This window comes from Ostrea edulis, chromosome 6 (genome assembly GCF_947568905.1).
Source record: "Ostrea edulis chromosome 6, xbOstEdul1.1, whole genome shotgun sequence".
In the NCBI taxonomy this organism is placed as follows: domain Eukaryota; kingdom Metazoa; phylum Mollusca; class Bivalvia; order Ostreida; family Ostreidae; genus Ostrea; species Ostrea edulis.
In genome coordinates, this window is record NC_079169.1 from 35,530,278 (window position 1) to 35,648,212 (window position 117,935).

At 35.4% G+C, this 117,935-nt stretch overlaps 4 protein-coding genes across 13 annotated transcripts; 2 read left to right on the forward strand and 2 right to left on the reverse strand.

The window, feature by feature from the left end:
* Positions 1–2,761: 2,761 nt before the first annotated feature.
* LOC125683518 (splicing regulator ARVCF-like) lies at positions 2,762–55,635 on the reverse strand. Of its 10 annotated transcripts, XR_008795733.1 has the most exons (26): positions 55,495–55,635; positions 44,248–44,414; positions 43,053–43,112; positions 39,080–39,228; positions 36,126–36,155; positions 34,784–34,988; positions 33,684–33,937; positions 31,870–32,795; positions 31,246–31,374; positions 28,676–28,855; positions 24,041–24,176; positions 22,553–22,679; positions 21,610–21,726; positions 21,161–21,303; positions 20,144–20,403; positions 19,471–19,552; positions 19,061–19,220; positions 18,451–18,601; positions 12,979–13,111; positions 12,153–12,246; positions 11,693–11,790; positions 8,103–8,290; positions 7,722–7,750; positions 7,377–7,422; positions 4,526–4,633; positions 4,323–4,339 (listed from the first exon to the last, which is right to left on the reverse strand). XR_008795733.1 is itself a non-coding variant. In XM_048924750.2 (25 exons), exons 2-25 carry the CDS (start codon positions 44,362–44,364, stop codon positions 4,184–4,186), a joined length of 3,927 nt encoding a protein of 1,308 aa, XP_048780707.2. In that variant the 5' UTR covers positions 44,365–44,414; positions 55,495–55,633; the 3' UTR covers positions 2,762–4,183. The 10 variants fall into 10 exon arrangements, 8 of the variants coding, with proteins under 8 accessions (XP_048780707.2, XP_048780706.2, XP_055995407.1 ...); XM_048924750.2 differs by lacking the exon at positions 7,377–7,422 and having other exon boundaries at positions 2,762–4,339; positions 33,789–33,937; positions 55,495–55,633; XM_048924749.2 differs by lacking the exon at positions 7,377–7,422 and having other exon boundaries at positions 2,762–4,339; positions 55,495–55,633.
* A 4,309-nt stretch (positions 55,636–59,944) lies between these two features.
* On the forward strand, positions 59,945–61,033 carry LOC130047258 (uncharacterized protein K02A2.6-like). Its single transcript, XM_056141883.1, has one exon. The coding sequence runs from the start codon at positions 59,945–59,947 to the stop codon at positions 61,031–61,033; it is 1,089 nt and encodes a 362-aa protein (XP_055997858.1).
* Positions 61,034–64,836: 3,803 nt separating this feature from the next.
* Positions 64,837–115,189, forward strand: LOC125683560 (serine/threonine-protein kinase greatwall-like). Its single transcript, XM_048924840.2, has 14 exons — positions 64,837–65,110; positions 70,994–71,049; positions 71,500–71,597; positions 73,563–73,654; positions 74,924–75,063; positions 81,401–81,489; positions 82,197–82,303; positions 84,888–86,111; positions 90,201–90,320; positions 90,767–91,022; positions 107,895–108,008; positions 108,493–108,597; positions 109,799–109,909; positions 112,280–115,189. The coding sequence occupies exons 1-14, from the start codon at positions 65,069–65,071 to the stop codon at positions 112,324–112,326; spliced, it is 2,601 nt and encodes an 866-aa protein (XP_048780797.2). The 5' UTR covers positions 64,837–65,068; the 3' UTR covers positions 112,327–115,189.
* On the reverse strand, positions 101,730–106,213 carry LOC125683563 (uncharacterized). Its single transcript, XM_048924841.2, has 2 exons — positions 106,062–106,213; positions 101,730–103,657 (listed from the first exon to the last, which is right to left on the reverse strand). The coding sequence occupies exon 2, from the start codon at positions 102,948–102,950 to the stop codon at positions 101,991–101,993; it is 960 nt and encodes a 319-aa protein (XP_048780798.2). The 5' UTR covers positions 102,951–103,657; positions 106,062–106,213; the 3' UTR covers positions 101,730–101,990.
* Positions 115,190–117,935: the final 2,746 nt, after the last annotated feature.

Consider the following 117,935-nt stretch of genomic DNA (forward strand, 5'->3'; position numbering starts at 1 on the left):
ATTTCTTTATTCAGTCAAAATATGCAGTTTTAGTAGAGAGTAGTAATCTAGGGGGAAAAAACCCTCTGGACACGAACCCGCGATCTGCAGTTGACATGCTAACCTACTGAGCTACTCAGCTAGGCGATTAAATCCAAAAGGAATGGACAAATATTACTATTATCTATATTTTAATTCATGTTTTAAAAAGAAGTCACCTTATAGGAGATGTCAGCTAGTGTCTACACTGTCAGTAATTACAGGAGATGTCAGCTAGTGCCCACACTGTCAGTGATTACAGATGTCAGCTAGTACCCACACTGTCAGTGATTACAGATGTCAGCTAGTGCCCACACTGTCAGTGATTAGAGATGTCAGCTAGTGCCCACACTGTCAGTAATTACAGGAGATATCAGCTAGTGTCCACACTGTCAGTAATTACAGGAGATGTCAGCTAGTGTCCACACTATCAGTGATTACAGGAGATGTCAGCTAGTGCCCACACTGTCAGTAATTACAGGGGATGTCAGCTAGTGCCCACACTGTCAGTGATTACAGGAGATGTCAGCTAGTGCCCACACTGTCAGTGATTACAGGAGATGTCAGCTAGTGCCCACACTGTCAGTGATTACAGGAGATGTCAGCTAGTGTCCACACTGTCAGTGATTACAGATGTCAGCTAGTGCCCACACTGTCAGTAATTACAGGAGATATCAGCTAGTGCCCACACTGTCAGTGATTACAGGAGATGTCAGCTAGTGCCCACACTGTCAGTGATTACAGGAGATGTCAGCTAGTGCCCACACTGTCAGTGATTACAGGAGATGTCAGCTAGTGCCCACACTGTCAGTGATTACAGGAGATGTCAGCTAGTGCCCACACTGTCAGTAATTACAGGAGATGTCAGCTAGTGTCCACACTGTCAGTGATTACAGATGTCATCTAGTTTCCACCGTCAGTGATTACAGTTGAAACCCCTGTAACATCAACTTACTTGTTAGCAGCCTGCATCGATTTAAAAATTCATCTTACACAGAACATGCTCTCGAGTATCGAATTGGTTGTGAGACATTAACACCATATGCAGGTAATCATGGAATATTGCTACACAAATCTGGGAAGATGACGATGCAAAAATTGAAGTTATCCCTTAAGTCATAAAGTTGTGTTGTTAAATTGCCATCTAGGGTCAATCAAATATCCAAATATGATTTGACTCATTGATCGATTGTGGTTTAACGCCGTTTTGGCAATATTTCATCCATTTTACGGCGGTTCAAATATGAAACAGATAAAGAAGACTCTATGGTGTCTTTTATTTCAAGTTCACTGGGGTATATCGAATTGACACATGAATGAGTATTGTTGATAAAAAAAAAATCATCAATATATCCAATTGTGGAGTTGAAGGTCATCGCAAAAGATTTTTTCTACTTATGTAAAAGCTTTTGAATAAATTCTGCCCCACAAGAATACAAAAACAGGTCAGCTAATATTGAAGCACAATTTGCACCCATGGGATTTCCAACAGGCTAAGTTGGAAGATCTTATCCCCGAAGACTGCGTCAATATGGTCAATGAGGAACTTCAGCATCTTTTAATTCTTGTGCAAAAAATCAAGGGTGGCATTTTGACAATGTTATTGGATGACCGAGCAGTGTGCAGGCATTTATAATATTGTAAATTGTGCCAGGTGGTAGGATGCATTTACTGGGTGGCAGTATATAAATTTTTAATTTACTGGGTAGAAATATACCCATTTTATACTTACCATGTAGCAGTATGCAAAATTTGTATTCACTGGGTATTTATTGGGTGGCAGTAAATGTTGGTTATTAATGGGTGGCAGTAAGTAAATTTGGCAGGATGCAAATTTTGTCTTGCTGTGTTGCAGTATGTAATTTTGTATAAATTCACTGGGTGGCAGTATGTAAATTTTGTATTTACCATGTGGCATTATGTAAATATTTTATTTACTGGGTGGCAGTATGTAAATACTACAGGTGCACTTTAGTTATTCATTTATCACAATCTCAATACGATTTTTAGTTATCTGCCCCCAATCCACTAGATCAATGTTGTTCAATATATCTTCCAAGTAAGAGTTTAAATCCTGTTTAAAATTGTCTCCCTTCTATTTTAAGGAATAATGTTCTGAAACAATTTAGTCTTTTAACAAGCCTGGGTATCATATCGTGTGTTGTATCTTTTCTTTATGGCGTGTATGACACACTACTGAATACCACAGTGAGTGTATCACATCTCCGTACTCACTTGTGTGTGTTGCTGTCCATCAATTCGACAAGGACCAAACTAGTCATCCTGAGGTCGGGGTCGGTGGATACTCAAATGGCTTATCAGACCAATCTGTACTCGAAACATCTTCTGGCAGTGACCTGTTCTTTCTCGTCTGCCTGCTCTGCAGAGCTGACGAAACTCTGCTTGCTTCGCAGTACTCTGCTCCTTTGTAGACAGCTGCTCAACATATGTCTCTGTCGTGGGCTGTCTGTTCCCACGTGGCATGGCTGATGTTGAAGGCCTTCAGAGCAGTCTTTGGGTGCCTTTAAAGTGTTTCTTTTGGCTTCCTTGAGAGCGCTTTCCATGCTGCAGTTCGCCAAACAGGAGTTTCTTAGGCAGCGGATGGTCTGGCATGCAAACCACGACCTACCCAGCAAAGCTGCGACTGCATCAGGATAATGTAGATACTTGATGGACCAGCTCTGGTCAACACCTCTATGTCAGATATCCTTTACTCACTTGTACAACATACAATACATCCTAATAATCTTGTAAAATTTTTATTTTTATATAATAAAAAAATGAATAGCGATGATACATAATCTAATTCTGGTTTGATTTTTATTATGATGCACAGATATAACCTTTATTCTGAAAAATAAACACCTAAATGCATGCTTACATCATAACAATGAAAAAAAAAGAAGACTGATTCTTGCGATGTGTAGCAGCTAAACTGCTTATCGATGGTTAGCAATTCGTAATGCCAACCTAGACTGTCTGAAAACGATAACTAAATGAGCTGAATATTGAAGTGTATATGTTTGCAAAAACTGCATCAAAATGTTGCGAAAGAATTGCCTACTTTTCCACTTTAATGCCCAATTACTGAGAATATATACGGCAATAAATACATCGGGCTGAAGGCGATGTACAAGATGCATGGCAATAAATACATCGGGCTGAAGGTGATGTACAAGATGTGTGCATGCTTTGCATGACTGTTACTATATGTATTGATATAATGGGTGACTATAAGTAACACCTAGTGGAATGCTTTGTTATTGACTAATGTAGACAGCGGCGGATACATAGCTTGTATTTGTTCATAGACGGAGTATGAGGTAAATATCAGGTGAAACATTAAAAATGGTAAATTAATGGTAAATCAATGGTAAATGATATTTGGTACATATGACTTCTGTGTATGTACAAATACTCATGATCATCTACAAAATATCTTGAAAAGCTGACGAAAAAATATATCAGCTAAATTAGAATATAGTGTAAACATTAATAAACGGGATAAAACTCTTTGGAACCAACAAGGCTAGCCATATTATGAAAAAGTAATAAGTTGTCAATATACGTTAAAAGGAATGTTGTTTCTAATAAATTAAGACGAGGACAAGTGCCCCCAAAGTGTCCATAATATCAGGTGGCCTACGTGTCACTACCGAAGTCCGATCTCAGAAGTTTAATGGATATCACTACACAACAACTGTCACCTCAATGGACATTCACCCCGACAGAATTCTCACACTGTCTCACGTCACCGAGACCACCACAATACAGGGCTTAGAAGAGTTCACGGCCCAGTGGTATGTGGGCTTTCAGAAGTTCCACAGATGTTTAGATGGGCATTAATAAAGTTCTCGCCCACAGACAACGGAGGTCCAAACACCAAACTACATTCTCTATGGATATAGTGCATTCTCCAAAGGTTCTCTCACTGAATAAATTCCGTCAAAATTCACAAAATTTTGTCTTCTAATTGCATAACCTCCAATCACAACCTTCTGATTATTACAACCTTTAAGAATCACAACACCAGTGCTCCACAACCTCTGGTATAATCACCACTCTGTGTTCCTCCATTACATACAATTGACTGTTCGGTATGCAACATTACATTTCCCTATCACTTATGGTCTCTAAACTCGGGATTCAACACCCTTAGTGGTCACTATACCCAGGAATCAGCGCCCCCTGGTGGACTACCTGGTTCCCCCAGGTTCACTTGATAACCATGACCTAGATCATCTCTGCGTTTGTTTTTATTGACTTGAGCATATAAAGGTTCCCCTCCAGGTGCCATGGGCTGAGGCTGTGCTTGCTGTTGCTACATTTAATAAAAAGAAAATTCTATTAAGAATAACTTCACCTTGAAAGAAATATCCATCTTAAAAGTGTGGAGGATCTTTCCATTAAGTTTGACTTTTTACTTACAAATTGTACAAAATAATGTTCAGTCTAGAAAGAGATTCAAACACAACAAATAGAAGGATCATTAGACAAAGAGTTTTACCGGCTGTAATCCAGGGAACAGAGGAACGCCCCCTACAGGTGTTTTCCTTTCCCTTCTGTCATCATCTAAAGGGGCATAACCAATGTCTCTCATTGGGATATCATCACCCTGAAATGAAAATATTTTTTTTTTTTACACATGCAGTAAATCACTTCGTGAAGTTTCATCGCCAATGAGTGAGATACAAGTTTGTGGATTTGGGTCTCATAGTTATAAACTTGTCATCCTATTTAAAACCACATCATTCTATACAATAGCTCTGATTCTATACAATACCACATCTACAGTACAATATCACATCATCCAAATATTCAATATTATGTCTCCTATTTAATAATAATATCCTGTCTCATATTCAATATCACATCATCATAAAATTCAATATCACGTCTCATATTCAATATAATATCATCCATTACAATGACATAGATCTCCAATTTAATATCAAATCATCCTACACAATAACATCCTTTTAAACAACACCATGTCTCCTACTTATAGAGGATTACAATTCTTGGCTACGTTCTTTTCATGAAGATTGAAGTTGCAAATAATTCATCAATTTTACAGTACTATGTTTAAAGAGCACAGAGGCGATTTTTGATAGTGTGAAATGTTTGTTATAGAAATAACAAGAGGCCCATGGGCCACATCGCTCACCTGAGCAGCACTTCCTAACAATAAACAAGCTAGAGCAAAACTTTCATTATACAAGCAGCTTGATTCAGAAAAAACTTTTTGAAGGTAACACTCAAAATTCCTTAATCATCAGACTTAATTATTAAACTAAATTATCATATGCCCTTGTAGATGGGTATGGCCTTTCATATTAACAAATTCCATCTAAAGAAGCTTTGTGCCAAGTCTGGTGTCATGCTCTGAACATATTTGAATCTACTCTAAATTAGGAAGCTTTCACTTAAATCTCTACTCATATGGACCGGTGGTTCTTGAGAAGATTTTTAAAGATTTCCCCCATATAAAACTTTGATCCCCTATTGTGGTCCCACCCTACCCCCAGTGGTCATGAAAAAAGAAACTTTAATCTCCACTATGTCAGGAAGCTTTCATGTAAATTTCAGCTTTTATGGCCCAGTGGTTCTTGATAAGATTTTTAAATGGCTCCACCCTAATTTTACATTTTTTGTGATTATCTCCCCTTTGAAGGGAGCATGACCCTTCATTTCAATAAGCTTGAATCCCCTTCACCCTTCTCTTTTCTTCTTCTTTCCTTTTATGTCATGTATTCATATTTAGATAATAATTTTAACACTTATTAGGTGTGTCCTATGCTATTTTTCCGCCATTTCCTTTTATATTGTATTCATATTTAGATACTAATTTTAGATGTCAATTTTATGTTTGTGTATATGTTTTAATGCAGGACCACAATGGAAACTAGCTTTATGCTAATTTGTGTTATCCTGGACAAATGAAGGCTACTTTACCCAAGAACAGGGTGTCAAGCCACTTTTGGTCTAAAAAATACAGAATTATAGGAATAAATTTTCCGGTTTAAAGGGCAAATATAGGGATTTTTACAACAGATTTACTGGAATAAATAAGGTTTTTATTAAAGAATTTGTATAAAAGTTTATTGTTTCTGCATAAAAATCTAGCAAGCATAGTATCTTACTGGAGGAGAAATAATATTAAACATAAACAAAGACAAAATCCTTTCAGATGTGGACAGTTTTCCATCCAATAGACAGTTCTTATACAATTATCATAATTATTCTCTTCATAACACTCTACTTTAATATCAATTTAGCATCAGCTCCTGGATTATTTGGGGTTTTTTTTCTCTTGGCACATAACAAAAACCTAAGAGTTATGCGAGATGGATAAAGTAATTAGATTGCAAAAATAATGGCCTCCACCTCTAGCCATTTCCTTTCCTCCCATTTTTTTCTTTATATTTTCTTTTCTAATCAAAACATAACCAGTAGTAGTCACTCTTTATGACATATCAATTAAAGAAAGGAATATGATAAATTCCATTAACATATTTAAACATAATGCATGAAATGTTTTTAATGTTTTTGCTTCTTGTTACTTGTTTCGTCATTTCCAGCTTGTTCACTGTTTTCTCTTTGTAGACTTCTCTCCTTTACTTTCTTTATCTTTCCTTTTTGAACTTGATGCATGGTCATAATGTTTAGTACTTAATGCAAATATAATGTGAAGAGGTTTGAAATAACTTCTTCACTAATGATTAAGACATTCATATAATATTATATCATTATATATTTTTTTAATCATCTTTGAAAATAGGACTGTCATTTTTGGGGATATATAGGGCTTTATAGGGATTTTAATGACTTATAGGGAAAATATAGGAACCTTCAAGTTTATAGGAATAAATAGGAACTTAACACCCTGCAATAATGATTTGATCCAGTTTGATTGAAATTGGCCCAGTGGTTCTGAAGATTTTCCTATATATATCAGTATGTAAAACTTTGAACTCCTATTGTGGCCCCACCCTACCCCCGGGGACCTTGACCTAAGTAAATTTGAATCTACTTTATATCAGGAAGCTTTCAGGTAAATCTCCACTCTTCTGGCCCATTGGTTCTTGAGAAGAAGATTTTTAAAGATTTTCTTTATATATTTGCTTGTATAATTTTGATCTCCTATTATGGCCCCACCCTACCCCAGGGGGTCATGATTTTTACAAACTAGAATCTTCACTATGTCAGGAAGCTTTCATGTAAATTTCAGCTTTTCTGGCTTAGTGGTTCTTGAGAAGAAGATCTTTAAATTACCCCACCCTATTTTTGCATTTTTGTGATTATCTCCCCTTTGAGGGACATGGCCCTTAATTTGAACAAACTTGAACCCCCTTTACCTAAGGATGCTTTGTGCCAAGTTTGGTTGAAAATGGTCCAGTGGTTCTGGAGAAGAAGATGAAAATGTAAAGTTTACACCTTTAAAAGAAAAACTCAGGTGAACTAAAAATCTTTCAAATATAAGTAAATTTCCCAGAAGCCGACAACTTTGAAGCTATGTTGATAGTTGAGTCACTTTAACATGTAAACAGGGCTCTTGTCTTGTTTTGAAAGTGAAAAATTTAGATCTGATGTCTCAAATACATCTTTTTTTTTCAAAATCCAAGTAATTGTTTTTAACCAAAATTGTGTCCATACCCCTTTCATACCCAACACAAACATCTGGGTGCAAGATTTACACTTACCCGCATTCTGTCATCATAGGGATATGGCTCTGAAACAAAATTAAACACTTGGTACTAAACACATTGAAAACATACATTCTGTACTAAAAATCCCCCCCCCCCCTCCTAATATATACAGTGTGTTTACTGAAGGTATAATAACAAACATAACTCTTTCTTACATATTTAGAGTAAATCTGACATAAAATGAAAATATACAGTATGTTAAAGGAAGGAATATTTACATAAAATATACAGTATGTTAAAGGAAGGATATTTACAAACTTATTTTTACTAACATATTCAGATTGACAAACACAAAAATTATTTGCTATTGATCTTTCAACATATTTCAAGGGACAAATTTTCCCAATAAAATCAATAATTTGATGCAACTCATACCTTCTACATTCATGGCTGGGTTGCTATGGCCCTGTACCATGCTGTGATATCCTCCATTGGACGGTTGGTATGGTTTGTTCATTGGTCGTCCCGGAGACAGTGTGTTGTCATCATAACCATGACTCTCCATACCTCGGCTCATCGTGCTGTAAGGTGTGTTGTAAGGTGTGGCCCCCTTGTCTGGTGGTCTACAGAAATGACAATAGGGAATCAAATACTGCATGCATGCGATATCTCATACTTTTTGACCCAATGTCATGCTCACAGTAAAAAATGTGGGGGATACAAGCCGGAGAAGAACTTTACTTCACATTTGGAAATTCTTGACGAGTAAAAATAAATTGAAAAAAATATATTGGAGGATAAGATTGCTCCTCCAGTTTAATACATATCAATTTAATTTTATATTTCCAATACTGGTATAAAAAGGGGGTAACCATCAAACTTTGTATGCAAATTTGTACGAATAATAACAGAAAAAGTAAGAAACAGATGGATTGACCATGTGACCTAAAAATCAATAGGAGTCATCTACTCCTTATGCTGTACCAGTCTACCAAGTTTGGTGTCAATCAAGCAAATAATTCTTAAAATATAGGAGACAATATATTACTAAGTCCAGTTTGACCTTTGACCACATGACTTCAAAATCAATAGGGGTCATCTTCTCCTGAAGATGTACATACCAAGTTTGATGTCTGTAAAAAGCATAGGGTTTTCAAGATATTGAATGGACAGTATATTCCTATGTCCAGTTTGACCTTTGAACATGTGACCTCAAAATCAATAGGGGTCATCTTCTCCTTAAGATGTACCAGCATACCAAGTTTATTGTCTGTCAAGCAAAGAGTTCTCAAGATATTGAGGAGAGTATATTCCTATGACCAGAAAAACAATAGGGCTCCTCTTCTACTCATAACCAACCCACACATGAAATATCATTACAATCAAGTGAATGATTCTCAAGATATTGAGCGGACAACATGTGGTCTACCGACCAACCGGTGCAAAGCAATATGCCCCTCTTTTTTGAAGAGGGGCATAATACAGTAAAACTTGAATATAGCGAACACGGATATAGCGAAATTACGGTTATCGTGAAGTGAAAACAATTTCCCCGGCAAATTCTTTATATATTCTATATAAAATTATGCGTCTATAACGAACACGGATATAGCGAATTTACGGATATAACGAAGTAAATTCCTATTCCCCTTGAATTAAAAATGAACGCAAGAATCACCTTTTATAACGAATTTATTTTTTTTTTCATTTTAAACTCTTTGTGATTTTTAACAATCGTCTTCCATTGATATAAAGGATCCACACTTATTGCGAAATTTTTGTTTGTATTTTTTCAAAAAAGGTTGTTAACGCAAAACAATACTTACACATACGTTTAGCAAATATATTGTCGGTATTGTTTACTATTCTCGTTAATTAAATTTGAAGTTTGATTGCATTTATTTTATCGTACACTCCTTTATTTGTGTAAAGCAACAAGTAAATGACAATTGCAATAGACTGTACATGTGTGTATTGCGCAAACTTTTGTTGACATTTCTCTCTCGTCATGTTCTTGCATGACTTAATAATCCATCAAGATAAATTATCATATATAAATCAATGTGTGTATTTCTTGTATGAAAATATTTCTTCTCGAAAATATATACATATATGCTTCATTTCTCTTAAAGACAATACAAACGCAAGTACAGTGGAACCCCGTTATTACGTTCCCCCTTTATTACGTTAGTCCGCATATTACGTTGGAATTTCAAAGCACAAAACCATTTCTTAACAAACCTATATAAAATAGACCTCGTTATTACGTTGTCCTAAAATGCCGGGACTCGGTATTACGTTGTAAAAATTCCGACAAAAACGTAATAAATCCCTAATTATTCAATAGTGATTCTCAAAATAATAAGCCATTCACACCTTGACTGCCAGAGGCAGTCACCACGTAAATTTCCTGGTCTGTTTGGGGATTAGAGACGCTTGACTGATCACGCTTCGATAGATCTAGCGACATCAATACAGGTGAATACCCCGTATAGAAGCCAGTGATAAACAATTAAATAATGTTTATTTAGAAATTGTACTCTATGAAATTTACTTCATTTTTCATATTTTGATAATCAAAGAAATAATTTCTCAACCGCCTGTGTGTTCAGCATAGTGTAATTACCTTCGCTATTAAAACTCTATTCACGGAAAGCTTTGGTACAAGAAAGACAAGATTTATCGTAGCAATGTTACAACCGCTTGGGTAACTGCTTGGACATAGGTGACTAAAGGTGTTCAATTAAAAAAATTGTTCGTTGTTTGGACATGCAGCTTGGGTGTTCGTAAATCTCGTCCATACATACACCAATCTATCGGCCGATTCGTGCACGGCATTTACCTCAGTGAATATTTTAAAATCCCTTGATGCGCACATGATTTTAGTGCCATCATTTAGCGTTATAAATGAAATCTTCGTGCATCATTATATTTTTTTTATGTGGATTGCGCTTAAATTGTTCTCCGTGCATGTTTATCGTTGGTGAGAAGTGTGTAAATGTTGGGTATCGCGTGCGTTTTGTGTCTATAGTTTTGTTGTTTTTAGGATGGGATTTTTTTTTTATTGCGTTGTGTATTGTGTAATTAGAGAACTTAATAAAAACGATGTTTTGTTATTTTTTAAATACGAATGTTGAATACGAACCGGAACGAGTTATTGAGAGAAATTTACATGAACGCATTGTTTTAAAGTTGAACAAAATGGCGGTCCAAACGAATGCAGAAAAAGCAACGTTTATCAAAACATCCTTATGTATCCTACACCGAAATAAAGAAAAGGGATAAGAACATGAAGAATTACGGACATTAAAGATAAGATGTAAATAAAACAAAGTATCATAGTCTTTTAAACAAAGAAACAGTAAAGATATATTCACACACCCCTTCACGGAGTACCAACGGACGATATACAATTTCCAAATGATATTTTTAACGGATTTAACTGGGAACGTTTATTACGTTGCCCCCGGTATTACGTTATTTTATCGTGACAAAATGGAAAACGTAATAACGGGGTTCCACTGTATATCGATTGCTGCTTTTTTATATAACTTGTATACATGTAGAATCAGTTTTATAACGAATTCGTTATATATGAATTATGAATTCGCTATAAATGTATAGCGAATTACGCTTATAGCGAATTTTTATGGAGGGTCCCCAGAAATTCGCTATATCAGAGTTTTACTGTAATGGGTTATCCAGGGATGGGGGAACATATGCGTTACATCAACTAAAATATTATGTATAAATTCTCCTCTTCTGAATCACAACAGTGCAACTTTTTCAAATTGATGAACAAATATCAAGGGTACTGTAGAGTGCAGCTTGTTAAACCCACAACCCCAGGTTCAGTAACGTGTCAGAGAAATGGTTCAAAGTTTTACACTTGATTGAATTAAAAGGACAAATGAGTTGTATGATGTCGTTTATCATTATTATTGTACATCTATATAGCGCCTTATATAATCAACACAGCTACCATAAAGCATCTTATGTAACATAAATCAAGACGTCTGAATTACCTGCTGGCTGTAGGGGGTGTCTTTACATCTTGTTCAGTCAGGCCGTTCACCGTCAACTCTCCGTGTAGAGATTTGAATTCCCACAAGTTCTCCAACAGCTGTCAACAGAGAAACAACAACAAAATCAACCCCTAATAATGAAAACACCCCCAACTGTCAACAGAGAAACGATAGCAAATGAACCCACTACTAAAAACACTCCTAAATGTGAACAAAGTAACAACAGCTAATCAATAAGTGATATTCACCCCAAATTGTCGATATTTCAATCTGAACATCAACTTGAATACATACCAGTAAAAAATTAATTTCCAAATATAATTCTGTAATATGAATATTTACACTTTGCCACCAGAAGCTGATCATATCCATGACAAATTGAACAGAGACTAAAATATTATTAATGTCTCAGTAACAGACAATGACAACACTGACAATCATTAATGTCTCAGTAACTTACTCTCTGGGTGTGGTCCTTGGTCTTCTTTAAAAATTTCCCAGGAGCAAACTTGACAAACTTTAACCTTGGAATGCCCTTTTCTTTCACAAACATTCTACAATAATTGATACAAATATATTAACACTTCATATCATATGATAAATTCATTAACTATTGAATTTCAGTGGGAATACCCTACACAACAGATTACTAGAGGTGGAACGATCCACCGGTGCACTGATGCACCATGATATTCATCATGGCGATATACGGATCGATACACGTCTATCAAATGACGATACCCATCATAGCATTTTCCAAAAATACCCAAACATCACAAGTTGGGTATTTTTTAGTCCGTCTAACAGAAAATGAAAGTAGAACCAAAAAAAAGGCAGACTACATGATGTTAACGAAAGTTATTTGCAAGATGTTCGGACCATTGTAATATTCATTTTATTCTACTCAAGTAACTTGCTGAACAGACTGACATTTTTTCTGTTTTGTTTTGAACTGAATAAATATGAAATCCTTTTTTCTGCTTTTTATTGATATGTAAATTAATCACGATATGTATATATTGTATTGTGTGTCAAGTATCGTGATACATATTGGATCGGCTAGAAAGGGTATCATCCCACTCCTACAGATTACCAAGCCTGGCACTCACTGAGCACACTCCACACTTACCAAGACAAATCCACATTTACCTAGATAAATCCAAACTCACCAAAAGAAATCCACACTAACAGAGATATATCCACACTCACCGAGATTGATACACACATGAGATAAATCCTCACTCACTGAGATAAATCCAGAATCACTAATTGAAATTTACACTTACTGAGCAAAATCCACACTGTTTTTCAGCAGTTCGTGCAGCAGAGCCACTGCAGCACATATTGTTTTATCTGGAACATTTTCTTTCTGTTTCTCCTGGGGTAAGGTGTTGATGATCGGTTTCAAGGCATATTTACCTTAATGATCATAATTAGATTATTTAATCACAATTCATGATAAATATGCAAACATTCTATCCAGATCTGCATTGATGTTGTGATGCATTTTGTCTACATTGTACGTCAATATGTGCTTGCAAAAAATTTTTCATGAGAACACCAAAGAGAAAGTGGAATATAGAGACAAAGAGAGAGATAATGTATAATATCCTTAAAATGAGCATTTATTCAACCAACCAGTAAACTTCAAATTTAAGTTTAATGCAAATACAGTGAATATAGTTGTCTGTACAAATAAACTTTTACTCATTCCCTGCATTTAAAGTTTAAAATTGCTTGCAACAAGAAATGACTTTTATCATATTTGCAAAGATTGTCAGCAATTATTAATTTTGAGTAAGCACATCAATTTCAGTCAAACTACAGTCAATTATCTGTGTAAAACAAGGTGTGTTTGTGAAATATTGACCCCCCCCCCCCTCTCCAGCTGAACTCCAAGGTCAAAGTAAAAAAAATTTGGTACAAAAATAAAGATTAAAAAAAAAATATTATCATTTTCCAACATCGGTTACACATGTCCACATACAATGTACTATCAAGCTTCCACATACAGACAGAAGGGGTTATATATCATAACTGTTTGCACATGAATGCAAGATCATAAAGAATATATGAAGACAAAATATATATATAGCAATATAGCCTTAGGCATTATTTGAAAAGAGGCACCTCCACTCTGACCACCTATTTTCAAAAAAATCCTCACAGTACGATTTCCTTTCTCATAAATAATTATTAAGATATAAAAGGACATCAATAAATATGATAGTACTTTTTTCTTGACACTTGAAATATATATTCTTAAGTAATCAAATAATCAGATTTAAACCAATAGTTTTATCTACATAACCAAGTATAACATTTCGTGCATTGAACATAACTATTTTGCCCATTTTTTCTCGGATAAAATCTTTAAAAGATAATCAAATTATCTTAACATTATCACAATAAAAAATAAGTGTTTATTGGTCTCTGGTTCCATTGAACAGTGTACAAAGTTGGTTGTCTTTGAGATATACAAACATTTTTTTACTCCCAGAATTCTATGCCCTATTCTATACTGGAACCACTTAAGGGCTGTGTCTTTTGTCAAAAATTTCAGATTAGTATACACTCGGTTCGAGTTTAAATTATCTTGAAGTGTTAAAATATAAGTCCACTTTTTTCACAAACAGGTATGTGATGAACATGTAATTGAGACATCACATATGAGAAATCATATATTCTTCTTGAACCCTTCTTATCTTGACATAGAACTTTTATAAATTTAGGACAAGCTGGTCTTACAACTAACGTGAAATGCAGAAGTTTTACTTCTGGGATTGTATGCAAAATGGCATGCTTACAGTACACGACACGAGTTTTATGCGTGTTCCACGCAACGCGGTGGAACAAATTTGCCCCAAACACGGTGGACCTTTAAAATTGTCGGCACCTTTGAAGTCCTATTTTTCCGCGCGAGCTAGACATTGAAGTCCACGGAGGATCTCCGTGAATGCCACCGTGCATCTCCATGGATGTCACCTGTACCTCTGTCGATGCCACCGTGTACCTCCGTGTGATAAAACAAAGAAATATTTTCCGAAGTGATTCACCCAAAAAACCTTTTCGCTTGGCCAGCATGCATACCCCACCCCATTACTTATTTAGAAATTAGCTATAAATCATTCAATTCTTGTAATTGTTGTTTAATGATACGTTGGTGTTTTCGGTACATATCCGTATGTAGACTTCCCTGCAGACATTCACACCTTTTTATGAAACGCCCAAATTCTCGACATCCTGTATATAAACACCTGTGTTATTCCTACCACTCGTCGGTACATTGTTTCACAACACGTGCAACACAATTTCACCAAATAAAAGAAGGGTCATGAACAACGACAATCACATGCCAGTAATTTCAATTTGATAAATAGCAGTTCAAAGAAATGTGTACCATAAGCAATGGTTTATTTTTACGTAAAGTTTTCATTGTAATTAGGAATACATGTATGTGATTAAGGTCAGCTATATACATGTACATGCTTATATTGGATATGAATTTCATTGTGTACTCAACTGTGAAGCAATGTGAGCAAAGGATCAAATTTTCATCACCTAAACAAATAAAAATTAAAAGTATCTTTACTTTTAAACAAACCTTTAGAAAACTCCGTACTTTCATTAAGAAAATAATGAAATAAAATGTGCTCCCCTACCTAGAATGCCCATACTTCACATTAATAATAACACGGTTTTTTTAAATATTTTTTTTCAACTTGATCAATATTTATTACACGCATGTATTATTTACTAAGTGTATATATAACAGCATTTTGTCTTTATATTTTTGTATACCATTGCATAATGGTGATGAGATCCAATAAATTGAATTAAGTACATGTAGCCTTGAAATATCACAAAGTGTAGAGTTGACAACGATTGAAATAAAAATGCAGACGTTTTCTCGTTTATTCAGTAATTCAATAACTTGCGCGTCTTCTGAATGAAAGTTGTAAAATAAACGTACTAGGTTTTGGTCAGTTATAACATAATAAGGGGGTAAAATTCATCTAATCTCCGCTAGCAATGGGTTTTGAGTCAACTGTGCCTTCGTGGACGAATAATTTCGGCTAGCGAAGATGGAAAAAAAGCCTAGATAGTCCGCTTGCATTAACATGTATTATGAAAGTGAAATCGAAGAATTATCCAGTAAATCCCAGGATGTTGCAGTATATATAGCATGTATTTATTTTATTTTTGACCGAGAGGGAGATTATACAGCTAAGCACGTAACATCGTTTTAGAGGGGGGGGGGGGGGCTCGCTCATTCATTAGTCCTAACCCGGACCAGCCGAAAAATTTAAACATGTAAAGAAAACAAAATGGGAAATAAAAAAAAATATCAGAATGAAAGGGGATGGATAATTAATCAGAAAGAAATTGTACTTTCAAGATTTATACTAAACGTATTAAACTTCCTGTATCTACATACATTCATGAATATCATAATCAATGCTTACCAATGCTCTCTCTCTCTCTCTCTTGCTTTCATTACCTAATGCATCTAAAGATTAAATTAAAGATTTTATTAATCGATAGCGTATATGAATAAAATCCAATAATCGTTAAGTCATTTCTGTTTATATTGATATTAGTTTTTTTTCATGAACTAGATGCGTTTGACACCGAGGATTTACATCCTTAAATATTGATTACAAGCACGTAGAATCGGAGAGGGTGTACTTTGAAAACTTGAAAGTTAAGGATTTAGCCCCCTAGCTTATAGCGACCTACCCACTGCACGATTTAAGAAATTGAAATCGGAAGGGGAAATTGAGACAGTTTCAGACTACTACCCCCCCCCCCACCACCACACACACATGCTCCCAATTTAAGGTTTTCGTAATCGGACAATTTAAGCACCATTTTTGTTATTTTATTGCTTGTCAAGAAATTTACACAACTTAACCGGCAACATACCCTTTCTGATACATTGAAAAATATAAGTAATGTTAGCACGGGGCTCTATAAAGTTCAATCTGCAGTTTGGTCATACTTCGTCATTCAATATTAACTTATTCAAAATAAAAGAAAAATGTTTGTCGGGTTAGCGGTACTATGATGTATGACTATAACAATGACCCGTGTATAACTTGTACATTCCATGCAAATTCGAAGGGGTTTTCACCTCAGTAGAACAATGGGGGTCAGCTAATCCGTGTATTTGAAATCAACAGAAGTGCTTCAGCAGAAGTGCTAACTTCTTGCGGAAAGTGTGAAATATATTGGGTCGGCGCAAGATACCCGTGATCTTAGACTAGATCTGATATCGCGTCGACCCAATATATTTCACACTTTTCATGAGAAGTCAAAACACAAACTAGCTAACCGTAATTTAGTAAATACTGTGACAAAGACCCTAGGAATTTGCATGGTATATACTTATTATACAAAAATCATTGCATTATCCAGACACTCCCGATGAACATTTTTTTTTTATGAAAACCTCTATCAAAGTACATCGAACATAAGTCTCGGTCAAATGTAATTAACTCGGGATTTTAAAAATAAATCATCCGATGTTTTGTATTTTTGCTTCTATTAATTACGTAATAAATTAATTCCAATTTGTTAATCATCGACAATGCTCTAATTTCTATATTGGATCAAGTTATATTTGTCAAGATGCATATTAACACAAGTGATGGAAGTAATTATGTTAAACAGCGCATTTGTCAGAGAGAGAGAGAGAGAGCACATCGGTGATTATTAAATATCCCTATCACATGTTGTACATGTATGTTTTTCATTTACTGAATATACTAATTCGCATTCAAAACAGGAATTGCTTGCAAGTACACATTTTTAAACATAGAATTTAAGAATATTTTAATGAAGAAAGAAGACTAAAAGAAAAAAAGAATTCAAAACCAGGTTTTCTTAAAAACATAATATATAGTGTTTGGTATCGTTGGAATTGGCTCAAAATGCTGAAAAACAATATAAGTATCAGGGGGAAAATATTTACATTTTTTTCTTTTCTTAAAATTTCACCCTTATCTTGATTATTTGGCCTGCAGCACATTTTCACATCTTCCGCAAGGCGCCCATGGCCAGAACAAAGGGCTTAGCAGCTGTGTGTATTCGCAAATAACACACACCGTGGAACACGGGGGACACGGTGTATCTCCGTGGATTTTCCACCATGGTCTTTCCACGGTGGGGTGTATAAAACTCGTGTCGTGTACTGTAAGTCCCTCATATACAGTGAAAAGATATTTTACAGAAAAATCATTTGTTGTTTTATATGTAATCAAAAAAAAAAACCTGACTTGTAAATAAATCAGAAAGTACATGAAATCCCAATTTATTTAGGGATTCATAAAAAATATTCATTTTGTACCTTAATACTGTCATTGTACCATAATGGTTCTGAAAGCATGTTGTATTCCTTTGCAGATGTAAAAATATTAACATATTCTACAAAGTTAGGTAGTCTTTCCTTCCAAACAGGATCTGAAATTGTTTTCATTTTTTGTTTGATATAGCCAAGTCCAAAATGACACATTTGTGTAACTTCTCAACCTGTAATTTTTGTATAATAAAGTCCACAAGGATTTAGAAGTTAGCATTCTCCTGAACCAAGTGAAATGAAGGATCTTATCATAAGAAATACACATGTGAAATAAAAAAAATAAAAAAAAATCTATCACTGTCCATTCAAAAGTTATGGCCAAGGTTAAAGTTTTTGCAGACAGATACACAGACCATAATTACTTTGCACTCCTTTTACATTATCCAGTCTGAATTACCTATTAGTTCCTTATTCCTTTCGTCTATGGCAAGGTTGCGTAGTGCAAGGGCGGCATGACACACCAGATCATCTCGATCTTGACCCAGTAAATCTACCAGTGATGGAAGGCCTTTCTCAATCCTGACCAGAGCTCTGGCATCATCCGCAAACTGAAATTATGATTGATTGTTAACTGAAATAATGATCTATTGTCCACTGAAATTAAGATTGATTGTCCAATGAGATTTTCATCAACCCTCAATTGAAATAATAATTGATCCTGAACTGAAATTATGATTGATCCATAACTGAAATAATGATCAACAATCATTCGAAATCTGCAAACTGTAACAAGGATCACTAGTTTAAGGAAATGATTATTTGTTAGTGTTTTAAGAGTCAAAGGAAGATGTATCATTTTAAAACACAAATTCAATTTACCTTTATAATCTTGATTCACTGTCTTACCTTCCAGTAGCTCGCGGTGAGGTTCTGGATGTGTGTTTTATTCACTGTCTTACCTTCCAGTAGCACGCGGTGAGGTTCTGGATGGTGTGTTTTATTCACTGTCTTACCTTCCAGTAGCACGCAATGAGGTTCTGGATGGTGTGTTTTATTCACTGTCTTACCTTCCAGTAGCATGCGGTGAGGTTCTGGATGGCTCCTACAGCTGCCTCTACAGTTACTGGGTTAGAACTCTCCTTTAAGATGTCTAGATACAGTGTCACTGTTTCTTGCTGCCATAAACCCTGGAATTCTTGTGCTCCTGGTGGAAGATGCCTCTCGGCACTGTAATGATAGAAAATCAGATTTTGAAGGAATGCCATTTGTGGCTCTGATTCTAGTGGTTATCAGAAGTATACAGACAATACTGCATCCTGACTTTTAGGTTGTTAGATCATAATGAATGCTAACAGAATTCACATAAGTCTACCTTAGTTCTACATAAGTCTGTAATGATCGTTTTGTATGTAGTTGGTTACTTCTGATGCACAACTCTACATGACCTACTTCTGATGCACATAACTAGATGACCTACTTTTGATTCAGGTCAGGTTTTCCTTTTTTGGCTGCAGCTCCTTTCTTCTTGTTTCCTCCTCCACCAAAGCAACCCGTCGTTTCTGTCAAAAGCAGAAAATAGGCTCAACATTGGGCAAGAACAGTCTGGACTAGAGACTGTCTACCAATCTATAGACAGGTGAACACTGGGCAGAATTGGTGGACATTGCACTAGAAATCTTTGACAGAGAACCAATTTACATTCTCTCAAGAATGTCATAGTGAAGTGGATTAAGATCTATCTCAATAAAAAATTCTCAAAATCTCTCCAAATGAAGAAAAGTACATCTTCAGTGCCTGTATAATCAGTGTAAAAAGTAAGGCGTAAATTAGGACAATCTTTTTTAAAATCTGGTCAAGATAGGGGTTACAAAATTTCAATGTATATGCAATCAATCTGCATAGTTTGAATAATCAGATAATGTTGCATAAATTGTTGCTTAACTTACAGATTACACATTCTAAATAAATATGTGTACATGTGTAAATAATTGTTTTGGATGAATTCAGGGCAGTGCTTACACTTAGCACTTCCTCCTGCTATTGCAGGTAAACACAATCCCATCACAAAAACTGACCCCTCCTACTTCAATTAACTATTAAACAGTTGTTAATTGCCCTACCATCATCTTCAAACACCAAGATTGACCTACCCTTGTCTGGCTGCTGTCTGCGTTTTAACGTCTCCGTACGCTTTCTGTAGAAATCCTGTTCCGTTACTTCCTGAATTCTGAAGGAGAGATTCCGTAAAGCACACATACAGTTCTCCACAATTTTATTTTCACGATCTCGATTGTCTTTGGAGATTTTGAGAGTGTAAATTAAACAGGTCACTAAGCGACTACTCTCGCGTAATTTGTTCCTCGTATCATATCCTCTTTGTTCATCATCTTTATTGGCTGAGCTCAGATTCCTGAAAGACACATGTAATAATTTGGTCTGCATTAGTTTCACAACTACAATAAAATGAGCGATTTAGTTCTTAATTTCAATGAAATGCAATAATTGTATCCGTATTTAAATCACGTAATTCATGTATAATATATATCTATATTGCTCAAGATTAACATTTTACATTGTAAATATCCCTCATCAATGACAGTATACACCATTTTTCAATTCAGTGACACAAAAAAGATAATTACATTACTAGGGTTGAAAAGATACCACAATTTTGGTTTTGTTCAATAATTGTAAGTCAGTTTGGTGCTCAATGTATTTTCAATAATTTAGGGCAGTAAGCAATCAAATAAAAATTTCCTGTTTAGTTTTAATTCATAATAATTCAACTTCACTTGTAAATTGGAATTTGATTGTTCATTTAACTTTACAATCATTTTCTATAGCTAAAAACAGGTTGCCTATATGATATCCTGGGAATGACAATATGTTTAGTTCCTTTGTCTTTCATTTTGTTTGCTATGGCAAGATTGCTCAAATACACTCTAAAAATTGAATTATAAAAAATGAAAGTAAAATACATCATAATTTTGAAACTTTTCCCTTAAACAGTTTTATCGAAAATGACCATCTCACCATCAATGTCAGACAGTAGATATTTCACAAACCCTAACACATCCATGCCATCTCGGTATGGAGAAGTACACTTTGCACCTGTAACCTTCCAACCTGACCTTGACCTTTGTCCTAATGATTCCCTTTATCCTTACCTAATGATTCCCGTAGCATTTTTGTAAACCGTTGTCCAAGGTTCATAAGAAATCATCTTGCGTCGATCATGTCCCGAATATGGAATGATGACATGATTAACGATGTCAGGCAAACCCTCAGCGATGATATTTGGCTTCAGCTCCTATAGCCATGGTAAACACAAAACAATCAAAGCAAAAAACGTTTGTGGATCTTTGACATAGTTCTCTGATTCTTATTTTTTAAATCTCTACATAATCAAGTAAATTATAAGGATGAAAACTTTGCACGTAATGTGAAAGAGCATTTCTGATAACAAAATTCCTGACTCTAAAAATTTCAATAATGGGTGGCTTTCCTATAGTGTCATTTTCTGATTTACATTAAGTTTAAACAAACTTCATCATAAACTGTTACACTGGGCAGCATCACTGAACACTTGTGTAGGATAACTACAACAAGGACTGACCTCACATGAAGACAGGTTCCACAATATTCCTGTCACCAGTTCCTTGATTTCCTCCTCACATTCTTTACGTATCAGTCGAATGAGTTCTGTGATTCCACCAGCATTCGCTATTGCTTTCTACAACACAAATAAAACCACTCTATGACTGAGAAAAATCACTAGCATTCTAATCAAAGCTGTAATCCTGCCTGTATTCAATACTGCTTTCTGTGACCATAAAACACAGACTTAATTGATCAATATCATCAGATCTTTAATCCTGCCTGCATTCAACATCACATTCAGCTTTAACACACAAAAATCATGAAATGTTAGAAAAATCACAACATCAAGATCTTTGTAATCAGTGCTTGCATTTCAAACATCTGCAAGGGTTACTTTCATTTTGAAATATCAAGGTCACTCAGAATCCTGTAACTGAGGTAAAACTTACTGTGCTCATTTAAGATGTTGTTTATATAAATTACTTCAACTTTAGCTGGAGCAATTTCTGATCAGTCAATTCAAAATGAGAAAAAAGCCTGATAATCATGTCAAATTAAAGTATTAATTTTTCCAAAATCTGTAGGAAATCTCAATCCATTTCACTTCTTTGACTATAACGATATTCATTGATGACAGATGGTGTAAAATCCCATACTTGCTGACATTTTCCTTCATAAAACCACACTACAAAACCCAAACAATTTCATTATAACACGATGATGAGCATCCTTAGAAGAATTCATTTTCTGCCTCGAATGGCTAAAATCTATCGGCACCCTTTGATTACTAAATCCTTACCTTTTCTGTTAAACTTCCTAAACCTCATTACAATTCAATGTCATTCTCATTTCACTATATGCTACTACATCAAATCCACAATTGTGACATTTCTAATATGATCATTACATCCCAATGTGTCTTCAACAGAAAAATAAGGATCAATTTTTGATGTGCGTACCTTGTTGTCTGTCCCCGCAGGGCCACGGCCATATGAAAGATTTTTCAGAGCTCCACAGGCATTCTTTTGAACCTCAGGATAATCACTGTGTAGTAACTCCACCAGTGGGGGAATTCCGTCCAGACCCCTGGTAAAATTAAAGTTGCATAGTACATAAATTAAACACATGTAAATGTCACAACCATCAAAAAGAGTGGAAGGGGGGGGGGGGGGGGTGATATTCATTCAGGCACCTGGAAAAAAATTAAACCTACACAATACATTACTGAATACATGTAAATAGACTTTGGAACATACGAACATTGCTGAGGGGGAGAAGGATTTCGACCTGATCTCTGGTATAGCATGTTACAGAAGGACACATATAAACCTATGTTTTTTTTTGACAACTATTTCTGTATAAGCATACAGATGAAACACATTAACTAGTAAACTCCAAGAAAGAGGTAAACCTCATAAATATGAGAAAAGATACAACACTATACAAATATATAAAACTAATCATAGAGTTTCACATTATTTCATCTCACTACAGAATTGTAAATTGTGACTGTCTAATTCCTCTATGTTGTGTGTGACACCTGTTAGAGCCCTAAAGTACTCAAGAATTAAAGTTACTGTGTTCTGCATATAGAGCAGAAAATTCAAAAAGTTAATAAATTCATAAATAGGGGAATTCCTATTGCACAAACACTGTAAAGGCCTCTGTAAGATTTGCAATATCTTTCATTGACAAAGAGATCAGTCTCTGAGGTCTGCTAATGAGAAATAATTACCTTCAAACACCACTTAATCAAACGTGTACTATGCCAACATAATTATGATTTCAAAGTTATTCTAATTGATATCATCATAAATAAAATCTACAAGGTATTTTGAGTCTTTGATGATGGTAAACCCACTGATATATATATATATATATATATACACATCAGAAAACTCCTAAAGAGTCTGTCCTAAAGCAGTGTGCCCTAAGATTAGTCACATACTTACCAATCGTAGACTTTATAAGAATACCGCGGGATTGGCCTAGCCACATTGATATTTGATGGAATGTAGTATTCCATTGTCATATTTCCTCCTGTCCATCGCTCTTCTCTATATATTATTATATAGTTTTATTTACTATGTCTCTGTCAAGAAAACTCAAGGTGACCTACATTTGCCCAAGGTCTTAAGTGAAATCAAGCATCAGATCTCCCCTCGATTTCTTTATAATATATCATGTGTGTATTCTAGTGAAGAGATACACCCAATCTTCATCAAAATCAGAACTACGGTAACTATATATACACATATATATATTATATATATACACACACATTATAGAATGTATGAGATGACTTTATTAATAGTTTTATAAGTAGATACTATCTTAACTGGTTAATAGTTTTATAAGTAGAGACTATCTAACTGGTTAATAGTTTTATAAGTAGATACTATCTTAACTGGTCAATGATACAGGTGTTAAGTGTAAGCACGACTTACCTGGTTTTGACCTTGATGTCTTGGTCAGTATAACAAAGGTGTTGTAGGTAAGCAGCAGCATTGGCCTTGACCTGTTTGTTGGGGTGGCTCAAATAATCAATCACTTCCTGTAGATCAGGAGGCCGCCAGCTATTTCCTACAAAGGAGTTGTAGAGATTATGCATCTATGACCATAAACATATTTAATATAAACATAAATAGATCACTCAAAGCATAGCTGTTATTTCTATTCCAAATGCCTCTTCTGCATCAGTGTCATTAGGCGTCACTGAGAATTCCCCCTATGCTAACCATTTCATCTCTATCAACAAGTCTTAAGAAACAAAAGACAAATTCAGACCTGACATACTGCCCTACAGAAAACCGGATTTCATCAATAATTCACGTCAATATTCTTCCTAATCCGTTTTATTCCTATATATGTTTGTAGACCTGTGTTATAAACTCCACTGATCAATGACAATGATCCATCACATCCTACACGGCCTGCAGGATTCTTCACACTGAATCTGAATACTTAGAATTCTGTCGCCCTGATCAGATTTTTAATAGCAGTCACAGACTAGAGCAGTAAAACACAAAGCACCAGAAGTCTGATGAAGAAGAGATTACTAGGGAATCAATAATGGCATCTTAGTCTGGGGGCATGGAAAGGTCAATGGGGGATTTCAATTAAAAAAGTCTAATCCATGGATAATGAGACCTGGGGGGGGGGGGGGGGGAGAGAGTACATATATAAGAGAGAGAGAGAGAGAGAGAGAGAGAGAGAGAGAGAGAGAGAGAGTATTAAACTGGGAGGAACTTTGTGATGCTCAAAAAGATTAAATTTTACTATCATATCTCCCTCAATTTTATGAATTTTTTCATATCTTTTGATCATGAATGTATCTCCCGAGTCACACATAATTCTTTCTGGTCATTTACAATTTGCTTCCAAAATTATGCATAACTTTCCTCTAAAGTCATTTACAATTTTCTTTGGAAATAATTGCAATTCCATTGAAGCATGACAAGAATGTGACACTTTCACCTGAAATTAAGTCCCTGGTTCAGCCTAGACAGTATATGTTCACAATGTTCACAAAGAATAGAGACAATTAAACTGTTACAAAATAAGCATTGCCAGACAGGTAATAAATGCTGATTTGAATATTGAAATAAATATTGATTGGAATACTATAATAAATGCTGATTTTAATACTATGATAAATGTTGATTTGAATGCTAATAAATGTTGATTTGAATGCTAATAAATGTTGATTTAAATACTGATAAATGCTGATTTGAATACTATAATAAATGCCGATCTGAATACTATAATAAATGCTGATTTGAATACTATAATAAATGTTGATTTAAATACTGATAAATGCCGATTTGAATACTATAATAAATGCTGATTTGAATACTATAATAAATGAGGATTTGAATACTATAATAAATGCGGATTTGAATGCTATGAGGTGCTTGATTTCCATTGCTGATTATACCTATTAGCTAATTATCAGATATATAGGGTTCAGTTGCAGAAAAGTTAGTTACGTTTAACTGACAGTTAAGGAGGTGTGCTACACCAGAGAAATTTGATGTAGATGAAAAGTGGAGGATATGTACAAAAATATTTTGAAGTTGAAAATTTTCAAATTTACTTTATTTTGTCAAAAAATACAGTTTTAGTAGAAGGTAATCTGAAAAAAAATTAAAACCCCTGCTGCACTCGAACCTTCGACCTACAGGTCAGCAGTCAGTATTCTAACCTACTGAGCTACTCGGCTAGGTATTTAAATGGAAAAGTAAAAGTCAAATATTGCTGATATCGATTTTTTCATCCATGTTTTTAAAGGAAGTCAGCCATTATGACGATGTAGAGTACTACCTTAACTTCAAGTTAACACAATATAAATGTTCAAGTTAATGGCAAGTTAACTGTCAGTCAAAGTTAACCAACCCTCGTGCAACTGGGTCCAGGCTGTACTGCAAAATCTCCAAAATCAATAGGGGTCTTCCTTACCTGGTACATAACAATATCTTTAAGTATCATTTGATTCAGATTTAAACTTTCTGAGTTATCATCCGGAAACCAAATATTTCTGAAATTTTCATTCTATATTCGGTCACTGTGACCTTGACCTTTGACCTTTTTTCTCCAAAATCAATAGGGTCTTCCTTACCTGGTACCCAACAACATATCAAAGTTTCATTTGATTAGATTGTAAACTTTTCGAGTTATCATCCGGAAGCCAATTGTTGACGCCCAACCGCCCGCCTGCCAACCCGCCCGCATCACCAAACCAATAGCCGAGTTCAACTTCGTTGCAACTCGGCTAAAAACATAGATTTGAATTCTATATGAAGTGGAATAGAGTAAGCTACACTAACTTTTCAATTCTTATCATAATCTTTACTGAAATTTATAAAGTTAATCTTCAATTCTTCATCAATTGATGTTCATAAACATTTCAATGCAGATGTTTGATATGAATACAATAAGCTGGTGTTGTTGAAAAGTATACATATATACATATATAGTCTATAAAAAATATTTATTACAGTTAGGTGTTGAACATTCTACAGGAAAAAAAGATGTCTTAATTATCTGAAATTTGTCCCATGTCTATACTTTATCATACTGTGATTTCTAATTGCTAAGGACAAACAATAAATGAGAACTGCATGGGAATCTAGTGAGTCCAACTGGTATTGTGAGAGCATCAGTGATCCGGTGTATATATTATATACTGGTCTATCAATTGATGCTCAAACATGGAATACACATACTAAAAATCAAAGTCCTAACCCAAGTTATAGGATATGATGAATGACAATAAAAATAGAAACAGTTGTAGTAGGTGCACAAATAACAGGGTTAGTGTAGACATTGAGAGCAGCAAATCTATTGGCCTCCCTGAACAGACATTACTGGGTCACACAATCAATTAATCTATTATTCTGCAGTGGAGCATTTAAATCCCACCAACAATGGGCAGCCTTACAAACCTTTAGTCTACATCTTATCTCTCCATCGAAAACACCCCCAAACTACGGACACTGTGTACGCTTAAAGTTTCATAGTCTCCTTAACTTACTCCAAAAGTTTCTGAATTGGTTCATAATTTAATGAAGTTGTAAAGCCAATGTTTAATTGGTGAAGTGTCATTTCAATAGTGTTAAACTTGTAATAAGTGTCAATCATCCCTAACATTACAAAAACCTACCTCGAATGTCTGTTAAATGGAAATTCATCAGTATGTAAGCAAAGCGATGGAATTCCACAGCGACATAAATCACGTACCAAATATTTAGGTAATTAGTTAATTATCTGCACACTATGTGTTCCATTAGACTCCATTTCTGAGGGGCAGGGTAGATGGAATTTGAACACAACAGAATGCTAGGTGTTATTGGTAACTCTGTATGGTCCTTATCTATCCAAATTCTTGACAAAGAGCCCACATTGGATACAAACAGAGCCTTGCTGGTTTCAATTCAAATTATAACCAGTCCAGATAATGCTCTCACGGCTACGCCACATACAAATCTCAGTTCTTTGACCACTGCCATACAACAAGCACTGAGGAAGTGGTGGGTAAAACAGTCATACCCTCTTACAGTGCCCATCTCTTGTGATTTGAAAATAATGGAACTCTTTTGTTAGGAAGATAAAGTACACTGACCAAGACCCAATTACCATGGTAATATGTACTACATCAGAATAATATCACTCAATCAAAATTCTTAACATTATGCTCTGATTATAATTCTGAGCTCATGGTAGAACAAACTACACTCAAACTCTGTACTAATACCAACACACCACCAAAAATCTTTGTGGTACTAGGATACTGAATGAGTACATCATGAGGAATTAGTTTAAGATGACAAATGTCTGTAACATCTACATCACAACGTGGACATTTCTCGCAAACGATTCAAAGCTGGTCTACATTTTATAAGTCTTTCTTTTACTTAACAATAATCTGTTTCCATCTCTGTTTTCTTCTTCTAAAATTCCTTAGCATGCTGCAAGGTTGCAAAACTTTTTTGAGTTTCACTAGTAAAGATGACACAAGTGAGACTCACTTACAACCAAGCATTCTGTTACGTGTAAAGGTGACACAATAACCAAGCATTCTGTTACATGTAAAGGTGACACAATAACCAAGCATTCTGTTACATGTAAAGGTGACACAATAACCAAGCATTCTGTTACATGTAAAGGTGACACAATAACCAAGCATTCTGTTACATGTAAAGGTGACACAATAACCAAGCATTCTGTTACATGTAAAGGTGACACAATAACCAAGCATTCTGTTAAGTGTAAAGGGACACAATAACAACCAAGCATTCTGTTACGTGTAAAGGTGACACAATAACAACCAAGCATTCTGTTACATGTAAAAGGGACACAACTGAGACAGCATCCCCCCCCCCCTTATATAACGATGCTGAGAACTGGTACCATTTCCAATGCCATTTCCCCAATATCGATGCTAAACAATGCCCAAAACAAACTGCTATGATATCATAATTCAAAGTTCATAATTTGCTTTGATGGAAACATCATACGAGTTATCTAATTCTTAAGTAGATTGACATAAAAAAGATGCATGCACATAAAATGTAAATCCTTACCGTCTCCCTGGACAGAAGGTGTGTGACGACCATCAGAGAAGTGATCCCTGGATGGTGCATTGACGAGAACATTTTCTGATCGACAGATATTGTCATCGTACATTCCTCTTTGTGGAGTACCACGTCCATCATTACTATAGCGATCATCGTAACGCATGGGTGGGTGATCATTGTGGCCACCTAAAGCCAGCAAAAATAAAATGTAACTTCTACATACAAGTACACTTAGTCAAACTCAAGTCATATGTATCTTTTACACTAGTGTGTCCTAGTCAGACTGTCACAAGTATCTTTTACACTAGTGTGTCCTAGTCAGACTGTCACAAGTATCTTTTACACTAGTGTGTCCTAGTCAGACTCACTCACAAGTATCTTTTACACTAGTGTGCCCTAGTCAGACTCAGTCACATGTATCTTTTACACTAGTGTGCCCTAGTCAGACTGTCACAAGTATCTTTTACACTAGTGTGTCCTAGTCAGACTGTCACAAGTATCTTTTACACTAGTGTGTCCTAGTCAGACTGTCACAAGTACCTTTTACACTAGTGTGCCCTAGTCAGACTCAGTCACATGTATCTTTTACACTAGTGTGCCCTAGTCAGACTCAGTCACATGTATCTTTTACACTAGTGTGCCCTAGTCAGACTGTCACAAGTATCTTTTACACTAGTGTGTCCTAGTCAGACTGTCACAAGTATCTTTTACACTAGTGTGTCCTAGTCAGACTGTCACAAGTATCTTTTACACTAGTGTGTCCTAGTCAGACTCACTCACATGTACCTTTTACACTAGTGTGCCCTAGTAAGACTCAGTCACATGCATCTTTTACACTAGTGTGCCCTAGTCAGACTCAGTCACATGCATCTTTTACACTAGTGTGCCCTAGTCAGACTCGGTCACATGTATCTTTTACACTAGTGTGCCCTAGTCAGACTCATTCATATGTACCTTTTACACTAGTGTGCCCTACTCAGACTCGGTCACAAGTATCTTTTACACTAGTGTGCCCTAGTCAGACTCATTCACAAGTATCTTTTACACTAGTGTGCCCTAGTCAGACTCACTCACAAGTATCTTTTACACTAATGTGCCCTAGTCAGACTCATTCATATGTACCTTTTACACTAGTGTGCCCTACTCAGACTCGGTCACAAGTATCTTTTACACTAGTGTGCCCTAGTCAGACTCACTCACAAGTATCTTTTACACTAGTGTGCCCTACTCAGACTCACTCACAAGTATCTTTTACACTAGTGTGCCCTAGTCAGACTCATTCACAAGTATCTTTTACACTAGTGTGCCCTAGTCAGACTCACTCACAAGTATCTTTTACACTAATGTGCCCTAGTCAGACTCACTCACAAGTATCTTTTACACTAGTGTGCCCTAGTCAGACTCGGTCACAAGTATCTTTTACACTAGTGTGTCCTAGTCAGACTCACTCACAAGTATCTTTTACACTAGTGTGCCCTAGTAAGACTCACTCACATGCAATTCTTACACATGTGTACACAAGTCAGATTCAGTCATATATATCTTTTACATGTGTGCCCTAGTCAGACTGTCACATGTATCTTTTACACTAATGTGCCCTAGTCACACTCAATGAACTGTTAACTTCCCCCTGCTTGTACTCTTGTCAGAATCAAAATACTTGCATACCATTAATGTGTACACAACACATAAAATATATCTCTAATCACTTGCGCATATTTAAAGTTTTATGGTCCGAATTTTGACACTTTTTTTTCCAAATTGTGAAAACGCTGTTAAATCATCACACATACGTATTTATGAGGCTGTACGGCATGTCCTACATTATTTTACCTGTTTTAACTATTATTTGATTTTAAATTGGTGTTTACAAACAATTAAATATATATACACACACACACACAATACCATGAGTTCAGTGCTATATATATATTTATACAACACCGTGAGTTCAGTACTACATAAATATTTATACAACACCGTGAGTTCAGTACTATATATATATTTATACAACACCGTGAGTTCAGTACTATATATATATTTATACAACACCGTGAGTTCAGTACTATAATTATGTATATTTTTACAACACCGCAAGTTCAGTACTATATATATATTTTTACAACACCACGAGTTCAGTACTATATATATACAACACTGTGAGCTAAGTATTATATTTCATACAATCACAACACTGTGAGTTCAATGTCATATTTATACAATCTTAATATTATGAGTTCAGTATCATATTATTACAATCACAACACTATAAGACTAGTATTATATTAATACAACACTGTGAGGATCATGTTTCATACAATCTCAACACTATGAGCTCTAAAAGAGGCATCAATAAATTGTGGGGACTTTTTTTCTAATCCATTTCATTTAAATATTAATATACAATGTTCAGAACTACAACTCCCTCACTCAACATGAGATACTCAACCCATTTCAAAACTTGCTCTCAAATTACTTCTCCTGAAGTGACAATCAACAGGAATTCTCAACCTATTCTTTAACAAATCAGATCTATTAACTCATAGCCACACAACAATACCCTACACTATACTCACTCATGTTAGACTGATCAAAGTCAGGGTGTGACTCCAAATTCTGGGCCATCATTGGTGCATAATCACCATGGTGACCGTCGTAGGGGTCAAATTCATCTTGGGGCACATATCTCAAGTTAGGGTTTGAATCTAAAAAAAGATATCCAAAAATTGTTCTATCACTTGTACCTGCAGGGAGATTTCTCAACAAAGAGGGAGACAGACAGAGACACAACACAGAGGGAGACAGAAAGATAGAGAAAGAGAGCGAGGAGAAGGCGAGAGAAGACAACAGCAGAGAGAATGGTTCTAAATCAATATTGCTGTGAACCATCGACCAGGTCATGTCAGAGCACACCCACAACAGTGACAGAAAGAACAGAGACACAAAGATAATTCAGCTTAACCAGAGTCTGTCAAGGTTTCAAAAAGAACAGTCAGAGAACAGATTGGGAACATGGAGTGTGAAAAGCAACCAGATGTACAGGATCTCAGAATCAGACATGTTATAATGCCAAAACCAAACTCAGAAAAAAGTAAGCAAAATAGAGCAAGGCAAAAAAAAAACCCACCAAACAAATACAGAACAACACCTAGAAAAGTAGCTGCCTGATTTACCATGAATGTGCAGTATCTGTCACTTACCATACTGATCATGAACTGAGGTTGGTGTGCGACTTCTCTGCATCTGCTGCTGTTGGAAGGGATCATCTGCGAATGGGTCGCTGTGAACTGGGGGAAGTCCCTCATGTTTTCTGTATGGCTGATCATCATAATCACCGAATGTTGGCTGCTCATCTCCATAACGATCCCCTAACCCTGGGTTCCCATCTCCATAGCGATCTCCTGGCCCACGATCAACATCTCCATAGCGATCCTCTGGCCCATGATCTACATCTCCATAGCGATCCCCTGGCCCATGACCCCCCTCTCCATAGCGATCCATCGGTCCCCGTTGGTCAAAGCTCTGGTTCTGTGGGATGTCAAGGTAGCTATGGTTGGGAGGATAGTTGCCAGGAGGATCATTTAGAGACATGCTGTGGAACTTGTCCTCAGGGGGCCCTTCATCTCTGTAACCCTGGGACCTAGGATCTGGTGATTCCCGGTAATTCCCTGGTTCATCAGGGTATCCTTTGTACCTATCATCGATATATGATGGGTCATGGAGGCGCCCCTCCTCTGGGGGGAAATCCTGGTAGTTGTCATGATGAGGCCCATTTCTTGGATACAAGTCATTCCTGTCTGGAGAGTCTCTATAAAAAGAATCACTGACACGGGAGTCGTTGTGGGGGTCGCTAAAGCGATCGTTACTTGGATGATCACCGTACGGATCATGTCCAGGTTGGTCACCATAATGATCATTACTAGGAAGATCACCATAACGATCATTACCAGGGAGATCACCATAACGATCATTACCAGGGAGATCACCATAACGATCATTACCAGGGAGATCACCATAATGATCATTTGCAGGGTGATCTGCGTATCTAGGGTCCTGGGAGATGTGCTGGTTACTGCCGTATGGAGGAGACTGATCATAACTGCCTCGGCTTCGTGGCGGACCATCCCTAGCAACAGGAAACAAATCTGTAACTCTCAACATACATTAATTTCATTACATCAAACTAAAACAAGCAGAAAAAGTAGCTGCAGGCTTACAATGTTTAACACATAAGATTTAATCATAGCCATTATTCATTCAAAATAATTATCTTTAGTCCTTTCTGTTGTTTTCCTCTAAAGTTCTCTGTTAACTTTATTAGCAGTAATGTGCAAAAAAACTCATTATGTTATTAATATAGATTTATAAAGATTAACAATAAAAAAAATGGAAACAAAAAAGTTAGTGTGTTGTTCAAACTGGAAAACTCCATTCTAGCTATGTATATACATACTGCTGTAGGGGTTGTTTATACCACTTTAACAGTAAAATGTCAAAAAACTTCAAATTCTAATGTATAATAGGGAATTTTATTCATTTTGCTTGAGAAATTTTCTATCCAAGATGCCAGCAGTATGCAGTGTGAATTCAATGAAATCTTGATCCCAGCATGCAACATGATGATGAGTTTGCCATGATGATTTTAAAATGTGTACTGACACCACATGCATTCACTGGCCAACATACAAGGCATCCCAGCATACTTAGGTATCCCACAATGCACTGACTGGGATTTCTTTTAATCTTATTATGTCAACAAACATATTAAACAACATAATCTAGATGCAAATCATCACAATAATACAATGCTTACACAAAATTCTCAGATTTCAAAATAAGATAACCATGCAAAAAAAAATAAAAATACAGAAATGCACAATGTCATTTGTTTGATTTTTAAAACAACTAAATTAAGGCTTAAGAATATACGTTGGATTTTAAAAATGTCTTCACATAAAGTATACTTTAGAAAACTGCATTATGGGATGGGTTTAAAAACTAGCATGCTAGCTACCTAGGATCATAAATGCTGTATGGGTCAGCTCTGCGTAAGCTATCATTGGACGCCACACTGTAACGACCACCGCTACTGTAGGGCGGGTCCTGATAGCCATTAAACCTTATAGGGGTAGTGGGGCCCCGTGGCGATCCCTGGGGGTCCTCTTCGTATGGTGGGCGAGTCAGGGAAGAGTAGGAAGCATAGTTATCCTGGGGCGGTTCCTGTCGATGGAGGGATCCCATGGAACCTGGACCCACATGCTTGTTATCCTGCAAAAATAATCCCAAGATTAAGGAGGAATATGGCCGACTTCAAACATCAGTTCTAAATCTTACTGACCAGCAAATTAGTTCATTGGGTTAACTCATAAGACTGCCAATCTTAAAAAATCATTCAAATCTTACAAGGTTTTAAATCTTTACCCTGTGACTTTTGATTAAAACTGCAAAATTTTCAGTATACAACTTCAATTTTAAGAGTTTCAAAATTCATCATTATCTGCATCCACAACAGTTTTCTCTAGTATGTTATCATTTAACTATTTACACTCCCCTAATAATTCTAATCCTAACCCTAACAACATCAAATGCTAGGATTTCACTGTTCATTCTTTAAGACTAATTTCTATTGTTTTATATTCACAGAAGTAACTACAATGTATCAACAAAATTACACACCAACGAACATACTATCAAAATTAGGGAGGACTGATACATGGTCATAATGACTGACTTCCTTTCTGAAACTTATGTGAAAATGCAAATATCAGCAATACGTGTATATTCCTTTTAAATCTATTTGTCTCACAGGGTAGATCAGTAGGTTTATGTGTTGACTGCTGATCTGTAGCACGATTTGAGTCTAGCTGTTTTTTGGGTTTTTTTTTTTTTTAGATTACTTTCTACTAAAACTGCATTTTTTAACTGAATAAGGTAAATTTGAAAATTTTCAATTTCAAAAATAGTGTTGTACATATCCTTTACTTTCCATCCATATCAAATTTCTCTTGTAGTGTTATTTCTACTTAAATATTTCTGGCCAAACTATTAAATTAAATGTCCAAGAAATCAATGAAGACAAGAGTAACAAAAACTATTCGCATATCAGTTGCTCACCATTCTGGACAGGTTTCTATGGCCATCGCCACTTTGAAGAGACACCCTGGATCCATGGGGGGACCGTTCGTCCTGATAATACTGCCCTCCATTAGGGAGGTGTGGAGAATAGCTATGTCCATAAGGATCACTGCTATACATACCGGGGTCATGACCCCCATATGAATTCTCATGTGCGAAATTATCAAAATCCATGTTGTCAGCACTAAAATAGAGAATGAATTCAAAATCAAACTATAAGTAGGTTAATTTTGCGTCTTGGGGTTACCGTATTCAAATTTAAATTGAAAGTAGCAGCCTTATTGTGTTTTGGGAGTTACCATATTAAAAATTAAACTGAAAATAGACTAATTTATGGTTTGTAGGCTAGCATATTCAAATATTCAACTACAAAATGAGCATGTGAAAAATATAGTAATGACTCTATCAAAAGTCTATAAAATCTGATTCTTGTATTCCAGACATTTGAATAAATTTACCAGTCTAAACAATGAACTGTGCTATACTTGCTACCAGTCCCAAGGAATGGTTGGTGAGGTAAAACTTTCCGACTGGGAGTTTTCAAATACTCTGACTCTTATCAAAGTTTTTTTTATGAAAATATAAATGTTTTGAAATGATGGTAACTTCATATTCAAGAATCGGTTGAAATAGATAAACAAGAATAGGTGCCAAAAGTCAAGAAAGTAATTTCACATTTTGCACACAATCAAACTCCTACAAAATTTAATGCAGCTGTTATCAAACACTATTATTTCTAACCATGGTAACATAATGACTATCATCATATTGTTTTGGTGAAAAATGCATTCCCTTTTTCTTCAAAGATCAATGCATGGTGATTTGTCCAATTCTGTTCAGAAAAGGACCTTAATAGCCTACTGTAAAATTAATGGTAGTGTCTGTATGTCTCTGTTCATCTTTATATGGCTATTGTTGCCCAGTTAGTTAATTACAGGTGTTGTCCTTAGTCCCAGGTGAGATAATGACACACCTGGGTATGAGATGAGAACCAGTGGTGATTGCTATCAGTTAAATCCAAGTGACTGCACTGATAAAACTCCCAAAAATGTGTATCAGACATGTATCTGCAAGCTTATCAACTACATCACAAAAACAACACTGTGTCTGTTTACAAAATATCCTTCATATATAATTTGATACAATTCTTCAAGGAGATATCAATGTGTTTAAAGATTGGAAACTAGGTGGGTTAAGGGTTAAACTGTGTCCCCTGTCCCATGATATCCTCTGTGTGGGACCCTTGATTACTACACAGCTGTATAAATATGTCTACCTGTATCTCTTTAGACTCCAGATTAGAAATTTTGTGTGTACCTACCCAAATGTACCCCTGTCTTCTAGCTCTCTCCTGCAAAAACAAAACTTGTATATAGAGCAGTTCACTAACAAGTCCAGCTTCTTAAAAATAATTCAACCATGCTGTTGGTGATTTTTTGCAGAGGTCTATAGATTTTTCCATATTTCCTCAGAAAAGTCTGAACAGGTTTAAACACTCTACAGTCAATTAAAGCAAGAAAAACATACTTAATAACTTACAAATCGACATTTTAACTAGTATCACAAATTCCTCATGCAAACAAAACACTTTAATCCATGAATGACTGTCTCTGAAGTAAACATACAAAAATACACAGAGAATCTCCCATAATCCCGTGTCTCACTGCACACATCAACTTATCCAATTCAACACGATGACACCGAGGTTTCCAGGTACAGACCCTGTAGAATTTTACAGCAGTTCAACTCACTGTTACAACAAAATTCCAGCCCATAATTCCCTCATTGACAGATTTTAAAACTTGTTTTTATGCCCCCAAAAGTAGCACATGGTTGTATTTTAGGTTGAGTGACCAAAGGTGTCCAGATAATCCCAATACACTTAAAAGCTCACCAGGATCTAAGAGTCTCATTAACGGGTCTGAAAAGGTGTGAATAACACAGAGAGTAAAAATAGCTACCAACAAGCTGTCTGCTCCTATAAATCAAGATCACTCATGCGTTCACAAAAATGCACTTATAATGCGTAATGTCAACCTCAGAGGACATTTCCACATGAATGATCACAAAAATGTTAAACTTCACATGTAAATAATCCCAATCAACACAATCAATGGTGAATCTAGAGACAATAGAACATTCCTTTGTTGGGTAATATTTCACACCCTGTGAAGGCAGACATTGATCCTGTATAATGATTTCCCACTGATCCATGGAATTCCCTTTCCATACAGTAATAATAGTTTTGACACCATAGACTTGCAGTAGGCGGAAAGGTTTGTTCCGGTTCAGAGTTCCAGAAATTCCTAACATAGACTAATATGTTTTAATTTGTATTTTATCTAATCAAGTTTATTATGTAAGGGTTGGCATGACTAACACTAAATTATGGGTATTTTAGCGAAATGGTGCGGTAAGGCCTAGGGGAATATTTAACATGTACATGTTACACAAATTTATGTAAAAGGTTCAAGGTAACAAAATTCCCAAACTGTACAGGATAACAACTTCAGAATGTGCAGTGTTGACAGGGGAAAATGTGCTATGTCAACACGGGAAAACAGCTCTATGACATTCTGGAGTACCCTCATTGTGTGTGTTAAGTCGATACCACATAAAAAGCCTGCACTCAGAACAGAAATTCTTCATGCCCATGCATACAAGATTTGTATGAAATTCTGTACTGTTTGAGATTATAATTCTATTGTAGAAAAATTACACATTGTGGGAAAGAGACCTCTCTTATAAAGAAAAGAATTGTAATGTCTAGAACATATATTGTCTAATGATTTTACAAAGAAATACATAACTTAAAAAAAAACGGAATTGAGCCATTCCAAAAATTAAAAAAATCCTAGGGAGTCAAGTTCTGCATGTAGATCAGACGATATTGTGGGTATCATTGGAAAACTAAGAAATACATGTACATGTCAAAGATTCAAACGTTCCCTAAATCCAATTCTTTACACTCATTACTTACAATAAACTAGGTATCACATTCAAATATTAAGACTTGTCAAAGCCATAAATAGTAGTAACACAGCAGATATTTCTTGTAAACTTGAAAAAGGAGTAACGAAAATGTTGAAGCTATCTTCAACCTGGAGATTAGAGATCACACTAGATTCTTCAACTCTTAAATTATAGATCAAAATAAATCTAGACCTGATATACTGACCGACACAACATCCCCAGGTCAATAGCCCTATGCAAGGACAGGCCCAGGTAGTTTACACCTGATTGAGAAGCTTATTACCATACCAAGAGCAAGCCCATTTACATCTCAGTGACAATTACATCAGTATCCAGTAAATTAAGTGGGTACAATGTTGTAATATCACTGCCTCAGAGTAGGGTCACATTCTCCTGTTACTACAATAGTAATAAAAGAGCTCTCACTTCTCTCCAAAATGGGGGCTGATAATGACCCTATTCAAATAACAAGGGGCCATACAGGAAGCTATGTTGTTCCAAGCCATGCTACCCAAATGGAAGCCTACTGTTATAAAAATATGGTAAACATAAATTTTATCATTGAAGATTTTCTGTAGAACTTCTACAACTACATAAAATTTCAAAGTCCTTTAAATTGCCTAATTTTTCCAAAGTTTCAGGTGTCCCCAGTTGTTGTAAGAGCCGAATGAACAACCTACCCTGTATAACAGAAAAACAAAGGGAATTTCATTTCCCAAAAGCATTATATGAAATAATAATTACACTTAAAGCAATATCGGTGTATGTTACACAAGACTAAATTATATAATTGTATTATTGCACATTTTTTTTCCTTTCGAATGGTTCAGCTTAAGAAAAAAAGAATAGTAAAATGATTGACATTGCATGCATTTCATTCAGAAAGATATAATTTAAAATAGTTTTGTATGATTTGACAAAGACAGTTAGATGAGTCCTGTTAATCCTCGTGACCTGACAACAGGAAGAAGTGGGATATTCCTAACAGAGGGACACACTGGGAGTTATCCAGCAGTTAGTAATAAGCAGCATGTTGTAATGAAGTCATATATACCCCCATCTACTGAAAACAAATATGTGAGCAGTTTGTGATTAATGAAGATATACATGATGATGGTATGACGATGATTTCAGAATTTTCACATGAAAACGGCTGTATAATTTTGCTGTCAGACTTATAACAGGGATTCTAATGAAGTTAGGCCGTGAAACAGTTACACAGGTCCTCTAAGACTCGGGGGTGAGGTCATGTGAGGGGACCAAACCATTGGTTGTTGTAATCTATTGTCCTAGTATACTTACATACAGGAGTCCAGGAGATGGGAATTCATTTTTGGTGACACAAAGCTGTCATCTTCAATTCTGGAATTGGTGAGATAGCGTGGGCTTTGCCAGGGAAGAGAATCTTCAGTTGTGTTAAAACTAGTCATGCTACCCGTGCCTGCTATATACTAGAAATACAAACAAACTGGCTGGGGTAAAATCTGCTTCAAACTCTTCCAACTTTCTACCATCCAGCTTGCAATCACCTCCATAATGACCAAAGACCCAGACCAAAGAACCCCCATCCCTAAACCTACACTTGCTGATCTATGAATCTGTATATTGTTGGAGACCATACATGTACACAAGATTCTCAATGCCATGATATTTACACCATCCCTAAAAAATGGTTAGAGAAGTGATGAAAATCCAAAGTCTGGATCATTTTTAAAATCTAATAGCCTTAAGTTTGTCTATAATGGCCATACCAGCCAAATAAAGATAATGACAACAGATAACTGAGATGTTAATAGCAGTAGGGGGTGGTGTAGCAGATGATGGAACAGCTGGACAGTAGACCCCCACCCCTCATGATTCTTCCAGGCTGACGCCCTCACCCAGAAGCCATCCACACTTTGATATCCAACAAAGCAGGACCTTCCCTGGTGATATGAGGCAACATGAGATTGATAATGAAAACTAAATTCTTCTCAGCAGACAATGATGTTTGACAATGTTATTCATGCAAAAACTTGAACAAATTCCTAATTATAGACAAGAGAAAGAAAGTCAGTTTCAAAGAATGTAAAATGCCTACAAATTAATGAAATGCACTCAAAATATTTTATATGAAAAGCAGACTGAGAAATAAAATATAAACAAAAAGCTGAAAGCATGTTAAGTGCTTCTGTGACAAGCTTGAATTCTGTGCTTCATTTTGAAGGTAATGAAATTAAAAATGAAAACAGCTGGCATAATCAGCTCTAACCTTAAGCATTCAATGAAAATGTACACAAGGATGGAAGACTCTCCTCCTAGGATTATACATTTTCCAGCTGTTTAAACTAAAACACCCTGCAGATTGAGTCTGGCCAGATGTTCTAGATTGAACTCTTGTTTCATTCATTATGATGGTAACTGTTAGTACACTTGAGACTATACAGTACAGAATATAGCCTGCATTATTGGTTGGTTATATATTGCTGAACATCACACTCAAGAATTTTCCACTCATATCGAAATGTCAACATTGCCAGTGAAGGGCTGCAAAATTTAGGCCTATGCTCGGCACTTATGGCCACTGAGCAGTGAGAGATCTTTATCGTGCCACACCTGCTGTGACATGGGGCCTAGATTTTTGCTGTCTCATCTGAAGGACCACCCATTTAGTCGCCTCTTACAACAAGCAAGGGGTACAGAGGACCTACTCTAAGTCTCTAACCAAGATCCCCACAGGATTGTTTGCATAATTATTACCAGTATGTCAAATTCTGTAAAGTTGCAACTTTCCTCTTTGTGTGAAGGTCAAAAAGACCTACCAATGTAAAGAAAATCTTTCATAGCACTGTGACTCAAATTTCACAGAGAAAAATAAGTGATTGAGATTTTAAGTCTCAGTCCTGCTGTCCATTTATAACATAAGCCATTGTATCTAGTCCCTGGTTATATTTACCCTGTGCCTGTGTCCATCAATTCTGAGACTAAAATCAATAAAATTAAAAATGGGGGAGCCGATTAAATCATAGCGCTGGATAAACCAAACATATCTAGCCAAATTCAAAATGAACATAACCAAGGTGTATGACTTAACACTTTCATCTATCGGCCTAATCTCAGGATGTCTGGGGTCAGAGTTACATACCAAACATTCGTTCACACGTAACATTTCAGCACATTATCTACATGGTTAGTTCGAAAGCAGCCACAAGGCTGGATTAATAAGCACCCTCTATCATCGACTGTCATCACCAACATCTGTAAACATTCTTAATTATCAAGCCCTCACATTCATGGCCCCTGACTGTTCATGGATTTTTATATGTATATATAAAGCTTGCAAGTTTTTGGGTTTTTTTTAAATTCCCCCTCTGCTTTCTACAAATTCATTATTGAGGTGACATTTTTTCTAAAATTATCTATTATTCTCCTCTAGAAATAGGTTTAAATCTTATTTCATTACCATACTTCGTATATCAGTCTGGTCAGCTCAGTGGTTAGATTGCCTAACTAGTCATGCAATGGTTACCGGGTTCGATCTCTGATTAAAGACTTTTCACCCCTTCTTTGCTACAACATAGCAATGTCCATATATACATCCTAATACATAAAGATATGACTTTACATTTTTACTTGCAATAGCCAGGAACTATCAAAATATGCTAACTCTGAAACAAATCTAATATTTTTTTTTTTCATGAAACATGATAGGATGCCAGTGAATTGTACCCATCACCAAAAATTATTTATTATTGAAAAACATTGTGTAAGGCCTTAATAATGACTGTTTTTGAAATATTTTCCTGCTTACATTAACAGACCAAGTTTAGATACATAACTGCTTCAAATTCCAATATTTTTTCTCTAAAATTCACAATGTCAACAAGAACGAAAATAATTTCTATTGTTTACAAGTTCCTGGCATGAAATTTCCCCACCTTAAATTCCTAATGATAAGACAAGCATAATGTCTGCAACATATCCCCAGGCCTAGATAGCATGTGCAGTATGGCCAGGGTTTAGAGCCTCATCATTAACACAGCCCCTGGAGATTACACAATCAGTATGTCATTTATCTAATTACCCATGTCTGTCCAAGAAAAAAATGAACAGCTCAAACAGTCAATTTGTCTCTGTCAGTGATGAAAAGTTACAGGGCTAGTTCATTATATTGACCTGTCCACTCTCAGTCCACTGGGGATAGAATATATGGGCAGGGTTAAATCATAGAATGTGGTTGACCAGCATAGAGAATCAAAGCATGCTGTGATATTGTATTGGAATGTGTTAAAATGCAGTCATTCAAGACTACACAGCTGTTCAAGATTCAAACTTTGATAATGGACAAAACCATGTTATTGATGCCTGCTCAGTTTTAGTTCTACCTCTAATAACACACACATTGTTAAAAAAAACCTGTCCTGTATTTGTACTATTATACTAGTTAGTATATATGCATAAACATTTGACATTGTACTTGTTTGATTTCAGACAATTTTATACAAATTGTCCATTTAAATGTTTGTGTGTTATATATGTCCTGTAACACACACCCTAAAAACAATTTCAACACAACTTGCACAAAGAATTTGTATAATAGCACAACCATTTATATCATTAGGCAAAGTGTGCTGTATGTGTTATTTATTCATACAAAACTTTACACAAAACTATCACAACTTTCAATAAAAACCTAACAAGAAAATTAAACTGACACTTCTGAAAAATTCCCTAGGGAAGCCAAACCACTTTCAGTGTATGCGTCATATTTCTTTTATGTTTGTTCAATAAATCAACCAATTTGAAAAGGAACTGCACAAAGGTATATATCCACTGTGGTGTGTATAGCTGTAAAATTTCCAGGTATGCATGTCTTTTACCTGGTAGAGGTGAGACAGGTAAATAAGGAAAGGAAACGAAAACATTAGTGCATGGTCACACTGTATGTCCATCTAATCCCTGACATTTCCTACATACAGAGTCACATAATGCCTCCCTCTCACTTCAGCTAATTCACTGAGCGATTCTTAGAAATTACCCATCTCTCTGGGATTTCCATTACCAGCACCTTTAGTTATGACATTTTTTAGTCTTTGTTTTTCTACTTTTGTTGATAAACAATAAACGTCATGTAAATACCATCCAGTCTGTGTGTTAGTTATTAAGGTAATATTTCTGTACTTTAATCTGGATTAACACAACATGAAAGCAAGCATTAACTGACTATAAAGGCATGTCACACAGCAAACTTCCACTCCTCACAAAGATAAATCCCTGTCCCTACCCGAACTCTTACCTGTCTGTGGTTTCCTTGCTCAGTCTTTAATTCCTGAGTTATTCGTTTAAATTGGGCTTCCTGTTAAAAACAAAAGATTACATCACTGTAACCGTGTGTTATCCACAAGCTCCAAACATGCTGATTTCTTTGTTCCTTGTCAAACTAATTAAATTAGGCAACTTCAAACCATGATTCACTCAATAGAAATTTCACCTCCACTTTCTACATCACACAACAGCACATTGTGTCAGGACATCCGATGTTTAAAAACAATCCAGGTATCAATAACTCCGGTCACTTACACGTTATTTCCATTCTGAATTGTTCTCTTCCCCATCAGAATCTACCTGTATCACGTACAGATAGTTTTTGGATAAGATATTTCTATAAATCATTCATTGACCAGGTATGTTTAGGTAGGTGCAATTATGACCCCAAACCAACAGTGTAGGCTGATGCCTTGTCATAATCTGGGGGTCGCCACAGGGGCATTTACAATACACAAACAATGCCTACAAAAAAAGTTCACAGATTTTAAAAATATTCATTTCAGTGTTTGACATTTGGCATGTTAAACACAGAGAGTTAAAACATACCCTGTTCACTGTACCATGACGTGCACTACCTATGGTGTGTGCAGGAGAGAAAAAACCACAATGACTCACTGTAGTTGTTGACATGTACAGTCTATAAACCTGTCTTTGTGCAAAATGCATATAACCTTTGTTCTGATATATGATTATTGGCATAATATGACATACATAAGTATGCTTGTAACAAAAGTTTGAGGAGCCTAATCTTGAAGATAAAGATAAGCAGGAGGCATTGGGACCGCAATGCTCACCTGATACGCCGTGGCTTTTACTTGGAATCTAACCTCAATGAACAGATGAAACCTTCTTTTTTTTGTGGCCTCACACTGAGTCAACTGTCATAATGTGACTAGAATTTGTCTGTAAGGGTGCCTAATATCGTTGTCATGCGGAGATTAGTTTTTTTTTATTGGATTTCTCTATAGAATAAAGACTAAATTTTATATGTCAGTTCAAAACTTCGATCCGACACTCATAATTATCCAGTATTTTACTTTTGTTTGTGTTTGTCAGGGAAGATAATAGCAAGGATACTTAATGGATAATGGTGGATAGCCTTGAGCCATTTACAACTTTCTGCACCCCCTCCCCCTTAAGATTTCTAGGCATTTTGTTCACACCTGTGCCTTAATGGATTTCAGCAGGCTGCTGGAGGATTCATTTCCCAAGATTCTGTCTGGTGTGTGGATTGGTGTGTTTTGGTAAAAACTATCCTGGTCAAGCGGACCCGCAGGCATCGCTGAAATCACAGCATCAGTATCTAGGGTCCCGGAACACCACAGTTTATCTAAGTAAAGGAAAAGACTAATTGTACTCTATGAAATTGGAAGACACAACAATGTAATACACATGAATGTGGGTTGACAGGACATCAATTTTCCAATTAATATGTAGTAACTGTAGCACCTATAGAAGTTTGCACATCCTGTTGGAATTTTAATGACAATCTGATTTTCATTGGATTTCCAAACAATCTTAAAGGTAGAAATAGATTTTCACATATATATGTAATTATCTATTATCTTCTTGTCTTGTTCTATGACAACTTCAGTCATGCTACACTAATTACAGTTGGAAAAATGGAAGTTCTTTAATATACAGACTGAGGATACATGGCTAAACTCCATCACAAAACATATAAAAAATCATAAACATAACATTGATATTTTCACCAGTCTGAGACATTAACATTAATTTTAATGCAAACACATTATTCGAAAAATAACACATAAATTATTTTAAACACACACATTTATGACTTTTTTGGTTCTCTCTCTCTCTCCCTCTCACATGGTATTTGAAATCTTTGTGCTTTTTGCATTTCCCACTTATATATGGAAAGGTGAAGATAACGAACAGTGATCAATCTTTTAACTTCTCTAAAGAATACGCAAAATTAGGAGTAGGGCACACACGGACACCTGGAAATACCAGAGATGGGATGAGGTGCCTACAAGGAGTAAGCATCCCCTGTCGACCGGTCACACCATCCATCAGTCCTATATCTTTATCAGATAAATGTAGCAATCTGTAGTCAAAATATGTGTTAAGAATATCCCAACAATTCGTATATATATGCAATACGTCAGCCAGCATTTGACCCAATTAAAAGTTGTATTTAGGGATCAAAACATCTTTTTTTCTTATGTGGCCAGTACTTGGCCACCAATTTCAATTGCTAATTTTAGTGGCCATATTTTAATAATAAAATAAAATGTTTCAAAACCAACTTTTAAAAAAAAATCTAATTATGAAGTTTTAAATTTTCTTTTTTAAAGTTTCTGGATCCTGATTTTAGTTCCGTCTTGCCTGCAATCGTAGGATATGCAATGCATGCAGTACATGGATATAATTTCCTTTTCAAATCTTCCGTCTGTTTCTGTTTCCTCACAATATTCGAATATATCTAAAATTACTCTAGCATTTTCGCCAATATATCTTCCTTTAATGTATGCCGATTGATGTTCATTAATGATATTTCCTACAACCTTTTGAAGTCTTCTCGCAAAAATAAAAGCAATTATTTTATAATCCGTGTTAGTCAAACTAATTGGCCTATAATTTTTAAGGTTCGTTTCATCTCCTTTTTTATACAGGAGGGAGATAACAGCAGTTCTCTGTGAAAAAGTCATTTGACCATTATCAAATATTACTTTTAGCGCTTCGTAAAATAGGTCTTTTATGTCATTCCAAAAATATTGGTAAAATTCGTTTGTAAGACCATCAAGTCCTGGAGATTTGTTCGTTTTTAGATTTGTTACAGCATCAGTGCATTCCTCAAGAGATGGAAACTGCTCACAATAGTTTGCATCATTCTCACTCAGTACATTTTCTAAATTAATAGACAATAGATAATTATCTATGCATTCATCTGATATATTATCAGACGAGTATAGACTTTTGTAGAAATCACACATAGCACCCAAAATATCGTTGGTGTTTTCTATGCGAGTATCTTCATTAACTTTCAATTCTTTTATGACACTTTGTTTCTGCCTACTTTTCTCTAAATTTAGAAAGAATTTTGAACATTTTTCGCCTTCCAGCATCCATTTTGATCGTGACCTTACGAAGGCACCTTTACATTTTTTGTCATATAACTTATCTAGTTCTGATTCTAGATTACGTTTTTTATTCATATCTATACTATAAGAATCAAGCTCCTCTATATCATTTATTTCTTTTTCTATTGATTTAATGCGATTTTTTATATTTAGATTTGATTCTTTCGAAAACTGAATAGAAAAATCCCGAGATTTTATTTTGAATGTTTCCCACTTATCTACTGGGTCTAATTCTTCATTATGTATCTCATCGATAATTCTATGAATTTCTTTTTTATAGTTTAAATCATTTAAATGGGAGTTATTAAGTTTCCAATATCCATTTCCCCTTTTATTTGCATCTATTTTAAACGTTATTTTTAATGACCTATGGTCAGACATTCTTTTCCCAAAGTTTGTACCTGGAATTTTTCGTATGATTATATTGTTTAAATCGAATGTAAAGTTTCTATTCAGAAATATATAATCGATTCTACTACTAGGGATATCCTCTGAATTACACCATGTATGACCTTTAAAAGTTGGATGTGTTGATTGCCAAGTATCATACAAATCAAAAGAACAAACAATCTTTTTAAGCTTCGATGTACTTTGGTCATGAAAGTTATCTGTTTTACAGTTAAAATCCCCGCATATTATGATATTGTCATCTTCTGTTATACCTTGTTTTTGCAGAAAATTGTTCAATTTTTTAAAGAATGTGCATCTTTCTTTTATAGTGTTTGGTGCGTAAATATTTACAAGTGAAACTATTTTTCCATGTATTTTTGCTTTTAAAAACAATCTTCTTCCGTCCAATGATGCGTGTTTTTCAATTATTTCTAGTTTTAATTCTTTTTTAAAAAGAATGCTAACACCTCTACTAAAAGGTGAATCACTAAAACAATGAACCGATTTACCGAACCACCTTGAGTCATATTTAAATATATTTTTCTCAATATAGTGTGTTTCTTGTAAAAAGATAATATCTACATTCATATCATTTAACCATGTATATAACTTAACTCTTTTTTCGTCCGAGTTTAATCCTCGAACATTTACCGACAGTATTTCAAACTTATCCATTTAGGCTATAATTTGAGGAAAAATACAGTAATATGTAAATACATGTATATGTATATAAGTTGAAGAAAGTTTGCATATCTATAAAATTGCAAAAAAAAATATAAAAAGATAGTTTTGTATAAGTTGTAGATATCTAATTCCATTGTCCAGTTTCAGTCCGTGAATCGCAATATATGATTGTTACCTATCCGTTGTCACTGGTTGTGGCGTATTGACAGATTGATCACATTCTTTTTTTGAATTAACACTATTTTTTGTGTTCCTGTTTCGGGAATTTCGTCCAGTTCTCGGCTTTTTAGCATCGTTCTTTTGAATGCTGCTGAGCATGTCTGAGATGTTCCTCTGGTCCGACAACTGAGTGTTCCTGGGGACGGATATTGATCGACTCAGGGGTCTGTTTTCACAAGCGATTTTGTGAGTAAGCTTACCCATGATATTTTTGCCGGGCCATTTATTGTGATCTGTGTGATCCGTTCCTATCCGATTTAGGCCAGTGCCCCAGAAATCGTCGTAGACGGCTTCAGCATATATAGTGGAGGGCGTACTTTTCTTCAGTACAGCGTGATATTCTTCCACTTGATTATATTTACCCTTTAGAATTTCCTCCATTACTTCTTCTCGCTTAGACAGGAATTCATCACTGCTGTGAATCTCTTTCCCCAATTTTTTGGCTTCTAAGGCTGAGTTTACATCTTGAATAGCCTGCGCTTTTTGGATGTCTCCATTTCGAATGGCCTTGACATACTGAAATGCGTGTTCGGAGGATTGATGGTGAACGCCAAATACATGTAGGGAGCACGGGAAAAAGTTGGAAAGAGGATTTTCAGAACCAGCAAAAGACATGACTTCCTTCTGGTTTTCTACAAAGGCATCACATAATTCAGATCCTGGATCATGTCCTTCTTGTAGACAGATTCTGCAGCGTTTGGTTTTCGTACACTGGGATCTCCAATGCTCGCCCCAGCAGTTAGTACACATAGGCGTCTGTTTATTTGAAGGTTGACCTTTGTGATAGATGAGACATTTTAAGCCCGCACAAATAGCTGATCTTGGCAAAGATTTTCCCTGGGGAAGAGGTTTGGCATAGACAAACCTGTTTCCATTTAGAATACTTGTCATTTTCCGGGTTATTGGATGCCGTATATTTTCATATTTTATTGGGCTTGTAAGAGATACATCAAAGTTATCAAGCATCTTTATAATTTCTCCATCATCAACGGATAGAGGAACTCCTTTGATTGTGATTCTCAAAACTTCCTCCTTGGGAGAGTTTGTACCAGCTGAGAAAGGGTTTGTTTCAAAAGCATAAACATTTGTGTTTCGAAAGTCGAAACCTTCAGACAGTAGTTTGGTTCTACTTTGGAGAGTATTTACGTAGATCCTCCAGAGTCCACGATCTCGTTGTATACATTTGATATCACTGGTGCATTTGATAACAGATTCTAGAATCTCATAATCGGTAACAGTATTGTTGCCAATTACAATGTCAGAGTTTCTAATATAGACAAGTTTGATCATCCCAGTCTCCATGGTAGATTGTTTGTATGAGATTTTTATAATATATAATACAAAATAGGAGAAAAAAACTAAGTCAGTTGAGCCGTGTTCACTACTATATATCGTGAGGTAAACCGTGCGTGACGGAATTAACAGGTAAACTTCGATGTAAATATAGTAACACGATAAGTAACACGTTTTTGACAGAATGTTCACTATATGGACTTACAGTTTGTAGTTAGAAATGAAAATCCTGAATGAAGAAAGTAAATTTCCCTCACAGAACTTCAAAAATAGCCAAAACACCGGAGCCTACTGCGGCACGACCGTCATGGCCCAGGGTCACGTGGTTTTCTCAAATCTAAACCACAACTTATTTTAACCACGAATCTCTTTGAATGTATGTTATTCATTTTCTTTCACCGATTTCCCGTGCTGCATTTAAGAATCGTAATTTTCCCTTCCAATTTGTTAATAGCCCTTGGTTTTACCAAAGAAGTTTAAACTTTTTTTTCGCGGCCTTTGTGCATCTATTGAATCTGAATCATTTAAGCACTTCAAGTAAACAGAATAAGATGTTATAACCATATGCTTTCGTCAAACTCTCTCAAGATTCAGACTCTGTACTTCAAACCATTCATTAACGTAAATCGGAAGAGGAAAACCCAGGTCGCCAAAAGGAGATTGTCCCTTTATTTTGGTCAACAGAATTGTATTTTGCACATGGTCAACAGAGACAATTCTAAGTGAAAATTTCAACCATTTTAGTCATTATTTTGAGGCCTGGTATTGGTAAATTAAATGGAGCAATTCATAGTCAAAATCAGTAAGCCATTTAAGAACATCAATACGTCGGACAGCATTTGGCCCACTGACAGGTTGTATTGGTAAACTAGATCATAACGACCATAAAATTTGTAAAATACAGACTTTAAACAAGACTGTTGAACCCCTTGTAAAATCAATTTGTCAGCAGCCTGCCTCGATTAAAAACAGATCATACGCAGTCTTCGACGTTAACCGGTGGCCAGATGCCAGTAAAATCGGAATCGGGCTTCTAAAAATATTTAACCCAGGAGTCTGGCGGGCCTGTAAATGTTTTATTGTATGTGTTGTACATATTACAAATAAAGCGTGAGATTGACTCAGACTTTCGCATCGATCATTTTTCAAGTACGCAGAACAAGCTATTGCATATCGAATCAGTTGAAATATGTAAACACCATATGCAGGTGATAATGGAATATTGCTAAATAAATATGGGGATTTGGTGATGGAGAAGCTAGAATCATCCGTTTCACGGTTTGTCATAAATTTAAGGTGCGTTGTTAGTTTGTTATCAAACGTCAATATTGCATTCTGGGATTCCATGATGTAAAAGTAGTAAAGATGCAGTGTACACTCAAATAAACAGTTGCCGTGAAAGAACTATAGCAGGTGTAAACCAGTAGTATTCTACTCATTACTTTGAGGTGTTATTTACATTTTTATTGACAATTAAATGAATAATTTTCTGCACATTTCAGTTTGAATACTTTTCCTATGTACATTAAGAAAGCTTTAAGGAGGTGTGCTACACCAGAGAAATTTGATGTAGATGAAAAGTGGAGGATATGTACAAAAATATTTTGAAGTTGAAAATTTTCAAATTTACTTTATTTTGTCAAAAAATACAGTTTTAGGAGAAGGTAATCTGAAAAAAATTTAAAACCCCTGCTGCACTCGAACCTGCGACCTACAGGTCAGCAGTCGGTATTCTAGCCTACTGAGCTATTCGGCTAGGTATTTAAATGGAAAAGGAAAAGTCAAATATTGCTGATATCGATTTTTTCATCCATGTTTTTAAAGGAAGTCAGCCATTATGACGATGTAGAGTACTACCTTAAATAAAACATTTGTTTTCATTTTGATGCTCCATGTTGTGAAGTGAAGGAGGAAAGGAGGATGTGGTTGATACAAAATAACACAAATAACTAAAATTAACCTATTTGAGATATTAATGAAAGGAAAAAAGAGCACATGGTAATTGATGAAGGACAGGAGCAAAGAGAGGTAACTCATTGTGACAAAAAAAACTTTTGTGTATATCATTTTCTAATAAAGTGTACTTGTATTATGCCCGACTTGATTAGGACTAACACAAGAATGCATTTTATTGGACCAGTCTGACAAATAAAAAAATCTAACTCATAGGTCTAACATTTTCAAACAACTCAGGGTTAATATTGTCCGTTTTTATTTGGTAAAATTAGGACAGAGTCCTGTTCAATGGACAATGAACTCAAAATTGAAAATAAAAATTACACTGTACTCATGAGGCGTTTGTTTCCCCTCTCCCAACCTTAAGTTTCTGAGGAGGGTTGGTAGGTAGGTCAAAAGTTTTGTTTTAGCCAGCAAAATTTTATTTAGTATGAAATTCCAATGACTATATATTAACAAAGCCCAATACCAAAACATCTTGAAGCACATCATTCCACGTTTCCTAGTCAAACTCATAAAGTCAGTTCTTGCATAAAGTTCTTGTTTGATTGCCACGTGTAGCATTTAGGGGAAGGTGTTGATATTTTGTACAGTACTCAATGTATTTCGGAAATGCTCATTATCTAACCACTGAACATAGACATAATGTACAGATATGTATCACAGTTAATTCAACGAACACTCAGGTTTTATCAGATTTTTTCTGCTATCTATGCCACATATTAAGTCAGGTAGAATGTTGCAACTACAGACGGTGGTGTTGTTATTTTGGACACTTGGTGTTATAACTTCTGACAGTTAGGACTAGTGAAATTGGTTGCTGTCTTTTATTTTGTGGTTTTCTGGCATTTTTTGCATTTGTTTTTGCACATTATGTCAATTCATATGTGGTAGTGGTTTTAAGTTTGTTTATATTTTTTTAATCACATCGGTAAATCTAACTTTTACCAGGAAATGTTTCAACAGGACTTGATTTTACCGATCAAACAAAACAGATGGTGACATCTTAAATTACAAGGTCATGTATTTATATCAACCAATCAGAGCTAAGTTATACATGCACATATAATTAGGTGCTTTCCAGTTTGTAAATATATCAAGTTCGAAAATTACTTAAACTGAGAAAATGTAGATATAATGCTTCATATTGACTGTCAAAAATATCACACCCGTCCAAATTGTCAGCACTTTTCTTTACTAAAGAACCCAACTTGCACACCTCGACGCCCTGACGTCTTTTGTCCCCTCGCTTCTCGTGTAGACAACATTTCTCAATCTCGATGAAGCAGACCACCTCTATTTGTATGAACTTTTTTTGGTTTTAGATCAAAACAAATGAAGATATAGAAAATATTGGTCATTATAAAATACTGATCTGTACCTGTAACGACCCTGAAATTTTCTGGAAATAAAAAAACTTCGCCAGAATAACAGAATAAAAACTTTTGGGTCGATGTGACTTTCTCAGACTTGATCAAGCCAAGGGAAACAAAAAATATTTTTATTTTGGCCTGAAATACGAAGAGTAAAGCTGGGACTGCCCACACACTGTACAGATGCTCTAGCTACCAAAATATCATACAAATCTGGGAGCGCCCAAACTCTGCAGGTGCTTTACCAGGAAACCTAGCAAACCTAGGACCTCCCAAACTGTGCAAGTGCTCTACTGAGATACCAAGCAAACCTAGGACCTCCCAAACTGTGCAAGTGCTCTACTGAGATACCAAGCAAACCTAGGACCTCCCAAACTGTACAAGTGCTCTACTGAGATACCAAGCAAACCTAGGACCTCCCAAACTGTGCAAGTGCTCTACTGAGATACCAAGCAAACCTAGGACCTCCCAAACTGTACAAGTGCTCTACTGAGATACTAAGCAAACCTAGGACCTCAAAAACTGTACAGGTGCTCTACAGAAATACCAAACACACCTAGGACCTCCCAAACTGTACAGGTGCTCTACTGAGGTACCAAGCAAACCTAGGACCTCCCAAACTGTACAGGTGCTCTACTGAGATACCAAGCAAAACCAGGACCTCCCAAACTGTACATGTGCTCTACTAAGATACCAAGCAAAGCCAGAACCTCCCAAACCATGCAAGTACTCTGAGATACCAAGCAAACATGGGACCTCATACAGACTGTACAGGGGTACATAGAACTAGCAAACCCTAGGACCACCCATAAATTACATGCGTTATTAAGAGACTGAAATACATTTAATTGTTTTGGTTCCTTATGTTTTCAATATTGCCCTTGAAAATGAAAAAGAAACACATTCAGTACTGTGGATTAAAGAGTTACTGAGAACACAAATGTTACCTTAGATATATATATATATTTAATTATTAACTTCGGTTTACTACTTGAACATGCCATGTTTTTACAAGAACAATTGTGCTAACAAAATAGTCCAAAAATTTTTTTATAGTCCGAGTTGGTCAAATATATGTGCCTTAGTGTCCAGCCCTTAGTGCAGTGACTCAAGGTTTATTAGATGACATGTCAGAGTTGGTCCTGTCGGCAAGGCCAGTAAAAAATTCCCTGGAACGATAAGTTGTTAGAAAATGTCAGTCCAAATGACCGTTTGAAAATATTGGGTGTGATCCGATTATTTTAGAGCTCGGGTTCGGGATGCACAAGTAAAGGTCACTCAAACAACATGGCTGTGTACCGATCAAATTTGTGAAAGGTTCTCTACCCACAAAGAAAAGATTGGTCGTGGTAACTCATTGGTAGAGCATTTGCTTTGTAAGTGGAATGTCGTGAGTTCCGATTTCGGCTCATGGCAAACCTAAGATGTAAATATATCCTTGCCAAACACTTGGCATTTAGCAGTGAGAGTCACAGGTCTTTCGGATATGACCTCCAATGTCGCAGCAGGTTTTAACACGTTAAAGAACCCTAACTACTATGGCCTTGATTCAGAGTACACAGCATAAATTTGTGGTGTTTCACCTACAGCTGGTGATGTCGCAATATGAGGGGAAAATTCCTGATGGGACGTAAAACAAACAAACAATTTTGTAAGAAAGGAGGAAAAAATGCTGAACCTTGACCACTTAAAAAATTACAAAGGCTTTTGTGGTGTTCATGAGTTCCAAGATGGTTAGAAAACTGATCATATTTGGCTGGATATGAGTGGGAGATGCATTGCTGTTTAAACAATAAAAGGCATTTTGGTGCATTTTTTTTTCTGCATTCTTTCTATGCAATACAAGGTCAAGGTACATGTATCTGGTCTGACAAAACTTTATCTGGTCTGACAGAAACTTTAACTCAGTCAGACCAAATGTCTGACAGTGATCTAAAAATTTTGACATGCAACTCTGCTTGTCATTCCTTTCGCTTTGTGATTGTATTTTACAATATATGTTTTCAGAACTGAACAATGCGACTGTTGCAAAGAATAATTTTGATAGTATAGATGTACTATATATATACATGTAGAATTCTTGATAGACCTTCCAGGGGAAATACTGTCGATATCACAGGCTGTCCAGCACCCTTGGACAAAAAATAAGGGCAAATTTTGGGGGTAAAATTTTAAAAAATTAGGGCTAAAATTAGGAATTTTTAACCAAATTGCGGAAGTTTTAATTATTTAAAAGGACTTATCTTGTCAAATTTGACAATAAAGAAACTCACATGACACACAAATAAGATGTAAGTACAGGAAGGGCGTATTCCAGTGTTCCATGGTCTCAGCTATTATTGGCTATAACCTAAAATCTCAACTCTTTATCACAAAGTCACAACCAATAAACAAGCTTGACACATGGATCCACAGGTCAACTGCCTTTCACTGCATCTGCATTATCTGAATAAGAACTGCAATCTACGTTAATAACACACATTTTGTATGAATGCATTTTGATTTTTCAAGACTGATAAAAAAGTAGGAATTGACATGAAAAATAAGGGCTTTTTTAGGATTTCCCCTTGAATTTTACATTTTTTTAGGAATTTTAGCAAAACTGAAAAAAATTAGGAATTTTAGGGCCGCTGGACAGCCTGATATCAGAGTCGTATTTCCAATGCGACTGTTGCATAGAATAATTTTGATAGTATAGATGTACTATACATATACATGTAGAATTCTTGATAGACCTTCCAGGGGAAATACTGTCGATATCAGAGTGGTATTTCCATATATATGTAAAATTGTGACAATAAATTGGTATAATTGATGATAGTTCCCATTATCTCTGGACATGGCATATTTTACCCCTTTGGGGCCTCTACAGGAATGTCAATCCTAACAGTAACATTTGTTGGCGTCCAGGTGGATAGATGTAATCACAAATTACTTTGTTTAAAACATTGTATTTGTTTCCTTTTTCATAATCATTGTGGGGTGTTTAGATATTCAGACCCTCTTATATGAAAATAACAAAACTTCAAATCTTTCGCGTTTCGGAAACGCCATGATAAAACATGGCGTCCACACAGGTGTTAAATTGTAAACACGAAAACGGTGTCACTACTGACCTAAACTAAATATCGATCAAATGTTATGTTGATCTGAAACATTATTTGAGTAGGCCTATACGCTTTAAAACTTGGAAATTTTCGAATCAAAATGTCCCCTTTGCGAATTCATTAAAACTAAAAGTCATACATGTCGGCATCGATGAAATTTTCAAACACAGGTATATTCATGCAGCCGACAGCTTCTGTTTGATTAATACATTATGCCAAAAATCAATGAGATTCAAATTTGCGAAAACAAAACATTGTCTGTTTTAACAAAAACAACTTACATAATTATTACTGCACTGTGTGTGCAATCGGGAATCTGCTCCAATATTTTTTTGTAGGTCTATCAAGTTCACTTCTAAACGGGATTGTGATTGGCTATTCCACCAAGAAAGATCACGCCCTCTGTTCAGTGCATGTTTAGTAAAACAGGAGTTTCCTGCCTTTATCACCTCTTTCTTTCCATTTTTTCACAAATGTATCGTTACAAGATTATTTGAAGATAGTCACTTAAAAACTGGATTGATCTTTTCACAAAAATAAATGTAGCAAGACTTGGAGCTGAAAGTGGGAAAAAAATACTAATACTTATACTATTAGTTCAGCCGGCCAATAACGTTTACTTGATAAATTTGATTTGAACGTATTTTATTGTATACAATTTTTACAAAAGGATCAGAAGCAAGTACGTACAACTTACGAGGTTTTTTGTTTTTTTTTACTTTTCATTTTTTATTTTATTTTCTTTATTTATTTATTTATTTTTTTTTTTTTTTTATTTCCTTGCATGTAGAATGTTAATTGTGAAACTCGTAAAGTCTATTCCATGATGTTTCTATTGAGAGCATATGATGATTATCATTATTTTTATTATTATTTATTTACTTATCTATTTATTTTTCTGAAGTACATGTAATTCTAAAAACTTATTCTCTTTTGAGAAGAGGAGAGGCATAGCCTGTAGGCTATATAGGTTGTAGATGCCCGTCCACTTCTATTCTAAAACCAATATCACATGTATATTATTTAAAAGTACATCTTCTATGTGTAGCGTGTTATATATACAGCTTGGATTTATATCCACGGATATCAAATCCTCACATTTTATTGGTTCATAAAGAAAAGAAAAAGGATGGACAAATTTTACTCAAAATGTCCCATTAATATTCAGAAACAAAATAGATAACGAGAGAGAGAGAGAGAGAGAGAGAGAGAGAGAGCACCTGACAATTTCATTGGATGGATTGTGCATGCAGTTCACTGGGATATTGTACACCTAAGCACCCCCACCCCCGTTCATAGAATTTAAATTTAAAAAGTGTATAATATCCTTTTATATTTTATTGGGTGAAACAGCAGGTGCTCGTTTTATTACCTTCGGGTGTATGTTCTAGCGAAGTGCTTGTCCAGAGCTAAAGTATCTAGGGACTGGTGCAGATATTCGCACTTCTTTAAAGGATACAAGGTTATGAAATTTATATTAAAATTAGGCGTAGATTTTACGTCTTCTCATTATAAGTCGTCATAACATAAGTTAGTGGAGAAACTTATTCATTTTTAGAATGAAATTTTAATATCTTATGTTACTTGGGCAGTGCATACGACCAGGGGACATTTAACTTCACAACTTATCGTCTTTTCGTTATTTCGAGGCGAAAGACGACAAAACGATAATTAGCGACTTTTCACCCCGAACTAACGATTAGACGACAAAACGCCAAGCAAAAAGACGACAAATTAGTTCGCTAGGCGGGTTTTGTTTGTCGTCTTTTCGTCTATAATTTGTCGTCTTTTCGACGTTGTCTTTTCGTTATTTCGGGGCGAGAAGTCGCTAATTATCGTTTTGTTGTCGTTTCGTTTAGTCGTCTTTTCGCCTCGAAATAACGAAAAGACGATAAATTGTAAAGTGGCACATATCCAAAAACACGGACATATGGAGCGCCAAATTAAAATATACTCAAATAATTGAAGATATCTTTATTAATTAATGCTTGTATGAAAACTCCTCCTAGGTACCTGATCCCACCTCTGGTGTATTCAGGGGTCCGTGTCTGTCCAACTCTTTACTTTGTATTGCTTATAGGAGTTATGAAATGCCACTTCTACTTCGTATATAGATCTATATTTTATTGAAAGTAGATGTTAACGGCAAACTAACAACTCAACTTTGTAATAAAAAGGGATGATTTCGGCTTCTCCATTGTCAACTTCCCATATTTATGTAGCAGTATTCCATTATCACCTGCATGTGGTGTTTATATCTCTCAACTGATTCGATACACAAGAGCTTGTTCTGCGTATGATCAGTTTTTAAATCGCGGCAGTTGATGGTGCAGGGATTTCAACAGTCTCGTTTAAAGTCAGCATTTCGCAAATTCTATGGTCGTTATAACAATCTAGTTTGCCAATACGGCCTATCATTGGGTCAAATGCTGTCTGACTTGTTTTATACCGATTGTTAAGCTGTTCTTGGCACACTGATTTTGACTACGCATAACTACGTTTACCAGATCAAGATATATGGGTACGTTCGCGGCGGGTGTGGCCGGTCGACGGGGGATGCTTACTCCGCCTAGGCACCTGATCCCACCTCTGGTATATCCAGGGGTCCGTGTTTGCCCAACTCTCTATTTTGTATTGCTTATATAGGAGTTATGAAATTGATCACTGTTCGTTATCTTCACTTTTTATTGATCACTGTTCGTTCTAGACCATGGGCTAGTAAAGGTAATGGGGGATCCCGCTAGGGATTTTTGCAAACAAGTATTTTTTTAAAGTGCATAGTCCCTTGATTATAAATCAGGTTGTTTGACATTTCTACGTGGGGGCGTTTACGAGTTTTCGGGCAAAAATCATGAAAAAAGATAATGGCTGAAAACTGGAAAAAATCTTTAGATCTGATATATATGACATTGACATTTACAAACAGGTATTTTGTGAAGATATGTAACCCTTTGATTATATATCAAGTTGTTTGACATAAATATGTTGGGTCATGTATGAGGTTTTGGGGCTTAAACATGCTTTTTTCTTTGAAAATCGTCAAAAAATGGAAAACTCCTTCAGATCCTAAATAGATAATGTGGACATTTGATAACAATTATTTTTCTGAAAGTATGGAACCCTTTAACTATAAATCAGGTTGTTTGCATGGATACCTTTTCCAGTTTGGGGCAAAAACCTAATATTTGTAAAAATATTAACTGAACACTGGAAAAACTCTTCATATCCGATATAGATGTCATTGACATTTGCAAACGAGTATTTTGTGAACGTATGCAACCCTTTGATTATATATCAAGTTGTTTGACATAAATATATGGGGCATTTACATGGTTTAGAGCTAAAACATGATTTTTTCCTTTAAAAAACCCGCCGAAAATGGAAAACTTCTTAAGATCCTTTATAGATAATATGGACCTTTGGAAATTGTTATTTTCTGAAAGTATGTAATCCTTTAACAATAAATCAGATTGTCTCCATGGAGACATTTTCCAGTTTTGGGGTAAAACCCTAACATTTGTAAAAACAAAAAAAACAAAAAAAAAACAAAAAACATTATAGTCGAAAACTGGAAAAAATCTTCAGGTCCGATTCAGATTTCATTGACATTTGTAAACACGTATTATTTAAACTTATGTAACCCTTTATTTGACAAAATGTTTCACATAGATTTATGGGGACATTTACTAATTCTGGGTCAAAACATGCTTTTTTCCTTTAAAAATCGCCGAAAAATGGAAAACTTCTTCAGATCATAAATAAATATTATAGACCTTTGAAAACAGTTATTTTCTGAAAGTATGTAACCCTCTGATTGTAAATCAGATCGTTTGACACTAATGCAGGGATACGTTTTCAAGTTTGGGGGCAAAAACATGAAATTTGTTATTAAAAGAACGTAACCCCTTGATTACAATTATATCAAGTTGTTTGGCATTAAGGCGAGGTGTATTTATGAATTACTGAAATATTTGTAAGAGATATGTTTGCAGGCAGTATTAATTCATTTTGTAATAGCATTGTAAAGAGCAGTTTCAAGCTCCACATGCAGCGTGTGTGAGTAGCTTCTACAGTGACCCAACATGTTTAATAGTGTAATTAACTCGGTACTTTTTGTCAGATGGCGCACAGTCATTTCAAACGCAAAGTGCTTAGATAATAAATCCATTTGCCATTCATAGCTGAGGCACATGTGTCCTGAGAGTATAGTTTGACGAGCCATTTTTGCCCTTGAAAAAAAAAATGAATTGTCTGATACGACTCGAAAGAGAAATTAAAAAATATATTCTATACATAGTCATGTATTCAGAGATGGTGGAGAGGTGGCCATGGTAGGTTATTGGCAATTTTATGGCAGTCACAAATTTACCATTCGATTATCATAGCAGATTCTTTCACTTGTCGATTGGCTGAAAATGCAGAGCAGACTCGATTGCTTTTTCAGTAGCAATACACGAAGAATGTGCAAGATTTGGAGTTTTCCAAAATTCGATTTTGCTACCAAATTTTCTTTCTGTTTTTGATTTCAAGTTTCAAGCTTTGTAATCACTGTTAAGTGAGTCAGGATAAATGACAAGTCTCTCTCTGAGCATTGTCATACTCTCAATCTTAGAGTACTGGAATCACAGGGATGAACTTACTGTCATGAATGATATACTACTTAAAGGGGTAAAGGTCATTATACCCCATTCCCTAAGACCCAAAATACTTGAGTGTATCCACACAGGTCATATGGGTATAGAAAAATGTCTACAGAGAGCCCGATCGTCTGTGTTTTGGCCCAGAATCTCAGCCGATATTACTACCCTGGTTTCGAACTGTGATGTATGTTTGAAACATAGATACTCAAACAGTAAGGAACCCCTTCAACCTCACCCCATACCTGATTACCCCTGGCAGGTAGTAGCAATTGATCTTTTTGAGTGGGACGACAAGAATTTCCTTATTGTCAGTGATTACTATAGTCGTTTCTTCGAGGTTGTCCAACTTCGTGATACTAAGAGCAAAACTGTTATACAGAAACTGAAAAGCATGTTTTCTCGACTAGGTATCCCCCAGAAAGTCATATCAGACAATGGCCCGCAATATTCTTCTCAAGAATTTGCTACATTTGCAACAGAATATGATTTTGTTCATGCTACCTCTTCTCCCAGACACCCTCAGTCTAACGGGTTAGCCGAGAAGACTGTTCAAATCGCAAAGCGCATATTTGAAAAGTCCAAGACTGATGGCCGTGATCCCTACCTTGGCATACTTGAATACCGCACCACCCCTCTTGATATTGGGTATTCTCCATCAGAACTATTACTCGGTCGACAGTTGCGCTCAGTATTGCCTGTTCTTACTGATCAGCTTATACCCAAGGTCATCAACCACAACAATGTCAAGATCAAACTTGGTCAGAGCCATGCACAGCAAAAGTTTTATTTTGATAGACAGACTAGACCCCTTCCGCCCGTTGAGATAGGCGACAGTGTGCTATTTCAGCAAAATGACAAACTTTGGAAACCTGCCACCATTATTTCCAAAGTAGATAATAGGTCATATATTGTAGGCACTCCAAACGGAGGTACATATCGTAGAAATAGGGCCCACTTGCTGAAAACCAATGAGGCGAATGAAGCATGGGACCCAGCACTTCCTATCTTTACAGAACCTAGTGTTGACACTCATGACACATCATCCAAACCAGCAACACAGGCATCTCCATGCAAACCAGCCATTCATTCACCCAAATCACCTCGCACACACACTGACAACAATCCCTACATTACACGCTCTGGCAGGGTCAGCATCCCCAAGATAAAACCCTCCATGTAAATTGTGCTATAGACATGGCCAACGATTCATATGATTGACAAATTTTTGTATGTTCTGCGTTATATGTATTGTACATTCATCTTCATGTATTGATTTGTATGTCTCAAATAATTACTTTCAAATTCTAAAGGAGGGGGATGTAATGTTATTCGAATTATCTATGTTCGACTTAATGTTTGCGTTATGTATTGATTCTATGTACGATTGACTATGATGCGAGAGTTCGTTAGATAAACGTTTTAGGTGGCAGGGGACAGTTTCTTTGGTTTTGAAACATGTGGATAGGGGGTATACACCAAAGTCAGATTATGACAGACTAATGAAAAATCATATTTCCCTTTTATGTCAATACTTGTATTTCATATTAGTGTAGTTAATAAATTATGACCCTAACTTACATGTAATCTATAAATACTGGTGCTGGTGCACAAAACATGCTCTGAGCAAGTTCCCCTTTTTTGCTTTGATTTTCCCTCATTTGGGCTAATCCGAACCACCCCCACACCATCACAGTACCAAACATGGGGATTTAGACACTGTGCACAATCAAGAACCCTATCTGCCCTTCTCAAAAATCTACCTCTCATATGGGGCCATCCACCTTCCCTCACAGCTACAGACCTTTTGCTAGACCCTGCATGTTTTCACCGGAATTTCTTCAGCAACTGACCACGTGTCTTAGTTTCGTATTTGCACCCATCTATATGCTAGGAATCATGGTGACACCTACATGTTGTATATCAACATTTTTACTAAGCACTCAGCTACATTTGACATGCATCCTAAAATTATTGTATACATTTTTACACATGTAATATCACTTCAAATACGGGGTAATTCCATTTTTTGAAAAAGTTGACCAGGCCTATAGTGCGAAACTGTCCCCTGCTACCTTTACATGCGAACACGCCTCGTCTTTGTCTTGTTATTTAGACAGTGTAACCCGCTGATGTCATAAGGACTATAACATTACAGTAACAAATATTTGTAAACTAATGCAACGGTAACAACAGCAATAGAGGCCATTTAAGGCACCATTTAAAGCTTCTAGCTATTAAATAATACTTGTCCTTATTATTCGCGGGGCTCTGTCTTCTGATCTTTGGAAAACTGCCCTGTGAAATATCTTATGTCATTATCCTCTACATTTTCTCCATAATATAGGATACATCTTGATTCTTGATGTTGATAGGAGCTTGAAACGGATTTAAACTTTTCAGACATAAGATTTAAAGATGGTTTCTTTTTTCTATGTGGCATATTTAAAAGCAGGCGCGGATCTAGAAAATTTTCAAAGGGGGGGGTGAAGAGGAAATGCAGGGGCGGATCCAGGAATTGCTGTTACGGGGGGTGCCACTTTATGAGGCAGGGGATTTGGGGGCCGCCTTGAGGCCCCCAGTGGGTCCAGGGCGAAGCCCTGGTGATGCCCAGGGGGCGAAGCCCCCGAAAGCTCCTGGATTTTACAGATTTTATAGGCCTTAAAATATGTCTCCTATTTAAGTCATTTTTTACTATTTTCTATAATTCTTAATAAGGTGAAATTAGTAAAATGACGCAAATTTTAAGGGTTTTTGAAAAACAATTAAGTTCTCCCAATGAAGTAATTCAAGAAATCAAAAAGATTTTGTTATTCATTTCTCCGGGAGTGGAAGAAATTATTGCTTCTTTTTTCGTTTAGTACAATTGTCTAAACAAGATACCACGATTTACCTTAAATTTTAAAATTTTAGGGAAGGAGGGGGGGCGGCTTCGCCCCCTTAATTAAATCCGCCACTGAAAAGAGAGTTGTTATAACGCGTACGTTAACATAGTTAAACGACAACTTAATTAACAGGAATGCTATCAATTTGTATTTCTAAATTCAAAATTTGATTAATGTTATTGTATAATTATCAGACGCAGATCTGTCACTCTTGAGTTTAAAACGAATCCTGTTTTAAGATGCACTCCGATTTACTCCCAGTAATTCATTTTTTTTTTTTTTTTTAAATAAAATGAAATATTACAGATACAAACTATATAAAAGATAATTTGAATTATCATCACCTGATAAAATGTTGACGCACAATTGTATAAACAATTTCCATCGCCTAGGATTTTAATAACTCTACAGTCATCCCCCCACTCTCTCTCTTTTTTTATAGCGAATCCAAAGGAGGGGGGGGGGGGGGGGGGTTGCAACCCCCGTAACCCCCTCTAGATCCGCCACTGGAAAGTTATCTGAAAATTCAAAAGTTGTTCAATTTTACATATGACAATATATTTATTTATTTTACTGTATATTTTGGAATACAATTCATTAAACTAAATAATTTGTATCTTGTCAAATTCTCAATAGTCGAGCCATTATTCATCAGGATTTCCCCCATTAATTATTTAGGTATCTTCAATTGAATTAAAGAGACCATCAAATCATTTATATGGAGCTCCTAGCTCTAGATTAATTCTTGCGAGCCGCAATATTTCCACCACATTGATGCGCGCATCAAATAAATTATTGCTCCCATGAATTGAATTAGTGCACGTATCATTTGAATTGTTGAGAGAAACAATTGATGTGCGCAATTGATGAGAGCAATGATTGATTTGATGTGCGCATTAATTCAATTGATAAAAGCAATAATTGAATTGATGATCTATCGTCAAATAATCATTAAAATATCATTAATTTTTGAGCTAATGTTAATTTGACACGACAAGTCATGGAGACACGGATTTACGGAAATAGAATAAGTACTGTACGTAGTAGTACGTACAAATCATGGGTTGATTTAGCACGGATGATAAAAAAGTTGCCCACTCCAACCCTTTTTTTTCATAATGTATTTTTTCCGTTATTTTTATATGCAAATTAAAAAATTTTCGGCTACCCCCCGTGGCAGCCGGCACCCCCACCTAAAATTTTCAAACTTAACTGAGGTTCATCGTGGTCCCTTGTTTAGAAAAATGTAAACGATAAAAGAAACAACAATTTCTTCCATTCTCGGTGTAATATAAATATTCATGAGCTTAGCTCTGACGCGGTCGGTCAGAAGGATTCCATTGAACTCCTACCAAATAAATGACAAAATCTTTTGATGTAAGCTTATTCTATTACTTTTATTGGGAGAACTTACATTTTTCCAAAAATCCTTAAAATTTGTGTCATTTTATTTTTAATTTCACCTTATCAAAAATGACAAACAAAAAAAAAAAAAAAAAAAAAAAGAGATCTAGTAAAAATGATTACATATATAGGAGACATATTTTAAGCCCTAAAAATCTGTAAAATTCAGGAGCTTCAAGATGAAAGGCGGCCCCCAGACCCCCTGCCTCATACACTTGTGCTCCCTTTAACCGCAGTTCCTGAATCCGCACCTGACCCCCACCCCCTTTTGTATGTGTTTGGTGGTATTGAAAGCTTGAACTGGTGAACTGACCCCTCCCTTCTCCCGCAACTATTTATAAATGATATTAAGTTTGGACTCTAGACTTACTACTGTGAGTGTGACTGAGTCAACATCACCCGAAATACGTGTGGCGTGTCTGAGGTGACGAGTGCAGATATTTGTTATTATTTGTCCATTCTATTAGAAGAAACATTTGAATGAGAGACAAAATACTTACTAACATCTATAAGTTATATGAATACACATATTAAATACGTTTTGTCATTTTCTTCAATAGTTCTAACCCCATCTGTTCCCCTTAATTTTTTTTAAATCCTTACATGTAAAATGTGAATATACATATTTAGAATTTTTTCTATATTAAAATGGAAAACCACTCAACCTAATCTATGATTATATACCTCCCTACTGTTTTACCACACTCCTGAAGAGTACTTCGATCTTTGAGGCTTAATTTATCGAGAGTCGAAACAGATGGAAGCCGTTTGAACTCTTTTATACTTGGAGGTACGTTTTATACCCATCGTGCCAAAATACGAATCTGACGGAATCAAAATAATGTAATTAAGGCTAACAGTAACAGGAAATGTGAAAGATGTAGGACATAAGGAGATTAATTGGAACAGTAATGTGGGCGTGAGAGAATATGAACGAAGAAGTAACGGAATGCGCCAGTCTTCCAGAAAGGGTAACTGATCTCAAACTCGGGGGTTTGAACCAAAAAAAAAAAAAAAAAAAAAAACTATGATGGAAAATTAAGACACTGTTAAAACACAACTTTTTTATTATTATTGATTCTCATTACGTTTAAATGATTAGATATCAAACTCTGAATTCAAACACTGAAATTGTAAATGAATAAAGTTTATAAATATCCGGATAGTGTAGTGGTTATTGAATAATTGAATATTAACAGCTCTAGGCATATATAGACCTATAACAGGATGATTAGCAGCTTCCTTAAGTCTCATATGATCTTTTTTGTGTGGTAAAAATGCATGCACTGATTTAAATTATGTATACCGACTTAAGAATGAAAGATACCTAGTTCAAACCTTCCAAATCCTATCGCTAAATAATATATATATACGGTGTGACCGTTGGACCGAGCGAAGCATGTACGTAACTCCGTTTCCCGAGTGGTAATCATAATTCCGTTAAGTACAGTAGATTATGATTCATTTAAAAATATATATTTTGAATGAAATTTCCTTGGCTAAACACCCAGTAACATCTTATTAAAGGAGTTTATATGGGGACAGCAGTTTTACATGATCCGCCTATTCATTGAACGCTGGAAATAAAATGCAAGGCAACGTAAACTGTACATTGTGACGTCACATTTAGCCTAGACTTTTTTCTCTTTTTCAAAGCAAACAATTATAAACAACAATAATACATTCTGTATGCAATGAAAAAGGCCGTTAAAACTAAACAAAATTAACCAATAAATTCAAAATGGTAAAAAAGTAACCGTAATTTTATCGTATATTCTTATTCAAAGAAACTCATGAACTTGTTCATCTATTTAGTCGTATTACGGTTTTATATGTATTTATTTGCTAAAACCTGTTACGATGATAATTGTACTATTCACTTTGAACAAAATGAGTGTTTAAATTACCATTCAAAATAAAACACGAATAACTGTTGAAGCAGGTAATGAAAAAATAAATGGCGGCGCCCATATGGATCACGAAAATTTCAGTGAACGTATATAGAGATTATCTCTTTTTTCTTTTGCTGATTTTGACTTTTTTCTTTTACATACATGTTACCTTTAGAGCCTTGCTTCGCAGACGAGCCTTTGGCCCGTCCGAGCTTTGCTCGGTATAAAACATTCAAAGATACAATATTTTCAGAAGAAAGTAAAATGCAAGTGAAGTTTCAAAAGGTAACAACATGATTCAAACTCGGAAAAATCTGCGAGATTTTAGAAAATGTTCATGATTTGCCAACTTTTTATACGCCCGTCTTAAGACGGGCCGTATTATGTTATGGCCTTCATGTCCGTCCGTCTGTCCGTCCGTCTGTTAGCTTTTTCGTGTCCGGCTCATAACTTAAATACTATAAGGCCTAGAATAATCAAACTTTGTCAGTTGATACATCTTGGGTAGAAGGTGTGTCGCACATTAAAACCAGGTCGCTGTGACTTTTAATTAAGAAGATATGGCCAAATATGGTAAAACCCTGTCCGGCTCATAACTTGAAAACTATTTGATCTAGAATCATGAAACTTGGTCATCTTATGCATCTTAGGTAGAAGGTGTGCCACACTGTACTTTAAGGTCACTGTGACATTTAGTTGAAATGATTTTTTGAAAAAAGTATGTTATAATTGGTACAATCCCTACTCATATAAGAGTTTTGTAGAAAACCTCATTCAAAAATGTTACATCAAGAAAACACATATTTTTTTTATGATATACTGTACAGCTTTTTTTTAGCCTATGTAATGTTTCCTTTGTTTCTAACAATAACATGAGAAATTCCACTTGTCCCATGGGAGTAGCATGCAAAGGGCATTTTGACAAGACTAATTAATGAGTTTTGTGTAGAGCATCTCTGATCAACATGATCAAGCAGGTGTTATCTTTATCTCTAGGGAATTGGGCAGAGAGATCTTAGCCTCTTAATTGCAGATATACCAGAAATTATTTGTGAAAGTGAATTTGTTTGTTGTGGTTAGTCTTTATTTTCAAAATTAATTTGACATTGTACTATATAATTTTTAATTTTTTTTCTCAGCAACCTATATGCAGAGTATCATTTCTCACTAAGACAACAAATGGTTGCAATATGTATAAAGGCCTATTTTAATGATTAGTATTTTGATGTTTTGTTATGGCTGTGGCATTGTTCAGAAAAAAGATATACAATGAACAAAGCTGCAGATTGGGCATTTGTGTAAATCTGAACAGATGAAATAGTATTGCAATAACCATATTAAAAAATGTTAATTCAAGAAACTACACATTCTTCATTATATACACTGTACTATACAGCAGTATATAACAAACAAATTATTTCTTTTGTGTCAGTAACAAGAGAAATTTCCCTTGTCCCATGGGTGTAATTATCAAGCAATTCAGGAGGCATTTTGCTAACAGAAAAATTGCATTCTGTCAAATTACAGATTAATTAATGAGTTTAGAAGATTTCTGTTACAGCAATCTGATCAAGGAGGTGCTATCTATATCTCTTGCAATCGGGAATTGGGCAGAGGAATCTGGCCTTCTAATTGATCTGTCAAATTTTAGAACAGTTCTAATTGGTAGCCATTACTTTGAAAGTTAATTTGGTATAAAGTTTAAGAATTAATATGATATTGTAAAATATATTTTTATTTTATATCTCAACAACAAGGTGCAGATTGTCATGTCTCACTAAGATGACAGTTTTACAGTCTAAGAATAAACATAATGACTAATGTTTGATGTTTTATTACGCTGTGCATTGTTCTTCATTCCTTAAAATACAATGAGCAAAGCTGCAGATGTGCATTTCTCAAGTCTAACACAACCAGTTGAGAAATATATGATGTATTATTTTTTTCTAATTAATAACTACACCATAGGAGATGCACCAGTATTTGAAATAACCGTTTTTAATCTATATTTATTTATATTGACATCACCATGCATATTTTACTTTTATACTTGAAGATTTGACAAAGGCAGATACTGATATATGTATTTTTTGATATGTTGAATAAATCAACCTTTTTGAGTACTCCCATTTATTGTAAGTTGTTTGCTTGGATAAAGGGCTATCTTACACTTTAATCATTTCATTGAAACCATTTGGGAAAATGTTTTTATATCCTTTTAAAAATCATTAAGCTTACATTATCAATATTTGAAGCAATGTCACATGAGGCCATAAAGTAGGTAAGATTCTTAAAGGAAGGTTGACATTTGGTTCCATGCATACCTATCTCTTCATGGTGATATGTTCATGGTAACAATATGTGACGGGCGTATCATGTGCCGTGGCGGTGCACTTTATTTGTTAATAGTATATTTGTTGATCATCAGTTTCAAAGGCGACACATGATCCAAACTAAAAAATATTGACCTGATTTCAGACAATGTCTACGATTTGCCAACTTTTTTGTTAACTTAATTGTATATTTGTTGGTTATAGAATCATTTCAAAACTTGTTAAATTTGATTCCAATTTATGATAGGAGTGAAATAAACTGAAATCAGCATCAATTTATGAAACCAATAAATAGGAATTAACGATTTAAAAGTGGGACCGTCACATATTTTAAGCAGTAAACATGCCGCCGTAGGAGTTGTTTATCTCTGTTATATCCCAGATATTAACTTATTCTCTTTGGAGAGGTGAACAGGTATAGATAATACGTAGTAACACACTAGCTTTCTCACCTCTGTGAGACAAGGATCTGCAGTGGTTGTATGTGAGAGGGTAATGTGATTGTCCACTCAGACACATGGGGTTTCTCTGGGCACTTTCCTCTCACATCAGTGACCACTTCGTGCTAATATCTGAACTGACAATAGCATTAATATAAGTTGCTGATCATGTTTGTTAATCGTTGTAAAACAAATAAAGTTTAAACCTTGATATAGTTTAAAAGTATTTAACTTTAAGGGGTGAGATCAAAAGTTCAATGTCAGACAAAGAACTAAATTCACATAGTTTTCACCAAGACCCCCCCCCCCCCCCCCCCTCCTTAAAACTAAATACATGTACACATGTTTGATGAATGTTGAACCTAATTGATTAACAGGTAAAACCATAGGAATATAAATAAAACTATATGTATACCTTTTCTACTGTTTATTCACAAATGAAAATGTACTTTAAAACTATTAAATGTTCATTAAAATGTAATATTATGCGGTTTTCAACAGTCGTTTGTCTTTTTTCTTTTTCCTCTAATGTGTAATCGATGTCGGATGACAGAAACTTACGGGAGATTTTATCCCCCCCCCCCCTCCCCCTAACTATTTAAATTTAGATTTTTATGCGACATTGATCTTTTGATCTCGCCCATAAGATTAATTCTTTGGGTAGATTCCCTGAAATAAGATAAAATCATGAATGTTAGTTCGTGATGACAATATTGTCACTATACTTTTATCATTGGACTAAAGCTTATACTCTTTATGACACTACGTCAGAAGATGGCGATTCAAATGTTTTGTGAAATTATTTGTGTTGATCGACTTGTTTGTCTATCATCGTTGCTCAGTGGTTAAAGCATCGAGCTGGTGAACCGCAGATTTCGAGTTAAAATCCGCCAGAGTCTTTTGTTCAAATGTGTTGAAATATTTTTTTGGAAAATCATGTTTTTATCCAAATTTGCATATTTTCTGCCTTTTTGACATATATTCATATTATATATCATCATATCTTTTATGATTAGATCAATTTGTGCTGATTTGAGAAACTATATCAGGGTGTAGTGTCGAGCCACCTTAAGGACATATATATATAATATATAATGCAATGTTTCTGACATTTTCTATAAAATTGTTTTATCATATCCTCGATATAAAGAGTTCTTGTACAATTTCCAAAATAGGTTTAAATTTTATATTATAGTAACATTACCATCCATTGTGTATCAACCTGGGTAGCTCTGGTTAGATCTCCAAACTAGTAATGGAAGGGTCCCAGGTTCGATACCCAATTGTTCTAAAGATTTCTCTCTCCTTTTTTGCTTCATTAATGTACATTTAGTAATACATACAGTCCCTAAAATGTTCTACTTTATCATTTTTCCTTTCGCTCACCATGCGTTCACCATTCACTCATCGTGCGTTCACTGTGTGCGCACCGTTTACAGTTTTTCGTTCACAAAGTGTTCACCGTGCATTCATTGTTCATTGTCATTGGAAACACCAAAGTGAAAGGATCGATCTCCATAGCAAGGCAAAAATGAAAAAGGAATGTGTGCATAAGATTGAAATTAAACTTACTTATTCTATCAAAAATTAATTTACAAAGTAAGGATTATCAACTGTGAAAATTCAAGGAATATTGCAGATCATTCACCAATATCAAAGAATAGAATAAATCATTTTTATTATTACAAAACATAGCTATTGTTTGGTTGAAAAGTTGGGAAAGAAGTTCTGAATGAGAGGAGAATGTAAGAGCCGGCAGTTATGAATTCAACCATTATAAATGTACATGTAGCGAAGAACGAGCGCTGGTACGTGTACAAAAATGTGGCAGTTTCAGTTAATAGATACCTCAACCACCCCCATCCCCTGAATTATCATTTTAGCATTTTCAAGTTTGGACAAAAGCACATTTTTTTTTATTATTTTGTCTCACTTGGCAAGAATTTTAGACAAGTAAATTTTTTTTCCTTTAGCCCCTTTCCCTTACTTTTCAATGCACATTCGTTAAGTATTTTTGATTATCTTATACCTATATTTATGCAGCTACATTATAATTTCATTCCTTTTTCTTTTCTTGGAGGGGGTGGGGTGGTGGTGGTGGTGGTGGTAATTATTAAATCCATTTCTCTGTTTTATTTCTTATTTAAGAACAATATTGATAATTCAGACAGTTTTTGTTTTTCTTTCAGCCAACGTCTATCGAGGACTTTGTCTTTCTGAAGCCAATCAGCCGAGGTGCTTTTGGGTAAAGGAATTCTTCATGATCTTTAATTTTTGCACTTTCCTGACTTATTTTGACTATAGGTTGATTTTAAAGCAGCTCCTTTGTAACTGTTTCTATAAGAATTTTGTTTCAAATGAAAATCTCCCCCCTCCACATTCACTTCCCCAAATAGATAGCTATTACCGGTTAATCAAGATATGATTTATGTCGGCAGTCCTGCAGATGAGACCGGCACAAAAATCAAGGTCCTGTGTCACAGCAGGTGTGGCACAATAAAGATCCCTCCCTGCTCAAAGGTCGTAAGCACTGAGCATAGGCCTAAATTTTGCAGCCCTTCACCGGCAATGGTGATGTCTCCACATGAGTGAAAACTTTTCGACAGGAACGTTAAACAATATACAATCAATCATCAATCTTCTTGATTCAGAAAAAAGTAAACCTGGTATTTAATGTTTTCTATTACTTTACAAGGAAAGTGTTTCTGGGCCACAAGAAAAACCAAGAGAAGAAGTATGCCATCAAAGTGATGAAGAAATCTGACATGGTCAACAAGAACCTGGTCAGTCAAGGTAATGACACACACACATAGAGAGAGAGAGAGAGTCAACAAGAACCTGTTCAGTCAAGGTAATGACTAGAGAGAGAGAGAGAGAGAGAGAGAAAGAGAGAGAGAGAGAGAGTTAAATCAGTAATAATGTCACAAATAACAAATGGGGTGATAGTTATTTCCCAATTACCAGGTATACACATACCCCTACATCTTCCTCCTTCACAGAAGAGCTGATATCTTGTATATACAAATGTCATGTGTATCTAAGACAGTGAAGTTAAGCCCATTTTGATTTTCTCATTTGTTTTGACCATTTTAAAACAACAAAATATTGAGTATCGTTATGTGTATTTTGATATGAGAAAATATGATCACCATTTCAGGGCTTTCAACAAATTTAAAAGTAGGAGGCTGAAATGAAAAAGTAGAAGGCGATCCAATGCGAATGGCGCAGCCGTATCGCACGCTGAGCTATGCTCGGCGCCCTTACGGCCGGGGGTCTGGGGGCCGCTCAAGGCCCCCAGAAGCTCTGGGGTAAATGACGCAAAATCCTGCATTCTGGCGGTTTCCTGGCACTTAAATGCAGCTTTGAAATTGTCATTCTTTTGCCTGAAATTTTTACTTTTGCCATGAATTTATTGTTTCATATGTGAAATTTTCTGTTCATGCAAAAACTTTAAAAAATTCAAAATTGCAAAGTACTAATTTTGATGCAAAATGAAAAATAAAGTGCATCAAGATAACTACATGTAATTATTTTTTGCAATGCTGTATCAATCAATTTTTAAGTGTCTTTGCTTGAATCTCTGCCACCCAAGAGTATAAGCAGATTAAAGTAAAATGTAAGAAGAATATAGATCACAACCAACACCAGTTTTATATAATAAAGCATCAATATATATTATATTTATAGTTGTTCTAATTACCTGTATTGTCAGCTTTCGTTTCCTTATTTAACGGATACATTGTATGTTATAAAAAAAAGTTTACATGTATTTAATCATTATTTTTTATTGAATTGCAAATAAGAGTTGCACTCCCAATATTTTAAGAATATTCTTCACCAATTAACACAACTCTATATTTCTATTTTCATTTGGTCCCTTAAAGTCTGTTAACTTACACTGGGAGTAATATTTTTCTCCAAGACTGACATGAAACCCATTGGGACCTTTTGCTTTTGCTCACCCCAATATTTTTTAAATAAAACCCAAACAATCTTTATTACAAATTAATAAGTAACATTTAAATGACCTATAATTTTATTTTTCCACAAATTCAAGTTAACAGCTACAGATTTGTTGGTAACATAGCGAATTTGTGCTGAAAAATTCTACTTTCGTTTTTATTTAATACCACATGGGCATTTGCAAATTAAAAAGAATAGCAAGTCTGAAATTTTTCCTGATTAAATTCTGTTTTCGCTTTAAAATTGTTGATTGATATTATACTTGTGTCACTTTCACTTCTGGCCTTTTTAAAGCCGAAACTGAACAGGGTATTTGTTCTCTTCAGCTTCATTCCGTCATCATCATTGATTTTTACGTTCAGGACTTGTTGTTATCTTTCGGAACTTCTCGTCCGTGTTTTCACGAATTGGGTAAATCCGAGGCTTTCCGACTATTGCAATTGACGTATTATTTTCTACACCAACAGACGACCAATCAGGTGCCGGTATTTACCTGAACTAAATTTAGCGCAAGTAAACACGTTTTTACATCCTAACGGCCGCTATTTCTGAGTCTACTAAAGTTTGGAAGATGTTTAAAGTTTTATAAAAGTTTTTTTTCATTGGACATACATTTTTGTCACTAAAGTAGCCGGCACCTAATGTTACTATAGGCGGCGGAAATCCGCCGGCTACCGGCTACTTTTGAAAGCCCTGCCATTTCATCAACTTATTCCAGGTTTAGAATTCACTTTCTATATGTATAATACTTGCAGAAATGAAAATAAATGTATGAGTTTGATATTTTTATTTCAGTGTTAGCAGAACGAGATGCCTTGGTTCTGTCAAACAGCCCATTTATTGTACACTTGTTCTACTCCCTGCAGTCTCAGAACAACGTTTTTCTGGTAATTATATTTATTGTGTGCACCTGTACACTGTTTTTCTGGTAATTATATTTATTGTATGCACCTGTACACTTTTTCTGGTAATTATATTTGTTGTATGCACCTGTACACTGTTTTTCTGGTAATTATTATTGCATGTACCTTTGGTAATAGTTGTTACATGCACCTGTACACTGTTTATTGCATGCACCTTTGGTAATAATTATTACATGCTTCTGTACACTGTTTATTGCATGCACCTTTGGTAATAGTTATTGCGTGTACCTGGGTCCAGTTGCACAAAAATTAGTTAAGTTTAACTGACAGTTAACTTCAAGTTAACACTATATAAATGTTTAAGTTAGTGGCAAGTTAACTGTTAGTTAAAGTTAACTAACTTTCATGCACCTTTGATAACAGTTATTGTATGCACTTGTACACTGTTTATTGCATGCACCTTTGATAACAGTTATTGTATGCACTTGTACACTGTTTATTGCATGCACCTTTGATAATAGTTATTGTATGTACCTGCACACAGTTTATTGCATGCACCTTTGGTAATAGTTATTGTATGCACCTGTATACTATTTATCGCATGCACCTTTGGTAATAGCTATTGTATGCACCTGTATACTGTTTATACTGTTTATTGCATGCACCTTTTGTAATAGTTATTGTATGCACCTGTACACAGTTTATTGCATGCACCTTTGGTAATATTTATTGTATGCACCTATATACTGTTTATTGCATGCACCTTTTGTAATATTTATTGTATGCACCTGTATACTTTTTATTACATGCACCTTTGGTACATTGTAATAGTTATTGTATGCACCTGTACACGGTTTATTGCATGCACCAATGTTTAGGTTTATAACAGCTTGATGATGAAACATCTTAAGAAATGTTGAAATATCTTATTGCAGAAATGTCTCTCTGTCAAATACCCAGAATTCATTATAATTATGTGTAGAGTAGGAATTGTATGGTAGATAGAGAAATAGATAGCTAGAGAGAGAGAGAGAGAGAGAGAGCTAGAGAGAGAGAGAGCTAGAGAGAGAGAGAGAGAGCTAGAGAGAGAGAGATGTCAGTGGAATTCAGTTTTAGGTACTATAGATCAAGTTTCAGTGTAAATTGACCTTGCATAATCAGTTTAGATGTGATTTGGTGTGGAATTTACATTAGACTCCTGTGAATGCTGGTTTGATGTAATTATATGAACTATCCTTTTAAGAAATTTCTACTGTGTTTCTGAGTTTAGTTGTTGTGGAATATTTTTAACAGATCATGGAGTATCTGATTGGTGGAGATGTGAAAAGTTTACTAGCCGTGTACGGGTATTTTGATGAGGATATGTCCCGAGTTTATGCTGCAGAAGTCACCCTGGCTCTCCGGTATCTGCACTCCCACGGAATTATCCACAGGTATGTCAGAATTATCCACAGGTATGTCAGAATTATCCACATATATGTCAGAATTATCTACAGATGTGTCAGAATTATCCACAGGTATGTCAGAATTATCCACAGGTATGTCAGAATTATCAACAGGTATGTCAGAATTATCAACAGGTATGTCAGGATTATCTACAGATATGTCAGAATTATCTATAGATATGTCAGAATTATCCACAGATGGGTCAGAATTATCCAGAGGTATGTCAGAATTATCCACAGATATGTCAGAATTATCGACAGGTATGTCAGAATTATCTGTAGATAAAGCAGTCAAAAATCCTGCCGTTTGCCCTGTTAGGGATGTGGCAGCAGGTATCTTAAACACAGCAACTGTAGACCGACGACAGCGAATGACGTATAACACACTTAAACCTCTGTTCTCGCCGAAAACAGTCATTAAAGTTGCACAATGGAATGTGCGCACCATGTATGAAATTGGTAAATGTGCGCAAATAGCAAAAGAAATGAGGAACTATGAAATAAGTGTCCTTGGAATTAGTGAGGCTAGATGGAACCAAAGTGGAGTTGTAACACTAGCGACCGGGGAGACCATCCTATACTCTGGTAATCCAGATGAAAATGACCATCACACCAAAGGAGTCGCCATCATGATCTCTAAACAAACAAAGAACAGCCTAATGGAATGGAAACCTGTAAATGAACGAATTATATGGGCCAGATTTAATGCTCGTGGTCAAAACTTTACCATAGTACAGTGTTATGCACCAACAAATGAGGCAGAAGTAGAGGATAAAGAACAGTTTTACGAACAGTTAGAACTAGTTTGGAAAAATATCCCAAAACGTGATATAAAGATCTTAATGGGCGACATGAATGCCAAGGTAGGCCAAAACAACGCCAATAGGGAGAGAATTATGGAAAAACATGGAGCAGCAGGAGAAATGAATGAAAATGGAGAATTATTGACTGAGTTCTGTGAGATCAATGAACTTGTGATAGGTGGTTCTATTTTTCCACATAAAACTATACATAAAACAACATGGGAATCACCAGATGGAAAAACCAGAACCAGATTGATCACATCATGATAAGTCAATGATGGAGAAGCTCATTACAGGATGTGAGGGCAATGAGGGGTGCAGATGTTACTCAGACCATCATTTAGTGATAGCTAAAGTAAAAACCAAACTTGCAAAAGAGAAAAAGACAGAAAGCAAACATACAAAATACATGTTGAGAAGTTAAGAGATGTCGGACAAAAGCAAGAATTCCAAATTGAGCTCAGGAATAGATTCGAAGCACTTAATAATATTGAAGCAGAGTTAGACATTGACACAGAATGGGAAATGGGTAAAACTGCCATCAAAGAGACAAAGTGCTGGGAAAAAAGACTAACAAAATGAAAGATTGGATGTCACAAGGAACATGGGCAAAAATTGAAGAACGAAAAAAATCAAAAGATAGTGTCAACAACGCAAAAACAAGACAACAGAAAAATGAAGCCAACAAGAAATACCAAGAGATAGATAAAGAAGTCAAACAGCACTGCAGACAAGACAAAAGAAACTTTGTAAACGACTTAGCCACTGAAGCAGAACAAGCAGTATATAGAGGTGACATCAAAACCCTCTACAACATCACTAAAACACTCAGTAACAGGCGAACCATCAAATCAAAACCTCACTAAAACACTCAGTAACAGGCGAACCATCAAATCAAAACCTCACTAAAACACTCAGTAACAGGCGAACCATCAAATCAAAACCTCACTAAAACACTCAGTAACAGGCGAACCATCAAATCAAAACCTCACTAAAACACTCAGTAACAGGCGAACCATCAAATCAAAACCTCACTAAAACACTCAGTAACAGGCAAACCATCAAATCAAAACCTGTGAAAGATATACAGGGAAAGACATTAACAAAGCTAGAAGAACAAATGGAAAGATGGAACAAGCATTTTAAAGTAGTATTAAATCGACCAGAACCAGACGAACCAATAGAGTTAGACCCAGGAGAAGAGCTTAACATCAGAACAGAAGGTGTCAGCACGAATGAAATAAAGATTGCCATTAAATTCCTAAAAAATGGAAAATCAGCTGGAATAGATGAAATCTCATCAGAAGCATTGAAAGCAGGTGGAAATGAAATTACCGAATACTTGTATAGATTGCTGAACAAAATATGGAACCAAGAGTGTTTACCATCAGAATGGAAAAAAGGCCTACTAGTCAAATTAGCAAAGAAAGGTGATCTTAGTAACTGTGAAAACTGGAGAGGTATCACCCTTCTTACAACAGCAAGCAAAGTTCTGAGTCGTATAATACTGAACAGGATTAAAAATGCATTAGACAAGATTCTCAGGGAAGAACAAGCTGGCTTTAGACAAAACAGAAGCTGCATAGACCAAATTGCTACACTCAGAATCATCATCGAGCAATCTGTAGAGTGGCAGTCCTCACTATATATAAATTTTATGGACTTTGAGAAAGCTTTTGATAGTATAAACAGAGATGGAATGTGGAAGTTGCTACGACATTACGGTCTGCCAGTTAAAATAGTCAACATGATAAAATCATTATATGAAGATTTCAATGTACAAATAATACATGATTCAAACCTAACTGAACCATTTAAAGTAACAACTGGAGTTAAACAAGGATGCCTTCTATCACCTACCTTGTTTTTGATAGTAATTGACTGGGTTACAAGACAGGCCTTTGATTCAAAGAGAGGAATACAATGGACAATGGTGAACAACCTTGAGGATCTAGACTTTGCTGACGACCTAGCATTGCTATCCCACCGTATAAAAGACATGAGAGACAAAACCAAGAAACTATATGAAAAGGGGAGAAAGATTGGATTGAAAGTTAACATCAAGAAAACCAAAATAATGAAAGTTATGACCAGGAAAGGGGGAACAATATCAGTTGAAGGTGAAGACATTGAGGAAGTAGACCAATTTACCTACTTGGGAAGTATTGTAAGCAAAACAGGTGGGACAGAAGAAGACATTAATTCTAGGATAAGCAAAGGAAGACAGGCATTTGCCATGCTAAAGCCTGTATGGAAATCCAACGTACTTTCTACAAATACAAAAATCAGAATATTTAACAAAACATAAAATCTGTTCTACTCTATGGATCTGAAACCTGGAGACTTACCAAAGGACTCCAACACAAAATCCAGGTGTTTGTCAACAAATGTCTTCATAATATAAGTAGAATATGATGGCCTCGAACCATTAGCAACAAGAACCTCTATATTCAAACAAAGCAAGACCCAGTGGATGAACAAATTAAAAAACGATCTTGGCAGTGGATTGGACATACTTTGAGAAAACCTGTGAACAACATAACAAAACAGGCATTGGACTGGAATCCACAGGGATGCAGGAGACGAGGGAGATCAACACACAGCTGGAGAAGAACAAGGCTGAAAGAACTAGATGGCATTGGAACCACCTGGAGAGAAGCCAAACAAATTGCTCAAAACAGAGTTAGATGGAGGATGACTGTTTCAGCCCCATGTTCCATAAGGGACAAAGAGGACTAAGTCAAAGTAAGTCATGTCAGAATTATTCACAGGTATGTCAGAATTATCTACAGATGTGTCAGAATTATCCACAGGTATGTCAGAATTATCCACAGGTATGTCAGAATTATCGACAGGTATGTCAGAATTATCTACATATATGTCAGAATTATCTACAGATGTGTCAGAATTATCCACAGGTATGTCAGAATTATCCACAGGTATGTCAGAATTATCCACAGGTATGTCAGAATTATCCACAGGTATGTCAGAATTATCCACAGGTATGTCAGAATTATCTTCAGGTATGTCAAAATTATCTACAGGTATATCAGAATTATCTACATATATGTCAGAATTATCTACAGATGTGTCAGAATTATCCACAGGTATGTCAGAATTATCCACAGGTATGTCAGAATTATCGACAGGTATGTCAGAATTATCTACAGGTATGTCAGAATTATCTTCAGGTATGTCAAAATTATCTACAGGTATATCAGAATTATCTACAGGTATGTCAGAATTATCTTCAGGTATATCAGAATTATCTACAGGTATGTCAGAATTATCCACAGGTATGTCAAAATTATCTACAGATATGTCAGAATTATCTACAGGTATGTTAGAATTATCTACAGGTATGTTAGAATTTCAAAACTTTGTAAGCTACATGTATACATCACGTCATGCACCAGGAAATACAATTAAATTTGCGATTTTTGATTTAATGAATATAAACTACAATATGACTTACCATAGCATGCAGCATTGTCACAAATTAAATCCGACACAGTAATGTAAGCAATTCATTGAGAGCGATCCACATGTTAATTGATGAGACATGACGTCATCTGTTGTAAGATTCATGACACATTTCATGCTTTGATAGGCAGATCAAGCATCTACCCCCCCCCCCTCCCAAATAAAAGCATAATGAAACAGCAATTTGGTATATACTTGATATACCATTTTTTGTTTCACATATGACATTGTTGTACATATCAGAGTTTGTTTTTGAATTTTTACCGTAAATGTCTTATGTAGCTTTACTTATAAACAAAGACTGTTTGATTTGTTTAAAAAAATGGGGGTGGGGGTGGTGTGTTGTCAGACAATACAGTATTTTAATGTGCACGTTTAATTTCGTTGATTTTCAATTTCATAGGCCTAGTTCGAAGGCCTATCAATGTAACAGTGCTGTATGGTGCAATTTAAAAGTAGAAAAGAAGAGGTATGCTGACTTGGTTGTCAGGGGGTGTGTCCCCAAGTTACATTTATACAATCTAAACCCAATTTTTTCAGTGTGCTCAACCAATCAAATTGCGTGTTACAAGTAAAATTAAATTATATACATGGTGTAGGTACAGTGTAGATAGATAAAAATTATCCACCGGTGCACTGGTATGTTGAAGTTTATATATGTAACTGCATTCCTTAAACTGTAAATGAAAATATCCATATAAAAATGGTTCTGTGAAAACCACTCTTTGTTTACATGCTGAGTGGTGACATAAACATTTTTTTGTGACTGCTCTTTTTCCAAACGGTTGCAGTGCTTAGGGCAAAAGTGGCATTTTGCCTACAACTAGTGGTATTATTATTTGAGTGAGGAAACTGACCATCATGCACAAGCTGTCATTACTTATCAGAACCTCAACAGACCAGGCAGGAGGCAGTTCCCAAATTCCATAAGATATCACAAATGATTGCTTGTTTTGTCATATAATATCCCAAATGATTGATTTTTTTCCCCATATAACATTGCAAGTGATTACTTGTTTTCCTGGAAAATTGGGTTCTCTTTCATTGGTTCTAACTTTACAAGGACACATCTTGTTTTCTTTGTGCCTAAATCAAAAGTATCTGACATAGTTCATTTGGTATAGATTCATTAGAAATGCTTGAATTATCTAGGTACACTGTATGCTGTTGTCATAATTATTGAGATATTTAATGCGTTCATTTATTCATTCATCATGTGAGCGTTAATTCCCTTTGATATTGGTCATTGTTTTTACCTTTAAAATCCCGACACCTAACGAGACAGACCTAAACACTATTTTGTGTGTGGTTGGACATGTGAGTAAATTTCATTATATTTGTAGATCACTGTGTAAATGTGTGTACATCCATACCATACTGTAAATGTATTACATTTGGCTGTGTATTCTATTTAACGCCTTTGGCGGAACGCAGCTTCTGCTAAATCAAGTACATCGCTAAATGCCATCCGTAAATCTAGATGTTTAAAGTAATTCAGGAATGCGCTAAATCAAATCTACGCTAACTTGTTGAGAAAACGATTTCCACCAAATATCGTACACGCCAAATGTAATAGGTTTACAGTAATTCAAATGAACAGAGAACTTCATAAACATTATCTGTCTTTTTAAACTCAGGAAAAAATCTAAAATACAAAATTATTAACCCTTGACACTGTAGTACGAGAAATTCATGTCAAAATTTTGCAACAGTGAATTTCAAATGGATTTCCTCTAATTGGTATACTCCATATACTACACTTCAGTGATAAACTGGTGAACAAGCCCAAGCTCAGTTTTAAGCAATGATTTATCTAGTCTGTGGTCAGTTATTCTTCAGACTTTAGCACTTGAAGAAAATGTTTATACTGGCAGAAGTTGCAATTTGAGTTTATGGTTCTTCTGTGATATTGAACATGAAGAAACTCTGTATGTTGTATTTTTTATTTGTCAGGGACCTGAAGTCAGACATGTTAATACACATTTTCTACTGTGATATTGAACATGAAGAGACTATGTATTGTATTTTTTATTTGTCAGGGACCTGAAGCCAGACAACATGCTGATCACATGTAAAGGACATCTAAAGCTGACAGACTTTGGACTCTCCAAGATCAACTTGGAAGGAGGTAAGGCAGCTCCAGTCTATGTTCTCTGTGATATTAGATAGATCTAAACAATCTACTCCGGAGTAATTGAAAAACAGGGAAATAGCTGATTACTTTCAATATGTCCTTCATGTAAAATAAATGATCTTGATATCATCATCCATTTTGGGAAAACAATCCTGATGTAATAAATCCTTGCAAACCTGAACTAAATTAATAAAACACAGATTTCTTATTTTGAAAACATATTGAATGTGAAATAAAGTAAACTTAGATTAAGTTCATATGGCATGTATATACAGGCTCACTGAGCCAAGGTAATAATTGGGCATTGGGATTCAGAAAATTGTCAAATTCATTCCAACATGCCCTCCTTCTCACAAGCTTGTCTCAGACACACTGGCAACATGTTATGTGACAATGTAAGTGGAGTACTAATCTATATTTAACCATAATGCTGCTGCTTTTTATGATTGGATGAGACATTTTCTTAAAAATTTTTTGTATGGAAGAAAATACATTAAGTAGAAAGAAAATGGATAAAAAATTATTTAATATGAAGATAAAAAAAGATTAATTTTGAAGAACTGATTTGTTTTTAAAAAGACCTTAATCTAAAATTTGTTTTCAAGTCTAGAAATGTTTTCAATTTTTTTTTTATTAATGTATACATGTAGTTGTACATATTCTAAAAATACTCCTTTTGAATGTTGATCACTGTTCTACAGGGAGCATATCATCGGACAGTTTGAAGACCCCACTCCCGTACAGTAAAATGACAGCCAATCGGAGAACACCAGGCCAAATTCTGTCTCTCAAAAGTAACCTGGGATTTGTAAGTGATGCTGATCAGTTGGAAATCAGTTAAAATTAGTTGAATTTTTTTTCTTTTGGATTTTAAGTAAACTGTAGATTGATTTTTTTCTTAAAATTTTTACTTTATTCAATTCCTTATTACATTCAGAGGTGTAGCCAAAATGTAACATATTTAGTATATCGAGTTAGTTTGGGATATGAAATAGCTAGTGGATTTTTCTCAGAAATGTAGTTTGAAATGTTAAGCCTTTATTTTTTTTATGCAATTCTATTTAACAAGTGTATCATTTATACACATGTGTAAATAATAATTAGGAGCGTTGATATTTAGTGAATTATCCTTATCCACCATAAAAGTTAACATTTCCAACTTAAGATTCACCTCCCTACAGTAAACATTGTCCTCATCACAGTAAACACTGTCCTTATCACAGTAAACATTATCCTCATCACAGTAAACATTGTTCTAATCACAGTAAACATTGTTCTCATCACAGTAAACATTATCCTCATCACAGTAAACATTGTACTTATCACAGTAAACACTGTCCTTATCACAGTAAACATTATCCTCATTACAGTAAACATTGTTCTAATCACAGTAAACATTGTCCTCATCACAGTAAACATTATCCTCATCACAGTAAACATTATCCTCATCACAGTAAACATTGTCCTCATCACAGTAAACATTATCCTCATTACAGTTAACATTGTCCTTATCACAGTAAACATTATCCTCATTACAGTAAACATTGTCCTCATCACAGTAAACATTGTTCTCATTACAGTAAACATTATCCTCATCACAGTAAACATTGTCCTCATCACAGTAAACACTGTCCTTATCACAGTAAACATTATCCTCATTACAGTAAACATTGTTCTCATCACAGTAAACATTGTTATCATCCCAGTAAACACTGTCCTTATCACAGTAAACATTATCCTCATTACAGTAAACATTGTCCTCATCACAGTAAACATTGTCCTCATTACAGTAAACATTGTCCTCATTACAGTTAACAATGTCCTCATTACAGTAAACATTGTCCTCATTACAGTAAACATTGTCCTCACAACAGTAAACATTGTTCTCATCACAGTAAACATTGTTCTCATCACAGTAAACATTGTTCTCATCACAGTAAACATTGTTCTCATCACAGTAAACATTGTCCTCACCACAGTAAACATTGTTCTCATTACAGTTAACATTGTTCTCATTACAGTAAACATTGTCCTCATTACAGTAAACATTGTCCTCACCACAGTAAACATTGTTCTCATCACAGTAAACATTGTTCTCATCACAGTAAACATTATCCTCATTACAGTTAACATTGTTCTCATCACAGTAAACATTGTTCTCATCACAGTAAACATTGTTATCACCACAGTAAACAATGTCCTCATCACAGTAAACATTGTCTTCATCACAGTAAACATTCTCCTCATCACAGTAAACATTATCCTCATTACAGTTAACATTGTTCTCATCACAGTAAACATTCTCCTCATCACAGTAAACATTCTCCTCATCACAGTAAACATTCTCCTCATCACAGTAAACATTGTTCTCATCACAGTAAACATTATCCTCATCACAGTTAACATTGTTCTCATCACAATAAACATTGTCTTCATCACAGTAAACATTGTCCTCATCACAGTAAACATTGTCCTCATCACAGTAAACATTATCCTCATCACAGTTAACATTGTCCTCATCACAGTAAACATTATCCTCATCACAGTTAACATTGTTCTCATCACAGTAAACATTGTTCTCATCACAGTAAACAATGTCCTCATCACAGTAAACATTGTCTTCATCACAGTAAACATTCTCCTCATCACAGTAAACATTATCCTCATCACAGTAAACATTGTTCTCATCACAGTAAACATTGTTATCACCACAGTAAACAATGTCCTCATCACAGTAAACATTGTCTTCATCACAGTAAACATTCTCCTCATCACAGTAAACATTGTCCTCACCACAGTAAACATTGTCCTTATCACAGTAAACATTGTCTTCATCACAGTAAACATTGTCCTCATCACAGTAAACATTGTCCTCATCACAGTAAACATTGTCTTCATCACAGTAAACATTATCCTCATTACATTTAACATTGTTCTCATCACAGTAAACATTGTCCTCATCACAGTAAACATTATCCTCATTACAGTTAACATTGTCCTCATCACAGTAAACATTATCCTCATTACATTTAACATTGTTCTCACCACAGTAAACATTGTCCTCGTCACAGTAAACATTGTCCTCATCATAGTAAACATTGTCCTCATCATAGTAAACATTGTCCTCATTACAATAGACATTTACATCTCATTTCTCTTGATTTTCTTTTTATTATTCTATTCATATATTTTAAATGATTATTAAAAGTAGATGTAATGTACCATTCAACCTTTACATGTGCAAGATATGTTAACTTTTTGTAGTGAATGTTCATACCATAATAAAATGTAGCAAATATACAATATTAGCTGTTCATACATTCTTGTTAGATTTCATTCCATGAAGAAATTTGATGCATTACTTTAATCATATGATAATTTACTGATTTCAGAATCTTCAGTCCTTGAATAAACACAAAATGAGTTCCCTTTTGGAGGAAAGTGAATCACAGAAGTCATTTGGCTCAATCAGATCTCTCAATTCTCCTATTGGTCAGTCATCAGCCAAGCCGATGTCGCTCAGGGACAGGGTGGTCAGTCAGGGCACCTTTGCCAGGCTGACCCCACCGGTTAGAAGCCTGACCCCCACCCTTCAGGACTCCCTAAATTGGAGCCAGTCTAACCCCAGTGAGTCCGGTCCCATTCAGATTGAATCTACACGATTGTCTAGCAACTACAGTCACCGGCATTCTCTACCTATGCTGAAACTCTCTGGCATTGAAGAAAACAGTAAGGGTTTGTCAATTTCGTATGAGGAGAGTGTGTTTGATTCCTGTCAAAGTAGAGATCTCTCAGTGTCTGAAAGGAGCTCGTACTCTGTATTTGACCCCTCTGGTTTGAGACATCATGGTTGCCATGCTGATGCTATCAGTGACCAATGTGGGTCAGGACATCATGGTTGTTGTGGTAAGTGCTGTAACAGCCACCTTAAGGTGCCATCACGACAGGAAAGCTTACTGGATGATACGCCGCAAATGCATCGGACAGACGAATCTGTGTGGAATTCTTATGCAGCTCGAAACCTTCGCTCAATGCGTTATGGATCTTACTCTGAAGATAGTGAAGAAGAGAATGAGGTTCTTGGTCACCAGAGAGATAGACGGGAGCTACTGAGACATAAAAACTCCATCAAAAAAATAAAAACTCTGGAAAGTAAGAAAAGAGGGAGCAAGATGAGTAGAGGTGGTTCCTGTAGTTACCACTCAGATGAAGAGATCAGCTTCAACACCAACAATGTGAAAAAGAATTTGGACAGGAAGCGGAAATTCTGTTTGTTGGACAGGAGTCCGGCACTAAAACAAATGTATCCTCGTAATTCAGGACTGACACAAAACATCCAGGTCTTCAGTATGTTTGGAGATGAACATCGGCTCAAACGACAGCAGACAGAGGATCCTGAGTGTCTCGTTAAGACCGGAGGGCAAAGTGCAACAGGTCAGTTAGTGTATGGAGTGGAGTACTCTGATGTACTGGTTCCTCCTCTTGACCAGACTAAGAATGGTGACCAGACAGGAGAGGAATCATTACTAATGATGTCTGGCATTGACCACATCAACACCAGTGATCTCAGTGACAACTCACCAGAGGGCAAAGAGATCAAATCAAAGGTCAAAGAGGTCAGTGTCAACTTTTAGATTGGTCTAGAAAGTATTATGAGATACTTCAGATATGTAGAGTTTTGCCAGCAAGAATTTTAACAGTTAAATATTTTACCTGTAATTTCAAAAGGATTTTCATATGAAAGCAATTTGATGTACCCAAACAACGTCTTGAATTGTTCTGTGCTTAAAAGATTGTCTAATGGCACTGTCAAATTATCTAATTTTTGAGTCGACTCGCGTAGTGAGCTACTCCCTGGCATTGGATCCGACCTGCAGATTGTCCTCTTCACTAGGTACCATCCTCATAAGCAACTGAATATAGTTTTACTGTCAGTGTATGTTAATTGTTTTGTTAAATGAAATCATTGCTGTGCACATGAAAATCTTAATAGTGTCATTGATACACACACGTTGTTTGTGAAAGAATGTGAAAATGTTTTAGAATCAGGCATCGATAGCAGGTCTGCAACTGAATACAGTTTGGAGAAGATGAAACTCTGCGGATATGAAAGCAGACATTGCATGGTGTTTGATATTTGTTAATAAAGTTATGTATGATATACATTTTCAAATTTTAGCCAAACAATAATGGTGAAAGACTTATGAAGTCTATAGAAGTCATCATATTTTTAATCATGCATATATATAAGGAGGGGAGAGTTAGGAGATTAAGGACTTCATATTACTTGATATATTGCATTTAACTTCCCATGAAGATAAATGAATATCCTAAACAGAATTATGACGAAAATATACCTGAATTGAACAAACGAATTCTATATTTGCTTAGTGTAAATGAATAAACAATGGACGAGTTAACCTTGTTTACATTCTCATGTGGTACATTTATGCGGGAATACTTCATATAAACAAGACGAAGGAAGAAACGATCAAGATATTTGAAGACTATGTTTGCACAACTTTTGAAACTTTTATTGGTAAATTCCTCAAGCCGATGTGTCGTGTCCCTAATTTGTGACCTTAAAATTCCACAAATATCTAGTTATGCATAATACTTATGCTTGTACATTTTGTTTTACCATTCTTTAAAGATTCAGAATTAAAGCCAATAAGATGGAGCTGTATATAACCCAACCCCCCCCCCCCCCCCCCCCCCCCCCCCCCCCCCCCCCATTGTTATAAATCGTGGATGAGTCGACTCTGAGGCCCTTGAAGCCTTTAATAATTAGATTACCAGTTGTGTGAGGGTTAGGTTACTAGTATTTGTGTGATTGTTAGGTTACTAGTATTTGTGTGATTGTTAGGTTACTAGTATTTGTATGATTGTTAGGTTACTAGTATTTGTGTGATTGTTAGGTTACTAGTATTTGTGTGATTGTTAGGTTACTAGTATTTGTGTGATTGTTAGGTTACTAGTATTTGTGTGAGGGATAGGTTACTAGTATTTGTGTGATTGTTAGGTTACTAGTATTTGTATGATTGTTAGGTTACTAGTATTTGTGTGATTGTTAGGTTACTAGTATTTGTGTGATTGTTAGGTTACTAGTATTTGTGTGAGGGATAGGTTACTAGTATTTGTGTGATTGTTAGGTTACTAGTATTTGTGTGAGGGTTAGGTTACTAGTATTTGTGTGATTGTTAGGTTACTAGTATTTGTATGAGGGTTAGCTTACTAGTATTTGTGTGATTGTTAGGTTACTAGTATTTGTGTGAGGGTTAGGTTACTAGTATTTGTGTGAGGGATAGGTTACTAGTATTTGTGTGATGGTTAGGTTACTAGTATTTGTGTGATTGTTAGGTTACTAGTATTTGTGTGATTGCTAGGTTACTAGTATTTGTGTGAGGGTTAAATTAGTAGTATTTGTGTGATTGTTAGGTTACTAGTATTTGTGTGAGGGTTAGGTTACTAGTATTTGTGTGATTGTTAGGTTACTAGTATTTGTGTGAGGGTTAGGTTACTAGTATTTGTGTGATTGTTAGGTTACTAGTATTTGTGTGAGGGTTAGATTAGTAGTATTTGTGTGAGGGTTAGGTTACTAGTATTTGTATGAGGGTTAGCTTACTAGTATTTGTGTGATTGTTAGGTTACTAGTATTTGTGTCATTGCTAGGTTACTAGTATTTGTGTGAGGGTTAGGTTACTAGTATTTGTGTGATTGTTAGGTTACTAGTATTTGTGTAAGGGTTAGGTTACTAGTATTTGTGTGATTGTTAGGTTACTAGTATTTGTGTGATTGTTAGGTTACTAGTATTTGTGTGAGGGTTAGGTTACTAGTATTTGTATGAGGGTTAGCTTACTAGTATTTGTGTGATTGTTAGGTTACTAGTATTTGTGTGAGGGTTAGGTTACTAATATTTGTGTGATGGTTAGGTTAGTAGTATTTGTGTGATTGTTAGGTTAGTAGTATTTGTGTGATTGTTAGGTTACTAGTATTTATGTGAGGGTTAGATTAGTAGTATTTGTGTGAGGGTTAGCTTACTAGTATTTGTGTGATTGTTAGGTTACTAGTATTTGTGTGAGGGTTAGGTTACTAGTATTTGTGTGAGGGATAGGTTACTAGTATTTGTGTGATTGTTAGGTTACTAGTATTTGTGTGAGGGTTAGGTTACTAGTATTTATGTGAGGGTTAGGTTACTAGTATTTGTGTGATTGTTAGGTTACTAGTATTTGTGTAAGGGTTAGGTTACTAGTATTTGTGTGATTGTTAGGTTACTAGTATTTGTGTGATTGTTAGGTTACTAGTATTTGTGTGAGGGTTAGGTTACTAGTATTTGTGTGATTGTTAGGTTACTAGTATTTGTGTGAGGGTTAGGTTACTAGTATTTGTGTGATTGTTAGGTTACTAGTATTTGTGTGATTGTTAGGTTACTAGTATTTGTGTGATTGTTAGGTTACTAGTATTTGTATGAGGGTTAGCTTACTAGTATTTGTGTGATTGTTAGGTTACTAGTATTTGTGTGAGGGTTAGGTTACTAGTATTTGTGTGATTGTTAGGTTACTAGTATTTGTGTGATTGTTAGGTTACTAGTATTTGTGTGAGGGTTAGGTTACTAGTATTTGTGTGAGGGATAGGTTACTAGTATTTGTGTGATTGTTAGGTTAGTAGTATTTGTGTGATTGTTAGGTTACTAGTATTTGTGTGATTGTTAGGTTACTAGTATTTGTGTGAGGGTTAGGTTACTAGTATTTGTGTGAGGGATAGGTTACTAGTATTTGTGTGATTGTTAGGTTAGTAGTATTTGTGTGATTGTTAGGTTACTAGTATTTGTATGATTGTTAGGTTACTAGTATTTGTGTGATTGTTAGGTTACTAGTATTTATGTGAGGGTTAGGTTACTAGTATTTGTGTGAGGGTTAGATTAGTAGTATTTGTGTGATTGTTAGGTTACTAATATTTGTGTTATTGTTAGGTTACTAGTATTTGTGTGATTGTTAGGTTACTAGTATTTGTGTGATTTATAGGTTACTAGTATTTGTGTCATTGTTAGGTTACTAGTATTTGTGTGAGGGTTAGGTTACTAGTATTTATGTGAGGGTTAGGTTACTAGTATTTGTGTGAGGGTTAGGTTACTAGTATTTGTGTGAGGGTTAGGTTACTAGTATTTGTGTGATTGTTAGATTACTAGTATTTGTGTGATTGTTAGGTTACTAGTATTTGTGTGAGGGTTAGATTAGTAGTATTTGTGTGATTGTTAGGTTACTAGTATTTATGTGATTGTTAGGTTACTAGTATTTGTGTGATTGTTAGGTTACTAGTATTTGTATGAGGGTTAGCTTACTAGTATTTGTGTGATTGTTAGGTTACTAGTATTTGTGTCATTGCTAGGTTACTAGTATTTGTGTGAGGGTTAGGTTACTAGTATTTGTGTGATTGTTAGGTTACTAGTATTTGTATGAGGGTTAGCTTACTAGTATTTGTGTGATTGTTAGGTTACTAGTATTTGTGTGAGGGATAGGTTACTAGTATTTGTGTGAGGGTTAGGTCATGCACTAGTATTTGATGTATAATAGTGAATACTGATGCCCTCGCATAAAAGGTGTGTTCCTTGGAAACCTTTAGTTTTGTAAATGTAGCAAACTCAGTGATACCCAAACTCGATACCATTGTTTTGATATTGCATTATCTGCTAAATCTCATTATAGGAGAGACCAGGAACAAAAGATATACAAGTCCATTTTCTCTCCCACGTGTCAACAGACAACTTCCCATCATGCACTGCTTCAGTGCCAGCCACACCAGAGTCAGAGTCAGGTCAACCAAAGGTTTGCCTTGTTTTTTAGAACAAAACCAGAACCATATAAAGTCTAAAATATATATAGCGCTTAAAACTATAATTTTGTAATATCAATCTAGTGTATGCGGTTATTGTTGTTAGGGTAGTGTCATGAATCACGGGATGAAATGAATTTTGTTTACATGTTTGATTCACTTGCTTAACAATGAAAACTAAGGCAAGGAGTTGTTTTGTGATCCTATTATTGCAGCTTTTTATGTTGCCTTTCTTATGAAATGATATGAGAGTATGAATCCAGTTTTATGACAAAAGTTTGCAGTTGTGCTAGTATAATACTGCAATACCAATAAGCCCCTGTGTATAGCTGTATTAAGAGTGTGTTCTTGTATTGTGTGTATTTTGTGTTTTATTGTAGGTATAGTATGCATTTTTATTAGAATTAACGACATTCCAAATCTATTTTATTTTTGACAGAGGGGTGGATTTCAGACTCCCAGTACCCCAGTGTCAGGAAGGAAAATCTTCCACACAGGGACTCCATTCATTCTGAAGACGCCTGCTGGTCAGAATGTAGGGACTCCAGCTGTTCATCGAACTCCAGTCACCAGGAAGACACCATTCAGGACTCCACGGAGTGTAAGACGAGGGCGGCCACTGAATGAAGATGACGACCGCATTCTGGGGACGCCTGACTACCTGGCTCCAGAAATACTGCTCCAGAAAAGTCATGGTAAGTACATAAATAATACTTCAGAAAAGTTACGATACTGGGTATATACCGATATACTACTCCAGAAAAGTTACAATACTGGGTAGATACTGATATACTACTTCAGAAAAGTTACGATACTGGGTAGATACAGATATACTACAGTAACTCCAGAAAAGTTACGATACTGGGTATATACCGATATACTACTCCAGAAAAGTTGCTGTAAAGCTAGTCAAATGTGAAAAATGTTGATGTTGCAGACTCCTAATATCTCACAATATATTTTTATTATGATTTTATGTTAGTTTTTCATGATTTGCTATCTGTCTCGCCTTGACATCATAGCACTGGATTTTGTGTTTGGCTGGTATGATTTCTTGTTGTCTAGTGGTTTAGTATCATAGAATTTTTATAATCTGTTGAACAATGGACAGTTAACTAGCATGGGCATATAGCGGGGGCATTCATGTCCTAATTATGTATTTCTGTAATGGATAAATAACAAGATGGTGTTCAATAGTTCAGAGAAAGTATCACCACCAAGGGCCGAAGACACTGTCAGGTGACAGATTTGGTCTGACGTTGCACGGGACCATTCATCTGTTCAACAGTAATATTGTCTATGAAAAGGCCCTTACACAAGTTCTCACATCATTTCATGAAAGAAGGGAAATGGATTCAGTTGATGAAAGTTTCTTACACAAAATAAATCTAAAGAAGTAAGTAGGCTACGGTGAGAATATAGATAATGTTCACAATGATATTTGGGGATTTAGAATCTGAGAGAAATTAAAGTGCATCGTGTTCAGCAAACTTTGACCTGATAGTGATATCAGGGCTCGAAATTAGCGAGAAATACTCGCAAATTGCGAGTACATTTGAAAAATAGCGAGTAAAAATAGTGGTCACTCGAAAATCTTAGCGAGTGGTGATTTACAAACCATGATCGTATCCGTTTTATACGGCGATGCGCTATTCGCTTTTCTTTAACTTGCACTCAGAATCATACAAACACTTACATGAACGACCGATTTCTACAACCGTTTTCATCTGGATTTTTCTGTTATGAATTTTTAAGAAATTCGGCGTCAAACAAATGCTTTAGAGGTCTGACATCGCAGTATGATGAACAATATAGACATGTGCCACGATTCCTGTTCACTTATAGGGATGATTAAATTGAATTCCAAGTATGAGGTTTTTGTTATTCATTTATCTACAAAGAAGTCGGAGTATATGTTTTACCAAGTCTTCCAGTAGTAAATTTTATCAGAATGTCCTATATACAGCTGATCTACATTAATTTATTCTCATATTGAGGTAGGGTTGTAGTGATTACACGAGTGCATTACTCACAGCGTAGACGATTATCAAAAAAGTTCATGGGACTCGTGATCGTGCTGCTTATAAACCATGAGTCGGGGATTCGCTTTGAAAAATCACTAGTGACGCCCTTGATGTGGCATGAAATTGGAAGACTTTGGATCTAGACAGGTCTGCGGTAAACAGGTTGTGGGTTAGAGGTGCGATGGTCAAGAGACCTAAACATTGCACCATATGACTTGCATAACTTAGTGTCTTGTCCAAACGATGCCTGTTGACCCACTAGGCTCAGTAATGATGGGGAAAATAATTAATTTAAAATTAATTTAAAAAGAAAAACAAGAAAGAAGAGCAGTGCTTCATTATTTTTATTTTAGCTTGTAGGTTTTCATTTTAGCCAGTGGGTATTTTACACACAGGCTAAAATTAGCCTGTGGTAGAAAAAGTTAATTTCGAACCCTGGATATATCTGATGAAGAATTGGAAATGGATTCAAAAGAGTTTTAAATGAGTTCCAAGTAGAAAATACTAGCAGCTAGCATATAGAGAATACTAATAGTGTTTTTGTGACACCTACATTTTATTTCTGATGCATCTTTTCAACTTCGCTCAAGGACCAAAACCAGCTAAGGGCAAATGATACACAGATAAGTTCATTGGAATTAACTTCATTTCAGCTAAAGTTGAGATAAGCATGTGCAAAACACTGGCTAAGTGAGATTTTATTCTTAAACTGCAACCACTAGGATGTACAGCACTGTCAGAACAATTTGTATGCGAAAAACCGGTCGCTGTTCTGATGCAGTTGACAAGAAGCAGTAAATAGGAATCAAGAAGTAATGTTGTGCATGGGCTTATTCATGTTTGCAAGATGTAATGTGTTTCAATGAATGTGTTATAAGTAATTCTGTGGATATATCAGCTCAGTGTGTACTGCATATCAAGAAATGTGTTTTTCTGTAGAATTTAAAATGTAACAAAATTTATGTGCAATCTTTAGCTTTCTCTTATTGCAAGCTTCAAACCAACAGTTCAACAGTAGACCGTTTACTATACAACTGTTTTACTATACAACTGTTTTACTATACATGTAAAACTGTTTTGCCATACAACTGTTTGTTTAGTCATTCAATAGTTGATTATTCAACTACAAGGTATTGAATAGTCAAACTATTCAATGACTAAACACAATGGATGACGTCACTGAAATTCTTTATTTCTGTTTAATAGCCTCAAAAATGACTTGTTACTTTTTGGAGTGATCTCAGTCACAATATGACTGGGGCTGTCTCGTGGAGTGATCTCAGTCATATGGTATAACTGGAGCTGTCTTACGGAGTGTTTTCAATTACAGTATGACTGGGGCTGTCTCGCAGTGTGATCTTAGTCATGGTATGACTGGGACTGTCTCGCCAAGTGATCTCAGTCACGGTATGGCTAGTGCTTTCTCACATTATCACCAGTGTGAGATCGACTTTACCCATGCGAGACAGCCATGTGAGATTTTTCTGTCTCACATTGCTGCGACGTCATTTGATTGTGACGTCATATATTTTCTATGATTTACGTTACACGGTGAAGATTTACGTTACACGGTGAAGTAAAATATTTTGCATTGTTTTCTTTAAATTTTAATGTAGTATACTTTCTGATGGACAACCTTGGGTTTTTTAGTTTACACTTACAGTGTAAACCATTTTCGGATATGATCTTTCTGCCTATCTAATTAGTTTTTGCATTGAAGTTCAAATGAGGATTTTCATAATTTAAAATTTTCTCATAGCTCATAAATCTATGCACTAAACTGTAGGTAAAATGTGAGAAAAATAATCCTTCATTATTTACTTGTGTGGGATAGGGAAATCCCACCTCTGGAACAAGATTTGCCGTCTAGGACTCGGCACAGCCTCGTCCTAGACTGCGAATCTTGTCCCCTCGGTGGGATTTCCCTATCCCACACTCGTACTAATGAAGGATTCTATTAGTCTCGCGGAGTTTTACTTAGTACAAATATATAGGGAAAATCTTTAAAAATCTTCTTCTCAAAAACTGCTGGGCCAGGAAAGTGGAAATTTACATAAAAGCTTTATGACACAGTACAGATTCAAGTTTCTTCAAATCATGACCCCCCCGGGAGTATGATGAGGTGACAATAGGGGGTCAAAGTTTTACATATAAATATATAGGAAAAATCTTCTCAAGAACCATTAAGGCCACAGTTTTTTAATTTATTGGTTTACGGATTTTTTTTTTTAAATTAGGGTCGGTCAGGAGAAAAAAATAAATAAATAAATAAACATTTTTAATATCTATCGTTTTATTTTCAATAAATCATTAACATCATTTTGTGAGTACAAATAAACATAACATGTATTAAATCACTTTTAAATATTAGATTTAAAAAATCTTTAGAGTGACTATAGTATGCTATGAATTTTGAAAAAAATGCAATTTCAAATTCAGTGTATAATTATTATCTATTTTACACTTTGGTAAAGCATATTAGCTGAGAAAATGGTGTAAGGTCATATCTCTATGATGTTGAAAAGTATCCAGTATTTAAATTATGTTGTTCAGTAATTTTGCTGTATATACTCAACAAAGATTTTACATTTACAAATTGTAAATATAATGAAAAAAAATTAATATATAAGCACTAAGCACTAATATGTCTTACGGCGTGACCGTGTTTGAGGGCGAAGCAAAAAATATTGGCATTAGTATCTAGATCCATAACAGGGCAAAAATATCTTCAAAAATTAGCACCTAAGTGAGGCTAACGTGCGAGGACAGAGCTCAATCAAAGTATTCTAACTTAAGACATTTTTGATCCGCCTATTTATTGAACGCGGGAAACGCTATGCAACTGACGTAAACAGTACATTGTGACGTCATATTCAGCGTCGGTGTTTAGCAAATACACAAACATAGGGAGACGTTGCATTGTACAATCGCGTTTTAAATCAAGGAGTGATTATATGATTTAAAAAATAAGATTTACATGCTTTTACGGATTTCATGTAACATCTCACAACGACGTTAACTTGGGTACACGAGATTCAAAATGGAGAAATACATGTCTACGTGCTAGTTTTCGAATCGATGCCATTGGGACAAAAATTTTCAAGTTCCATAGGTATAGTTTAATTTTTCATTAGTTTTCTATATTTTCCTTTTAAACATGTATATACGTGTTATCTATAGGGAGAGCTCCGCGGGCCGTGAGAAGGCTTCTCCCTCTATTACAATTTTATGTAGTAATTCCATTTTTAATTTCAGAATGTTTATACCCCATGAAATAATTTTAACCCCATTTTTCCCCACATAGATATGCCCTTGGAATTCTCTACCACCTTTTTTGAAAAAAAGTGTTGTTTTCTGTTTTTCATTTTCATTTGGTACTCCACCACTACATGCACACAAGGTATACTTATTTTCGAGAAATATGCATACCTTTCCGAGTTTCATTTGGGAATTGGTCATATTTTTTACGGGCGTTCATTATAGTATCAAAAGTGTCTAACAATTTCTCACACTGTTCTATTCCCTATTAGGATTTTTTGATGGCAGAGATGCACGTACATGTACTCAATGTATCCAAATACATTTATTAAGACATATACTGCTGTGGTATAAAGTCACTAGTTAGAATAATCTAACCGTGTCTCGGGACCGGCCCTCACCACACTCAAACCGGGTCCGTAGGACATTTATCACTTAACGATAGAACACCCGATCCTATCTAGTAAAGTCGCTAACAACTGTACCTTCCCCTTATCCTTAAACACCCAAATAGCACTGCAAGAATACCACCAATTGTATGAGAAATATTTATTTCTATCAATTCCTTCTCTTTTTTTGGAGATGAAATGTCATCTGGCATCTATTTCATGGAAAAGAACGATATATAGTATCGTTACTGTCATCATGGCCATATCTGTTTACATGGTTTTCAAAAATACGGAATAAAGATATTTCGCAAAACGAATAGTAATTACCACATTTAAATCAATAGGTTTGCATTTCACGATTTTCTATTTGTAAAATTTAAAATGCATTTTATTTTCATTTTTGGTTTGACACGTTGGGTAGAATCGACGGAATTAAAAAAAGTAGAAATTTGCATATTTTCTCTTCTCCGATTTCCCAGAAATTGGGATCAGCGGATCCGTAAACCAAGAAATAAAAAAACTGGCCTAAGCCAGAAAAGCTGAGATTTACATGAAAGCTTCCTGATATAGTGCAAATTCAAGTTTGTTGAACTCATGACCCCTCAGGTTAGGATGGGACCACAATAGGGGACCAAAGTTTTAGATAACTAATGAAGAGAAAAAAATCTTTAAAAAGATTGAAGATTGTAAAAATCATGGTCCCTGGGGGTAAGATGGGGCCTCAGTAGGGGATCAAAATTTCACATACAAATATATAGGGAAAATCATTAGAAATCATTGGCCAGAAAAGTTTACATTTTCATGACAGTACAGATTCAATTTTGTAAAAATCATGGCTCCCGGGAGTAGGTTGGGGGCCACAATAGGGATCAAAGTTTTACCTGCGAATATTTAGGAAAAATCTTTAAATATGAGCCAAAGTGACTCAGGTGAGTGATGTGGCCCATGGGCCTCTTGTTATGCATTTAAGTTAATTAACCCGGGCGAGCAATTCATGTTCTTTAGAGCCTTTATTGTACCTATATATGCAATGTGACAGGTGTTAAACTTGCAGTGTACATGTATCTGTTTAGTGGACAAGTTCAACTTTTGAAATGATATAATTTTTTAAAGAGGCGTTATGACCCTTTGTATAAAATTTATTTTTCATTGTATAGGTTGATCTGTGTATGATTAGGCAATGACATTTTAAAACTGTCCTCCATTATGAAGCCCCATACTATTGCTAAATAAATTATACTGCAACAGACACAGTCATGTGATGATATTTAAGAAATAAATTCACATTTTTTGAAAATACACGAGGGTATGAACTGAGACACTTCATGCCAACATGCTCAACATGATCATGAAAAGTATGTTGTGTGAAGCATTGCTGTTCATACCCTCATGTATTTTCAAAATTGAAAGTTATTTCTTATATGAATACATTCTATTTTCATTTCTGTCGGAGAATTCCCATGCAGCTGTTAAATAGATTTACTATATTCATCAAGATTCATGCGCACATCATTCATATTCATGAGGAATGGCTATCATTTCAATATGTAAATTAAAAGATATCAAAAGCAGAAATATTTTGAATGTAAATATTTTTGGATGGCAATCGATCAAAATTTTGTAATGAATTATAATCGTAATTCTTCTGACCTATTGATTGTTAGAAAATCATCTGAATAAAGATGAATTATTGCTCCAAATTTTTAGCTTTTTTCACTTTAAAAACATTGTGCATCAGTATGACAAGTGATTTGGTAAGTAATTAGTATAGATGAACAAAAAAAGAGAAAGCCCACACAAAGAAGAATATCTTTTAGAAAATTTTTGCCACACCACAATGATTTATCTTCATTATCTATATTGGTCTTCAAATAGTTCACAACTGATGGAGACAAACATCTTTGTCGTTAGGGTTAAGTCTGCGGTGGAGAAAATCCGTTCGACAGCACTGACATCTGACTCATACCTTCTACTATCTGCAACGGTTAAAAGTCGTTTAGAAACATTTTTACGATCACTGTGTTAATACTTACTCTCTGCTGCTAGTCCAGATGACCTTCTCATGTGAAGGAATAGAGTGATAAAAGTTAACATTGAAGTTGTATTTTTCTGATGATATTACTGCTTCTGATGGATGCTGTTTTCAGGTGTGACTGCAGGTGACCTATTGTTATCTGTTTTCAGGTGTGACTGCAGGTGACCTATTGTTATCTGTTTTCAGGTGTGACTGCAGGTGACCTATTGTTATCTGTTTTCGTCCATCATTGTTTTTAAAGCAGCACTTTGTGATATTGATAAATCAATTATTAAGTGTATCAGAGAATGGTTAAACTAGAGCTATCTACACTGCAGAAGTTAATAAAGAGTATAAATGAAAGTGATAAAAACATATTATACAAATATAGCCCTTTCATGAGGTCGATCCATAGTTATATCGACTTCACAGAAAAGCATATCGACCGAGCATGAATGGATGTATTGACCGATTGAAAGGGCTACATATGTTATATTATTTTTGCAAAACGACCTTTTCCTTCTATGTCTGCAGGCTTCGCTTCCATATTGTTTAGAAGTAGGTAATGACGTGAACCGGAAAGAGAATTTGATTGGTTGGAATGACATACGTCAGCGAATCGCATTCTTTGTTGCACATAGCAAAATTTCCCTAATCTATTATTAGAAAGTACAGGTCAATCCGAGTTTTTTTATATTTATAATTAGAAAGACCCAGTCAATCAACATTTACATACTTTGACACGTGATATCAAACGAACAAATGGTGAAGTGCATTACAATACATAAAAATAATATATCCTGATATTCAAAACCTTCTACATGAGAAGAAAATATCTCCTGCTGGGGCTTTCAGCTCCACATTTAAATATATCAATGTTTTATCTATTAGCAATAATCATTTTCATGCATATGTCGATTCGATATATCCCTGAGAACTCGAAGTAAAAGACACCACAGAGTTGTCCACTTCTGCTTCATACTTAAATATTTTATTGAAAGTAGATATTAACGGCAAACTAATAATTCAACTTTATGACAAATGGGATGATTTCAACTTCTCCATCATTAACTTCCCATATTTATGTAGCAATATTATCACCTGCATATGGTGTTTATATCTCTCAACTGATTTCATATGCATGAAATTGTTTTGCGTATGATCAGTTTTTATACGCCCGTCATTAGACGGGACATGTTATGTTATGGCGCTGTCCGTGCATCTGTCCGGCTGGCTGTCCATCCATCCCGGGTCATGTTTTCCTGACTTTTTTCCGCAACAGATGCATGTACAACTTTGAAATTTGGTCACAATATCTCCCTCAAGAATTGTAAGAGAGAGTTTGCATTTTAGCTGGATTAGTCCATCCTTGACCTACTTTTTTTCATTACAGATACAGATATTGCCCTGAAATTTACACATAAGCTTCCTTTCAGAGGAATACAAGTTTAGTATGCATTTCAGCTGGATTGGTCGGTCGTCCGTAACCTACATAAGGACTAAAAGTAGGTCAAACAGTTTTCTGGGCTTTTTTCATTATGGATACAGATATTGCCCTAATATTTCTCCAAAGGCTTCCACTCAGAGGAATACAAGTTCAGTTAACATTTCAGCTGGATTGGTCCATCCTTGACCTACTTTTGGACTAAAAATAGGTCAGACAGTTTTCCAAGCTTTTTTTCATTACGGATACAGATATTGCCCTGATATTTAGTCAAAGGCTTCCTCTCGGAGAAGACAAGTGCAGTTAACATTTCAGCTGGATTGGTGCACAATGACCTACAGTACTTTAGGGGTAGAAGTAGGTCAAACAGTTTTCCAAATTTTTTAGCTTACCTGAGCTGAAAGCTCAATTGACTTAATTAAGTCAGCTTTTCTGATCACCTGTTGTCCGTCATCTGTCTGTCTGTAAACTTTTTACATTTTCGACTTCTTCTCCAGAACCACCTGGCCAATTATAACCAAACTTGACCAAAAGCATCCTTGGGTGAAAGGCTTTCAAATTTGTTCAAATAAAGGGCCATGCCCCCTTCAAAGGGAGATAATCACAAAAATGCCAAACTAGGGTGGGGTTATTTAAAAATCTTCTTCTCAAGAGCCAATGGGCCAGAAGAGCTGAAATTTACATGAAAGCTTCCTGACAAAGTGCAGATTCAAATTTTAAAATCATGTCCCCCGGGGGTAGGATGGGGCCACAATAGGGGATCAAAGTATACATGTATAGGGAAAATCTTTCAAAATCTGCTTCTCAAAAACTACTGGGCCAGGAAAGCGGAAATTTACACGAAAGCTTCCTCAGACATAGTGCAGATTCAAGTTTGTTAAACTCATGGCCCCCAGGGGTAAGTTGAGGCGACAATAGGGGATCAAAGTTTCACATACAAATATATAGGGAAAATATTTAAAAATCTTCTTCTCAAAAACTACTGAGCTAGAAAAGCTGAGAATAACATGAAAGCTTTCTGATGTAGTGCAGATTCAAGTTTGTAAAACATGATCCCTGAGACTAGTTTGGGGCCACAATAGGGGATCAAAGTTTTACATAACCAATAAATTGAAAAAAAGATTTAACATTTTACTCCTTAAGAACCATTTCGCCAAAGAAGTTTACATTTGCATGAAAGCTTCCTTGAGTGCAGATTCGAGTTTGTAAAAAGCATGGTCCCCGGGAGTAGGTTGGGGCCACAATAGGGATCAAAGTTTTACATGTGAATATTTAGGAAAAATCTTTTAGATATGTGCCAAAGTGACTCAGTTGAGCAATGTGGCCCATGGGCCTCATGTTTTGGTATGGTCACAGGTATTGCTCTGAAATTTAGTCACAATATCCCTTTCAGAGAAATGCATAATCAATTAACATTTCAACTTAATTTGTGCACCATGACTTTCTTTAGGGCTAAAAGTAGATCAAATGGTTTCCTGGACTTTTTATCATCATAGATAGATATATATAGATAGATATTGCACCAACATTTTGTTTCAACCTCACTCTTGGAGAAATACATAATCAGTTCACATGTCAGATGGATTGGTGCACCATGACCCACTTTAAGGCTTTTCTATTCAGAATGTATGTTGTATCAATTCAGAGTGCACAATATGCTTGCAGGTTGAATTTCACTGTCTGATGGGCGTACATTGTACCATTTGCAGTACTCTTGTTAAATCTGAGGCAGGCTACTGACAAACAAGTTGATGTTAAAGGGGTTTGAACAGTCTCGTTTAAAGTCAGCATTTCACAAATTCTATGGTCATTATAATGATCTAGTTTGCCAATTCAAACCTATCTTTGGGTCAAATGCTGTCTGGCGTGTTTCATATCGATTGTTAGGCTGTTCTTGGCACACTGATTTTGATTTCGGATTGCTTGATTTACCTGACCAAGACATAGGGCTCCTGGTGGGTGTGACTGGCTGACATGGAATGCTTACTCCTCCTAGACACCTGATCCCACCTCTGGTGTGTCCAGGGGTCCATGTTTGCACAACTCTTTATTTTGTATTCCTTATAGGAGTTATGAGATTGATCACTGTTCGTTTCCTTCACCTTTCATTCACTTTTCATACTTGTTGGGATAATTACAATGTATGTATAATTAATTTTTCTGATTGAAAAACTACATGGATATAAAATAAAACAAATAAAAATAAAGAAAAGACCAGTGCTTGTAGTGAGTGAAACAGGCAGTACCATTTTGACAATATTTCAGTGAATAACTCATATTTAAACATTTTAATGTAAATGTATAGTAATTTTACAAGTATTAGCATTGTAATTGCAATCAATAAAATTAATGTATGTTGTATTTCAATATGAATGAAATAATTTAAAGACTAAAAAATGCATAACATTGGGTGTCGTATTCTATCTAGACATGACCAGTCTTTCATGTTACATTCTCGAATTTCATTACATGGGGAACATTGTACATGTACAATGTATATGATGTGAACCTACAAAATGTAAATGTTTTTATGTTTATTTCATGTATTGGATCACTTTCACTTCACTGGAGTCATACTGCCCCACCCACAACCTCCCCTCACTGTCCACACTCAGCCCGAATGGTTTATATAATCCACAGTTGTCCACACATCTCAGGAGGTGTCCATTCTGATCTAGAATGTGAAGACAGTGGTTTAATTGATCGACCACAATGATGTGACCCACAGAATCTGTCACTAGCTGTTCTGGACAGAATGGTTGCTGACCCCCCGGTGGTTTTTCTCTGTATCGGAATCGGACTTTTCCTGTCCTGTCCACCACTACCACTACTCTATCGTTGATATTGGAGACCACAATGTCACCATTGTTGTTCTCCGTCACAAACACTAGATAATCCCCTCCTTGATAGATTGGATTGCCGTCTTCATCTTTATCTATTTCCTGTGTCACTCTCTGTCCTTGATGACGGACAATTTTGTACTGGCTATAATCAGTAGTAACCATGCTGACCAGGATGTCCCCTGCTCTGGAACAGCACAGTCCCTTCGGATGCCAGCCCCGCGGTGTTGTGATCAGTGTCTCTGTCTTCCCTTGTCTGACAATGTTCACAGTTCTATGAGCACTATCACAGTAAATCAGTTCTCCCTGTCTGTTCACTGTAATATCGGTAGGGAAATCAAAACATGTACTGGTGACAGTGTCTTGTACAGTTCCATATATGTCAATGCATTGTATCATTTTGTCTCTTCCACTAATCCAAGCTCTGTCGGATTCCATGCAGGCTACTCTATATAATGGGTTAACATTGGTTGGAATGTTTGCTATCACTTTGGCTTCTTTTAATTTATTTGTCAAAATGGAGACTTGATCTATCCGACTGGACAGGGTTGTCTGTGTCAGTTTAGCTTTGTATTTTCCTAATTCTATGCACTGTGTTTGTTCCAAGAGAGGGTAGTAGTAAATCAGGCACTTCTGGGATGTTCGTGAATTCATCTAGTTTGGATTTGTAGTTGGTGACATCAGATGCATCGTTGGATTTGAGGATCTGCCTGTTTTCATGAACAGATTGGTCCATGCTTGATTTCTGATTTCTGAGTTTATTCTGGAAGGATTTCAAACTTGTGATTTCTTGATCTTGGAGTGATTCAATCAATGATTCAAGTTTGTCAAAGATGCTGTCTACCTCTACATGCCATTGTTTTCTTTTATGCCTGGCTTCTTTCTGTAAACCAGAGTAGTGGGTCATGGTTTTGGAAATCTTCTCTTCAGCATCTGTATCTCGTTCCTTGTTTTTAGGGATAATGATGCTTTCAATTTCTTCTGTTTCCCTTTTGATATTTCCTCTCTTTCTGTCAATAATGTCTGCATTGGCCTCAACATCATGACCTTTATGTGAAGCTAAGAGACATGTGAAACAAACTGGGACATCACACTGTTGACAGTGGCCCTCAGATCTCTGGTTGGAATGAAAGGTACATGGAGGGAATACCAGCTGGACTGTGCGCTTTGTGAAGGGAACGATGTCATGCTTCATAGACTTGAGGCTGTTGACATGTTTGTTAATGCAGCCTGCACACAGACCAACTTGGCAGCTGTTACAGAATTGCTGGACGGGGTTGACACAGTTAAGATCACAAGTGATGAGCTCCTGGGCCCAGGAAGTGGCAGTGGCCATGTTTATTCCCAGATTTTGGTCACATCTTTAAAAAAAATGGAAATATTTTGATAAGTGTAATCATTTTGAATAAGCCTGGTTGTATTTCTATTTGTTTACACAGGTATAACTGGACACTCAAAATTTTTTCATGAAGTATGGAATGATGTTTTGATGAGGAATTGGTTGAAATATATAGGATTGTGCAAAAAAACTTTTGATTTATCTGTATGCATTTTAGATATGATTATTTCTGAAGGCAAGTAAGTGCTTGATTAATCTGTAAAGTACTGGGACAGATTTTAGTGTGATTTCCTTGTCACTTATGTGATGTAACATGATGATGCGTTCAACAGATGGCATATTTCTGGATAACAGTGATGATAGAAATTGACAACACAAAATATTTCCTGAATTTATACAAAAGCAGAATCATTTTAGCACAAAAATTGTTTGAAATAAAAAACATGCCAAGATTTTCCATGTTCTGTAATTTGAAGAGATTTCGTATAGAGAAGTCCTAGAGGTGGTGTATAGGATCTGGCTGTAAGAAAGTTTTTGACGTTATTGGTAGTAGACATTGCAGGCAGCACAAATTGTGCTTCTAATCCTTGATGGTCAGCACAGCAAATTCTGAGTAAATGTGTGCAGATCAGGGTCAGATTTAGTGTTGAATTGGTGTATGATTGAACTTTGGCACGGATCAGTCCAAAATTATGTCTTGGAAGGTTCTGCTAATGGCTGCTGAACATAGATGGAAACAAGATGCCCTAACCCTAACCCCAATGAATCACACCAGAAAATACAATGACATGTACATGTACAGTGTATTGCATTGAGATTTTACAGATTAGATCTGTTTTCAGTTTTACAGATGTACTAGAAAAGGTGATCAGAGTTTTGACATTTTCAAAAAAAATTAAGTAATATCTGGACAATATCCTGCAAGAACATGATACATGTACAAAGGGCCTAAAATCGTCAGTTGCACTGGTATAATTAATTTATGTTAACCTCACAAAACAGCTTATAACTGTGTATCAAGCATTGAGGATTCATCCAGTAAAGATGTGATTAAAACGTGCTCTATAAAAGACGAGTTGCAGTTAAGGATGATTAATGGTATAACTTCTAAATATACAGTTTATTTTTTAGAATCTATGTAATTCAATTGTAAATACATGTAATGTTTAACAATTGCAGTAAAAATGACAGATTACCCCTTTAGTTTGCTTTTGACATATATTTACAATGTGGCATATCACTGCTATGGATATTTCATGTGATTGGTTTAAGATGGACCATTATTATGTCATGTGATTTGTTGAGATTGATATATCATGTGATTAGTTAAGATGGACCTGTCATGTGATTGCATGTGGATATGGTTAAGATTGATATGTCATATGATTGGTTAAGATGGACCTGTTATGGGATTGGTTAAGATTGATATGTCATGTGATTGGTGAAGATTGACCTTTCATTTGATTGGTAAAGATTGATCTTTCATTTCATTAGTGAAGATTGACCTTTCATTTCATTGGTGAAGGTTGACTTGTCATGTGATTGGTGAAGATTGACTAGGTAGTTATATGATTGTTGAAAATTTATTTGTCATGTAAAACTTATACGGTACCAATTTTGATGCAACAGATGCACATTTTGACAAATAATGTCTCTTCAGTGATGCTCAAGCCGAAATTTTAGAAATACAAAATAACAATAAAATTGTAAGAACTAAAAGGAAAAACAGAGTGCCAAAGACTGGAGCCAAATTCGTCTAAGGATCAGAGCTACATGTATGCATGAGGGAGATAATCCTTAATTTTGAAATGAATTTCTAAATCTTATCACAGCAATTAAATATACATCCGTATTTTCAAGCTAGTAACAAAGTACTTAGCTACTGGGCTGTAGAGACCCTTGGTGACTAACAGTCCACCAGCAGAGGCCTCGACCCAGAGGCCATAATGTAAAACTTATACGGTACCAATTTTTATGCACCAGATGCGCATTTTGACAAATACATGTATATGTCTCTTCAGTGATGCTCAAGCCGAAATTTTGGAAATCCAAAATAACAATAAACTTGTAAGAACTAAAAGGAAAAACAGATGTGATTGATAACTTTAACCACTCAATTATAGTATTAGCGTTAATCGCAGAAATTTACAAAATAGTAACTTATATGGCTTAAAGTTCAAATTCAAAATTCAAGAGCTTCCTTTCGTATTTTTAATTTTGTTACATGGTATCTTAATGAATGAAAATTAATCATAATGAATACCCTTGTATGTGATAAATGAGAGATATTGTTTGACTTTGAGACTAAAGCTGTGATCAATGGCTTTTTGTTATTATAGTTATATCAGAAGAATTAGAAATCTGCTCTTAATAGTGTTTTTCTTTAATTTGATTATTCTAATTACCCAATTGTGAACATTACTTACCACATTTTCAGTATTTAGTTGTTTTTCTTGACGTGCAGCCTACAAGGGTGGGATAATCAGCCATTGTGTTCAACTTTCGGTTTGGTGTTTTTTCTTCCTAGTAGTCTGTTGTCATGTGTCATCCAGGTGTTTACTTAATGTTTACCTGAATAAGGGAAGTTAAAGGTTCAGTCACTAAGGAGAGAGTGACTTTAAGTTTTCATTATACATATATACACAAATCACAGCTGAATGCTGGTACGCTGTATACATTCACCTAAAGCTACGAAAAACAATAAAGCAACAAAACAAACACTGATCTTTAAATAAAGGCTTACGATGCCCCGTCTGTCAAATACAAAATCCAAAGAAAATTATCAACATGTCACTACCAAGATATGTTAAATTAGTAAGGCTTGAAGTCATCTGCAATACCACGTACGGTTACAAATTTCTGTTCAACAAATAATACCATTGGGAAGACCTGGATACATAGGTCATGCATTTCCTTTAAAACCAAACCATCTTACCTCCTCCTCAACAGATAAATGATTTATTCTAAGCTATTCTTTTTCTCAACAGAGGGATAATTTATTCTAAGCTAGTATTTTCTTTCCTAAACAGATAAATGATTTATTCTAAGCTTTTCTCTTTCCTCAACAGATGAATGATTTAATATTCTAAGCTTTTCTCTTTCCTCAACAGATGAATGATTTATTCTAAGCTAGTATTCTCTTTCCTTAACAGATGAATGATTTATTCTAAGCTTTTCTCTTTCCTCAACAGATGAATGATTTATTCTAAGCTTTTCTCTTTCCTCAACAGATGAATGATTTATTCTAAGCTTTTCTCTTTCCTTAACAGATAAATGATTTATTCTAAGCTAGCATTGTCTTTCCTCAACAGATGAATGATTTATTCTAAGCTATTCTCTTTCCTCAACAGATAATGATTTATTCTAAGCTATTCTCTTTCCTCAACAGATAATGATTTATTCTAAGCTAGCATTGTCTTTCCTCAACAGATGAATGATTTATTCTAAGCTATTCTCTTTCCTCAACAGATGAATGATTTATTCTAAGCTATTCTCTTTCCTCAACAGATGAATGATTTATTCTAAGCTATTCTCTTTCCTCAACAGATAATGATTTATTCTAAGCTATTCTCTTTCCTCAACAGATGAATGATTTATTCTAAGCTTTTCTCTTTCCTCAACAGATGAATGATTCATTCTAAGCTATTCTCTTTCCTCAACAGATAATGATTTATTCTAAGCTATTCTCTTTCCTCAACAGATGAATGATTTATTCTAAGCTTTTCTCTTTCCTCAACAGATAATGATTTATTCTAAGCTAGCATTGTCTTTCCTCAACAGATGAATGATTTATTCTAAGCTATTCTCTTTCCTCAACAGATAATGATTTATTCTAAGCTTTTCTCTTTCCTCAACAGATAATGATTTATTCTAAGCTAGCATTGTCTTTCCTCAACAGATGAATAATTTATTCTAAGCTATTCTCTTTCCTCAACAGATAATGATTTATTCTAAGCTAGCATTGTCTTTCCTCAACAGATGAATGATTTATTCTAAGCTATTCTCTTTCCTCAACAGATAATGATTTATTCTAAGCTAGCATTCTCTTTCCTCAACAGATAATGATTTATTCTAAGCTAGCATTGTCTTTCCTCAACAGATAATGATTTATTCTAAGCTAGCATTGTCTTTCCTCAACAGATGAATGATTTATTCTAAGCTATTCTCTTTCCTCAACAGATGAATGATTTATTCTAAGCTATTCTCTTTCCTCAACAGATAATGATTTATTCTAAGCTAGCATTGTCTTTCCTCAACAGATGCAGCAGTAGACTGGTGGGCTTTGGGGGTTTGTCTATTTGAATTCCTGACAGGAGTTCCACCGTTTAATGATCAGACTCCAGACCTAGTGTTCCAGAACATCCTCAACAGAGGTCTGTAACAACAGCTGCTTAGTGTTCTCTAGTCCCACAAACAAGGTCAAGTCGTTACGTTCATTTTAAGTGATTAATACTATGATTTTGACATTGAATAATATTATCTCATCATTAAAAAAAATTCAGGATATGTTGAATGTTGTAGATATTATGTAATTATTCTGATCAGGAAGATTCTGTTTTGTAGATATTTTATAATCATACAGATCAGGAAGATTCTGTTTTGTAGATATTTTATAATCATACAGATCAGGAAGTATCTATTTTGTAGATATTTTATAATTATTGTGATCAGGAAGTATCTGTTTTGTAGATATTTTATAATTATTGTGATCAGGAAGTATCTGTTTTGTAGATATTTTATAATTATTGTGATCAGGAAGTATCTGTTTTGTAGATATTTTATAATTATTGTGATCAGGAAGTATCTATTTTGTAGATATTTTATAATTATTGTGATCAGGAAGTATCTGTTTTGTAGATATTCCTTGGCCAGGAGATGATGAAGAGCCATTATCTGTGGCTGCAAAGTCAGCCATCGATACTCTCCTAACAATGGAGCCTACAGATCGACCCAGGGACAAAGGTTAGTAGGCCAACAGTGAGGTCAGCTATTTCAACTAAATAACTTTTATCCAGTTTACTGGCAATATACCTAAACTAGAATGTCCACTCTTACAGTAAATGATACCCATGTCGATGTTTACAAGACATAATTTACTTGCCAAACTTGACAGTGCATATTATCTATACCTGTCAATGTTTACAGTATATGATTTACTTGCTGACTATCATTATAGGGTGGAGAAATATTGTTGGATAATTTCTCAGTTGAGTGTGCTTGATGATTTCTCTGTCAGCCATGGTTGATAATTTACCGGTTGAGTGTGGTTGATAACTTCCCCATTGATTGTTGTTGATAATTTCTCCATTGATTGCTGTTAATAGTTTTCCCTTAGATTGTGTTGGATGATATTCCTGTTAATTGTTGTTGATAATTTCCTGGTTAACTATGGTTGATAATTTCTTTGTCAACTGTTGTTGATAATTTCTTTGATTACTATTGTTGATAATTTCTTAGCTTGATGATGTCTTTGTTAACTGTTGTTGATAATTTCTTGGTTGACGGTGGTTGATAATTTTGTTGTTGACTGGTTGATAATTTCATTGTTGACTGGTTGAAAAATTCATTGTTGACTGCAGTTGATAATTTCATTTTGACTGGTTGATAATTTTATTGCTGACTGCAGTTGATAATTTCATTGTTGACTGTGGTTTATAATTTCTTTGTTGACAATGGTTTATAACTTTGTTGACTGTCAGTGATTTTTGTCCCCCACCGCATCGCAGAAGGGGACACAGAAATACCGGTGTCCGTCCGTCCCACTTCACTTTGTGGACGCAACTCTTCAGAAACTGCTCAACGGATCTTGTTCATATTAAGTAGGATTGTTAGTCACCATGTGTAGTTGATCATATTATGCCGGAATTTTGATTCGACATTTTTGACAGGAGTTATGGGACTTTGTTGAATTTGTACATACTACACTATAGGAACACTTTGTGGACGCAACTCCTCCAAAACCGCTCAATGGATTTTGTTTATAATTTGTAGGATTGTTAGTCACCATGTGTAGTTGATCATATTGTGCCGTCATTTGGATTCAACAAATTTTACAGGAGTTATTAGACTTTTCTGCTTCAACTTTTTTTTGCGGCGGTGGGGGACATGGCTACGTGTAGCAATCTTGTTTTCTTGTTGACTGTGGTTGATAATTTTATTACAGAGGTGCAGAAGCTGGACTTTTTTGAGGGTGTGGACTGGGAATGTCTCCTGGAGGTGGAGCCTCCATTTATCCCCCAGCCTGATGATGATGAAGACACTACTTACTTTGAAGGTACAGTCAGAAACTGTGAGAAAGAATTCATAACTTACTTTGAAGGTACGGTCAGAAACTGTGAGGAAGAGTTCATAACTTACTTTGAAGGTACAGTCAGAAACTGTGAGAAAGAGTTCATAACTTACTTTGAAGGTACAGTCAGAAACTGTGAGGAAGAGTTCATAACTTACTTTGAAGGTACAGTCAGAAACTGTGAGGAAGAGTTCATAACTTACTTTGAAGGTACAGTCAGAAACTTTGAGGAAGAATTCATAACTTACTTTTACCAGTAGGTGAAGGTAATAGTGCAGGTGAAGGTTTTCTTCTGATCAAAATTTGTCTTTTATTCTTTTATGTTTCTGCTGCCACCTGTAACTTTTCCCCATTTAATTATTTTCTTGTCCTAAAAAATTATGGCCAATTTCAACTAAACTTGACACAAAACTTCCTGGGATTTAAAATTGTAATGAAGGACAATTCCTCTTCCCAGCGGAGATGAGAAATGAAAATTATAAATAGTCATTGTGGGATGTTTCAAATTTTTTCAAGAATCTGTGGACCGGGAAAGCTAAAAAGCTTCCTTACATTATAGAGATTCAGTCAGAGACCAGCTGTGATTGTTGTCAGGGAAATTAAACCCTTATACCATAGGGATTTAGTCACAGACTAGCCATGATTGTTGTCAGGCAAAACCCTTATACTTTTATATTTTACATTCATTTGAGTTCCTATTATTGCCTACCAAACAATATTTTCTCATTAATTTGACACTCTATATATTATAAGTGTAAATATTTGCTAGTCCATGATGACATTATTCTGATCCTCTTAACCGCTGGCTGTAAGTTGAATAATCCATGACGACACTAAACTGATCCTGTTGACAGCTGGTTGAAAGTTGAATAGTCCATGATGACATTATTCTGATTTTCTTGACCGCTGGCTGTGAGTTGAATAGTCCATGATGACATTCTGATTTTCTTGACCGCTGGCTGTGAGTTGAATAGTCCATGATGACATTCTGATTTTCTTGACCGCTGGTTGTGAGTTGAATAGTCCATGATGACATTCTGATTTTCTTGACCGCTGGTTGTGAGTTGAAGTAGTGTCCTTTTCAGGCCACCTTGCTGATGCTGACTCTTTCTGTACTAAGTATGTCTGTCCGGATGTCCTTTGAGTCATTGACTCTTTGCAATCAGTAATAGTTTCAAATAAACATAATGAAAATACATTTTTTAGAAATTGTGTACAACAAATCACAGAGTTTTAAGTGCTGTAATGATATGTATTCAAAAAACTGTGTATTACTCTTTACTTTAATAACCAACTTAGTGGTTCTAGCTTTGTATCCGGGATACTAGAGTACAATTCTCAATCCTGAACCCATGACAAAACTTTCCATATTAACATAGCCAGTGTCCGTTCCTGCACCGGGATACCAGGATTCAATTCTGTGACAAAACTTTACATGTTAACATAGCCAGTGTCTGTTCCTGCACCGGGATACCAGGATTCCATTCTGTGACAAAACTTTACATGTTAACATAGCCAGTGTCTGTTCCTGCACTGGGATACCAGGATTCAATTCTGTGACAAAACTTTACATGTTAACATAGCCAGTGTCTGTTCCTGCACCGGAATACCAGGATTCAATTCTCAATCCAGAACCCATGACAAAACTTAACACGTTAACATCGGAAAAGAAAGTTTAGCGTCCTAGGATATAACCTTCAAAACGAAGGACTTGAGTCACAGTAGACATCGTAACGATGAAGAATTCTCACTGCTACGGCCCTGAGCACCTTACAAAGGTCAAAAGTTAGTGGTACTTTGCATAAAGATGGTGGCATCCTACATAAGTAAAAAAAATTTGAATGGGATGTAAGACAACAAAGAATCTCTTAATTGTAGCCCAGATCACGACTGTATATTGAGCGAAGTGAGAGTTTTGATTTTCATGAATGATGACCAATATTACTGTAACAATACTATTAGTACACACCAGGTGATCGTACTGCAACTAAACGCTTTAATCGCCTGCCAATAAACAAGGTCAAAGACGTTCATGAGCTAGAAGAATAGAATGTGATTAGATCTCTTTATATGGCACACATTAGTACTGCTGAAGCCTTAAAAATTTAAATCTACATCTCTTTGATTTTTTGAATTACAGGCTTTATGTTTAAACTGAATTTTCGCTGATAACAAAGTAACTTACAATTCCCTTTAGTTAGCAAATGTTTAACGAACCAGAATTGTGTTTAAGGCACTTTGCCACAACAGAGGTTTACTGTATTCAAGAAAGTATTATCAATTATTTTGAATTTCATCATCTGTAAAAAATAAAAACTGTGAAATGCTATGGATAATTTATGTTCTATTTTTCAGCTCGAAACTCTCAACAGCAGTTGATGGTGTCTGGAATAGATTTGTGAATATCTCTGTAGACTGTAAGCTGGAAAGGACTGGGACTATCCACATGGAGTACTAGGGAGATAATTCAAGCTGACAGGGGGAGGCTGAATGTAATGATCGTAAAGAATTGTGTATTTATTGAAACCCTAATCTTGGTTGAGATTTGGCTCAGCTGAATATTTGGACTGACACCTTCACCGAATCTCGGAGCAGTCCTTCATAATTCCTGTCTGGAAATTTACTTTCAGCTTTGGCCGGTTCTAGCAATTAATGTACACTTCCGGGGCACTGCTGTTCACTTCAAATAAGCTACTTGACTATTAAAACAAATCTGTATCACTATTAATGCTGCATTAGTTACCATCTCATGATGTAAATTCCATAAAATTAACTATCACTAATTTTCCATTCAAATCAAGACTTCCATGGTGCAATATTTTATCTCCCGAAATTGAATAGTTCCTAAAGTTTGTTTTATAAATTAGCAATGTACAAGTAGGTATGTGGAGATACTATGCATCAGTAATTTAATATAACAGACCACAGGAACTTTTCAATTTACGGAGATGAAATGTGCCATGGAATTCTTCATTTGAACTGAAAATTTAGTGACTTTATATTTTGGGGTTTTAATACCTACATAGTAAGCAATGCAAATTAATAGTGATAAAAGGTTAGATTAACAGTCAAATCAATTATTTGAAACAAACAGCTGTGTCACCTAAGTGCACATTCATTGGTAGAACTGGCTGAAGCTGAAAGTAAATTTCCAGACATGTATTTCATATGAAGGACTGCTCTGAAATTCGGTGAAGGTGTCATTCTAAATATTCAGCTGAGTCGAATTTCTACCAAGATTATTGAAACCCCTAAACCAGTATATGAACTTGAGACGTAAAAAATTTTGTGGCAGATGGGTTGTGGTCCGGAGGGAGTGCATCTTATAACTAGTAATGCTGTTTTGTTTGAGAGACTTTATAATTTGTAGATTTTAATTATTTTTTGTTGTACACAGTCTATATTTAACCATAGAAATCTAGTCCTGTGAAATATTGATATGTTGTGTCACTTTTTATGGAGAACTATTCACAAATCTTGATACAGTAGAGCTACCAAGAAAATATATAGTGTTTTCTATTATCTATATCCAGGTGAAAATTGAACACACAAGATCATTAAGGTGGAAATATGGTAAATATTTGCAAAATTCACAGGTGGCTTAGGGTAAAATGTATTTGTTAAATGGAAGATATTTCTGTTTGTATTCAGATAAAGCTAGTAAACAAAATTAATTGCAAATGTATTTATTTTTCAGCATAACTGCTGGAATTCAATTTCAAAACTTTTTATAAAGCATGTTGATTAATATTTTCACCAATTCTCATTTAAAGGACAGACATGTAAATGTGACATCCCATCTCTGATCACCTTTTGTCCGGTCTTAGTCTGTCAGTAGACTTTTCTTATTTTTCACTTCTTCTCAAGAACCAAATTTGTCACAAAGCATGCTTGGGTAAAGAGGATTCAATTTTGTTCAAATGAAGAGCCACATCCTTTGTCAATGGAAAATAATTGAGAATTGTTCGAATGTAGGGTCATGCTCCCTCCAAGATGGAGATAATTGAGAAAAGGCAAAAATAGGTGGGTTCATTTACAAATCTCAAAAATCCCCACTGGGCCAGAAAAGTTGAAACTAGCACGAACACTTCCTGAAATATATTAGAGTCAAGTTTGTTCAAATCATGGTCCCTTGGGATGGGCCACAATAGTGGGATCAAAGTTTTACATGTGGATGTGCAGGAAAAATATTTAAAAATCTTTTCAACAAAAACAATAGGGCCATAAACATCCCCTTGTGGTGCATATTTAAGTGTGTTTACAATATGGTCGATGGAATTAGAATGTGGCCACAACTGGGGATCAAAGTTTTACATGGGACAAGAACTTCAGGACCATGATTAGTCATATTAGTATGCAAGCATCTTTAGGTAGTGCAAGTTCAATATTGTTTAATTGTGGCTCTCAGAAGTAGGGTGGTCCTCAATAAGGGATTAAAGTTTAACATGGTAATATATATATAGGGGAAAAATTTCTTCTCAAGAATAGCAGGGCCATGGTTAGTCATGAATATGCAATCATTTACAAGTAGTTCAAATTCAAGTTTGTTCACATCAGGGGGCTCAGGGATAGGATGGGGCCATAATAGGGGATCAAAGTCTGATATGGGAATACACAGGAAATCAATTGAAAGTAAATTATTTTTAAGAACAGCAGGGCCACATTAAATCATATGCAAATGCTCCCAAGTTGTTTGGACTCGACAGTTTTTTATGCAGCTTTTAACCTATTGACCATGGAGTTTGACCTACTTTTAAGACAACCTAATCTATTCAGTATCTCCTGAACTATTTGGGGTAAAGTTTTCATATTTTGTATATAATTTTCTTGTGGCAAGACCTTTCATTTCATAATTAACCTTTGATTCTGTAACCTTGACCTTTTCTAGAACAGCAAGGTTATGTTAGTCATATTGGTATTGAGGCATTCCCATGTGTGAATTCAGGTTCGGTTATGTCAAGACCCTTTGGGGCTAAGATTGGTTTTAAAAAATCATGGTAATGAAGATTGCAAAAATAAATCTAAAACTTTAAAAAATCACGACAGCTGAACAACAGCAGGGCTAAGGTTACTCAGGTGAGCAATGTGACCCATGGGCCTCTTGTAGTATAAAGTACTAAATACAACTTTAGTTCTCCTTTTTATCCTATAGAATCCCAACATACATTATATATTTCCATTAGGTGTTTTTTTCTTTCTTTCTTTTTACATACCCACAATTTTACCATCTGCTTTGTACTGTATCACAATAAAGAATTCATTATATCTAGAGTTTCATGTCCCTAGGAGAAAATTTCCAGTTTGTTGTGAAGTGTCCTAAGCTAGACCTAGCAGAAGTGAGAAATTTAAATGTGAATGATCAAGCAAGGTTCAGCTGGCAACATTACATTGTGATGTCCTGAAATGTAGAATGCAGAGAATGAAACTTTGTTGAGTTTCCCCTTTGCTTCAAGCTCTTTTTGCATACTAATTCATGATCATTGAAATGTTAAATCTATTCAAGAATTTTTTTTAACTCTCCACGTCTTTATCTTGAATGACCTGAGTATTATGATCAGTAAGAAATGGCCTGTCTTGATATGTATGCACCTCGTTTTAATCTCTTAAGCCAATGGCATATCAATCTATGAATAGCAATATAATTTATAGGAAATTACTCGAGTTTCTGGGGGAGTTTTTTTTTTGCAAAGTTTTTCAAGATAGTTTCTTTGATACTTAGAAAATTCACTGTCGATACTGAGAAAGCAATCCTTCACTGATAGCTTCTTCAATGTAGGGCGATACTCGCATTTAAAGACTAGCTGTTGGGTTTTCTGGGTTTGACGTAAATTTGCTTTTGTTTTTATATGCTTTATTTTTGCGCTATATGTGTTGAATATTACATATGTAAACATTGCATATATTTTGCACATACCAATTTGCACACTTGGCTCACACATACAATAATTCAAAAGGTTGTGATAATTTTACATGCTATGGAAAAGAAGAAAAAAAGCAACATAAAATGCAGTCCTGGCTTTGGAAGAAAAAAAGCAACATTTGCAAATACAACCTATCATTATGTTAAATTCTGTCTGGCGTGTTTCTTGCCAATTGTTACAAATGTAGGTCGTTCTTTGCAAAGTGATTTTGACAACGGATTGCTCTGCTTAGGTGATCAAGATAGAGGGCTCACGGCGATGATCTCAGGTGTTTCCACGGGTCCGTGTTTGTCCTATTAAATTTATATTCTTTTGAAGGATATGAGAATTGGACCACTGTTCCTTACTTTTGATTGATCACAACACGTATTCCTTATCCTACATTTTCCTTGTATAAATAGTAATGATATATACATGTACAAAACAGAATATGACGTCACACACAAAGAACGTCCGTACTGTTACTAACTTTTGGCATATTATGCTTACTATCTGATATTATCATATAGGCAATATGGATATTAATAATGATAAGGAAAAGGAAACGGTAGAATGGGTAAGGGATATTTTATAGAGACGAGGATATCGATCTTTCTAATTACATGTAAAAACGAGGTGACGTTGTACACAGAGACGATCTGTTGAGCAGATTGATTTTACTCGTTCATACTGTTAATACCCTTGTATTACAGTTTGGTTTCAAATGCTGTCTAACTTGCCTCATACGAATTATTAAGCCGTTCGTTACACAATGATTTTGACTACGGATGACTATGTTTACCTGATCAAGATATAGGGCTCAAGGCTGTTGAGACCCTGTCGATAGGGGATGCTTACTCCTAGGCACATTATCCCACCTCTGGTGTTTCCAGGGGTCCGCCTTTGTCTTATTATCGATTTGTGTTCTTGATTGGATTTATGAGATTGATCACTGTTTGTTATCTTCATTTTTAATTTAAATGAAATAAAGTTGGACTGTAACAAATTCGGTCGATAACTAATTCGGAGCATTACGAACTCGAAACTTCCTGTGGATTGTATAAATACGCTCAGGTGAATGCAAACATTTAAACAATTGTTTTATAAAGTTACTTGCGCTGTATATCAGTTTTATTGCAGATTTGATCATCTCAGGGGTAAGGATTTTTGGTATCAGGGTGGGGCCAAAATGGTCATTGATTGAATATGTTAACAATTGAACATTTTTGACTTCTTCTCGATAACTACTATTCCAATTTTCATGCCCTCGAGATCGAAGGCCAGGGGCATATTGTTTTTGTCCTGTCTGTAATTCTGCCATTATGTCTGAAACTTTAACCTTACTAATAACTTATGAACAGTAAGTGCTACGCCTAGAGCTTTGATATTTCATATGAGTATTCCTATTGTGACAAGACCTTTGCGTGGGTACCAACATTTTCGACCGTGTGGCCTTGGAGTTTAACCTACATTTTGAACATTTTAACCTTGCTAAAACTTTTGAACAGTAAGTGCTAAAGCTTTGATATTTCACATGAAAATTCCTTGTGACAAGACCTTTCCATGGATACTAAACCTTTTGACCTTGATGATTGACCTACTTAAAAAAATTGACATTAGTCATAACTTCTAAATGGTAAATATTAGAGCTTTCATCTTGCACATGAGCATTTCTTGTGACAAGATCTTTCAACTGGTACCAAGATATTTGTCCTTGTGACCTTGACCATCTTTTGGAATTGGCCATTATCGGGGGCATTTGTGTTTCACAAACACATCTTGTGTTGTTGTTTTTTTTAGATGCTGAAATTGGGTTTACACGGTGAAAACTTTGAATTGCATATAGTAAATGCATTATGCTTCCCAAAAGACTTTAACGATGGTCAATATCATTAGGGTTTTTCGTAAAAAGTCGACTAAAAGATATACAATTAAAGTATCTAAAAAGTGAAATAGATGTACTGTATAAATAAAAGTAATTTAATTTTCCCGTTTATTTAAATTCGAAGTTTTAAATTAAAAATCCCCATTAACTTCTTCCCAAATTCACTATTTCAAATGTTAGATACTAGTAAATAATGGCAAAGACTTGAGATGTCTGAATGAATTTT

Coding starts and splice junctions, on each gene's coding strand:
- LOC125683518 (XM_048924749.2), bottom strand. CDS start 44,364: ATGCCTGCGGGTCCGCTTGACCAGGATAGTTTTTACCAAAACACACCA. Junction 31,375..31,869: donor CTCAGTTCATGATCAGTATG/GTAAGTGACAGA, acceptor ATCTTTTTTTAG/ATTCAAACCCTAACTTGAGA. Junction 11,791..12,152: donor CCAAGGACCACACCCAGAGA/GTAAGTTACTGA, acceptor CTCTGTTGACAG/CTGTTGGAGAACTTGTGGGA.
- LOC130047258 (XM_056141883.1), top strand. CDS start 59,945: ATGGGTATAGAAAAATGTCTACAGAGAGCCCGATCGTCTGTGTTTTGG.
- LOC125683560 (XM_048924840.2), top strand. CDS start 65,069: ATGAACGAAGAAGTAACGGAATGCGCCAGTCTTCCAGAAAGG. Junction 86,112..90,200: donor TCAAATCAAAGGTCAAAGAG/GTCAGTGTCAAC, acceptor ATCTCATTATAG/GAGAGACCAGGAACAAAAGA. Junction 108,009..108,492: donor CCAGAACATCCTCAACAGAG/GTCTGTAACAAC, acceptor TCTGTTTTGTAG/ATATTCCTTGGCCAGGAGAT.
- LOC125683563 (XM_048924841.2), bottom strand. CDS start 102,950: ATGAATTCACGAACATCCCAGAAGTGCCTGATTTACTACTACCCTCTC.